General features: G+C 36.2%; 2 protein-coding genes across 2 annotated transcripts; both read left to right on the forward strand.

The window, feature by feature from the left end:
* Positions 1-37,677: 37,677 nt before the first annotated feature.
* CLCA4 (chloride channel accessory 4) lies at positions 37,678-79,927 on the forward strand. The gene is given in 17 exon segments (XM_032867267.1): positions 37,678-37,833; positions 42,033-42,173; positions 42,325-42,472; positions 44,270-44,378; positions 46,192-46,369; positions 46,725-46,943; positions 49,171-49,363; positions 49,366-49,397; positions 51,923-52,100; positions 53,602-53,708; positions 56,180-56,395; positions 56,990-57,257; positions 59,077-59,247; positions 60,219-60,452; positions 60,815-61,180; positions 64,248-64,392; positions 79,807-79,927. Coding segments are annotated over 17 exon segments (2,982 nt in total).
* A 261-nt stretch (positions 79,928-80,188) lies between these two features.
* LOC116873317 (calcium-activated chloride channel regulator 1-like) lies at positions 80,189-100,319 on the forward strand. The gene is made up of 14 exons (XM_032867043.1): positions 80,189-80,347; positions 81,713-81,853; positions 82,045-82,192; positions 82,562-82,670; positions 84,742-84,922; positions 88,844-89,071; positions 90,662-90,886; positions 93,485-93,662; positions 94,939-95,039; positions 95,399-95,623; positions 96,351-96,621; positions 97,182-97,352; positions 98,080-98,319; positions 99,969-100,319. The coding sequence occupies exons 1-14, from the start codon at positions 80,189-80,191 to the stop codon at positions 100,307-100,309; spliced, it is 2,718 nt and encodes a 905-aa protein (XP_032722934.1). The 3' UTR covers positions 100,310-100,319.
* Positions 100,320-102,283: the final 1,964 nt, after the last annotated feature.

A 102,283-nucleotide genomic window follows, 5' to 3' on the forward strand; every position in this document is an offset into this window, starting at 1 on the left:
AAAAAAAAAAAAAAAAAAAAAAAAAAAAAAAAAAAAAAAAAAAAGTAAGAGTTGGCTTTTTTCCTCTAGGTAATAAAGAACATCTGAGAATATCTGATTTTTTTTTTTTTAAATTAAGAGACAGGTATAATCAGAGCTATGCTTCAGAAGAGGTACTTTGAGGACCATGTAAAGAACTGAATAAAGGTTGGAGATGTGTGACAGATTAAAAGGGAAGGAGAAGAAAAGGAAAAAAGGAGCCAAATAAACTTAGCAGTATGACAGTCCCCATAGAGACTGATCACAAACTGCAGGGCCTCCCAGAAGTATTCCTGCAAAAGACGTTTCCAGTTCTCGGTTCATTAGCATAATGAGTTCAAGATGTGGGTGGCTCTCTGATTGAAAATAAACTATTTTCAATAGGAGATTTTTCTACATAGGCCCCAAATTTATTTCTATGTAGATCTTCCTTATTTCAAAATAGGATTTCAGGTACCTTAGAGATACATTCAATAAACACAATAAAAAATTAAGAAAAAAATGAAGTGAAATAAGTATATACTAAAAATAAAAGGAAGCTTCAGTACATCCAATGCCTAATATAATGTTCTGTACAATTGCTACAGCCTAGTCGTGCATTTCATTTTGAGTAGGCAGAACAAAGGAAATATACAGAGTAACAAAATTAACAGAGTCTACAGTGAAAAACATATCAGAGGCTCAGGAGGAGCCAGGTGAAGTTTTACCCTAGATTCTTAATAAATTAGGGAACTGTGATATTAAGGGCTGCAGCCTCAGTGGAATCTATATCATAATCACAATAGCAAGTTTAACAGAGTGCAAATCACAGCATTCCTCTCTGTAATCCCAGGTCACTGTGATGATACAGTGGAGTGACGTCCCAGCATTATTTAGGAAAGACAATTATACAGGAGGGAATCAAGCTCTTGAGTTTGCTCCAAAGATAAATTTTGGAGTAATGGATTTCCTGAGAACATTTTCTAAGTCAAACTTTCATTATACCAAGTTTGTTATAATAATTAATAGCAGAGAGTTCTGAGGACAGGAAAACACTGATGTTCTAAAATTTAGCATTGCTTATTAAGGACACATCCAGGTACTCAGCCAACCAAATGGACAGAAGTTCAAATCAAAGTCTTCTTCTGAAAGTTACAAAACCAAACTGAGGCACACATATGACCAGAGGGCCACTCACTTGAGCCATGTGGAAAAATGGACCTGACGTCTCCAACTCAGACCCATAGAACTTGGCTGCTATGGGTTTCACTTGGAAAATGTCTAAATCACTCATTGAGATTTTAATGTCCCATTTGGGCAAACTCAGTGGAATGTACCATGGGATAAGGACAGGAACTGCACAGGGATGTATAGTGTTAGTTCAGAGAAAAGATAAATGTCAGCATGTAAATAAGAAAGCAGAGAATGGCAAAGAAAAACATTTTTATTTCCTCTGGGATGTAGGGAAGCTTGTTGCAAAATGAATCTGGAGTCATATGTGGTAAAAACAAAAAACAAAAAACAACAACAACAAAAACCCCAAAATTTTGCCTTATGCCATTACTACCCCACAACCACTTTAGTTTTTTTTTTTTTTTTTTAGTTTCTCCTAAGCCACTTAAGTGAGTGGGTTAATCTGGTTATCTAAGACATTAGTAACTTAGGACTTTCAAATAAAGGCCTGTGTCCTATGTAGGCTTTTTCATCTGAACCAGAGTTTTACTCCGCTTCCTCTGTGAATCTTCTCTCTGCCTTTGTTACTTAACTGAACCTGAACCCTTATTGGAAGACTCCCTTTCCTCTAGAAGATACTACTCCTCCTAATACACAAGTACCAGGGCTGGGTGGGGAGCAGTATTCTCTAAGCTCCCCTTTGCAACTTCCAAACTAGTCCATTACTCCTATGGTCTCATGTTTGTTTTTTCATGGGTTTTTGGAGAAAGTCTTCATTCTAATCTATCACTGATCTATGTCATCAACCAACTGTTTTTTTCACTGTCATCTACCAATCTCACCTAAGACAGGCACCTGGGTAACAATGTTTCCCTCTTGCCTCCTAAAATCATACTGCCTAGTATCAGAATCTATATGAATGAATCCATCAATATCTTAGCCTCCAAATTCTTTGATCTGCACCCCATCTCCACTAAACTTTAGCAAACTATTGGACTAAATCATGCCTACACATACACACACACACACACACACACACACACACACACATTTTTTTTTTTTTTTTAAGATTTATTTGAGAGAGAGAGAGACAGAGACAGAGCACAAGCAGAGAGAGCTGCAGGCTCCATGCCAAGCAAGGAGATGGATGCAGGACTCCGGGATCATGACCTAAACTGAAGGCAGATGCTTAACCAACTGAGCCACCCAGGTGTTTTATATATATATATATATATATATATATATATATTTAAAGATTTTATCTATTTATTTGACAGAGACAGCAAGAGAGGGAACACAAGATGGGGGGGTGTATGAAAGGGAGCAGCAGGCTTCCTGCTGAGCAGGGAGCCCAATGAGGGGCTCCATCCCAGGACCCCGGGATCATGACCTGAGCCGAAGGCAGATGCTTAATGATTGAGCCACCCAAGTGCCCCAAAAGTGCCCTTTTCTAAGTAAAAAACTGAGAGGAAAAAAAAAAAAAGAGAGAATATTAACAATTCCACCTGGTTTGATCTAATACATCTTTTTAAAAAAGATTTTTATCTATTTGAGAGAGAGAGAGAGAGAGAGAGAGAGAGAGTGCATGCACATGAGCTGGGGCTCAGGGGAAGAGAGGGAGAGGGAGAAGCAGGATCCCCACTTAGCAGGGAACAGGATGAAGGACTTGATCTCCTAATACTTCTAAGGTCCAATCCAGAACTAATAATGGCATAGAACAACCTCACCTATGAAATCTTAAAATCCAAAAACCTATTCTGACCACAACGTCTTAATCTCTGAGTTGTTCACTTCCTAACCCACTAAACTGGCTTTGCAATTTTATGATGACCTCTCATTACTTGATAGCCTCTATTACCCAGCCCATTCTCTTTTTTTCTGTACACCCTGATATGGTGTGTCACTTCAAGTATCCCCTTGACAACCCCTTCCATTCCTTCATCTACTTCTACTTATCTTGTTACCATACCTGCCCTGAAAGTCCCTAGCTTTGCATTAAGCATATTGTCTGTGTGCTAGAGGCATTCATTTATCCATTCAACAAAAAAATTTTTTAAGTATCTACACAGTGTCCCAAGTACTGTGTTAGATGCCAAAAATACAATGAGTGAACAAATCAGGTAATGGTTTCTGCTCTCAAGGAGTTTATAGCCAGCTGGCAATAAACAAGCAAGCAGGCAAGTAACAATGCACAATATGTAGGTGCTGTTTTGGGGGAAGCATCTATTTTAAGAACCTATAGTTTGGTAGCCAGTCCACATGTGATATCTGCCAAAGGAAGTGATATTCAATGTCATAATGTCTGGCTAAAAACTAAAAGAAGGAAAAGAAACAAAATGATCCTAAACAAACTTCCATTTCTCCAAATATTACTACATCTTTCCGGTTGGTCAAAATCTACTGCCAGATGGAAGCTGGAGTGACTCTGGAATCAAGTTCTTTTCATTCACTCAATGATAATCCGGTGAGCAAGATCAGCAAAAGAATGAGAAAGAAAATATAAACACCATGTTTCTAAAATGATACTTTAGCTACCTGCATGTGAACCCAATGAATTCTACATGCTCCCAGATAATCCTACATGGTTTCAGGCTTTTAAGGAAATATCAAAATCTTTCCAAAGAACGTGCTGTCTAACCATATTCATTAAAACAGAAGACAAATCAGTGAGACAATGTTCAAGAAAGCTTACAGTAAAATTTCACCAAAATGGTCAAAGATGACAAACTGATAAGAAATAAATAATGAGGGCAGGAAATTCATTGAATTAGGAAGCCTAAGCAGTGCATAGTTATTGTAATTGAGAACAATCTATTTAACCCAGTTCTGGGCACCCAATGTGAAAAGGGAAACATGTTGAATTGTTCTTCTTAGCCTATTTAATTGTTAGTAGAGATAAATCTTTTCCTAAATATCAGAAGTAACCCCAAATCCATTAGAAAAACAACAACAGCAGCAACAAAACGTATGTGATGAGCTGCAGAATGGATAGCACAACGCATACTGTAGAGGGCAGAGCAAGCTCATGCATGATTCCAGCAGGAACAGACCTGTAGCTAAGCCTGCTCATAGGGTTTAGCTGGGAGACCCAGAGCAATACTTCAAGAAACCAGACAACCAGTGTACTTAGAGGAAGCCTTATTCAGTATCTGGGGGTTGGAAAGCAGAATACTACCATCACCATGACTATCCCACTGACTTGGGAGTGAGGAAGAGGTGTTGGTGGAGGGAGTTGTGAGCAGGGTTTCAGGGCTTTGAGCACAAAAAGAGAAAGGTATTACATTATCACCATCATCATTTGCTCTGTTACCTGATACTGATAACAGCCATCATTTACTGGATTTTACCAAGTGCTAGGCACTAAGTGCTTTCCATACTCACAACCTACCCTATTATTTGAGAGGCCTGGGGGCAAAAGTACAAACAAGGGACCCACCTAAAATATGTCTAAATATGCAAACACTATAAATCAGACTAACAAACTATTAAAAATGGTTTTTTTAACCTCCTATCTTCACAAATATACCTTCATTATGACTTGGAAGGCCAGATTCAAATTTAAAATTCTTGGACTCCTCTATGGGTCACTTGGGTGGCTCAGTCAGTTAAGCGTTCAACTCTTGATGTCAGCTTAGGTCTTGATCACATAATCATGAGTTCAAGCCACATGTTGGGAGTTTGAAAAAACAAAAATAAATAAAATAAAATCCTTGGGACCCCCCCCCCCAATGTCATGCTGGAATACGGCAGGTCAGGAAGAGATGGGCCATGGAGCACCCTTTTTTTCCTACTCTTCCCACCTCCAGTCCTCACCCTGAGGGACCTCATGTTCATGGGTGTGGCCCCTTCAAGCCCATGTACAATATCAACAGCAGCCCTTTGCCCATTTCTCTAGCCTGGAAATGCACATACTTCTGACACAATCTGCTCTAGGGAGAACTGTCCCTGGTACCCAAATCAGTTCTGGGCCATATAGATCATGAAAGGAGGATCATTAACTAATCAGGGATTTTCTGGTTTCAGGCATGAGTGGTGTGTTCTAAAAGTGGGGAAGAGGGTCATCCACTTGAAGGGTACAATTCCTTAGCCCTCTGGACTCCTTACCCCATAGAAAGGGCCAGTTACATAATTATGGGAACCTATCGCAAAATGAAAATGCATGACTCCTTGTTCAAGCAGCAGTAACTAATGTTATTAAAGCTACCAAAATGCAAAGCTTTTTCCTTGCTTTCATAGTCTTTCTCAGCTTGTCCTGGTGTTTTAGTTATTTAAAGTTGTTCTAAATAAAAATAAATTATAATCTTAAAGTGCTTATATGACTTTTCTATTCATCTTTCTATGTACAATGGGAGTCCTAAATGCAAATATAAGAACACCTAGCTTGTATGAGAAACACACACAATCTGTATTTTGTAGCTTGTACATGCATGCATATTTCATTCTTGCCAGAATGGTGAAAACAGTGCACAAAACCAACTCAAGTTTTGTTTTTTGTTTGTTTGTTGTTTTTTTTTTTTAATTTCACATCTTATTATATGTGCTCTACCTTTAACTTCCTTGTAAGAAGAAGGAACTATGGGTGGCCCTATTTTTCCCTTTCCTTCTATACCATCATTTTCAACATAAGTAGTTGGCTAACAAAGGGAAGTAAAAAAGTAAGAAAAAATACAGTACAATTTCTTTGTTGTTTGTATTTCTTAGATTATCATTGCCTTTTTTCTTGTTCAAAGAAAGTTCTGGGTTGAACTGAAAGCTCAGCCTCTAAGAGCTGTCAGAGAGATTATAGATATAACATGTTCACCTGGTACTCACTTTGAGTCTCATTGAACTCCAGTGCATTGTGGGTCCACTCAGAATTCTGTGTTTATGGGATATCATGAATGCTTTATGCAAACCGGGTTGCGAGGAATGGTGCATGCTCATAGTGCATGTATTTCCTCTACTTAAATGCATGGCTTCATTTACAAGACACAAGCTCAAAGACAAAATTAATGAGAATTTCAAGACAATGACAGCAAAGCATTAAACCAAGCACAGGACATTTCTGACTAGAGGGCCATTTGTGACTACACAGATCAGGCCTGTGAAGCCAGACCTGGGGGAGATACAATTATCAAAGAGCCAGAGCAGGGAACTCTAAAGGGAAGAAATGTCACATTAAAAGGCTATAGGTGGTTTAGTCAGTTGGGCACCTGACTCTTGATTTTGGCTCAGGTCGTGATCTCAGGATCATGATATGGAGCTCTGTGTTGGGCTCTGTACTGGGCATGCTTAAGATTCTCTCTCTCCCTTTTCCTCTGCCCCTCTACTCCCACACTACTAATACTCTCTCAAAGAAAGAAAGAAAGAAAGAAAGAAAGAAAGAAAGAAAGAAAGAAAGAAAGAAAGAAAGAAAGTTAGTTAGTTATATAGATGGGTAACTAAGGCTTGGAGTTCAATAAGCTGCCTGAAACAATTGGTAAATGACTTCAGTAGTATTTAAGCACAGTAGGTTGAAATCCGGACACCAACCTCTTTAATCAGTTTACCTTAGTCCCTCATGAAACAGACACTTAGTTGTGTGAACTGGATCAATACTGTACAAGCCTCATATTTTCAGACATTCTTTTCCCCATAGCCAAGAACTTCCAGGTTGATTCATTGGCAGACTGGCTCCAGCAACATAGTGGCAATGATACTATTGTTATGCATAAAGCATTAGCTTGATGAAGAGAGAGGAGGCAAGTGACTTTCCTTAGTAGTAATAATTAGAATACACAGACTAATAAGAATAACAAGAATACTTATTGTTATTTAGTAGTAATAATGAGAAGCGCAAACATTTACCATGTGCCAGGTACTGTTCTAAGAGCTTCTGCTCTGTTATCTCATTGTCTTCCCAGAAAGTTTATGAGGTTGGTAATATTATTATCCACATTTTACAAATGAGGATGCAGAGGCAGAGTGGTCCAACAAATTGAGTATGGTCACACAGATAGTGACAAAGTCAGCATTTTGAATGCAGGCAGTTCTGCTATTTTGAATCATCCTTCTCATTTCTTAGATTCTTCTCATTTCATAGATCCATCTTTGCATTAGTCAGGTCTGTTTGCAGACAGGTGGAACTAAACCAACTGACCCAGACAAGATGATCAGTAATGTTTCTAGAATAGTAGTACAAGGAACTATTTTATCTGACATAACTAAAATCTCATGTTAACCAGTTTTTCATGCTTTTTTTTTTCAGAAAATAATTTTTAAATGTTCCCCTTATAGACCTAATTTTTTAATCATATAGCCAAGGCTCCATATGGAAACACATTTTATTTTTAATTCAACATCCTGTGTCCCTTCCTTATCTACACTTACACTATATCCAGGAACCAGGAAATAAGAGGATAACTCTTCAGGCTCATAAAACTATTACAAGAAACTGTTCTCAACACAGCTATTAACTTTAGAACTGAGTGTCAATCAAATTTGCTACCTTACCGTACAGGATTGATTGTTCCATTCAATTTCCACAACTAGGAATAAGGGTATGTTTTAGTCCTAATTTTCTATGTGCTGTGAGCAATCCCACTGACTGGTAACAGCAACAACAAAATCCATACTACTAAATTAAAAATATATGGAACACTATTTTTACTTTTAAAACTAACAAGATGTTTTTAAATGTTAATATTTATAAAATCCAATGAGGTATATACTCTCGGATACTATCTTGTGAATTATAAATTATACCTGGGCACTGTCTTTCTAGAAAGCAATTGGCAATGTCAAAGGTCACAAATATCTTCACCTCCTGACACATCAGTTTATGTCCAGGTATCTGTCATGAGGAAATAACTAAAAGTGCCAATAAAGATATTTATAGCAGCATTATCTGAATGATACCCAAACTGAAAAACAATTTCAATGTCTAACAATAATAGTAAAGTATGATGTATTCATGTGGTGAAATTGTATTCAATCATTTTAAATGGGATTTATAAAATATTTTGACATAAGAAAATGAATGTCAATTTAAATATATGTATATAACCACTCACTAGTTATGGAATATTGGGCATGTTACTTATTTCTCTGTACTATAGCTTCTTTATCTGTAATGGGGATAATAAGTCCTATCACAGGACTGATGATAGAAGATTAATTCAACAAACGCAAATAGAGCGGTTAGGGCAGGACCTGGCACAGAGGAATCACTAAGGCAATATTAGTTACCTCATTACTTCCTTCATCTTCATCCTTATTCCAAATACCACCAGCAATTTTCACAGAGCTAGAACAAACAATCCTGAAATTTGTATGGAACCACAAAAGACCCTGAATAGCCAAAGCAATCCTGAAAAAGAAAAGCAAAGCTGGAAACATCATGATCCTAGACTTCAAGCTCTATTATAAAGCTGTAGCCATCAAGACAGTATGGTACTGTCACAAAAACAGACACATAGGTCAATGAAACAGAATCAAAAACCCAAAATAATCTTTTGTAGAATGCTTATAATATGTCCAGTTTTTAAATGTTTACAAAATTGAATGTATTGTATAGTCTTAATAGTTTAACAAAAAAGGGTATATGTATTTATAAAATAGAAGGTGATTAAAATTTCCTTCTTTAAACCTTATAATTTTTTCCCAATTTTTAATAATAAATATTACTTACAATCAGAGCAAAGATTTTAGACATAAAAAAAATCTACATAGTACAGAAGCCAAAACATTGAGGAAAAAAAACCAGAAGAGTGATCTTAGAAATTCAAAATGACAACAAAGAATAAGCACTGGGAAGACAGAACGGAACCAGAAATGAGAAAAATGGAGAATTTAAAACTCTGCTGTATAAGGACATCTCAGCAGTGCCTTCAGGGGCCACCGTGCCATGTGAAAGATACCTGGGTCACCACACACCTCTACGAAGATAAGCAAACTTCCAAGAATATTGTATTGGTCTCCAGAGGAGACTTCAAAGGTTGATTTAGAGAATGATCTCAAGTTTGCAGCTAAACAAATTCTAACATTAACTAGAAGATGCCACACAAAGGCAAGCCCAACCACTCAGAGAAGATGCCAATAAAATGAGTTTTCTCCACTCCTTTGCCCCATTCCTGATTACCATATGAATTTATTTGATATTGCTTACTAAAATTAACTTAAAATGTCACTTCCCTCTGTAAAAATATGTGTGTGCCTCAATAAAATCTGTTCCTTTTGATAAAGACTTATCTTGGTGCCTACTGGAGCATATTCATAAAGACTCTTGCCATATGCACTCACTCAGGTCCAATTATATTACCTAAACTATCTTCAACACATCCTACTCAATGTATTCTCTTTTAGAAAGATAGGCATGAAAATATTTAAAACTAAGTTTTCAAACTATATGAATTAGGCTTTAGTTATCTGGAAGTTTCAATGACATTATTCCCGGTGGATTACAGACCATTAAGGTTATCATATATCCTACAAATAATAGCATGGAATATCAGATTGGCTGGCACTGCCTATACCACAACCTAAAGCATCTGCCAACCAGGGTGTTTTCCATTCCAGACCTTAGGAAATCATTCCCCAGATAGTTTCAGAATCTGATCTGGATTGAAAAAGTTCCCAGCAAAACTAATTATGCATTGGTTCCTTAATCTGTATTGAATTTTGCACTTTATGAGTTATTAGTCCTGCATTATCCTTCATCTGAAGTCAGGCTGGTTCCAAGTTCTCTCAGGGACTTAACTTCCTGAGCAAGAAATGATTCAGTTGCCTTTCAGTAAATATTTGGATCAAATGGAGAGGGCTCTTGGCTACTCTAGTTTCATTATAAATCAAATGGAGAGGTGTTCATAATCAAATGGAGAGGAAATCATACACCATGCGTTCAGAAAATGAAAGAGAAATGATTCAATATAGGACAAACCATATGACTTAAAATTACTGTACTGGTGGCATAATCCATGTCAGTGTGATTTCAGGTCACATATATAATTCAACCAAGCTCAATGGTATCTATTTCTTCAGTCTGTCTATTGCAATATGGTTCCTTTATCTTTCACTTCTTACTCTCTATGAAGTGTCCTATAAATCATAGATTCAATGGCACACAAATAATAAAAATAGTATCATTTGGGATGCATCCAACAGAACTGGCTTCCCTTCCACAGGTTTGAACAATGTCTCCCTAAAGTGGCACAGAGCATTTGGTGGCTTTATAGCCAATTATATAAGGCATGAAAACTAGAGAAGGCAGATACAAAATTGCTCATTTACTGCAGTTCAGAAGCTTAATTTGTTACCTAGAAAAACTCTCAATATCCCATTTATCTTTGTATACAAATGAATCCCCTCGAAAGTCTGCATTTAAAACTAGCCTGATTAGCCCTCCTGCCACTCCATAAACAGTTATTAAATAGGGTTATCTTAATAGATATAATTCTTGGGGAACCTAGGTGCCTTAGTCAGTTAAGCATCAGATTCTTTGTTTCTGCTTAGCTCATGATCTCAGGATTGAGAGATCAAGCCCCATGTGGGGCTCCATGCTAGGGATGCAGCTTTGCTTAAAATACTCTCTCTCCCTCTTCCTCTGCCCCTCCTCACCAATTCATGCACCTTCTCTTTCTTTCTCTCTCTCTCAAAAAAAATTTAGATAGAATTCTTAAATCGGGAGACCTAGCATTGTGCTAAATCCTTATCACCATGGGCTAGCTGGTAAGAAAACCTAATGAGTCTTTAAATCAGAATCTTGAAAATGGTTTTAGATACTTTACAGTTTTAACAGTTCTCTACTTGAAAAAGCAAAAAAAAAAAATCACCATCTAAAATGATTTAAATCATCAACTAAAAAAATAGGTCTAATGGAAAAAATCTATCATATTTTGATTAAATTCATTGACAATAAGTGACATAAATAACTCTGTAAAAAGTCAGTGTTCCTCAGGAATTGTCTTTAATCATTTGGGAACTTTTAATTGATGCTTATTTTGACTAGTATCCAAGATGCAATCTGATTATTTTAAAAGTCCTATATGCAGAAATGATGAAGAAAATGGTCAATTCCTAGAAATGTTTCTTGCTCTACCCAATAAAAGAAAAAATTCTTTGTTCAAAAAGCATTTTTTAGGGGTGCCTGGGTGGCTCAGTGGGTTAAGGCCTCTGCCTTCGGCTCAGGTCATGATCCGAGAGTCCTGGGATTGAGCCCCGCATCAGGCTCTCTGCTCCGCAGAGAGCCTGCTTCCTCCTCTCTCTCTGTCTGCCTTCTTGCCTACTTGTGATCTCTGTCTGTCAAATAAATAAAATCTTTAAAAAAAAAAGCATTTTTTAGACCTCATCTGGAATGCATTAGAAGATTGGTAAATTCAACAAGCTGTTATTAGCTTGATGTACAAATGAATTCTTCCCTTTTATTCCTCCCAAAAGGAGCCTCTATATCACTAGACACAGCCCTGAGTACTGAGGACCCAGAGTCTCACACTTGTTGACTGGTTGACATAGGTCACTGTTATACAAGTCCAGAAAGAATGTTCATACCACCACAGGACCATTCAAGGAGTCCCCATGGTCAATGCCCATAATGTTTAATCAGGACCATCTAGGGAAAACAGTAGGAGTGGGGCCCAAGGAGAAAACAGGTCACTGGTATAGAAATCACTATTTTCAGGAGACAGTCATTAGTCTATGGGATATAAGATAATAGTTGGTAAGCTTGCTATAAAAATGATGGAACAGTAAAGGAGGCTGAAATGTCTATTTCTTCGCATATGTGGTAAACTATCCCAGAGAAAAATAGTGAATAATATTTCCTATAAAATTTGCCCCTGTAGCTTTCTGCCCGTGGACGCCGCCAAGTAAGCATCGTTAAAGTCTCCCCTCCCACCGCCGTCATGTCTAAGTCAGAGTCTCCTAAAGAGCCTGAACAGCTGCGGAAGCTCTTCATCGGAGGTCTGAGCTTTGAAACAACCGATGAGAGTCTGAGGAGCCATTTTGAGCAATGGGGAACACTTACGGACTGTGTGGTAATGAGAGACCCAAACACCAAGCGCTCCAGAGGCTTTGGGTTTGTCACATATGCCACTGTGGAGGAGGTGGATGCAGCCATGAATGCAAGGCCACACAAGGTGGATGGAAGAGTTGTGGAACCAAAGAGGGCTGTCTCAAGAGAAGATTCTCAAAGACCTGGTGCCCACTTAACTGTGAAAAAGATTTTTGTTGGTGGCATTAAAGAAGACACTGAAGAACATCATCTAAGAGATTATTTCGAACAGTATGGGAAAATCGAAGTGATTGAGATCATGACTGACCGAGGCAGTGGCAAAAAGAGGGGTTTTGCTTTTGTAACATTTGATGACCATGATTCTGTAGACAAGATTGTCATTCAAAAATACCATACTGTGAATGGCCACAACTGTGAAGTAAGGAAAGCGCTCTCTAAGCAAGAGATGGCTAGTGCTTCATCCAGCCAAAGAGGTCGAAGTGGTTCTGGAAACTTTGGTGGTGGTCGTGGAGGTGGTTTTGGTGGGAATGACAACTTTGGTCGTGGAGGAAACTTCAGTGGTCGAGGTGGCTTTGGTGGCAGTCGAGGTGGTGGTGGATATGGTGGCAGTGGGGATGGCTATAACGGATTTGGTAATGATGGAAGCAACTTTGGAGGTGGCAGAAGCTATAATGATTTTGGCAATTACAACAATCAATCCTCAAATTTTGGATCCATGAAAGGAGGCAATTTTGGAGGCAGAAGCTCTGGCCCTTATGGTGGTGGAGGCCAGTACTTCGCCAAACCACGAAACCAAGGTGGCTATGGTGGTTCCAGCAGCAGCAGCAGCTACGGCAGTGGCAGAAGGTTTTAATTACTGCCAGGAAACAAAGCTTAGCAGGAGAGGAGAGCCAGAGAAGTGACAGGGAAGCTACAGGTTACAACAGATTTGTGAACTCAGCCAAGCACAGTGGTGGCAGGGCCTAGCTGCTACAAAGAAGACATGTTTTAGACAATACTCATGTGTATGGGCAAAAAAAACTCGAGGACTGTATTTGTGACTAATTGTATAACAGGTTATTTTAGTTTCTGTTCTGTGGAAAGTGTAAAGCATTCCAACAAAGGGTTTTAATGTAGATTTTTTTTTTGCACCCATGCTGTTGATTGCTAAATGTAATAGTCTGATCATGACGCTGAATAAATGTGTCTTTTTTTTAAATGTGCTGTGTAAAGTTAGTCTACTCTGAAGCCATCTTGGTATACTACCCCAACAGTGTGAAGTTAGAATTCCTTCAGGGTGATGCCAGGTTCCATTCGAAATTTATTTGCAACCTGCTTGGGCACAGAAGCCATTGTCTCCACAAACCTTGGTGTAGTTGAACTGATAGTTAATGTGTTGTGACCTGGAGTTCACCATTAAAAGGTCACCCAAGCAAAGTCTGGAGTTTATTTGGTTATTAATATGATTGTTGGCACATCCTTTGCAATATATCTAAATTGAATTATGGTATCAGATAAAATTATAGATGGGATTAAAGCTTGTGTATCATCCATTATCATGTGTAATCAATAAACGATTTAATATTCTCTTGAAAAAAAAATAAATAAATTTGCCCCTGTAAAAGAAAAGTCCAAAACTTTTCAAAATACTGTATGTAATGTGCAAATACATGGGATGATCTCACAGACATCTCCTTGAAATACCTCCAACAATTTAAAACCAGTACTAATTTTCCCAGCCTCAGAAGAAAGAGAGAATAATTGTTGCTAGTTAATGGGTCCTGTGATTCTCAAATTTGACTAATCAGTTAGGGAGCTAGCTAAAATGCAGATTATGGTTCAATGGATTGAGGGCCCAAGATTCTTTATTTCTAACAACCTTCAGATGATACTACAGGACCTGAGTTTGAGTGGCAAGGATTGAGACTGCCCCACACTTCTCATATCTTTGCTGTCTGCCCCTGCCATCCTTGCTGTTGTGGATTCACCCAGCATAAGCACTTGACTCAGAACAAGCTTACCAGAGCCCTTCTCTAGCATTTCTTTGAACTGGAACTAGGGAAGAAGATCATCGTCTCTCTGACCCAAAGCTATGTATTCTGAGGCTCAGGACTAGTCTCTGTCCATTTTTCCTGCTGAAAGGGGAAGTTGCTCTGGGATGATGATGCCAGTAGAACAAGAGATGGGCAAAAGCCTGGCTACATTTATATCCCTAGTTTCCCCAGTTCCCATGAATCTGAGCTCTTTGGGGCAACCTCACCTTCGCAACACTATGTGAAATATGCCTAATATTCTTTTATATATAAATATATATAACTAACTGATTTGAGTTGGTTTTCTGTCACATGCAACCAAAGAGTATGCCTAAAACATTCCTACAATTAATATTTCAGAACATAATTTATCTCAATCCTCTTTTTTGAGTTGAATAAACCATTCATTGTAACCTTGATACACAGAACCTATTTCTTAATTTTTTATCCTTACCTACTGGTCTGAGTCTAGTACCATCTAGCACCTAGAATATATTTGCTGACTTGGATTCATTTATTCATTGAGCACAATTTATACTATATAACAAGTACCATGCTAGAGGCTGGGATCGCATGGCCCCTGCTCTTCCAGTCGCTTACAGTTTACTCAGAGAGAGAGACAAAGTAATTTCATGTGATGTGGTATGAAGTGATATAAATACAGGAGCTAAAGGAGAAAGCATTACAGAAGAGGTGGCACCCATCTAAGTCTTGAAGGACAAATAGAGAAGAAGGAAATTTCAGTCAGAAACAGTCAAATAGGCAAAGGCATAAAAATGAGAGTTATTGAGAGTTAGATTGTTCCCTTTAGGTAAATGTAAAGGTTTCTGTATGCCCAAAGCAGAAAGAAGAGAGGGCAAGAGGCTGAGAAGTAAGGAGACAATGAGGAAGTAACTAAGCTACAAATCAAGGAAGGCCTTAAATAAAATGACAAAGATTTAGTGCTTTTTCCTGTATGCAATCAGGGAATGATAGTAAAATAGCTGTGGCAAGACAAGATCATGTTTTATTTAAAGAGACTGTGCTGGGGCACCTGGGTGGCTCAGTGGGTTGAACCTCTGCTTTCAGCTCGGGTCATGGTCTCGGCGTCCTGGGATGGAGCCCTGCATTGGGCTCCCTGCTCAGTGGGGGGCCTGCTTCCCCCTCTCTCTGCCTGCCTCTCTGCCTACTTGTGATCTCTCTCTCTGTCAAAATAAATAAATAAAATCTTTGAAAAAAAATAAAGAGATTGTGCTGTAGAATATACTGAGAGGAAACAAGATAGAGACAGGAATTCTGTGAGGACAGAGATGACAATCTGAGCTAGTGAGCTAGTATGCAAAATTATAAAGAGGCAAAATAAAATCTTGCAGGGTCAACTGCTTTTGTCTTTTTCATTACCTGTTGCAAATACTCACCTTTATTACATTTTCTTTTACACACAGATAGTTTGGGAATTGTTATAATTAAAATTATAATTAAATTATCATTTAAAATGTGTCTCTGTGGACAGCATATTACTGCATCCTTTCGAAAACTTAGCTGAGAGTCCCTGTCTTACTAAGAGTGAATTTAATGAATTCACAGAAGGTTTATCTGTTAAAAATTATTTCTGCCATCTTCTTTTATATTTTCTATTTCATGAATTTCCTTTTTGTTTCTTTTGTTTCCCTTCTTTCCTAACTTCCATTAGATAGACTGAATTTTACTCAGCTGGTTTGAAAATTAGACATTATACATTTAGCCTTTTGGTGGTTATCTCTACTTAATAAGACCAATTCTTATATTTATTATTCATCTATTTGTTTCCTATAGTAAAAGAATTCAAAAGCTTATCAATATCTATAGTCCCCTTATCCCTCTCACTTTCAATAGAAATGCCTTAGCAGGTCTTCATCTTTCTCTGCACTCCAACAGCAACCTGCCTCTTGATATTTTCTAGAGTTTAAATTATAAATAGACAGGTTTTTGTTGTTGTTATTCTTTGTTTATTTAGGTAAGAAATTTAACTGAATAATATATTAGCCTTTAGTTCCCATATCTTATTTTTTTTAATGCCTTAAGTTTTTATTTAAATTCTAGTTAGTTAACATATAGTATAATATTGGTTTCAGGACTAGAATTTTTGATTCATCCCTTACATACAACACCCAATGCTCATCACAAGTGCCCTCCTTAATCCTCATCACCCGTATTTTATTGATTCATCTTTGTTTTGCTTCTTGTTGGAAAATTTCCTCCAAGAGAGTTTTTAGAGTGTTACTAGGTAACCTAAGGCCTAGTATTTCTGACATTATTTTTACTTCATTCTAATATTTAAGTAATAATTTAAGATATTAGGTTTAATTTCTTTCTTTCAATATTTTGAAAATAGTATTCTATTGTTTCTTGCATTTAGGATTTCTGTTGAGAAATCTGAGCTAGATGTGTAGTTGGTCATCATCAGAGTACAAAGGATAACTGAAGCCATGTGTGTGAGTGAGATCACCCACTGGAACCTAGAGAAGGGGAAGAGAAGAAAGCCAAGAAAGAACTCTTTAAAAAAGCCAACATTTCAGTGAGAAGAGGGGATAACAAAAGAGGCATTGGGAACTAGACTGAGAAGGAACAGCCAGAGATTTGTCAATATATTCAGGAATGCATCATGTATACCAAGAAAGGAGGCAGTTTCAAAAAAGACTGAATGGTCAACAACATCCAGTATTATAGAGAGGTGGAGTAAGATTAAATACTCAATGCTCACTGCATAAAACAGTATGTCCAAATTATTGAGTTTTCTTTTTTAAGATAAGAAAGATTTGTATCACTTTCAAATGCTTCTGAGAGGGAGCAGAGATAAGAAGGAAACCAAAAGAGAGGAAGAAAGAGGAAAGAGAGGGGAAATGAAATGATGGTTTGTTGAGGTTCTGGAGGAGACTGGAAGATAAAGAGCACAGGTACATGGAGATCAAAAAGTGATTATCAGTGTTTTCTGGGCTATGAGGAAAGGGACAGTCCAGATAAAGGTATATTTGTAGATGTAACGGAAAGAAAGCATTTGGGGGAGTATATGCTAGTAGCTTCTATTTTCCTTGTGAAATTGGAGTTAAGGCCTTTTGTTGATAGTTAAGGAACTAAGTGAGTTAAGACTAATATTTTGGATATCCCTTTAGACTAGAACAAAGAACAAAAACATCTTCTAGAACACACAATATGTTCTGAAACATGCGATTGAAGCATTATGTTTCTTTTTCACAACTCTTTCTTTTATTTAATTTTTTTAAGTTGTTATTTTAATTCCAGTTAAGTAACATACAGTGTTATACTAGTTTCAGGTGTATGATACAGGGATTCAACACTTCCATACATTACCTGGTGCTCATCACAAGTGTATTCTTTAATGCCCATCACCTGTTTAACCCATATCCCCATCGACGTCCCCCCTGGTAGCCATCAGTTTGTTCTCTATAGCTAAATGTCTGTTTCTTGGTTTGTCTCTTCTTTTTCACAACTCTTGAAGGAAAATGAAGCAACATTTCTTCTTGTAGGTCCATTTTGATTTATGATTCTGGTAAGAGAAGCTTTAAAGTATACAACTTACTCCCTGTTCTTGGCTCTGTTCTTGTCATATGGACAAAGTCAGCCTTCATAGGAGAGAAAGGAAGTGACTCTGAGAGAAGTAGCAACAAAGAAAGGAGAGATAATTTTTAAGTCCCGGGTTTTGGCTGCTCCTAAACTGCATTTTCACCCTCCCATAATTACATGTTCAATCCTTTTTTGGATTCTCTGACTCAATAACTTCCACTTAATTCTTTAAGCCAATTTGAGGTAAATTTCTATTTGTTGGAATGGAAAGTTTATACTAGTAAATTATTAGTGCAAATGAACAAGACAGATAGAAACATTATAGGAGTTCAGAGGAGAGAGATTTCTTTGGCCTGGGAGGTCAAGAAAGATTTAATGACCTTACCCAAGGTCAAGGGAACAAGGACTAGTTGTAGTTTGTAGAGCTACAAAAGCAGCCATCATAACAAATGGGAGAGGCATCTAAATACTAAAAGTGAATAAACTCATGCGGCACCTGGGTGGCTCAGTGGGTTAAAGGTGAATAAACTCAAAATGAACTTGAACTCTACAAATAAAAGAAAATGTGGAAGACAGAATAATGGCCTCCCAAAGATGTCCATGTCCCCACAACTGTGAATGTGTTATCTAACACAGCACAGGGACTTTGCGGTTGTAACTAAATTAAGAATCTTAAAATAAGGAGATTATCCTGGATTTCCAGATGGGCCCAGTATAATCACAGGAGTCCTTATCAAGGAAATATGGCAGTGGGAGAGGCAGAGAAGATGTGATGATGGAAACAGAGACATACAGAAAGAGGAACTTAAAGATGCTGTACTTTGGGCCTTGAAGATGGAGAAAGAGGCCATGCATGAGCCAAGGAATGCAGGTCATCTCTAGAAGCTGGAAAAGGCCATGAAACAGATTTTCCTCTAGTGCCTCCAGAAGAAATCTGCTCTACTGACAGCTTAGCCCAGTGAAACCCATTTTGGATTTAGGAACTCCAGAATCATAAGATAATGAATTTATGTGGTTTTAAGTCACTAAATTTGTGGTAATTTGTTACAACAGAAAGAGGAAACTAATACAGTAGGATAGGAGTGATTTGATTTTAAGAGTTAGGTCTCCATTCTCATTATATTTAACCCTAATATTCAGATTTTTCAACCCAAGCCAAGATGCTACACATATCCATTGGCAAGAACTTCACATATCTAGCTTTGAACACAGAGCTTGGTTTATCGAAGGACATTAATAGATTTGTTGGGTAAGTAAATGTGTGCTATATTACTTCCATATCTCTATTTCTAGCAATAACCCTGCCAAGTACCAACTCACATAAATACATACAACAGATTAATGTGTGTGTGTGTGTGTGTGCGTGTGTGTGTGTGTGTGTGTGCATGTGCACGCATATGCTGTACAGGTCTTTTCCATCTAGATAAGCCTTTGATACCTCAAACATAATTTGTCCAAAATTGAATTACTGACTTTGTCTCTGCCTCTCACTCTCTAATCTACTTTCTTTTTTATCTTCTTCCTTAAATGAGTGGGAGTCAGGAGTCCCAACTCTCCACCTAGATAGCCAAGCCAGAAAACTGGGAGTCATCTGGTTTTCTGTCTCTTCACTCTCAGTCACCAAATCATAGAGAATGAATCCGTACCTCTCCTCTCTCTCCCTGCTGATACCATCTTAGTTTGGGCATTACACTCTCTTATCTGGGTCAGAGCAAAACCTCATCATGAGTGGCCATGTAAGCAGCACCAGCCGCAGGACATCCCAGCCCCTGCCTGGCCCATCCTCTACCTGATCCTAGAGTTCTACCTATAACTACATTCTGAGCAAGTCATATTTTTTCTTAAAATCTTCTTGGGATTCTTCATCGACTTAACTTCATAGTTAACCCCATGAAGTCTAACTCTTGTTGCACAGCATTCAGGTCTCTCACATGAGCTCTTGAGGGGTACCATTGTGCCATGGTCACCATTTCAGTCCTGACACCTGGCACATTGTCAGGCAAATAGTAATGACTAAATAATTATTTAAATATAAAACGCTCTATTTTTCCAGCCTCCTCTTAGGCCATTCCCCACTTAATCCTTTACAATATGACAATACCAAACTTATCATTATTCCCCAGATGGTCGATGCTGTTTCAGCCACATGACTGCAGTTTTGTTCCTTCTGTCAGGAAGACTTGCTCCCCATTGTTACAAGGAAAACAGAGTCAACCATCAAATTATTTGAAGTGCTACTTCTTCTTGATTTTTTCTCAAGCCACCTACCCCACAGGCCTCAAACTCTCTTCTCTGTATTTGTTCTGAGCCTCACTTTTCTCATCATAAAATAAAAAACATTTCTTCAACACTGTTTATGTGTCAGGTAATCTCCTAGGCACTGGAGATCCAGCAGTGAAGAAAAAAGATAAAATCTCTGTCTTACATTCTACTGCTACTTCGTCCTATCCATGCTGATGCTGGTTAGAGTTAAAAAGAATTCGTATTCCAGGCACTATTCTAAGCACTTTACAATATAAACTCATTTAAGCCTCACAATAACCCCGTGAGGTAGAAAGCATTATTACTCTCATTTCACAGATGAGGAAAGTGAAGCACGGTTTTAGCAACTTGTTTAAGATTTCCAACTGGTAAAAGTGACTAATCCAGCATTCAAATTCAGGCAGTCTTATTCTAGAATCCGCACTCTTAACCACAATCTCATATGTCTTTCTGTAACATATTGCACTGCACTAAATTGTAATTATTGATCTCCACATCTAATATGCTAATCTGTGTCTTCATTAAAACCAAGGACTATATTTAATTTGCTATGTATTGCTAAGGCCTACCATGCCTGGTTTCTAGTCAGTAGGGACTCAACTAATGTTTGTTGAACTATTGGCAACCCCAGTTGCAGTCAAATTGCTGAATAAAGGAAAAAACACTGTGGTAAGTGCTAAGCTTATGAACTTAAATATGTGAGATAAAAGAAAAATGTTAAACTTTCATCCTCTTAAGTTCCTAATTTTTTATTGTGCCAAAATATGCACAACATAAAAAGTTATGATTTTAACCACTTTTAGGTATACTGTACTATCACGTTAAGTACATTCATATTGTTGTGCAACTATCACTACCATCCACATTCAGCACTTTTTCATATTCTAAAACTAAAACTCCATAACCATTAAACAATAATTCCCTATTCCCCGCTCCTCCTAGCCCCCAGACCACCATTCTATTTCCTGTCTCTACGAATTTGGCTATTCTAGGTACCTCTTATAAGTGGGCTCATATGGTATTTATCCTTTGATTACTGGCTTATTTTACTTGGCATAATTTGTTCAAGGTTCATCCACGTTGTAGCATTAAAATTGAATAATATTATTCTATTGTATGCATACTCTACATTTTGTTTATCTATTCATCATCCATTGATGGACACTTGGGTTACTTCTACTTTTGGATATTATGAATAATACTGCTATGAATATGAGTGTACCTATATCTGTTCAAGTCCCTACTTTTAACTTTCTGGGGTATATACCCAGTAATGAAATTGCTGGATGATATGCTAATTCTAAGCTTAATTTTTGAGGAGTCACCATAGTGTTTTCCATAGCAGCTGTATTATTTTACTGTTCCACCAGCAATCCACAAGGAAGGGTTCCAATTTCTCCATCCTACCAATAGTTATTTTCTGTGTGTGCATGTGTGTCTATGTTTGGATAAGCTATACCAATGCGTATGAAGTGATAACTCATTGTGAAGTTCCTTGGGTTTTTGGACCAATGTTTATTTTTCTGGTCACTCTAAGTCCCCTCTAAATCTCATACTACTCTTGAGTCCTAAACTAAAAGAAAACTTCTTTGAAATCATATGAATGAGGGACATTTCCCACAGAATAATATTTTCTTCATTTCTGCAATGTGATATGGAGGTGCTGAAATACCTGATATTTTGTGGTCAATACACAGCTTTTTCCTACTGTGTCAGTCCTAAATTAGCCTTTGTCTTCTCTTTACTGATAGTTAATTTTGATGCTATTTTGTTTCTGTTCATCCAGTTCTCCAGGCAACTATATCCAAGAGTCACTGGCATGTTAATGAAAAAAACATATTACTTATCAACTGCATTTTTTTAAATCTAAGAGCAAATTTTAAAACATTTTATATTATATTGTTGTCCTAACTTTATGAAGTTATAGGTATATTTGCTTTAATCACTGTTCCAAGAAAATTTACTTTTAAAAAGAAAGGGAACAGAGTTTATTGATTTCATGTGTGAAAGGCACTTTGCCTAAAAGAAAATTAAAATCGAACCTTTTTTTGACAACTTTCCTAATAAAATATGTCACAGTATATAGCAATAGGCTAAATAGAGGAAAAACCCAGTGCACAGAACAATATATTTCACTAAATAAGGAGCTCAGTAACTTTGAACTTGATTATTTTGAAGCACATAAATGCAGAAAGAAAACAAACAAGCAGCTCAACAAATAATTAATTGCACAAATGGTTCAGTGAAAGAGGACTATTCCTCCTCTTCTAATCATCCCTACCTTGGGTGGCAAGCATCAACCAGAAAGAAGAGAAGCATCAAAGGAGGTTTTACAAGAATATTTAGAAAGTCATACAAAGGCATCAATGGTACAAGTTGACTCTGTACCAAGAACAAGGCCACGCCTACCAAAGAAATGCTAAGTGTAAATGTCTAGTAAAGAAACTAGGTTAAGCATGAAGGATTATGTGGGTGCCAGGAATGCCACCATAGTCTATTTTACATTATCATACAGGTGATTAATAAAAATGCAATTGCATCAAAGTCAGACCCACCAAGTAAAAATGTGCCAACTATGGTCAATATAATGAACACCAGTTCTTAAATTTAATGTGCATATTTATCACCTGTAAATCTTGTAAAATGTAATTGTAAAATCATTGTAAAAATGCAGATTCTGAGTCAGTGGGTCTAGGATAGTGCCTGTGATTCTGCATTTCTAACAGATTCCTAGGTGATGCTAATCTAGGTGGTCCATAGCCCACAGTTTTAACAGCATAATGTATACAATCAGAAGTACTGAAAAATTGGGTGGAAATTGAACTCTTGAGGGCTTTTGGTAAAGTATTTGCTTTTTTGATAGTAAAGCAGACATTGTTGAGGCCACCATATTCCTCTGATTACAGCACAGATACAGGACCGGTCTCTGTAGCAGCCACTTGCAATGATGAGTAAAAAGCCACCAACCTAAGCTTGGTAGAAAAGAAATGCAGAAATTGCCTGTGGCTTTGATGTCATCTTTAAGCCACTGTGCCAGCCTTGGACTGCCTTGTAAAGAAAATAAATCCATATTTGGTTAAGCAACTATAGAGGTCAAAGGCAGGATGTACCAAGATAGGGCACTTTAGCATGAATATTATTTGGAGTTAAAAGTCATCAAAACCCTGCAGATGCAGAAAAAGCTCTCCACCTCCCCCTCAACTACCTAAATTTACATTGGAGAGAAGAGTTATTAACAAGAGAATCCCATTTACCTAAGAGCTTTATCTGCATATAGAGAGACCTCAGCTTTTCAAACCATCTCCCTTCACCTTCCTGCTATGGCCTTCCTCCCCTTTGTATCCTGGTTGCCTAACCTTAGCTCATGTAAGCTTCGTATTGCTTCATCTTTGGAATTTCATGTTTGTGTGGATTCCCTCTACATACGTCTATTAAATTTGATTTTCTCCCGTCTCGTATCAGTTTGATTCTAAGTCTAGCTAGAAGGACCTTGAAGGGCAATCAGGTCTTCCTCCCTGACACCACTATTAATTAGGTGAAAACACTCCTAGTTAATACATACAGGTTAGAGGTACCAATGTGTAAACTACGGACCAAAAAACAAACAGACAAACAAAACAAGTAGGAAAGGAAGGGAGTAGGAAGAGGAGCAAAGGACCTGGGGAATCCACTGAGATAGGCTTCTTTGAATAAGCAAGGATCTACTGTAGACAAGTGAGCCCTGGCTTTTTCAGAAATAACCCACAAAGAATTTCTTTTAATGTCAAAATAATGTCAGTGATCTGCCTTCCCAACTCCCATATATAATAACTGATATTTACTGAGTAGTTACCATGTATCAGCCAGTGTTCTAAGCGTCCCATATATGTTTGTAATTCATTTAAGTATTAAAACTATTCTTTGAGGCAAGTTTAATATTCTCCTCACTACTAATGAGGGAATTGAGGCATGGAAATATTAAGCAGCTTAACCAAGTTCACTCACTTAATGATAAAGCTGGGATTTGAATTCAGGCAACACAACTCCAAAACCTTGTGTTCTCAACCACTTTGTCTTATTGCAACCACACAAGATAAGACCTCTGGTATCTGTGACTTGAAAAAGGAATGCATATGTGTATATGGAGTTGAACATCCATCTCAATAAACTTCAGTCCCGGAGGGGCCTTAGTCCACAGGTAGGAAATTACTCTCCTGATCTGGTTCTGCTATTAACATCTCTAGTTTGTCTTCTCCAGATAAGAAACATTTGAAACTTTAAAACTTCAATTTTAGAAGCAGACATTTAATAGAGCTATGAATATAACCAATCCCTGTTTGGGCACAAAAATTCTAATTATAAAATAATTTGGGGTCATCTTAAAGACAGTCGTGACCCAGACTACTCTATCAGTCAATTAGAGAAAGAAGCATTGTTATTCAGATTACAAGAGCAAACACAATTCTGGTACATGTTCTTCCTTTGTTTAAAAAAAAAAAAAAAGAATAAAAATTTAAAAATAAAACAAAAAAATTAGACTAGTAAAATTAAAGTAAGATAAAATAAAACATTAAAATCCTAATCCATCTTTAGCCCTGACTCAGAATTCCTTGTGTAAGGACCTATTTTAGCCAAAGCACTTCCATCCAGGTTAAACAATAACCTTGTTGTTTAACCCTTAAACTGTTCCTGTCCCCCTTCCCCCAGGGGACTTACTTAAAAACAAGTCTCGGAAACCAGTCCCAGATAACAAAGCCCAAATACAAGGGTGGGTCAGACCAGGTGGAGACATCCAGTCAGTAGGGGGGTGCATACTGTCTCCCTAGTTACCAAGGAGTATGGGCCCCACCCCTTGGGGCACCTTTTGGGCGCCAATTCTGACCAAGGTGATAGACTGGTTCAAATATCTACTAGGGTAAATTATAATTCAATTGGTCACTTATGTGTGACCTAACATGACTGTACAGTTTTTCCTGTGTGTTACAATTTCATTGGCCACCTGTGCATGCCCAGGCCCAACCACATGGCCTTTGCCCTTAAAAGCTCATCTGAGAGGCAGAGAGAGGTCACCCTCTCTGTAAGAGGCGCAGCCCTGAACGTTCAGTTTGATTCTTGATGCTTGGTGCGAAATAAAGCTTTGCTTGACCTTCGCTTTGTATCATTCTCGCTCCTTTAATCATGGACCCATTATTGGGGGACCTAACACTTGCTCCTTCTGTCCGCCAGCTATCACATATTTTTATTGCCCCACTTATCACCTTGTATTCTAGAACTTCATAGGTCAATCTCCTTCACTGAACTATAGATTTCTTAAGGGCAAGCACTTTTTTTTTATCTTCTAGCTTATCGCAAAGCAAATCCCCTGCAAAAATTCTGGGAACAAGTCTAAAGGCTATATGACATGTATATATAGTCATAACTTACTTATCATGTTTTTTTTTTTTTTGCACTTCCAGATACTGTGTTTTCTACAGATTGAAGGTTTATGGCAACCCTGCATTGAGCAAGTCTATTGTCACCATTTTTCTGACAGCATTTGCTGACTTCATGTCTCTGTTGTCACATTTTGGTAATTCGTTTAATCTTTAAAATTTGTTCTTACTATTGTATTTGTTACTATCATCTGTGATCAGTGAACTCTGATGTTAATATTGTAATGGGGGGGTGCAACATGAACTGTGTTCATATAAGACGGTAAACATAATAAATATTTTGCATGTTCTGGCTCCCCAAAGACTGACTGTCTTAGCCATTCCTCCATCTCTCTCCACCTCCTCAGGCCTCCCTGTTCCCTGAGACACAACCAAAATTGGGTTAGTCCAGTTAAGAACCCTATAAGGGCCTCTGGGTGTTCAAGTGAAAAGAAGAGTCACGTGTCTCTAACTTTAAATCAAAAGCTAGAAATTATCAAGCTTAGTGAAGAAGGCATGTCAAAACCCAAGACAGGTTGAAAGCTAGCGCTCTTTTTTTTTTTTTTAAGATTTATTTATTTGTTTATTTATTTATTTGAGAGACAGAGATCACAAGTAGGCAGAGAGGCAGGCAGAGAGAGAGGAAGAAACAGGCTCTCTGCTGAGCAGAGACCCCCCCCCACCCCACCCAATGCGGGGCTCAATCTCAGGACCCTGGGATCATGATCTGAGCCAAAGGCAGAGGCTTTAACCCACTGAGCCACTCCAGCACCCCAAAAGCTAGGGCTCTGTGCTTAAGAGTTAGCAAGGTTGTGAACGCAAAGGCAAAGTTCTTGAAAGAAATTAAAAGTGCTACTCCAGAGGACACATAAATGTTAAAAAGTAAAATAGCCTTATTGCTGATATGGAGAAAGTTTTAGTGGTCTGGATAGAAGATCAAACCAGCCACAACACTCCCTTAAGCCAAAGCCTAAGCCAGACAAAGCAAGGCCCTGAATCTCTTCAATTCTGTAAAGGTGGAGAGAGGTGAGGAAGCTGCAGAAGAAAAGCTAAACTAGTAAATGTTGGTTCATGAGGTTTAAGGAAAGAAGCTCTTTCTATAATGTAAGAAGCAGCAAGTGTGGATGTAAAGCTGCAGCAAATTATCCGGAAGATCTAGGTAAGATAATTAATGAAGGCAGCTAGAGTAAACAACAGATTTTCAATGTAGATAAAACAGCCTTCTATTAGCATATGCCACCTAGGGCTTTTCATCTCTAGAGAGGTAAAGTTAATGCCTGGCTTCAAAGCTTCAAAGGACAGCTGCTTCTCTTGTTGGGGGCTAATGCAGCTGGTGACTTTAACTTGAAGCTCATTTACCATTCCATACATCCTAAGGCACTTATGGATTATGCTAAATCTACTTTTCCTGTGCTCTATAAATGGAACAATAGCCCAGATGATTGCACATCTGTTTCCAGCATGGTTTACTGAATGTTTTAAGCCCACTGTTGGGACCTACTGCTCAGAAGAAAACATTCCTTTCAAAATATTCCTGCTCACTGACAATGCATTTGATTACCCAAGAGCTCTGATGGAGATGGACAATGAAATTAATGTTGTTTTCATACCTTCCAACACAACATCTGCAGCCCATGGATTGAGAAATCATTTTTACTTACAAGTATTACTATTTAAGAAATATATATCTTAAGGCTATACCTGCCTCTGATGAATCTGAGCAAAGTAAATTGAAAACCTCTGGAATGGATTCACCATTTTAAATGCCATTAAGAACATTGGTGGAATGCCTGGCTGGCTCAGTCGATAGAACATAATCTCAGGGTTGTGAGTTCGAGCCCCATGTTGGGTGTAGAGTTTAGTAAAAACAAATAAACAAACAAAAATCACAAAGAAACAAAAAAATTTGCAACTCATGAAAAGTGGTCAAAATATCAACTTTCACAGGGATTTGGAAGAAGTGGATTCCAACTCTCATGGATGACTTTGAGGGACTCAAAGTGGAGGAAGTAACTACGGATGTGGTAGAAACAGCAAGAGAACTAGAAGTAGAAGTGGGGCCTGAAGATGTGACTGAACTGTTGCAGTCTTGTGGATTAAGCATTGCTTCTTATGGATAAGCACAGAAAGTGATTTCTTGAGATGGAAACTACTGGTGAACATATTGTGAAGACTGCTGAAATGACAACAAAGGATTTAGAATATTATATAAACTTAGAGGCAATATTATATAAAATAGAGGCAGGGTTTGAGAGAATTGACTCCAATTTTGAAAGATGCTTTATTGTGGGTAAAATGCTATCAAACAGCATTGCATACCAGAGAGAAATCATTCGTGAAAGGAAGAATGGATCAATGTGTCAAAATTCCTTGTCATTTTATTTTAAGAAATTATCACAATCACCCCAAACCTTCAGCAACCACCACCCTGATCAATCAATAGCCATTGACATCAAGGCAAGGCCTTCCACCTCAAAAAAGATTATGACTCACTGAAAGCTCAGATGATGGTTAGCATTTTTTAGCAATATTTTAAATTAAAGTACGTACATGGTTTTTCAGACATCATGCTATTGCACACTTAACAGACTGTAATATAGTATACACATAAATTTTATATGCCCTGGGAAATCCAAAAATTCATTTGAATTTATTGGGATATTCACTTTATTGCAGTGATCTGGAACTGAACCTGAAATATCTCCAAGGAATGGCTGTAATATGTTTCCCCAGATAAGACTGCTTGGTCTCCCCAGTTATAAAAATCTAGTCTTCTGGATTGGAAAAGAATATTTTAATATGAGAAATACGTGAGACTCTGGTTTTTGCACTGGAATTTTCACCATTTATTTCTAACAGTCTTCCACAGATGGAGGGCTTGACAGATGATGAGTTGGCCTCCTTACCAGGGAAAATTATGTGTCCTCAAAAGTACAGCATAGGGCTTGTAAATATTGCTTGGGAAGCAGAACAGGGTTTCTGCTTCATTCTGAAACCTATTAGCTGTGGACTTTGAGCAAGGTATTAAGGTTCAATTTTCTCATTTTTAAATGAAAAAACATGTATTCATAGGGTTATCATGAGTATTAAATAGTTCACAGATTAAACTGACAGATTCAAAGAATGTCACAGAGTGCTTGGTACATAGTAAATGCTTAATAAATATTACTTTGAAAAGTTAAGGTATGATGCTCTATCTTAGGTTCTGTTTACCAGAAAGATCCTGAGACAAGGATTTGGGTACAAGCGATTTACTAAGGAAATTCTTGAAGGAAAAAAAAGTAAGGGAGGAGGAGAAGCAGGACAGGGAAAGAATAAATCAAGCAGGTGTGCTGATTGAAGGTAAAGTCCAGTGGAAGTGGTTTCAGGCTGATCCCACAGGGACCTTTAGTGTATAAGTTACACTTTGGAATTTGTTTCAATCTGAAGCAGAGACACTGAGATTTTCATCTCTGCATCTGTTATTCACTGGCTAAGGACAACCTGGGAGAATATAAGCTATCTCTGGTTGTCTGCATAAATGGACAAAGCAACTCCAGTAGTCTGATAACCATTCTCCAGAGAAGAGTTGTCTCAGTGTGGGCAACTGGAAGCAAAAGCACCCTGATGCAGGGGGGAAGGAGTATTCAGGAACAGTAAAAGAATATGAGGGTATTGGGAGAGAGCCCTGAGTATCTACCACCATACCCCAAGCTGTAACCAACCAGGCAAATGTCGTCACCTCTATGTCTTTCACTCTCCTGGTTATGTAAACGTGGACAATTTACTTAACATCTTCAATCTCTGTTTCACCATTTATAGAAGGAGAATGACAATACTATCTCAAAAGTGATTATGAAAATTATTGCACCAAAAAACATAAGAAACCTAGGAATAAACCTAACCAAAGGGATGGAAAGACCTATACTGTGAAAACTATAAAACACCAATGAAAGAAATTGAAGATGACACAAAGAAATGTGAAAACATTCCATGCTCACGGTTTGGAAGATCAAATATTGTTAAAATGTCTATACTACCCAAAGCAATCCACATTTAATGCAATCCCTATCAAAATACCAACTGTATTTTTCACAGAGCTAGAACAATCCTAAAATGTGTATGAAGCCACATAAGACCTCAAATAGCCAAAGCAAACTTGAAAAAGAAAAGCAAAGCTGGAGGTATCACAGTTTCAGACCTCAAGTTATATTACAAAGCTGTAGTTACTGGCACAAAAATAGACACATAGATCAATAGGACAGAATAGAAAACCCAGAACTGAACCCACAACTATATGGTCAATTAATCTTTGACGAAGCAGGAAAGAACATCCAATTAGAAAAAGACAGTCTCTTCAACAAATGGTGTTGGGAAAACTAGATGGCAACATGTAAGAATGAAACTGCACCACTTTCTTACACCAAACAGGAAAACAAATTCAAAATAGATTAAAGACCTAAATGTGAGACCTGAAACCATAAAAATCCTAGAGAACACAGGCAAAGAACACTACTTCTTTGACATTAGCCATAACAACTTCTTTCTCGATGTCTCCTGAGGTAAGGAAAACAAAAGCAAAAATAAACTATTGGGATTTCATCAAAATAAAAGCCTTCTGCACAGTGAAGGAAACAATCAGCAAAACTAAAAGGCAGCCTTTGGAATGAGAGAAGATATTTGCAAATGACATATTGGATAAAGAGCTAGAAGCCAAAATCTATAAAGAACTTATCAAACTCAACACCCCCCCCCAAAATAATCCAGTTAAGAAATGGGCAGCAGGTATGACAGATAATTTGTTCAAAGAAGACATACAGGTGGCAAATAGACAAATGAAAAAAATCCTCAACATCACCCATCATCATGGAAATACAAATCAAAAGACAATGAGATACCACCTCATACCTGTCAGAATAGCTAAAATTAACACAGGAAACAACAGTTGTTGGAAAGGATGTGGAAAAAGGGGAATCCTCCTACACTGTTTGTGGTCCAGCCACTCTGGAAAACAGTATGAAAGTTTCTCAAAAAATTAAAAATTAAAAATACAACTACTCTACAATCCTGCAATTGTACTAGTAAGTATTTATCCAAAGAATATAAAAATACTAATTCAAAGGGATATATGCACCATGATGTTTGTTGCAGTATTATCTACAATAGCCAAATTATGGAAAGAACCCAATGTCCATCAACTGATGAAAGGATAAAGAAAATGCGGTATATATATATACAATGGAATATTACTGAGCAATAAAAAGAATGAAGTCTTGTCATTTGCAACAACATGGATGGAGCTAGAATGTATTATGTCAAGTGAAGTAAGTTAGAGAAAGATAAATACCATATGATTTCACCCATAAGTGGAATTTAAGAAACAAAACAAATTAGCAAAGGGGAAAAAAAAAACCCAGAGAGGTAGGCAAACCAAGAAACAGACTCTCGACTATAGAGAACAAATTGATGGCTGCCAAAAGGGAGGTGGGTGAGGAAATGGGTTAAAGAGGTGATGGGGATTAAGGAGTGTATTTGTTGTGATGAGCACCAGGATTGTATGGAAGTACTGAATCACTGTATTGTACACCTGAAACCAATACTACACTGTATGTTAACTGAAATTTTGATTAAAAACTTCACAAAATTTAATGTAAATTAATAAAAATCAAATAAAAAATTTTAAATAAACCAATTCTCAAAAAGTAGCAGAGTATCTGAGCTAGAATGGGTACAGAACAAACATTAATTCTCCCTAATCTTACAGATTCACTCTATATAAGAAGAATGGATTATAAAGATCACTTTGAACACATGAATTTGTAAGTACTTCCTCGTGGCATAAAATTCTTTGGACAAATTTTCTGTTGAAAGCAATTTTGTTCAAAGGATTTTTCTCCTTACGACTCTTTCAATTCTTCTGATTACATGAAGAGAAATTCTTCAATTTAAGATTCTATTTTATAATATTTCTACAATATTCCACTAACCTTACAACTTCTAAAATGAAAGGGGTGCCTTGGGCTCAGATTACAGCTAGTTAACAAATAGCAGCAGAAGCAGCAGCCGGGAAGAGTAAGGAGGGGCTGGCTCAGTCTTGGTGAGCAGGGAGACATTAGAAGAAGTCATACTGGGCTAAAAGCTAGATGTCCCTGGTTTGAGTTTTGCCACTTACCTTCCTAGGACATGTGATGTCCTCTAAAACATCAGTGGTTCCACTACATGGTCTGTCACGTATCTTCCAGCACCAAAACTCTAATACATGGATATTCAAATCTCAAGTCCTAAATCCTGAAATCTGGAGGACTTCCTATGTATAAAATGTATAGAAGTTCAGAGAAGGGAAATGACAGGCTGGATTAAGGAAGTAGAATTCAAGCTAGATATTGAAGAATGAGCAAGAACTAGAAAAATAAGTATGGCCTAGGGCATAATAGTGGAAAGTAAAAATAATTTTTCATAAAATATGAAACCTTTTTGATTAGAGGGAAAGGTTTATTACAGATAGTATTAGGAAATAAAACTATAAGTTATAAATTGACCAGACTGTGGTATATTCTGAGCAGCAAGGACAGAATTGTGTCAATATAAGATAATTATAAGTTCTTGAAGAATTAGAGAAAGGGGTTCCTGGCTGGCTCAGTTGGTGAAACATGCAGCTCTTGATCTCAGGCTCATGAGTTCAAGCACCATGTTGGCTTGAACTCACATTATTGAAGGGTAAGAAATCTGTAAGAAACCTGCCAAATTCCCTGGTTATGAGATGAACAATCCTTAAAAATTGAGGTGTTTATATCATTAGATTGATACTGTAAAGCAATCAGTTGAATGGGGCATAGTTCCCCAAAAGGGAGAGAAAATGGAATCATCTCCATCTGTACATCCCCATGGAAAGAATGTCTAGGAAAGCAGGCTTCCCTTGATCATGTAAGACTATATAGCTGTTTACAACCAGAAATACATCTCCTTATGGGTTTGGATATGCGGGAGAGTAGGGGCAGGAGAGTTTAAGTACCACTTTGTGGAACAGAAAAAATGTATTTGGAGTTCTAGGAATTTAACAATCCTGGAAGGAAAGAGTGAGAAGCAGAGAGTGATAGAAGGAAAGGGAGAGCTAGGCACTAGTTAGAAAAAACATATGAGATCCCCTTAATGGAGGCATGTCTCCAAAACATAAAAGAACATGTGATTTCACATTGTTCCCCACTTAATGTATTGGGCTTTAAAGTAAAAAGCAAAACCAAAAAAACAGTCATTTCCCTTTCAGACACTGGAACTGTTTTGGAAATAGAGGAGTCAGACAGGTCACCAAAATATTGACTGTATCAGTGGTGAAGTTGGACTAATATGACTTGACCTAAAGCCACAATTGGGATTTCTAATGCTTCTCTCCAAGTCTAGAACTCAGATACTTCCTCTGCCATCCCTAAAACAGTGGCAAACACAGCCTGCAAAGTTACCTGACTAGGTGTGGAGAGAATCACAACCTCACATAAAATGAACACTAGTCATAAGGAAAGAGACTGGTTTCCAGATTTGGCTCCAGAAAGCAGGAATGAATCTAGACCCATGCGCTTAGCACAAAAAATTTAGAATAGAATATATATCCTGTGGACTGGCAGATCCAAGGAGAAGGAGGAAGAAATACCATTCCATCCAGGAAATAAAAAATAAAATCATAGACCATATGCCTGCCTCAATATAACAATCCAAATCCTCTTCCCATTAGGAAAAAAATGCTAGTATTCTCTTAGCATGTGATTGACTCATAATTTAAATGTCCCATATGAAGAAACCTCTGTCACCATGGGGATCAGAAATCTCTTTCCCTGGATAATTCAGAGTTGTTCAGTGAAATTCCCAAAAAAGAGGAAAATCTGGGATGGGATGTTAAAAAGAAAGAAAGAACATCCAATTAGTATCCCATTTTCTTAACTTGACATTCAACCTGTGAGGAATACAAGGAATTTCTATCATTGACAAATTTAATGTGGGAAAAGAGAAATTTGTTTCTTTTATAGCTTTCCAGAAACAGTGTTACTCATTCAAATGTGAATACACCTTGACTTAACACAGCCAATAAAATGTGTGTCAGAGATAGAATGAGACTAGGATAGGGAATTATTAACACAGTAAAGGTAAATTCTCCTGAGATCCTAAATGCACAGCCAAACAATTAATACTGCATAACAGAAAATGTTATCCACTGGAATCAATTATTATTTAAATTTCACCAACTATTTTCCTTCTGGGGCTAAGATCTAAAAACTAAACTTTAAAAAAACTGTATTTTGAAGTTTAATATAGGCTTTTTATATATATTAAATTTTTTATACAGAAACAATGCATAGTAATTATATTTACCAAAAAATTTACCAATTTTGCAGTATTGCTATATTAACCTAGAGATCTTACCAAAAAGTGAAATAAAAATTAATACCACCAAATCTGAAATTATTATATGATAACTAAGGACATGGGGAAGATTCAAGCAAAAAAGCACCACCATTATTGGCCCACATATCCCCAATCTGGTGTACAATCAAAGAGGAAACTAAAATTAAAAGCTATGTAATAATAAATGTCAACTATATCAGTGAAATAAAATAGGCTATCTACAATGGAGTATGTTATGTTAAAACTGTGGGAAAAAAACAAACAAACTTGTGAGACACAGCCAAAATAATATCCAATGTATTTGTTGTAGTATTTATTCCTAAACAACAATAAAATAAAAATAAATTAGCCTACAATCAACATAAGAGGCTAGAAAAATAATTACATTATAAATCTAAAAATAATGGAAGCAATGACTGATAAAAAAAGGAGTTAATGAAATAATGAGCATTACCACCAATAATAATCAAAAACAGCAAAAATAGTTTTGAAATGTATAATTTCTATGGCTAGGTATAGGTATAGGGAGAAAACTTTGTCTTACATTATATAATCCCTCAAATAGAAACATAAATACCTCTAACTGTTCACCAATGAGGGAACTCTTAAATGACAACTAATCCATATTAAAAAATTATATTATTTAAAAGAATAAAAAAATAAAAATGGTAATAGATAATTAAAAGAATGAGCTAATTCTACATGAACTACTATACACTAGGTTTCCTAACTTCATCCATACACATATCATCTTTAGGATTGCTGTCATGTTCATATACCCACTCTACAATTTTCTTAACATGTTTAAATATTTCTAAATACATGTTTACATTTTCTAAATATATGTTTAAATCTTAATATATGTTTCTTTTGAAAAAAGAAAAACAACCCTGCTTTTCTAACAGTAGTATCTGTGAAATCATATGTTGGTCAACGACTACATTTTTTCAAAATTCCTTGTCCCAGCAACAGATAAGGAAACCCAACCCTTTTGAATGCCCTACGTGAGCCTGTCTGCCTGAGCAGGATTTGGTTTAGACCAATTTAGCAAAGTCCTTTCTGATTTGTAACCAGCCAGCTTCTGCCCAGAATGTCTATTCAGTCTGAGTTGATGGAGACAGTGGCCCTTGAGACTAGACCAGCCAAATGAAAATCTGTAAGGGCAGACTAGCAATAAGCAGAAATTGCTATGAGACACCAGAACAGCCCCATACCTTCCTTTTTATGAAGAGTATTATAAATTCTGTAAGGGATATAGATGGAAAATAAGTCAAGGGCATATATTTATCTCTAATTCCATGGGGGTCCTTTTTCAGGACAAGTAGAGGGGGACTGTTACAAATACTCATCTATTTTCATGGAGCCACATGTGCCCAGGTCTTACAGGGAGATTTTCCCAATTCCTCTGGCAAAGATGAAGCATCTTTCTTTCAATCTAACTCCCATTTTTATTGAGGGAGTAATAGCACCTCCCTTAAATATCACGCAAATGCCAATGGGGATCTGAGTCCCTCAGGTTTCTCCAACTTTCAAAGGTTTTGGACAAACTTCTGTTTAGCCATTGTGATATGTCATTATTTGGGGATAAAATGATAACCATTTACTAATTCAGTGAGTCCATCAGTCAAAAACAATTTTCTGAGCACAAACTCTACAGGATGGGTGTATACTTTATTTGAAGCCCCCAAGATAGAATTCAGGGAGAGGTAGAGGGTAATAGAAGAGAGGTCAGCAAGGGAACCAGGACAAGACTGCCTCAGATATATTTCTTTTTTTTTTTTTTAAGATTTTATTTATTTATTTGACAGATCACAAGTAGGCAGAGAGGCAGGCAGAGAGAGAGAGGAGGAAGCAGGCTCCCCGCTGAGCAGAGAGCCCAATGCGGGGCTCAATCCCAAGTCCCTGGGATCATGACCTGAGCCGAAGGCAGAGGCTTTAACCCACTGAGCCACCCAGGCGTCCCCCTCAGATATATTTCTTAATGCTCAGCCCCTACCTACTCCAAATAATCACATTTCCATGGAGTTGCCAGTATAACACCTCCATACTGTATCTTGCACAACATATTAATTTCATAAATGTAAACTTATCTCATAATATTCCTGAGAAAATAGAGTGATGGTGTAGGATACTGCCTAAAAGGGCAAAGTCTAGGCACAGGTGATAAAATGCCTCTTGTAAGGAGGTTACTTGTTCAGAATGCAACATAGTTGCTCTCCTACTGAAACTCTTAATTTAAATATATTTTCTGGTCTTTTATTTCCAGTTCTCTTTGGGTTTCTGATGTGTACTGGTTCTTTTGTTTTAGAATTAGACATTATTTTATCCATCAGTACAGTTCTTAAGCTGACCCCCTTTCTCCCCCTTTTTTTTTTTTAAAATCTTATATTATTTGCCTTGTAAAACCATATTGCTTTACTGTGGAGTAATTAAATCCATGGGCTTCAGGGTAAAAATCCTGCATTCAGATCCTGAATCTGCCATTTACTAGCTATGTGATCTTGGTAAGTTACTGAAACTGTGTGCTGCAGTTTCCCCACACATAAAATGAAGATAATATTCATACTTGGGGCGCCTGGGTGGCTCAGTGGGTTAAAGCCTCTGCCTTCAGTTCAGGTCATGATCCCAGGGTCCTGGGATCAAGCCCCACATTAGGCTCTCTGCCCGGCAGGGAGCCTGCTTCCTCTTTTCTCTCTGCCTGCCTCTCTGCCTGCCTCTCTGCCTACTTGTGATCTCTCTGTCAAATAAATAAATTTTTTAAAAAAAGATAATATTCATACTTAAGAGAGTTACAGTGAATATTGAGAGAATTCTGCCCTAGTAAGCACTAAGTAAATGTTAACTATCAAAATTATTCACTTTGCTTCAATAATAACAAGCATATACCAGACTCTTTTGATATACTTGCCTAAAAACACTCTATTCATTCTTTATGAACAGGATTTTTAAAAATTTACTTTAATAACTATCAAATCTTCCTTAATTTGTCAAAGTCTTTAAATGTTTAAGTTAGGGTGTGCCTGGGTGGCTCAGTTAGTTGGCAACCAACTCTTGATTTTGGCTCAGGTCATGATCTGGAGGGTCCTGGGGATTGAGTCCTTCCTTGGGCTCCATGCTCAATAGGGAGTCTGCTTGAGGATTCTTTCCCTTCTCCCTCTGGCCTGCTTGCATTCTATCTCTCCCTCTCTCTCCCCCAGACATCCTTAAATAAATTTTAAAATAAAATAAAATAAATTTTAGGTTAGGCTTCAAGGCCACCTTACCTCATTTGGTGTTATTTACATTTAATAATCTTATATTCTCTTCCATTAATTATACCCTTGGTGAGTAATCTAAATATTTATTAAGTCTCTCTGTAAAATGGAGTAACAACATTCCCATTATTGTTTCTATTTATTTAATTAGAAAATTTTATTGATTTTCACACTGTACTATATAGAAAATACAGTCTTCCTATATGCAGAAAATGAACCAGAAATAGAAAGTACAGAAAATATATTTCATGAGGAAAATGGGCAGTTTTTTACAAAAAGATCTGATCTCAGGATGCCTGAGTGGCTCAGCTGGTTAAGCATCTGCCTTTGGCTCAGGTCATGATCCCAGAGTCCTGGGATGCAGCTGGCCTTGGGCTCCCTTCTCAGCGGGAGAGCTTGCCTCTCCCTCTGTCTGCTGCTCCCTGTACTTGTGCACACTCACTCTCTCTCTCTCTCTCCGACAAATAAATAAATAAAATCTTTTTTAAAAAATCAGATCTCTGTTTTAGGTCACTTTTATAGTAATATGCAATAAAATGTGTAAACTGAAGTCAAACATTTTGCTACATATGATAACATTGACCTTTACACAGGCAATGTCCCAACATTGATAAGGTTTAGGACTATATATATGGAGAGATAAACAAAGTGAAAGAAAAGCCTTTGAACAAACCAACTTTGGGGCCAGGAACGCCTTGACAGGAACAATGGGGTTCTTAAGTTTTGTCTTCCTCTTAGTCCTATACCTGCTGCAGGAGTCCAATACTTCCCTCGTTCAGCTGAGTAACAATGGCTATGAAGGCATTATCTTTGCTATAGACCCTCGAGTGCCAGAAGATGGAAAAATAATTGAACAGATAAAGGTAAGAAAGAAATGGGGTTTCTATTTGAATTGTGGAGAAGGAAAAACGTAGGTAATAATTATGGAAACATCTGAATGCTGCAAGAAGCTTAAAAGCAGCATGGTATAGTAAAAATAATGTTGGAATGGCAGAGGAAATTGGAAGTTCAAGGTGGGGTTCTATCCTGTTTCACCATAGGACCAGAGACAAGGCACAGAGCCTCCCTGATCCTCAGTTTCTTCATCTGTAAATGAGCAATTGAATTCGTCTGTTCCTTGAACACTGACTTAATGAATACTTCAGACATGTCAGGGAGATAAAAGAGTGACTTAATTCCTTGTCCTAATTAATTATTTGCTCTCATGAAGTACACATTCTTTTTATGTAATATAGATAATAAAAACATGTAAAATATAGCAGGTCAGATGGTAGTAGGTTGCCATGGAGTAAAGTAAATCAGCAAAGGGGGATAGGCAGTGCTGGTGGGGCTGGGTGGGAGGAAAATGTGGGTTACTATTTCATGTATGGCAGTCAGGAAAGGCCTCACTGTTGATGGTGATATCTGAGTGGCAATCTTAGATGAGTAAGGGAAGAACCCATTGAAAACCTGGAAGAGGGAACAGTAGGTGCAGTAAGCATGCTTGATGTGACCAGCAGGAGATGATGGCAAGGAAGAAGGATGGGGAGAGCTGAACATGGGAGACACAGGAGGCCCAGACCACTAGAAACTTGGGCTTTTCTTCTTCTGGGTGCCATGAGAATCCATGGAAGGATTCTGGGCAGAGGAGGGGTATGCTCTTTCATGCGTTTTCTGGTATCACTCTGACTGCAGTGTTGAAGAAATTCTGTAAAGGGCTTCTACTTAGCATTCATCCGGTATGGCTCTATTACAGCACAGAGGTGTGGAGGGACACCAGGTAGGAAGCTACTATAGGTGAGAAGCGGTGGTGACCAGGAATAGGGATATTGTGCTAGAGATCATTAAAGTGGTATAATTCCGAACATATTCTGAGGGTATCATAGACAGATTTGCTGGTGGTTTAGATATGGCATGGGGGAGGGGAGGAGGGAAAAATAGAAGTCAAGGAAGACTTCAAGGGTTTTGGCCTGAACATTAAAAAGGATGGAATTATCATCAGTTGAAAAGGTGATGACTGTAAATGGGGAAAAAAATGGCAGGTGAGAGATCAGGACTTTTATGAAGCATTTTGAATTTGAGATGCTTATTAGATATCCATAAAGATGGAGACAGGAATCTGAATTCAAGGGGGAAATGTGGGTGGAGATAAAAATTTGGGGGTCATCAGTGTGTAGAATGAGATTTAAAGCCATGGGACTAAATGAGTACATTAGGAAGTGCAGATGGAGAAGGGAAACTCTCCAAGACTGCACCAAGGAATTTGATTTCTAAAGTTTCTTCTAATTATAGCATTTCACATAATAAAGAGATTGGTGTTACAGTCACGCAAATTAGCTCTGCCTGTCCCGATATCAACAGTTACTAATTCCTTACATTCAATTCCTCCACTAGTGTATCCTCAGGCTCACTGATTTAGCCTTTTGTGTGTGTGCTGCTACCCATCAGAAGCTGATGTGCTTGACCTGGGTCGTGAGCAGGTGACTCTATGGCTGCCACTCATTACTCACTCTGAATAAAAACTCTTGAAGCATAGCAGTGTTCATTTACTGACAACTTTTGAATTCCAGGGAAATATAAAGATTTCTTTACTGAAAAGTACAGGCTTGAATACAGTTAATTTAACGGATTCTGAATGATGGCTTCTTAGTATTCAGGAATAATCAGTCAGTTTCAAACTTTTCTGAACATTGGAAATCAGTATTTGAAAGAATTATTTATAGGGGGAAAAAACTTATTAAAATGTCCTCTACTGAACACCACAAGTAAAAGTTCAATTATTAGTAGTTAGACATACCTCTAGATTACACAATGTTTCCTGACAATTTCCCAACCCTCTACAAAGTCTTTGCATTTATATTATGAGGTAACCTTGTGAAAATCTGAAAATCTCTCATCCACATTATACAGAAGAGAAAACTGGTAGTTGGAGAAGTAAATAATTTTTCCAAGGTCACATTAAGTAGCACACAATTACATCTGAGATCCAATCTATAGGCTTTGAAGGCTGACAAATTTGGGTTTGATTTCTGGCTTATATAAGGTAACAAAAACTACTCCTTTTTCTAACTGGTGAACCAATTTGAGGACAATAACATACTTTGGGGATATTATCTGACCATAATACGATTCATGCTGAATTTACTCATAATTCATGATCTGAGATGTCAGTTGTCAATTTTCCTTATTCCTTTTATTTATGTGTCTTTTTGGTTTGAAAGTACTTATTTTTTTGAAATATTGATAATATTAATGATCTTTGATCCGGTTAGGACATTATAGGAATTCTGAGAAGGAAATTTGAAAGAATATAATAGAAATTTTGCTCAGAAAGCCTGTGAGAATAATTATTAGGCACCCTACTATGCCTAAGGGATCATAGTCATCTGACACAGGGTCTGTAAAATCCCTCAATGACTTGAGAATATACCACTACCTAAGGCAGTTGCACAGAGCTAAGGATACTACAAAGTAAATGTAATCCCCTGGAGTTATACAATGCACAACCCACACAACTGTATACAGCAACCTACTTTCCCAGTCTGTACCACAATTCAAATCACCATATATATTTTTTATCTCATAGAAGAATAGATAGCAATTGCTTCAAGGAAAATGTGACAACTGGCTGATATCTAAATATTCCAAAACAAAAAATGAGGAAAGGCATCCTTAAGGAACAGGTAAAGAATTCTTTCATCCACTTTAGGTCAGTGATGAAGTAATTCCCAATCTACTTCAGGAGATCTCCAAAGCCCCTTTCCTAAGTCTTACCTAACTCTTTGGACCTTCAGTTCTCTGCACTCTGGCTTCTGACTGATTCCATGGCTCTGAACCCAATCAGGTTGCTGATAAATATGAGTCAGCATACTGGACTCTCTTCAACAGAACAAGACAGAGAGCCCTGGAATTCCTGAGGAAGAATAATTCTACTGTGGGCTTGTGTCAGGTCAGGAAGCATCATGGAGAAGAGCCCATCCTGAAAGAAACAACACTGTTATGGGGTATTGCCATCAAGACGAAGAGTTTGATATTGTCATCCAGCACCCTGGATCCCTCAGTTATTCAGTGGTTTTGATTATGTAGAATAGATCACCATTAAGAACATTCATCCATGTATTTCCCCTACTATCTCCCTTATTAATCATTACACCTTTGGGTTCAGGATACTGAAGAGTATAAAGTGATATTTTCAGCTGCTCTAAAAAGCTCTGTATCTCCTATGAATTTTTCTATCCCTCTATCCCCCAGCCCCCAATCCAGCTGCCTGTCCTGGAGAGTAAGAGTATAATGAAAAAGCTCTTATGTCCCATCTCTACAGACTGTTTCAGCTTGCATCAGCTAAGGCTGCTCTCTATTAAGACTTATTAATGGTAATGATACCAACCAGGTTTTTGACTGCCTATGTGTAGGGTACTATATAACTCATTTCATGTTATGTTATGTTCACCTTAAAGAAAGGTTGTATTAGTCCATTTAAAAGATGAAGAAACTAGCCTCAGAGTGTTAAACTGGCCAAACTCTATTACCCAGGAGTTGCTAATGTCAATATTGGAACCAAATAGATGACTCTAAAGTCTAGGCCTTTGTAGGGGTACTTGGGTGGCTCAATCAAGTAAGTATCTGACTCCTGATTTTGACTCAGGTCATGATCTCAGAGTGGTGAGGTTGAGCTCTGTGATTGAGCTCTGTGATTGAGGGTGAGCTGGTCATGGAGCCTGCTTAAGATTCTCTCTCTCCCTCTGCCTCTCTGTCCCTCCAACCCCCAATGCTCACACACATGCACTCTCACTCTCTCTAAAAAGGAAAAAAAAAAATCTAAGTCATTTTACATAATTTTTCTTAACACCAAACAAAGCCTTTTGATGAAGGGTTATAGAAAACTCAAAGCCTTTAATGTATAAGATTAAGATGTGTTTTTGGACTGACAGTTAGCAGAGCTGGAACTATGTAGCAGAGATCCTGCTCACTTGTCAGATGCTTTGTCTATCCACTCTTAAATTTGGAAATGTCTGTAATAAAGCCCTGTTCATTTATTCCACTGTTACTTGGCCATCTCATGTATTTTTTCCTTTTATAATAGGATATGGTGACTATAGCTTCTACCTACCTCTTTGAAGCCACAGAAAAAAGATTTTTTTTCAAAAATATATCAATACTAATTCCTATCAACTGGAAGGAAAACCCACAATACAAGAGGCCAAAACGTGAAAGCTACAAACACATAAGAGGTGAAACGCTTCTCTTAAAAAATTATATTTTCTGATGATCCCCAGTTTTGCAGTACATTGATTGGTTTAGAGTTAAATGCTTTAGAACATTTAACCAAATGTTTCTATTTCTGATGTTTTAAAAATATTTTTAAACATTTTCAGGCTGATGTATTAGTTGTACCACCTACCTTCCCAGGTAGAGATGAACCATATACCAGGAAGTTCACAGCTTATGAAGAAAAAGGAGAATACATTCATTTCACCCCTGACTTCATCTTTGGAAAAAAACAAAATGAATACGGACCATCAGGTAGGAATTTGCAAAACACATGTTTTGCAAATGATTCTAACATGCAGCTTTGAATCCATGTTAAGCTTACAGGCCTTGGAGTCAGAGTCTCTAGGTTCAAATCCTGACTTATCAATTGTGTGTGACCTTGGGCAAATGACCTATTTTCTCTTGTTCTTACTTCCTATAAGACAGTAAATAGAATGTTTCCTGCCTTGTGGAATTGTTGTAAACACTGAGTTGGATGATCTATATAACTGTAGTCAGAACAATGTCTACAGAAATTTGAACACAGGACAACAATACATTTTTTAAGGCTTACTTTTTAGATTTAAATTTTTTAGTTCTCCACAGCTGGATATTAATCAATCACCAGCTGCTTCCATGGAAGACAAATGTAAGGTGAGCTAGAAAGACTCAGGATGCCAGTTCTTGGCCAAAAGAAAAGACTCATAGGCTGTTAGTTGCTGATATTATCATTCAACCTATTTGGTTTAACCAGATGAACTGTCTGTAAGTGATCACTCTAACCTAGAAAAATGATAATTTCATCTAGTTCAATCTAAAAGTTAAAATTATTGGTTCAAATGCACTAAAGCATATTGATACAAATCATTGTTAAAGGAAGGTTCAACTCACATGTAACATTCAGAGGAAACCTTCCTCAATCCTAAAATCACCTTCTCCCATTACCTTTCAATGGGCACATAGTAAGTCTCTTGTCTCTGTCAAATGTTCAGCTAGCCCTGGTCCTTATTGTCACCTGGACCTGTTCCCCACCTAACTTACAAGCTCTATCATCCTATCCCACCTTAATCTTATCTGTCCCTCAAACTTTATCGTGATCATGTCTGTTCTCCTTGGCACCTCTAATCCTTTGCACCTTTCTAATTTATAGTCTCTTTCTAGCTGGTATATCCAGCAAAATCAGTCATTTCAACTACAAGTGTAAATACCTCAATTCCCTCACCATTCATATCCTTATGTTTCATTCAACTTGCCAAATCCTCTGTACTGAGTTTCCACCCAGTTTCCTTTGGCTCCTATTAATGAATTTCCAAGACTGTGAAAGAAAATTATAAACTAATGCCATCATTATATAAACAGGTTTTCCAAGCTCAGGGAAGCTCTCAAATCTACCCAACAATATTTGAACTTACTTATTCTTGGGTCCCTTTCCCCTTAGCAGCTATTTTCAAACTTCTGCTTTTCTCAAGGTCTATAACCACTCTTGGGGCGCCTGGTGGCTCAGTCCGTTAAGTGCCTGCCTTCGGCTCAGGTCATGGTGTCAGGGTCCTGGGATCAAGAAGGGAGCCTGCTTCTCCCTCTTCCTCTGTCTGCCTCTCTGCCTACTTATGATCTCTCTCTGTGTCAAATAAATAAAATCTTTAAAAAAAAAAAAAAAAGTTCTACAACTACTCTTTCCAATCCCATCAGCAGATGCCTTGATTGAGAAAACAGAGCCCTATAGTCAAGCTAATTGACATATCTCCTCACATAGTTACGTATCCTTTCCATTTTATTTTATTTTATTTTATGTTTGTGATGAAAGAACCTGAAATCTACTCTCTTAATAAACTAAAGTGGGCATAGGAGGCAGGGCAACCTGCCATGCACCAAATCCCTGTTGCAGTCACTGATATGAGGGCTTTCTCATCCCATACTGTAAGGTACGATTTCACACTTATTAATCTGGTTCCATTTGCCTAGAAAACCTAAAACCTAAATATAATTTTTCACTGAAAAATTTCTTAAAATATTTGAGGAACAATTTTGTCACTTGGATTATGATCATTTATTTGAAATGTTTTCCTACAGATAGACTGTTTGTCCATGAGTGGGCCCATCTCCGCTGGGGAGTGTTTGATGAATACAATGAAGATGCACCTTTCCACGGTGCTAAGTCAAAAAAAATCGAAGCAACAAGGCATGACCATATAAATTTTCTTAATTACTTTAAGTTATAACTTCTTAATTTCCTTAGATTGATTTCTTTTCAATGCCAATCATTCTTTTTTTTAATCCCATTGCAGATAATAGATGTGATGTCACCAAAGAGTGCTTTCCTGGGTTTCCTTCTTCTATTTTTTTTCTTTCTTTATTTTTCTCTCCTTCTTTTTTGAAAATGTACCTTAAAGTAACTACCTATCTATTTAAAATACACATAACTTCAAGAGCCTTTGGTAGCCAATTTGGCATATTTTTATACCTCTCTACCAGAACTCATGTATGCTGAAACTGTATTCTGTGTAAGGGGTTGTACAGTATATGCCAAGTCAAAATTATTTATACTACATAAGAACAAAAAAATGGTTAATAAATAGTAGTAAATGCACACTAAATTAAAAATCAATCTTCAAAGGGGCAGATAAGGATTTCTTGGGATTTGTAAAGTTCATTTAAATATACTGATCTAAAAATATCATGGTTAATCATAGATGAGCCTCTTAGCTCTAAGATCAAGAGAGAAAAATTATTGTTGGTAGTTGGTTTAAATTAGATACCATCAGCTTAATCAATCTTAGATGCCCTGTTGGGTCTGTGGACTTATCAGAAAAAGTATAAGCTGAAAGATACTTGAGTTCCTTGAAGGCCATTCCTCTGCCCTAGTGTTCCACCAGTTTTAGCACATGTATTTAAGAAGTATTACATTGATTACATTTGTTTATATCATATTCCCCCTAAATGTCTAGTCTCTGCTATAGAATAGTCATCATGGTTGTTAACACAGATACCATTATGTTCAATGAGTTCTGGGGCAATAGAAGCATACACATATTTAGGAGACTCCCTAAATGACTGAATGAAATCGAGTAATTGCTTCTTAAATTTGAACTGGAAACACATTGAAAAGATGGGATACATTCACATTCCAGCATATATGTCATAAGTACTGCAACCTGTGACCAATTCCATGCAATAACACTTATGTCAAAAATGTCCCTACCAGTAAAGACTACTGTCTTGGGCAGTACCTCAATCTTTCCTTTAAGCCATATTTCGCTTTGGATAAAAATACCCCTGAAAAACCAAAACACTTGTAGCTATGTCATATCACATTCATTTGGAGATAACTTCTTTGAAAAGAATTCTACAAAGAACTTCAAGCTGAGGTAGTACCAAGAGTAAATGTTTTCACAAGTTGCCCCTTCCAGGTGCCAACAGTGCATTTATCATCACAAGGCCCCCCAGAAGAAATGTTTGGAAAAGGGGATTCTCCAGCCATTATTATTAACAGGACAGTAGCAGCTTTAATCACAACAGGAAACTCAGCCTTTGCATATACTAGACATCCCACTTAAAATTTCTTTCTGCAATTTCTTGAAAAACAGAAAATTGCTCTGGTAGGAACCCTTAAGTGTTGCTGTCAAAAATAAGATGTGTATGGTACATAAATAAGAATAAAGGCCTTGATATACAGGTCATTATTATTTTTTTTAAGATTTTATTTATTTATTTGTCAGAGAGAGAGAGGGAGAGAGAGCGAGCACAGGCAGACAGAATGGCAGGCAGAGGCAGAGGGAGAAGCAGGTTCCCTGACGAGCAAGGAGCCCCATGTGGGACTCGATCCCAGGACACTGGGATCATGACCTGAGCCGAAGGCAGCTGCTTAACCAACTGAGCCACCCAGGCATCCCTATACAGGTCATTATTAAAGACCTTGATAGAAAGACTACTTAAGATTTTCAAAAATTTTAATTGTTAAGTTGCCTCAAAGACCGATTGTTATATATTTTCAGATATTCCACAGGCATTACTGGTATAAACAGAGTTTATAAGTGTGAAGGAAACAGTTGTACAATTAGAGCATGCAGGATTGATTCTAAGACAAAACTGTATGAAAAAAATTGCCAGTTCTTCCCTGATAAAGATCAAACTGAAAAGGCATCCATAATGTTCATGCAAGGTATTAATTCTGTAAATATGCTAACTGTAATTTAGCAGCACATATTTATATTCAAAGGACATGTTATCATCTTTATAAAATATTGTGCAGGTTACCTGACAAATTAGACATATTAATAATAGAGTTCTTTAAATATTAAGGCATATGGAAAGCACAACTACTGTTAGCTAACTAGTGTTAGCTAGCTACTGTTAGTTATTATTACAATTATTCAAAATCTGTTACTATCATATGATTCCTTAAACAAATCCTATTTCATTAAATAAATGATATCTTTGCCAAACATATTTTTTATTTTTCAGATTTGCTGTTGAATCTTAAATGCATTGTATATAAAAAGTTTTTTTCACTTTATTAACCTTTTAGGCTGTTGAATTCTGTAATAAAGAAAACCATAACAGAGAAGCTCCAAGCCTACAAAACAAAATGTGCAATTCCAGAAGTACATGGGAGGTGATTAGCAATTCTGAGGATTTTAAAAACACAACATCTTTGGTGGTACCACCCCCTCCACCTGTCTTCTCGCTGCTGAAGATCAGAGAAAGAACTGTGTGCTTCGTTCTTGGTAAGTCTGGAAGCATGAGTGTAAGTGTGTGGGCCCATTTTCCCTGGATATGGGGACACAGAAGTGACTGAATAGCTAAGAACACTCTGAACACTGCCTGCTTGTTCTAAGTTGCACGGTGGCCTAAGTACTATCACCCCTACAGTGACGATCTCAGGAGGGCGAATATTGTAAATATTGTGAATATTGTGAATGAAGAAGTGTGGCAATAGAGTTAAAAAGTCCTAACCCAAGATCCAGCTCCAGAAAATGGAGAGGTTATTGAGGGGCACTTTTAGACCCTTTAGTAAAGCCTTAGGATCAGAACTAAAGATTTTTAACATGGACATGCTTTCTACTGGAAACACTTAACAGACATGAGGAGACAGTGGATTAGGGCCTCTGAGCTCCATTCCAAGTCAAGGAACAAGATCAACCAGGAGAATTGTTAATGTGGCTTTATCTTATTTGCATAACCTATATAAATGACCTCTTTATACTCAAAGACACAGACAAAAAGCATCACTATAATGAAGATACAGTCAGATTCAGCCATTCATTCCTTCTTCGGTCATTCAGTGAATGGAAGGCACTGTGCAGGGCTCTAGGAATAGAACTCATATCCTTAAAGAGTTCACAGTTGAAAATTTTCTCTCTTCCCCATTATCTGGTTAACTCATACATATTCTTCAAACTTCCTCCCAGAGGAGATGGACTGGGCTCTAGGCTGGACTAATGGTCCTTCTGCCAGTCACCCACAATGACCTGTGCAAACCCTTATTACCACATATTATATTGAAATTACACATTTCTCTCCCACTAGATTAGGAACTCCTCTAGGACTTAAAGCAGTGTTCTCTTATCTTTGCATCCCTTTTGCCTGAAACAGGGTTTATCATGTATAAGCACTCAGTAAATAATTGCTGAAATGGACTACAAATGAGTGGACATATGTGATAAGGCACCCAGAAGGATGGCACATTTGAGGCAGAACAGAGGGTGCTAAAGATCAAGAGAAATGTCTTCAACAAAAGGGGCCTGGGTGGTTACTGAAAAGCACAGAAGATAACACAGCCGAATGAAATAATCCACAATAGCAGAGTTTCAGAAAGAGCATCAGAATGCTGGAAACCTATCCATAGATTTGTTCTAGGAAGTGTTGCTGGGGAGAGAGGAAGCTCCTTATTGGGAAAAGATGAGCAACCTCCTTTGGACAAGATACGGGTAGAGATAAGTTTAAGGGTAAAATAAAGTGGTAGAGAGAAAGCCCTCAAAGATGGAGATGTAAGAGCAGTTTTTCATGATGACTTTGTTCTAGGTAGTTCAGAGGGATTTGGATTGTGTTGGGGGTGGAGGGGTACCACAGATCAGTTGGTGATGTGGGACTGGAAAAGACAAACGCATGAAAGGGCTTACATCCTGGGCATTCACCTAGGAAAGAGGGATGTGAATTTTAAAGTTATTTGATAATTAATTCCAATTAATTCCATTTAATCCATTGGTAGGGAAGTGGTGAGGAGAGGTTAGGAGCAGAAGAGGAAATGGGGGGAGAGAGGTACTGGGCCTCTCAGATTGCAGCTAGAGTAAGTTTCATCTTTTGGGAAGTCCCCAAGTGGAAGGGGGATTTCAGTCTCTAGATGGAGTCCTTGATAGTCTGGTTTGATACTGTGGGATCTGGGGAGCGTTTTCATCTTTTTTTTTTTTAATAAAGGTTTTATTTATTTGTCAGAGAGAGAGGGAGAGAGAGCGTGCACAGGCAGACAGAATGGCAGGCAGAGGCAGAGAGAGAAGCAGGCTCCCCGCCGAGCAAGGAGCCCGATGTGGGACTCGATCCCAGGACGCTGGGATCATGACCTGAGCCGAAGGCAGCTGCTTAACCAACTGAGCCACCCAGGTGTCCCGAGCGTTTTCATCTTGACACAACTGGAACAGAGGATCCCAGGAGTTATTAGGCAGTCTCTAAGGTGTGAGTCACCACCCCCCAATTCCAACCCAACCCCCACCCTATCCTCCACCTCTAATTTGGGTGTTTAGCAGCCAAGAATAGCTTAGTTAAAGCCTATGTTCCTTACTAGGCCATAAGTGTTCCATAATATGCATAACTATATTTTTCAGTTTTATCAATTGAAAGAAAACTGTGTTCTTTAATAACACTAATTACTACTGGTAAAAAATTAACAACAAATGTTATTCACTCATTTTATGTAATCTGCTATTACTTCCCAAATGAAAACGCTTTGGTTGTTTTTCTTGACCTTTTTTATTCAGGGTTTTAATCGCCAAAATCAAATGAATCAAGCAACAAAACATTTCCTGCTGCAGACCATTGAAAATGGATCCTGGGTGGGAATGGTGGACTTTGATAGTACTGCCAACATTAAAAGAAATCTAATCCAAATGATAAGCAGCAAGGAAAGAAACAACTTCTTGGAGAGCTTACCTACAGAAGCTAATGGAGGAACTTCATCTGTGCTGGAATTAGATCAGCATTTCAGGTGCAAACCATAGTGCAAATGTAGTTTGTTCTTTTTTAAAAAATTAAGGTTTAATTTGCATACAATACCTTACTAGTTTCTTAGTGATTTGATATTTTTATGCATTACAAAATGAAAAGTCTAGTTAACTACCTGTTACTATACAAATTTATTACAGTATTAGTAGCCGTATTCCCCATGCTGTACATTATATCTCCATCACTTATTTATTTTATGACTTAAAGTTTGTACCTCATAATCCATTCACCTAGTTTCTTTTTTTATTTAAATTCTATTAGCCAATGTATAATATGTCATTAATTTTTGATATAATGTTCAATGATACATCAGTTGTATGTAACACCCAATGCTCATCATATCAAGAACCCTCCTTAATGTCCATCACCCAGTTACCCCATCCCCCCACTCACCTCCCCTTCCACAACCTTCAGTTTGTTTCCTGGACTCAAGGTTCTCACAGTTTGTTTCCCTCTCTGTTCCCTTTTGCACCCCAAAGCTCATAGCAGCAATGTCCATAATAGCCAAACTGTAGTTTCTTCTTTTTTATGATTAGGACATTTTCATGTTAAACGCTGCCACACATACATACTGCCTAATTTTAACATGACTAATACAAAGAAGCACAGGACTAAGCTTATAGAAAAAAATTATTGAATGATTTTTTAATGGATCAGTAAATCAATGAATAAACTGATGGGTAAATAAATGACTATTAAAATGCCACTAGAATATAAACCAGACCAAGTCAGGGGCTTTGTCTTGTTACCACGAAGTAGTCGGTATTCAATAAATATTAAATAAATATGTATGTTTGGGCAGCAAAACTTGACAACTCCTAAGATAATGAAGTACGTTATATGGTATGATTCCACTTTGGGCCAATCTTCATTTCAGTTTCTATGACACTCAGCTGGGGAAAACTGAAGTTTATCAAAGCAGATGTAGCAGGGGCTGTTAGTCATGATGAGGGTCAAGAATACTGGTCAGAACATGAATTTTAACATCAAAGTACATGTACCACCTAATACTATGTGATCTTAGGCAACGTTTGCAAACTCTTTGGACTCCCAGTGACTTATCTGTAAAATATAAAAAAACAAGAATGCCTATCTCACAGTACTATTATGAAGATTAAATAAAATGCTATATTTACATATACAGAAAAATATTATATAGTAAATATATATTTCACAAATGTCATAATAATGACAATGGTCATGCATATTTGAATAAAAATAAGGTTCATAATTATATTCATATATATATTCATTATGTATTCATAAATATATATTTCACTCAGACATGTAGGGGAGTGTGATGGGAATGCTGTATAAATGCAATAAATGTATAAAGCATTTTCTATCTTTTAGTCTGATTTTAATGTATGTCAGAGCATATTTCACATATATTACAATATATAAAAGCCACTGTTCACCTAAAAACATGCAAAAATTACAATGAGTCTGGTCACTTTGTTCCCTGACACCAGCTTTATTAGGTATATCTAAATTCTAAACTCTCTTCTTTTTTTATTTATTTAAATTCAATTTATTAGCATATAATATATTATTTGTTTCAGAGGTACAGGTCTATGATTCATCGGTTTTATATAATACCCAAACCCTCTTCTGCAAATCTACACACACCTCCACTCCAAGTTCATGAAAGCCACTGATAATCTGTCATTTGTTTATAACCAAGAATAAATTCTTTTTATCCTCTCTTATAGGCACCCAGATTCAGCACTCTGAGTTTCAAACTATTTGGCTTTATAAGAAATGGGTTCAAGCCACAAATAGAAATCAATTTCAATAAATAAAATTCATGTATTCTCTGAGCACCACTAATATTCTTAGTTTTGTGCTCATTACTACTAGAGGTAAAATAAAAGTTATATAACAAGATTCCTAATCTTGACCTGTTTAGAACTTTCCATATCTTTTCTTTATAAACATACTAAAAATTCCCTAATTTGAAATCATTAACCTTTTTTTAAAAGTAGAGGTGGAGGGTATTAAGGTGGTGGGTATTAAGGAGGGCACGTATTGCATGGAGCACTGGGTGTGGTGCAAAAACAATGAATACTGTTACGCTGAAAAGAAATTAAAAAAATAAAAAAGTAGAGGTGGAGTTTTAAGGCACCTAGCTGTATATGCAATAAACTTTATACACTGAAGTCTTGTTAGAGTGTAGTCTGGTCAGAGAAAGCAGAGAACTATTTAATGCTACATTCTGCAATTATATTTTTGCTATCTGATTGACCTGAGTCCTCAGACTGAAATGTCATTGTCATTTAACCTGCACCCACATAACTTCATTTAAGCAAACATTCCCTGCAGCAGACAGACAGAAAATAAAATCATGTTTAAGTTCCCCTAAAAATTGTTGATTGCAGATTCTATTATTTAAACAGACGTTATCTCTTCTTTTCTGCACACTTTTATTTTCTCCGCACATTTTTTCTAGTATCCTGTAAGTCTTTTGGTCTAGGAACACCAATAGTTATGCTCTGATTGTATCTGCAGGTAATTAGAGAAATATACCCTCAAATAGATGGATCTGAAATTGTCTTGCTGACTGATGGAGAGGATAACACTGCAAAGAACTGTATTGATGAAGTGAAACAAAGTGGGGCTATCATTCATTTGATTGCTTTGGGACCATCTGCTGATCAAGTCGTCATAGAGATGAGTGCTATAACAGGTGTAATATGACCCATATATATAAGTCCTTTGATAGCAATGCATAAGTGTAAAGGCTCACACTGCTTTCTCTCAAGCTCTTGCCCTGTAGGTGCTCTGCAAGACCTTGGAACCAGGGTCAAACCAGACCTGATCTCTGTTCACAAGGTGCTCACAGTCCAGCTGGCTGGAGAGACATATAAAACTACTAATCAAATAGCATAATCAGATAACATCCCTTCATGACAGGAGAAATATATAGAAATAAGGCACTATGTGAGCAGAGGAACCATAAATTTTCCCAGGGTTGTACAGAGTCAGAGAAAGAAGGAATGAAAGATGAGGTGACTTCTGAGCTGGGCCTTGAACAAGGTGTTTACTTTTTCTGGAGACAGGAGGAGTGAGAGAAGATGATCAGGTCATGAGCAAAAAAAAAATCATGTTGGGTGATAGTGGAGAGATAGTGGGAAATCCATGAAACCAGGGCATAGGCTTTGGGGTTGGGGTAGGGGCCAGATGGGATTAACAGAGGCTCAGGCTGAAAAAAATCTAAATAACAAGATTTCCTGATGAACTACAGGGTAGATGTTATCTTGGGTACAGAGACTGAATGAAAATGGATCACGTGTTTTCAGTGCCTTCTTAAACAGTAGTAGAATAAACAAAATTTATAACATTGTGAATATTAATTATTGTATTGGGTTGACTTCTAACACTACCAAATATATACTTGTTTTTTAATGCTTAGTTGCACAAACTTCCATCATTTCAAAGTACTTTCACGGCTGTTATAAAATTTATTTCTGTCCCAGCGTCCATCTCAATTTGTCTATTACATACCACTTTTCTATCTCCCCACTGCCAGTTATTGTCAGGATACCTCAGCATGACAGCTCTTCAACCTTTCTGAACGGATTCTGACCCACTTTGGCTGAAAAATCTGAAGGCCAGAACTACCATAACTGTATCTTTTTTTTTTTTTTAAGATTTTATTTATTTGTCAGAGAGAGAGGGAGAGAGAGCGAGCACAGGCAGACAGAATGGCAGGCAGAGGCAGAGGGAGAAGCAGGCTCCCTGCCGAGCAAGGAGCCCGATGTGGGACTCGATCCCAGGACGCTGGGATCATGACCTGAGCCGAAGGCAGCTGCTTAACCAACTGAGCCACCCAGGCGTCCCACCATAACTGTATCTTAAGAGTCAATAATTACCCTAAAGGGCTGCACAGTTTGTGAGCTCTAATACATGGAATTATAACATCTTCTTTCATATTCTGTGATTATTTCACACATTTCAGCCAGGAATATTTCTGTAAGTAGGATATAAAGAATGCTTACTTTTCCTAGTTATGACAGTTTTTTAAATTAACATTTTATTGTTAATCTTTACACATACTTGACTTTGTTCTATATTAATAATATATACTGAAACTATGATTTTGTTTACCCTGTTACCTTATTAATCACTAAAATGTGATAGGTATATATTTTCTAGAAAGCAGCCTACTTAATGTATTTGCATCTTAGGAGGAAACCATTTTTATGCTTCTGATGAAGCCCAGAACAACGGCCTCATTGATGCTTTCAGGGCTCTTGCATCAGGAAATACTGATCTTTCCCAACAGCCTCTTCAGGTCAGAGTCACCACTCCTCAGGTCTTTGTGCTTACATTTAGCCATAACCAAACAAATAATTCAGTTGTTATAAGTTTTGAGTCCTATATTTTTCTAAAAGTACACTTTTAATTAAAATTAAAATTTCAGTATGAAATAGAAATTATTTTTTAAATATGACTAAATTAAGTAGTGAAATATATATGTATATATATTTTTTCTTTTCCCACAGAGTTTGGTTAAAGGATAACATCAAAACTCAACAATGTTAAATTTTCTGCCAAAAATAGACTTTGTCTCGTAATATAGCTTTCATTTGTCTATGAATGCATAAAAGTATCTCACACTTCCAAGATTTCCTCCACTTGTCACTGCTGTAAATTAGATTTAAATTAGATGAATGTGTTTAAGAACCCAGTTTAGAAATGGAAACAAAATATCTTGGAAATAATTTATCAGAAAAAAGTGAATAATCATTGCATATCTACAAATTTAGGGCTTATCTTACTTCTTCAACCACTTTTTTCTCTGACTTTATTTTATTCATCTCTCTTCTGAACTCTACTTCTTTTCTCATTTGTATTCCAACAATACCACCATTTTCTATTTAGATTAAAAAATTTTGACAACTTCCTTCTTCATTCTTCATTCACATCTCATTTAAAATGTCAACACAGCCTGTTTCCTTCAAAATATTTTTACAAAATTATTTCTATCAATATCCATTCCCACCACCTGTGTATCATGTAATTTCACCTTCCAGTTCACTAAGTCACTTTCCACATTACAACTCGCCATGATCACCAAAACAAATCTATTTTCCTCTATTCTCCAACAATAAAGAGTAAGAAGGTATAAGATTCAGAGTTAAGACAATATGTGCAGATTGGCTTGGAAGTTGGGTTTGCAGCCTCACCCTGGAAATAGTTTAAAAATTGATCTGAGATCTAGCTTGGCAGTGTATGGAGAATAAACTGAAAGAGAATAAAGTTCATTTCTGAAGGTTTCAATCTGGATGACTGAGAAAACGCTGATAAAATTGACATGTAAACAGGGAGAAGTGATTTTGAGGCTATTATTTTCTGCTCTATTTTAACCTTGGATTTTGAGCGGATGGTGGGACATTAAAATGGAATATTCCAAAGGGGTTTTAAAAGTAAGAACGAAATATGGGATATCATCCAGAAAGGAAGCATGTGCATGCAGAATATGCTCAAAGTTTCAAGAATGGCTTTCTAAATGATGTGGAAAGGGCAGAAATTTCTGTTCCCCTCACCTGAACTGCCTATAGGTCCTTAAGTAGAGAAATAACAAAAATAAAACAGGTCTTGGGAGAGAATAGTGAGGATAGTTAGAGGTATGTTGCAATAATCTGAGTAGATGGGAACCTGAATTTGGATGGTGGCAGCTAGAATACAGAGAAAAGGCTGCATCTCACTCTTTACTCAGTCATTTTCCCCTAGTACTACCATGTAGCCAAAGCCTTCCAACTTTCTTAGACTTTCCTCCTGGGGTACCTGAAAAAGTTACTCAATTCAGATGTAACTTGATAATACTTGGTCCACTCAAACACATGCTCACTTCACATAGGACTGAGATTTTTGTCATTACAATGATGTCTCAGTGGTAGAATTCACTCTCTTCTATCAGCACTGGTGTGAAAATATTTTTGTTTTAAGACTGGTTTAGAATAGAAAAGACACTCCCCATCATTCCTAAAATGACACACTTAGGGAAAGCACCTTCTTGGTCACTGGATAGACTTGGCTTTCCTTGATGAAGAGCCACCCACAAAGACTTGAAAAACTTTCTTCAAAGCTCCTCTCAGAGAACATCCTATCTTTCGCATCTCTTTTCAGGATTCTAATCCTCACAGTTTGTCCTCTTTCCACTCTTGTTGGACATGTTTACTGTCTGATGCTACTCATTCCATTCATTTGTGAAAATTATTTCAAGATTTCACATCAGGAGAAAAATCCATGTTTCTTTGTCTCATCATTTGCTGGTCCTAATTGTCTCTCTTGAGGCCCCTTTTTACTGTGTCTCTACTCAAATACTCTAGCCACCACAATAAGTATTTTTTTATAGTTCATCATTTAGATGGATAAAACTGAGGATAACACACACACACACACACACACGTCTATACCCTACAGCTAACTCTTCTCTGAAGCTGTAGCACCCTTCACTGCTAAAGACTTGAGTGGGTGTTTGCCAAGACAATGCAAAAAAATAATAGGGTCATATCTCCAACTATAAAACCCATTCTCCTGCTTTAAAGCTTTTATTATACCCTATCCTTTCCTGAGACTCTGTATTTCACACTATCTGACTGTCACATCCCTGTCAGCTTCAGAGAGATCACAAGCCTAAGGTAGGATGCACTATATAAGCTTGTTCTCAAGCCAGAAATTTAAAACTTCATGAAAAATGAAAACAGAATAAAATTGCTCTCTTCTCCAGTCATTAATTCTTAAAATATATTTAAACAGTTTGAAAGTATGGGATTAACACTCAACAATAATCCTTAGATGAATGGCACTGTAATAATTGATGGCACTGTGGGAAAGGACACATTCTTTCTCATCACATGGACCAGACAGGCTCCTATTATTTCTCTCTGGGATCCAAATGGAACACCAATGAGAAATTTCACAGTGGATGCAGTTTCCAAAATGGCCTATCTCAGTATTCCAGGAATTGCAGAGGTAAGCAGTTAGCTTTTAGGCTTCCTCCCACATTTGTTTTATAGCTGAAAATACATTGTTTACTATAACAAATATAGGTGTCGATATTTGTATCATCTTCAAAATTATAATAAAATAGAATGTAATTCCTATGCCTATGTGGTCTCCAAAATTATGATAGCAGGAAAAAGGAAAAAAGAATGTATGCATTAGGGGAAACAGAAGGAAAACAAATTAGGTAGGCTAAGAACTTTAAAGAGGCAATGAAAGGAGAATCTGTGCAAGTTGGTGTTTAGATAGCTATAGAGTCATTCCTTATTACCACCACCAGATCATAGGATCTATGGACACTGAGGTCAAAGAATAAGGCCAAGATCAAGGCAAACTTTCCCAAACTTATTTTTCCCAGCTGAGATTTCCCAATGTTTGGACATCATGCATGACAATAGCCAGGATGCCCTGTCTAAATTGCCTCAGTTCTCCTCCTTTACCCTCAAAACTCTCGAAAACCTGTGTATTCAGTAACATGCTTATAAAATGTATTTCAGAGTTGGATAGTGAAAACACAGAAAAGCCTGATTTTGACTACTTACTATATTTCTGCTGAATTTTTAGGTGGGTGTTTGGACTTACAGTCTTCAAGCCAAAGCATACCCAGAAACATGAACTATTACAGTAAATTCTCAGGCAGCCAATTCTTCTGTGCCTCCAATCACAGTGAATGCTAAAATGAACAAAGACACAAACAGTTTTCCCAGCCCAATGATTGTCTATGCAGAAGTTCTACAAGGGAATGTTCCAGTTCTTAGAGCCAAAGTGACTGCTTCCATTGAATCAAATAATGGAAAAACGGAAGTTTTGGAACTTTTGGATAATGGTGCAGGTAACTCGCAGTTTTTTATGAATAAGTCTGTAATTTCATAACTCAGGATATGTTATGGGTCCCTGCAGCAGTATAGGGCAGTAGGACAGACACCAGAAGAATTGATGTAAATTATGGATGAACAGGAGGACCAGCAGGAAATTCTGTCCACATAAAACCTATGAAGTACATAGCAAGTGTCCTACATATAGTAAGCACTCAATAAATGTTATTTACTGTCAGTATTATTTTGTCATCTGTACAACCAATGTCTGTTATCAGTCAGGAAAGTCTGATTCAGGAAGTTGAGAACACCAAGAATTCTGAACAAGTATTTCTTAGGCGCAAACCACTAAGAAAGCCCAGGCGGAGTGAGTGAAACACAAGCAAGCAGATGGGGTTAAGTGATAGAACTTGCGCCCCTGGCAGAGAAGAGGGGAACAGGTAAGAGTAATTCCCAGCAGCTGGAAAAAAGTACAACACGTAGTCTTGGGAACTGAGGCCCAAGGACAGGTAGAACCACCAAAACAGATGCAGACATCTCTAGAGCATCAGATACCAGGTCTGAAAGACAGAAAACAAGACACAGAGTTGGCCATGCTCTGTCTCGCTGGTCTGTATGGGTGAACAGTACCTTTCTCCCAGACTCTGGATTGTTCTGGGAACTGATCCTTCTTTTGAGAGGGCAGTGAGCAAGGAAATTACCATACTGATAACCTTTTGAGTTGTCAGAATTTTCTATCAGTAGCTTTTGCAATGTAATTAATTCAGTCAATTTATAATCCTATCATCAACTAGCATATGTCCTGTGAAAAATTTAGAAGGTAAAAATGTTCTTTGGTGCATCTCAGTGCCATCATCTGGTATAATAATATTTCCCTCAACTTCTTCCTGAGTTTGCCTCTTTTCCCAACCCCTGACATGCTACATTAAAACTTAAGCTGCATCTTGTTTCATTTCTCAAGTTTTCACCAGATGGCTACAGGTATGCCTTTACCTAAGAAAGTGTTGGTGATAAACAATGACTTGGAGCAGGAGTTCTCAAAGTTTAGCATGCAAAGGAATCACCTGAAGGGCTTGTTATAACACAGAATGCTACGCCCTTCCCTCGAAGATCTAAGTAATTTGCATTCCTAATATGATCAAGAGGCATGCAGGTGGTGCTTGTCTAAGGATACCATTTCAAGAACTGCTGTCTTAGAGGGTTGAACCCCCGAGAAATGTGTTTGCAATTTGATGAATAACTCTAGTGTTGGTGATACCAAGAAATATAATTATGATACAATATTCCTTAGCTCACCTAAATGTTTATTCTAATAATAAATGGGGGTTTTCCACCACCAGACCAGGGAGTTAATGGATCATAGAGCAAGAGTTAAGGATATAAAAAAACAAAACAAAACAAAAAGTAGCTGAAGTCAAAGTAAGTCATAAGAATTAAATCCTACGCAGATGCTTTTTCTTTAGTGGGGATCCTTTTGATTTGAACAGGAAATGAGATAATTATGTGTTTAGATAAGAGCTGCAAGAAAACCATTTGGCTAAAATATAGTAAGAAGAGTACTATAATAGTCTGCATAGAAGCTGATAAAGTGAAGGTATTTACTACACATATATAAGTACATGATTTATATATATATGCATATATATAACACAAATGTATATCGATTTAACAAGATACTGATTGGTAAAGCATAATGGAAATATTCCCTAATGAGTCAACCACAAAATAGCCTGATTGAGGGGATATGCTTATAAAGTCCATATGCTTGGCTTAGAAAATGCATATTTTTTTCTTTTTCTTTACAATAGTACTTTATTCCTTCATTTCTATAAGAAGGTGCCAATTCTTTCAAGAATGATGGGGTGTACTCCAGATGTTTTATAGCTTATTCAGAAAATGGCAGATATAGCTTAAAAGTACGGGCTCACAGAGGGACAAATGTGGCTACACAATACTTAAGGCATCCACTGACTAGAGCTGCACATATACCAGGATGGGTAGTGGATGGTAAGTAATGATATCTGATATCTGGCTTGAATAATTGTGAGTTAACATGATTAAAGCTTCGAAAATTTTACAACTCAAAGTACAGCTTTTCTCATTTCTGAAATGAAGTTCTCAGTCATACTGTGTTTGCCTCTGAAATAACCTAAGCTTTGGTATAGGGTCTGGCATCTAGCAAGCACTCAATAAATGTCAGCCATTATATATTAGTTTGGAGCACCAAAACAACATCAACAACAATATATCAAATTTCTAACTCAAGATGAAGAAAACAGGTTAATGTGTTATGTACCTAAATACACACTTGTGGCAGAATTTATTTTTTGGGTTACATAGATACCTGATTCAGTTTATAAAGATACTAAATAAGTAAATATTTACTTTGAATGTTTTTAGTAAGTCAAAAGCAAAAATGTGTAGAGTAAGATGACGACTATTTGGATTAAGAATGCATTCTTTGTTAGCTTTCCTTCAGCTTGTCCCTTATCTTAAGACCTTTAGGAGTTCTCTGTTGGTAATCGGAATATAACTTGAAGTATTATTCCTTAGACTTGTAGCAGGGAGGAAGAGAGAAGCCTGGCACAAATGTTTTAAAGGGAAACAGTAAAAATTTCCCCAGGTTTACTCCTAGCTTGGAAATAATTTGAGAAATAAAGCAATTGTTTTTTAAAGGACATATATTGAATTATATAACATTATTCCCATTCAGTGCAGCCTTAATTCTAAAGTGATTTGTTATCCGGTTCTATCCCACAATATCCTGGTCAGGATGCTAAAGAAAACATTCTGCCACCAATTGGATGTTTATGACTTCGTCACGAAACTTAGTAAAATGTGACTGTGTATATTTCATATTTCACTACATATGAAAAAAGGGGAAGAGCAGGGAAATGTAGAATGAGGAATTCAATTCATTTAGTTCTAAAAATACTAGTATAGACTTGCTCATTAAATACTGCAAATTTTTAATACAGGAAAAATTGAAGGGAATCCAACAAGAGTTGAAATTGATGAGGATACTCAAACAGCCTTGGAGAGTTTCACTAGAACAGCATCTGGAAGTGCATTTGTGATTGCAAATGTTTCAAAACTTCCCTTGCCTGACCTGTACCCACCAAGTCAAATCACAGACCTTGAGGCCACCTTTGAAGGGGATGAGATCAGTCTAAAATGGACAGCACCAGGAGATAATTTTGATGTTGGAAAAGGTAAGGATGAAATGACATGTACTGTTGATTAAGTGAAAGGTGCTCATGGCAAAAGCAAGGGTATAAGGGTAGATGGGAGGAGAAGAATTTTTAATTAACTGCTCAGTGAAGTATTAATTTTATAATCTGATATTTTCAAATCAATCAAACATGACACATTATAAAGTGGTACCACTTTTCAAACAAAGAAGATAGCATTTAGGAGTTTAAAAATCAATTAAGCTTTCACTGAAAAATTATTAAGACTTTGGCTATGAGTATAAGCTTTGCACAACTAAACATTTTTGAGGAGAATGGATAAAAAAGAATTTAACATGATATTCTCCAGTTTCTAAGCTATATGTAATTTTTTTTTTTCTTAGCTGAACAGTATATCATAAGAATAAGTGGACGTATCCTGGACCTAAGAGACAATTTTGATAATGCTCTCCAAGTAAACACTACTGATCTGTTACCAAACGAGGCCAACTCCAAAGAAACCTTTGCATTTAAACCAGGAAATATCTCAGAAGAAAATACAACTCACATATTTATTGCCATTCAAAGTGTGGATAAAAGCAATTTGAGATCAAAACTATCCAACATTGCACAAGTAGCTTTATTTATTCCTCAAGCAGAACCTGGTCCTGATGAAAGTCATCCTAATTCCAGAATTAGCATTTCTTCTTTGGTGTTGTTAGTGGTCGGATCTGTGGCAATTGTTAGTATTATTTTAAGTGCCACCATTTGTATCATACACAAGAAAAAAATTTCAAGAAGACCTAGAAAAGGATTTTAAAAAACATCAACAAAAAACTGAATTTCTAAGTTCATTCTTGTGACCATGAATTCATAAAAATAATTTTAAGTGTTCTAGAAGGGATACTTTGATTAAATATAAATGTCCAGGGGTACTTGGAAAGTTGATAAGTTAATATTAAAGTTCAAATGTTTTATTTATTTATTTGTCATAAAGAATGATGAATAAAGATTTTTTTATATTGATACCTGATATTCATGTTGATTATCTGATACAAAAGTTATCTAGAACAATAATTCAAATTCTGTCAAGAAGTTAAAATTATCTATTTCAGTAGTCAAAATTCAAGTGTAGGAGAGCAGGTAAATAATACGTGAGAAAAAATAAATTTGGTCTTGGTACTTTTAAGTTTAAATTGATATTATTGCTTTCACCTAAAGTCTCCACTTATATATTAATATATATACAACATGAATAAGTTCATGTTTACTATAATTCATTGACATGGAAAATACTAGTAAATAAAAATCAATAACCATCTGTCAAACCACAGTTTTTCCTGATTTCAGTTCAATACAATCATTCATATATATATATATATATATATATATATATATATATATCTTTTCACTTAAAAAGCCATTCCTCCCTGTGTACTTTTTCTTTTATTATAGGAAAGAATTACTGAAGGTACTATCTTTTGCCCTTGCTTTCAGATGAAGAAAGAAAACTAAAAAATTTAAAATATAACATTTTAATTATTACTCCAATTATGGCCTAAAAGTTACACCAAAGTAATAAATGAGATTAATTAAATTAAATCAATTAAAGAGAGACTGTAGATTGGGAAGAGCATTAAAGTTCACATTATAATCCATGGCCAGATGTGCCAGAGACCATAATGATACAAACAACATGGGACATAAAGCACCTAGTCTCTTACATAGGAATTCTTTCAGCACAGTGGAAAGCCATAGTTACAAGCTTTATGGAGAAAATGTAGGAAAGGGATAAGTATAAGACAACTGGCCTTTTACCAAGCAGGGAATAAAAGCCTAAAATTCTATGTTGGCAATAGAAATAATATGTGACAACCAGACATTCCCTATGTCCTCTCTACCCACCCCCCTGCTCTAAAACCAAAGCCCACCAACCAGGTTATTATCCTCCCTGATGTTCCAGCATAAAAGCTATGCTTAGGAAGGTCTCAGTAGGGCGCTCTCAGGTCAGACTTCCAGGTTAAATCCTAGTTTAGTTTTATTTTCAGATCTATATCAGTCGCTAATTGTTGAATTAGTAAGAATCAGACAAATAACTGAATGGTTACATTGTTAGAGTTAGTATAGGCTATAGAATTCAAAGGGCCTAATACAAAAGAGAAAATAAGGGATCCCTGTTCAAAATCAAAAAGAATTTCAAGATGACAATGGCAAAGCATTGAATGAGACCTATTCTCTGTGCAAATGCACAGGTCTCATGCCCATGAAGCCAATCCTGGCTGTAGTTTAGAATCAACTGGTGATAGTATATATAACATGGGATCTCTGCATGGGCTTTCTTTAATGGCCCCATGGCATCATTCATAGTCTAATAGTTGATCTAGTTAATCACCAAAGAAAGTATAGGTTTGGAAAAGGAACCTCAGGGCTATTGCCTTTCATGGGGAATCTAACTACAGAAAATAAATCTAAATTTTCCTAGTAAATGAAAAGAGATAGCCCTACATGGAGAAGGAAAACCTCTATACCAACCTCAGAGAATCAAGTAACTGTAGGATTCCTGAATGGAAAAAAAGATTCACACCGGGAGCCACCCAACTGGCTGCTGCCCCTAGAGGCAGGCAGTGGGCAGTGTCACAAGGTAAATACTGAGGGGTGGTATACATTCACAATCATAGCTGCTCAACTGGGACTGAGAGAAATACCTTCTGATGCACTTATTCATACTATTTGTGGTGACCAGTGTTTCAGGCCAGAATGATCTAATAAAGCATGTATAAATGGTGGGACCCAAACACAGTGCCTGATGAACATGTACTGTGACACCAGCATAAAATGGGTCTAGGAAGAGCACAGCTCAAAGTAACAGTGAAGTGAGCCAGGCCTACTGTAGGCCAAACAGAAAAGTTTGTACCTAATCATAAAAATGGTTTCTAAAGATCCACAATTCCTATTATCACCATTGTTATTATCTCCTATTCTTATTCTTATTCTTATTCTTATTCTTATTCTTATTCTTATTCTTATCATACCACAACATGGGCTTAGGTAGTTACCTCCTACTTTGAATCTTGGTTGTCTCAGTGACTTGCTTTAACTAACAGAATATAGCAGAAATGATAAAAGCTTCCGCTTGTGTGTTCCTGGGAACCCTGAGCTTCCCACATACAAACTTCAGCTATGGTGATGAAGAGACCACTGAAGAGGTTCTGAGACTATATGGAGAAAGAAGAGGCCAAAATCCCTACTTCCTGGTCTAACCGCAAGACGGTTCAATCTGTAATCACCAGACTAGAAGCATGACCAACAAAGGAAACTCCCTTTTAAACCCAGTCAACAAAAAGACATGGAGAAAATAAAATGGATGTTGTTTTAAGCCACTGAGTTTTCAAATGGTTCAGTGCTATGAGTCAAACCTCTACACAATTCCATCCATAGTCACCAAACTCCAAGTTAAGACCAGCAGAAGAGCCACCTAGCTTAGTCCAGTCAACCCAGAGAAACATGAAAATAGTAAAATGGTTGTTTTAAGCCACTAAGCTTTGAGATAGTTGGTCCACAGTAATAGAAAACTGAAACAATAATGGTATTAGAGTTCCATCAGGGAAACAGATCCACTATGAATATTACAAAGTAGGAAATTTATTAAAGGAGTCAAACTGAGGAAGTAAAGAACTGAGGAAAGAAGTTGGAGGATCCAGAAAAAAAAAAGTTACTGCCAAGCTTCCCTGAAGCACTGGAGTTGGTTTTTGGTATTAGAAGCTGGAAGCTCAGCAAGACCAAGAACTGGAGTAGGACTGTGAATGAGTCTCATATAAAACTGTTGTCTCTGCATAGCCACCACCTCTGGGGATTTGCTGCTGAGCGTCTTGTGGTGGTCCTGGCATCACTACAGTCTACAAGGCCAGGATTCAGGAAGAAGACTTGGAGGATGCCAGCCCATCTCCTTCTTACTGCCTCTTACTGCCTCACCTTCAGACAAGTATGGATGGCTGCTGCTTTACTTCTGCCTTCCAAATTTCAAGTGAATGTCCCTTTTGACCAACTTTCACCCCAAATCACATAGTTTCTAGGAAATGTAATGTAGTTTCTCCAAAATTGCCTCAGAAAGCCCACATCAAATATGAAGAATGTAACAGTGACAACTGTGGAACAGCAAGGAATTTCCTTATATGGAGATGTGTGGAACCTCCCCTAGACTAATAATAAATTAGTTACAAATAACAAATATATACATAACTACAAAATAATTATAAATATATGACTAAATTAAATGAATTAAATATTAAAATAAATAACTTAAGAGACAGCAAGCAGGATGCTCTGAGCTCCTGTGACCTGGTTAATTACTCACTCCACATGTGGAGTGAATACAGAACAAGTAAACAGGGAAGGAATGTATACATAATCCTTTCAAGATTCTTGACTGTGAAATACAGCCTAGAGAAGGAATAGAAATTGAAAGAGGCAGTATGTGGTTAAGAGAGTTTTGATTTGTGGAACAAGGAACTGCTATATTTTATTATAAGTACTATAGAAATATTTGATATTTTAAGTTTCATATATGTAAACTGATAGAAAAAAAGTTTAAGTCTTTGGAGACAGACTTTTGTATAGAATTGGACTATGGTTAAGCCTTAGTTTTCTCTTTTATGAAAAATCAGATATTAGTACCCACCTCCAAGAGCTGCATGAATCCCATTAGAAAATGGGAGGTGATCGGCCCCATTCCTGTACATAGTTAGTGCCCAATTTATGGCAGCTTTATGTTAAGAAGGTTTGTATTGCTGTATCCCAAACTCAGGGATCCTAGCACTGAGAGCCACCTGTCCAACAGTCAGTCAGTCAGTTAGTCAGTCAATTAGGCTCCTACTATTTGCCATTATTCTGCAGTAGGTGCTATGGTAAAGTGGTGAATGAAAAAGATACTTTCAGTCCTCACAGAGGTTACAGTCTAGCAGAAAAGCCCAATATTAGGCAAATCACAAGATACAAATAATTACGTGTTTTCAAAGTGATCTGAAGCATCATTAAGTTACCGAATGAGACTCATCAAGTCCGTCACAAATAAAATCCTCACCCATTCACATATCTGATCCTCCATTCATATTCAGATTTCCCAAGAGCACTCTTGTTTCTGTGCTCAGTCTGGGACCTTTGCTATTAAAACAGGATAAAATTTAGTATTCACCCTGATTCCATTTTCCTGAAATCAATTATGAAGCCCCAAATATGAGAACAAAAAGTATCCCCAGATTCCAAGAATGAGGTAATCTATGTATCACAGATTTCAAGCTTAGAATATAGCCAGCCACATCTCCTTGCAGTAAGGGAGAAAGATTGGGTCAGCCAAGCTATGCTATCACCACTCACCAACCCCACTATCCTAACCATTCCATAGTATAAGAAGAGAACTAGGAGAGAGAAAAGGGGGTTGGTTTGTTAGTGGTAAATCTCAGGAAGCCACATAAATTAAGAGATGGTAATCCTCTCATACCAATACTGCTGAACCACTGGATGAGCAGATCTCTAGATGTTGCTAAGACTAAAGAAATGGGCAAGAAAGAGAAGGTAGAAAAGAGAGGTCTTCCAATGGAATTATCTTCATGCACAAAGGATTTCATGCATGTTTGGTACATTAAAGAATGTAGTTTCTTTTTTTTTTTTTTTAATTTTATTTCTTTACTTGAGAGAGAGAGAGAAAGCACAAGATGGGGGAGAGTCAGAGGGAGAATCAGACTCCCGCCAAGCAGGAAGTCTGATGTGGGACTTGATCCCGGGACTCCAGGTTCATGACTTGAGCCGAAGGCAGTTGCCCAACCAACTGAGCCACCCAGGCGCCCAAGAATGTAGTTTCTTACTGACTGAGGGGAATTGTAGAAGATGACTGGGTTTAATTTACTTGGGATCTCCCATGCCAAAAAATTGCATAGTGAGAAGAGCCTTACACAACCCACCTAAGAACCTGCTAGAGACTAGCTTTTGAGCACCCACTACCCTGAGTGACACCTGAAACCACACAACAGCAGGACAGGCTCAAGACACTAGTCTCTCCTATTCCTCCTCCCCAAGACTCAAGTAGAATGTACCTAGGAAAAGGGAGACACAGCTAATTGAGACTGAAGTCATATACCCCTTTCTCTCACTATTTCAAGTCACTAAAGACAAGTCTGAGTTAGAGGAAGAGAAAGAAAAGAGCTACAGCTCAAATAAAAGACACAAGTTTTAATATCAACAGGATTTGGGTCTTAACCATAAAACTAGGACTGTATGAAAACCAAAACTGACAATACTAATAGAACTGGGTTATGATGTCAGTAAGAGAATTTGCTACCCAAAAAGATAGGGGACCTCAGTAGAGCACAGCTCAGTATAGCTACTGGAATACATCATTTTTTTCATGTTTATATCCCAATGAGTTAATACTGCTCAATAAATGGATTTCACAATAATTGACCACATTCAACAATATTGCTAAACAAATTTATGGTGACAAACCAACTGATACATAGAACAATTCCCTGGACACTAAACTCCTACTACCTTTCCACTTTATTCCCCCTTGTAAACAAACAAACAAACAAACAAAAGCCCCAAACACTTGTGTTTACCTCCCCATCTATTTTTCCTTCTGTAGGTAAAGGTCTAGTCATTTTCCATGCTGGACTTCTTGGCAAGTCTTTGTCTTCATCTCTAGTCAGCCCTTTACTTCTGGTGCCCAGCATGGGTCCTTCTTTTGGATTGGTCTCATTTCCCTCAGTTTCTGTTTCTGTTTCCATAGAATCCTAAACCTTATCTAGGACCACCACATACACAACACTAAAGGGATCCATTCAAATCATACCTTACATGAATGGTACTTCTGGAGTTTCACAAAGCACAGTCTCTATATCCTTACATGGTAATCCTACCTTTAAAGCTGTCATATGAAAAAATAAGTATTCTTTGTAAATAACTTTATATTGTTCCATTAACCAGGAAGTTATCTTAAAGCCTAAGCACCTATAATAACATTCTAATAAAATACCTTTTCAAATGATGACATGAACCTAGAGCCATCACTTATTTCATAATTTGAAGCTCTGGCTAAGCTTGAAACTAACAACTATGAAAATCTTTTGCTTTTCTCTAAATAGGCATGCTGTCTCAAATGGATTTAGAAACTTAATCAGCCAGCTTACTTCACAGAGGAAATCATTGTTTTCCAGATTCCAGAGAGCCTAATGTCAGGGCAGAGTACTATTGAAAAAACCCCTCTGAGTTTCCTGTTCCTCCTCCACTCTCTGTCCCATCACCATGAACATCACAAACAAACACACATAAACACACACACACACACACACACACACACACACACACAATTTTGAGCCAACCTGAAGAATGTGGGTAGTTTAGGGAATTATTTGGATATAAATTTATCACTTTTGGTCAGGAAACAAAATAATTCTATAAAACAGAGTTTAGGGCGCCTGGGTGGCTCAGTGGGTTAAGCCGCTGCCTTCGGCTCAGGTCATGATCTCAGGGTCCTGGGATCGAGTCCCGCATCGGGCTCTCTGCTCAGCGGGGAGCCTGCTTCCCTCTCACTCTCTCTGCCTGCCTCTCTGCCTACTTGTGATTGCTCTCTGTCAAATAAATAAATAAAAAAATTTAAAAAAAAAAAGAAAAGAAAACTTTAAAAAAAAAACAGTTTATTTTCTTCACTCACACCTCCTTCTAAATTTCTTTTCTCAAGAGAGAAAAATATCTTACTGCCCAGTCATTCATATCAGAGACCAGGAAACCATCCCCGATCCTCCAGTTTCCTCACACTTTATATCCAATTAGTCAATGAGTCTTATCAGTGACCTCTCCTTAACTTTAATCTCTCTCTGCATCACCTTCAGTGAGGTGGCCTCAGTTCAGCACCCATCATCATCTCCTGGATAAAGATGGTCCCTACCTGATCTCTCTGTCTTCAGTCTACCCACAACACATCTACCACACTGCCCCCAAAGTAATCAGAGAAAGACTATACTAGCTCCTGAACTGCTTTCACAATAAAGCCTCAAAACCATGAAGGCAGAGACTATGTCTATTTATAATCACTCAAAGAGAATGGACCACTTCTTTTGTGTCCCACTCTCCACTCTTCATACAGTATTCTAACTCCCAAATATATTTACTTGGTTACTTAACTGACAGAAGCCCTCCTTTAGCTCCCTTAACTATATTGTGAGCTCTCTGGAGAACAAAACTATGTCCTCAGGAGAAGGAATAAAAGAGGAGAAAGAGAAGGGTAAAGTGCTAAATATACAAATGCACATACAAATACAGAAACTTTCCCATTCCCTTTTATTACCTTTCATATGCAATCTGTCACCAATTCCCGTCAATTCTGAATATCTCAAAAAGCTGTCCACCTGTCTTTATCCCTTAGTTCATTCCCCCAGCAGCTGTAACCTGGATTCCTATATAACCCTTTTCTGTTTTGTACGTCCCAAAAGCATTGAGTCATGCTGGTAGTAAGGAAGAAAAGGACAAAATACAGCCCAAACTCAGCTCCCAAGATCAAGTTGAGAGAACACTATTTGATCATTTATCTGCCAAGAGAGAGCACATTTTTATAATTCATACAAGTTTTTTTTCTAATTAACACAAGACATATGTGCTAGCAATGTGGCCCTGTTTCCAACCATTCTTCGCCCTACTATCAGAGTCTTTCTAAAGTATAAATATGATCCTGTCACTCTCCTTTGTTCTTGGTGTGAAGTTCAAGCCCAATGATATGACTGAATGCCTTCCATGTTCCACCTTCAGCTCACCAGTCCCATCTCAGGTCTCACACTTTCTTACATTGTATATACTGGCCTCGATCCACCCTTTCTCTATATATTGCAGTATCTATCAACCCCAGGCTGTGAAGTGCTTTTCATTCTCCTGGAAAGTCCCCTCTCTACCACCTCTCCAATTCCACATCCTACAGTCACAAGGATAACTCATGGCCATACTTCGGGTCTTAGGCCTGGTGTCACTCCCCTAGAAGCAGTCCCCAACTTCTCTAATCCCCCTTCTGATTGGGTTCAGTTCCCTCACATCACCTTATCCTCACCCTTGGCATAACATTTAACCCTCTGTGTGTTAATTGACAATTTACTTGTCCTTATTTCCCCTCCAGAAGGTGAGCTTCTTGAGGGCAGAAGACAGTCTCTTATCACCATTATATCCCCAATGACTATCACCATGCTCAATAAATAAAAGCATAGGGGCATCTGTGCAGCCCAGTTGGTTAAACATTGAACTCTTGATATCAGCTCAGGTCACGATCTCAGGGTCCTGAGATTGAGCCCTGCATTGGGCTCTGTGCTGAGCCTGCTTAGGATGCAGCCTGCTTAGGATTCTCTCTCTCCCTCTCCCTTTGCCCCTCCCCACAACCCCCATGCATGCTCACTCTCTCTTTCTCTCTTTCAAAAAAAAAAAAAAAAAGAAAGAAAGCATAGAATTTGTCTTCTCCAGACTACCAGTTGTAATGAATCCATCCCAGAGCTAACAAAAATACCATTAAAAGAAACCAGTTGCTACCTTATTGTATGGGCTTAAACCATAGGAAGACAACATTATATGCTTAAATAGGAATATTGAGTCACCCAACTAATGAGGAAAAACTATCTTGAACTATATCCTTATTGTTACTGCAATAACAAATTTTAGTTTAACATTTCCTCCTAAGTAATCTTCCATCTAGCCTTCAGCCTCTATTTAGTTTGATTCAAATTTTATGTGAATTTACTTCTGCCTAATCCTCCAATACTAATCCCTTCTGTAACCATGTTTACACTTGTTCAGGGCTTTACTTTAGTCCTTTAAATCTATTTTAAAGATATCAAGGCCAGGCTCATTCAAAAGCAACTAAAAACTGATTTCACACTTGAGAAATGCAGTCCCTCCTTACTCTGCGGTCCGCCTGTCACTCTTCCTGTACTTCTACAAAAATTGCAACACTGCTCCACCCCACTGCCTGAATTCAAATTCAGAAGTGACTTTCGTTCTTTTGAAAAAATTGATTTTTCATTGTTGACTCCTTCTTTTCACATCTCTGTTTAAATATCTCTATACCTAGGCCTTCTCTGTCAACCTAATCTTAATTTAACCATCATCTTTCATTATAAATTTCTCTGTATAGCTTTTAACACTAGCTGATATATTTTAATGTTAGTGAAACATTAGAATGTTTATTGTTAATCATCCCCAATGGAATATAAGTTCCATAAGAACAATGACCTGCTGGTTTTGCTCACATCATGAACTACAACTGGACCTGGCTCATAATAAATCCTCAGAAATTAACTACTGAATGAGACAAGGGAAGAATGAACTCGTTATTCTCTGTATCTTCTCCTGTATAAGGACATAAAATCAGGTCAAGGAGGATTATTATAAATATTTATGTTCTATAATATCCTACCTATATCTTTTCCCATTCCTCCCCATTCCCAAGAGGCAAACTTCAGCTTCTGTCATTTGAAGGAGAAAAATAATATGAGCATCTCAATAGATACAGAGAAAGCCCTTGACAAAATTCAACCTCTATACATTATAAAAACTCTTGACAAAGTGTGTGTAGAGGAAACATACCTCAACATAACAAAGCCTTCATAAATAAACCCACAACTAACAACATGCTCAATGGTGAAAAGCTGAAAGATTTTCCTCCAAGATCAGGAACAAAACAAAGATGACCACTCTCCAATTTTATTCAACATAATACTGGAAGTCCTAGCCACAGCAGGGAAGAAAAAGAAATAAAAGGCATTCAGATTGGCAAGGAAGAAGTAAAACTGTCATTATTTGCAGAAAATATGATTTTATATGTAGAAAACCCTAAAGACTCCACCAAAAAAAAGACTCCACCAAAAAGTGGTACTATTAGTACTAATAAACAAATACAGTAAACTTACAGGATACAAAATTAATATACAGAAATCTTTTGTGTTCCTAAATGTTAATAATAAACTAGTAGAGGGCTACCTGGATGGCTCAGTTGGTTAAGCATCTGCTTTCAGCTCCAGTCATGATCTCAGGATCCTGGAATGGAGCACCACATCCATCTCCCCACTCAGTGGGGAGTCTGCTTCTCTCTCTCCCCCTGTCCCTCCCCCTGCTTGTGCTCTCTCACTCTCTCTGTCAAATAAATAAATAAAATCTTTTTTTAAAAAAGTAACAGAAAGGTAAGAAAACAATTCCATTTCCAACTGCATCAAAAAATAAGAATAAATTTAGCCAGGAAAGTAAAAAACCTGTACTTTGTAAACTATAAAACATTAATAAAAGAAATTGAAGACAACGCCAATACATGGAAAGATATACCCTGCTCATGGATTAGAAGGATCAATAGTGTCAAAATGTCCATATAACCAAACTGGTGTACAGATTCAATGTCATCCCTATTACAATTCCAATAATATTTTTCATAGAACTAGAACAAATAATCCCAAAATTTGCATGAAACCACAAAAGACCCTGATTAGCTAAAGCAATCTTGAGAAAGAAGAATGAAGCTGGAGGTATCACAATCCCAGATTTCAAACTAAACTACAAGACTATAGTAATCAAAATACTATGGCACAAAAATAGAGACATGGATCAATAGAAGAGAATAAAGAGTCCAGAAATAAACCCATGTTTATATGGTCAATCAATCTCTGACAAAAGAGGTAAGAATATACAGTGGGAAGAAGACCATCTCTTCAATAACAGTGTTGAGGAAACTGGACAGACAGCTACATGCAAAAGAATGAGGCTAAACTACTCTCTTACACCACACATTAAAAATAAACTCAAAATAGATTAAGGACTTAACAACTGTGAGAGCTAAAGTCATAAAACTTCTAGAAAAACACACAGGCAGTAATTTCTTTGATATTGACCTTAGCAACACTTTTCTAGCCATGTTTCCTCAGGCAAGGGAATCAAAAACAAAAGTAAACTATTGGGATGACATCAGAATAAAAAGTTTTTTGCACAGCGAGGAGATTATCAACAACACAAAAAGGAAACTGACTGAATGGGAGAAGATAAATGCAAATGATATATCCAATAAGAGGTTCACATCCAAAATATACAAAGAATATATACAACTCAACACCAAAAAGATAAACAATCTTACTTAAAAAATGAGTAGAGGACCCAATAGACATTTTTCCAAAGAAAACATGCAAATGACCAACAGACACACAAAAATGCTCAACAGCATTAATCAGGGAAATGCAAATCAAAACCACAATGAGATGTGATCTTACACTTGTCAGAATGACTAGAATCAAAAGACAATAAGTAACAAGTGGATGGGGAGGATGTTGAGAGTAGGGTACTTTAGTGCACTGTTGGTGGGAATGTAAATTAGTGCAATCACTGTGGAAAATTGTAGAGATTCCTAGAAAAATAAAAATAGAAATACCATATGATCCAGTAATTCCACTTCTACGTATCCATGCAAAGAAAACAAAAACTCTAATTTTAAAAGATATATGCACTCCTATATTTGTTGTAGCATCATTTACAGTAGCCAAAATATGGAAGCAACCTAAATGTCCATTGATAGATGAATGGATAAAGAAGATGTGATACACACACACACGTGCACACACATATACACATACATACAATGAAATGTTATTCAGTCATTAAAAATAATGTTCTATAATATCCTACCATTTACAACAACATGGGATGGACCTACAAGGTATTATACTAAATGAAATAAGTCAGAATAAGACAAATACCATATGATTTCAGTAATTGTGGAATCAAAACCAAAACAAATGAACAAACAAAAACCCAAAAAGATTCAGAAATACAGGGAACAGACTAGTGGTTCCCAGAGGGAGGACAGGTAGAAGAATGAACAAAATAGGTAAAGGTGATTAAGAAGTACAAACTTCCAGTTTTAAAATAAATAATTCACAGAGATGAAAATTACAACATAGAAAATATAGTTAATAATATTGTAATAACTTTTTATGGTGATAGTAACTACATTTATAGTAACTGGTAAGAATCTAGTAATGCTTATAATGCATATAAATGTTAAATTATCATGTTTTACTCCTGAAACTAATGCAATATTGCATGTCAACTATACTTTAAGAAAAACTTTAGCACACACATTTGTAGATATATAAATATAAGTACATTTATACATAACTATTAGAATTAGTAGACACAGAATAAAGACTAAGAATGTTTAAATTTTTTTTTAAGTTTAAAGAAATAAAAGGGAGACTTAAAACACATGATCAAAAGCAATCAGATTTTTTTTCAAAGATTTTATTTATTTATTTGAGAGAGCGCATGAGGATGGGGAGAGAGAGAAAAAGCAGCAGACTCCCCTCTGAGCAAGGAGCCCAATGCAGAGCTCAATTCCAGGACCCCAGGATCATGACCTGAGCCAAAGGCAAATGCTTAACCAACTGAGCCACCCAGGTGCCCCACAAGCACATTTTTTTTTAAGTACCAGAGTAAGCCTATAAATAATTTTTTAATTGTAATAAAATTTTATAAAACTTCAATGAACAGATCTAACAGTTTCAAACAACAACCAACATTTTTGGCCTGGAAGTTAAATTAGAAGAAAATATCCAGGTGAGCAGCTCAGGAAGACAAAAGAATGGGGATTTTGAGAAGTTAAAAGACATAGAAGATAGAGTGAGTAATGCTAAAACACATTTAGGTCCCTCCAGAAGGGGAGTAGAGGGAGATGAAGCAGAAATAAGATGGAAAAAAATAATGAATGCTAAAAGTACAGAACTGATTAAAGAGCCAATTGAAATACTGAAGACCTCAACTCTAAAAATCCCAGGCAAAATAATTTTAAAAAGTCTAATCCTAATCACATCACAGTGACAGTGGCAGAACACTGAAGAGAGAGATAATAGAAGGCTCTCAAAAACAACAATTAGACTGACAGATGACTTCTCAACAGCAACAATGGAAGCCAATGTAAGTTGAACATTTGTTTTCATTAAGCAGACAGAATTGTCAAGCTGGAATTCTATACACAGGAAGCATACTTTTAAGAATGAGTAAAAAGTAAGGATATTTCAGGGAAATAAGAATTGAGAGAAAGATCATTACTAAGAACATGTCTTGGGGTAAGGAAATAACCCTAGTTAGAAGATCTGAGAGACAAAAAGAAATGAAGAGCAAAGTTAGCCAAAATGTGAGTAAACATAAACAATTACTGATTATTTATAAATAAAAATAAAGTCTTGTGGTTTTGAATATATACAATTAAGATATATGAAAATGATAATATAAATTGGAAGTGGGGATTGAAATTCAAGTTTTCTAAGGTCCTTGTTTAATTGGAACAAAAGATAATTTCAGTAACTTTAGAGTTTAAGACAAACATTCATGTTAAAATTTCTAGAAAAAAAAATAGAAATAGAGCATATAACTTCTAAACTATTAGAGGAGAAAAAAATGGCAAGGGAACTGTCTGACAGTCTTGAGCCCAGTAAGGTTCACCACAAGGAAGACTGCTTCTGTACGATTTATTTGTATACAGAACAATTGACTTTACAGAGAAAATTTGCTCTATGGCTGACACTTTGGGCCTTAAACTCAAGTAAAATATCTGTTATGCATGGATAATTAAATTATTGAGTAGATATCAGAAAATAACTGTGTTCCAGCACAAATATATCACTACTATGTCAAAAACTACTCAGACCACATGGCCTCTCAACAGTGAGGTCTCTTCATTAATCAAGAGCTATCCCTGATTTCTTACACCCACTGTATGGAATAGACTGATGTTATTGGGAACCCCACTGAATATCCTAAAAAATAATGCTTCCTATTTGAATTGTATGTAGTATATGATCTCATTCAATTTCCATGGAAACTCTTAGAGGTAAATGTTAATTTATGCTATAAATGAGGAAATACAGGCTATAGAAGTTGAAACAATATGTACAGAGTAAACTAGTTGTATATATAGATTTCAAACACTAGTCTCCTGGCTGCCTATAAAACTCTAAAATATTCCCAAGTCAAGTGGCAAACTTAACTAAATTTCTCCAAAAGTAGTTTAATCACAATGCTTTACAAAATATTTAACTTTCAAGATGCTTATTTTCTATACCATAAATTGTCTTCCTAACCCATCATGCCTATATTTTACTGTATGTATTTAATATGTGTTTATGTATACACTTCAAACTACCCAAATAATTTCATTTCAAGGAAGTAGCAAATATCGATTCCTGACAAATGACTATGAAGAAATGATTCAGTGGTTCAATACTGTGTCCTTCCCTTGGTTATCATCTTCTTTCAAATTTTTTAAACTTCTTTTAAACTTTTTAAAACTTCTCCTCATGTCATCCATAAGTATATCCACAAATATAACAACAACAACAACAAATTTTTTCCTGGCTTTTAAGGAATGAATGATTAAAATGCAAGCCAAGTGTGGCTTCTTAGAAACTATTTACTATTTATTAATCTTTTTGAGTATTTAATGAAAAGATAGCACTAAAACAAAATATTGGTTAACTGGTAATTAAATTTTAAGTGATACTGGTTTTACTGAAATTTTAGAAATAAGTATTTTTTAAACATCCACTGATTTAGAAATCATATCACAAAGCAAGAAATTGATTCTCTGCTAAATAAATATCAACTGGTATATCTTATATTTTGAATGGCATTAGCTCTGAATAATTTTTTAATACCACACATTGGTAATTTGAAAAATATTGGTTCAGTGAGAGATACAAATCTTCCAAACGTCAATATATTTTGTTATTCAGCACCAAAAACTCACATTAATTAATACCACCACCAAATTCATCAGATAAGTCCTTAAGTATAGAAAAGTGGTCAAATTTGCTATAACACAAGGTTTCTAAAATTCTAATTTTTAAAAGCTTAAACTTTATCATTGGCAACAAATGCTATTGGTTGGTTATCTTCCTCCATGATGACATTTTTTTAAAACAGTCTGCAAAATATCTAAGTCTGAAAAACCATAGTTCATCAGTTTTGTTTTTTTCAAGTAAAAATGGTTCTTGCGAAAATGATTAGTTCAGCACGTACCTTTCACCCAGGTGTTTTTTCTCAAGTACAAATATCATACTTTGCTATGCAGCAAAAGTGTTATTTCATCACAACGAATATAAAAAAGATGTGTATTCAGGATTAGAGATTTTAATAAAGTTACTTTTTACTGCTTCATCAATTCTGTTCTTAAGGAAAACAGACATTGTTTTATTTTTATTTATTTTAATTTTGTGGAGGGAGGGAAAGAAGAAGAAGAGGGAGAGAGAGAATCCCAAGCAGACTTCCCACTGAACATGTAGCCCCATGACCCCAAGATCATGACCCAAGCTGAAATCAGGAGTCAGATGTCTAATCAACTGAGCCACCAGGTCATTGTTTTATGCTGCAAGTGTTTGGCAGTGAAGAACTCAAATGAGTATAAGTATAGTTTAATCTCACTGTTTATATTTGTGCTAAGGTCCCAACAGTTTTATCCTCTATATGTTTTGCATCACCATTAAATGCGAACACATTGTAAAGTAGCAATAACTTGTTACTATCATTATCAAAAGTTTGAACATTCAGATCCTCTGACAGGGTCTTGGAGACATTTAGGGGTCTGTAAACCACACTTGAGAACCATGGATTTAGATCACCCTGAATTTACCCTTGAGATTGAGATAGGAGTTACCTTTATGTCAGTCACATGAGAGGTGAAGATATCTGAACAAAACTAAAGTTCTATTAGCAAGGAGGAAAGGGTAAATGGATATCAAATCACCCTTCAGGATATGCTATAGCAATATAGGAGTTAACAAAGTTGATTTATGATAATGTTAAATACAAAAATCACAATAATAAATTGCATAATAATCAGAGTATTCTCTGAATTAAAATAATGTTCAATGTTGTAGGAAGAGCAATGAAAAAAATTAATAAAAATAATTACAGTGCCCAGAAGGTCCACTAGATCAGAAACATCTTGAAGATAATATGGATCATAACTCAATCTTATATACCTCTGCCTAGCAGAGCACATGACACATAGCAAATGTTGATTGAGTTTGTTGAATAAATGAATGAATGAGTAAATGAACAAACAGATTAATAAGTTAAAAGAATGAAGAGAATATTCATAAATGCTGAGCATTAATATCAGTAGCAAATAGAATGATGATCCAAAAGTGATGACATGGAAGAAGGAGGAAAGAAAAAGAGGAACTAAAAAAGAAAATTCTAAGGGAATACCTACACAGAAATTAAGCTGCAAATTGACTGTATTCTTCTATTTCAAATTTGTGTAATAGTTCATTAATTCCAGCATAATCTCTATAGGGATTAACTGTGACATCTAAGAATGACTGTACTGGAGCAGGAGTGGTTATATGGGTTAGGATAGTTCAAAAATCTCTGAATTAGTAACTCTAAGTTTTCATGACAAACAGCCAAAAGAAAATTCTATTATTTAATCTAAAATTAAAACAAGATAAAAATTCTATTGATTCATACAAATTAATCATAGCAATTCACATTCTCTTGAATCTTCTACTGTCAATCTCTAGAGTATAATAGAAACAAAACTACTTTCAGAATAATTTTCAAGGTTAACATTCACTGACTTACCTTTTTAAGAAGGAGTAAAAGTCATATATATAATTTAAAAACATAGATTCTGAAACTGGATGACCTGAGTTCAAATTCCAAATTTGTTCCTTCCTGGAAGCGTGATCTAGAGAAAACTAATAAACTTCTCCATGCCTTAGTTTCCTGAAGAATGATATTCCCTAAAGACTTTTCTGATTTCCCTTCATTGTATAAAATCTATTCCCCAACTTCTGGCTCCCTAGCACTGTATCTGTATCCCTCTTATTGAACTTTACTACCTTATATTTCAGTCTTTTTCATTCGAATCCAATTCATGCCAATGAGTCTGCAATTTTTCTGGACATACTGCTTGTGTTTTACTCATTTTGTAGCCTTTAAAGAGCAGAGCACTAAGCCTGGCACAAGGAAGCACTCATGTAAGTATTTTTTTATATTAATTTATAGGGACAATGAAAATAAAGGAATATTAATTGAGGGCCTATTTTATACTAGCACCTGTACACATAAGAGCTTTCACACATGTTATTTCATTTACCCTCAAAACATTCCTTCCAGAGAGCTATTACTGTCTGCATTTTATAGTTTAGAGAATTTAGAATGAGAGGGGTTAAACCAACTAAATAATAAATCTTTCTCTTTCCTCCAATGAGGAAATGTATATTGGGAGGTAGGGGAGGTATTCTATGTATACTAATAAAAACAAATGCAATACAGTTTATATAAGTGATTCAAATGAGGACAAAAGGAAGGAGCTTAATGTGGATAATTTAATATTTAATGTGTGAGACCATACCTAAGTGGGACTAAAAGCAAAGAAAATCATCAATAGTTGGAGATGGCCAAAGAACATTACAATGAGCTCACAGTTTCGATTTTGACAATTCCTGATCTAGTCTTTTTGCAGTAGGTTCAGAGACTATTCCCCAGTTAAACACTGGAAGACTATATTTAAAATTTTACAAAAGAAGCCAATGAAAATATAGAATAGGAAAAAATTATAACAAGCTTTGTATTCATAATATAATATATAATGTTTAATAATAATGGGTAATATTTAGTGAGTGCTCATTGAGTGCCAGAAGTCTTGTATGAAGTCCTTTCCAAAGAGCCATACACCTGTTATTAAGAATCATGTGACTGTTAGTGACCAAGGCAAGGGTTAGCTTTAGATTCATCTGACTCTAAAGCCAGCTCACAAGGCTATGTGTAGAACTATTTTAAGCTAAGGGACATTGGCAGATTTGTGTTCAGTCCAAAAAAGAAAACTTAATCAAAGCATTTTAAGTTTCACCTGGGTGGCTCAGATGGTTAAGTGTCTTCCCACAGCTTAGGTCATGATGTCAGGGTCCTGAGATTGAACCCTATGTCGGGCTCCCTGCTCAGGGGGAGTCTGCTTCTCCCTCTGCCTATCTGTCCCCCACCCATTCATGTTCACTCTCTCTCTTAAATAAAAATATAAAAATCTTTTAAAAAATTTTAAAGCATATTAAGTTTTTTTTCAAGTAATATAAGACTTATGGTATTTAATGCTATTTGAAACCTGAAATACACAAGTAGTTATCACAAAAGGTAATCAAAAAAGAAAACATTTTCTTCTTGATCCATAGTTGTCCCTGATGACTATGCTTGTATTACTCCCACCTAAAGAAAGTCTTTGACCCTAATTCATTGCCACTCCCAATCCAGTTCCTTCATTTGCTTTTTGTTTTGTTTTGTTTTGTTTTTAAACACACTTGTTTCATCTGCTCTTTCCTTGTGCTTTTTATTTTAGTGCCTCATCCTTCCATAAAGTGCTTTTCTATGAAAAGATCCCAGGACTGGACAATCTCTTGATGGTGATGACGATGACCATTACTAACCACCATGATGAGGATGACAACTACACAATCTAAAGAATTACTCAGCTCAATGAGAACTTAAGACCTCAACTGTCTTAGAAAGTATGATAAATGTGTTCAGCATAATCCCCATTGCTATTTAACAACTTAAATCTTTGGGATAAGGAAGTGAGATAAGGAAGTTCATCAAAATACTTTAATAATTCATAATGTTATATTTATGCAAATATTTTAGTCTAGATTCAAATTCCTGAGTTAAGGAGATACATAAATACTCTCCTTGTATTTCTAAAAGGTTTATTGTAATGTGCAATAATGGTACTCACTCTGTATCCTATTCTGTTTCTAGCTTTACATCTCTTGCCTGGAGTGAAAAACTCAATGGTGCATTTGAATAACAATGGATATGACGGCATTGTCATTGCAATTAACCCTAGGGTACCAGAAGATGAAAAACTCATTCAAAACATAAAGGTAAGGGAGAAAATTTTATTACGCACTTATTTTTATTCCAATAAGTATTTTCCATCCCTGTTGCCAAGGCACACACACATGCTCACACAGTAACAACTTTCCAGAACTGTTTTGACAGTATTCATCATTTATGTACTATGTATCTAAACTGTCAAGATTAATATCTGCTTAGTTTAAGTATGATTTCTCATATATTTATAGTAGTAGTCATTCCCCTAATAAATTATTAAAAGGCAAAACTACAATGTTTCTTCGACTTACTAAGCTAACAGCAAGACCTTAGACCTACTGAAGAATTCTTTTTTTTAAGATTTTATTTATTTATTTGAGACAGAGAATGAGTGGAAAGAGCACAAGCAGGGGGAGCAGCAGGCAGAGGGAGAGGGAGAAGCAAGCTCTCCGCTGAGCAGGGAGCCCAATGCAGGGCTTTATCCCAGGACACTGGGATCCTGACCTGTGCTAAAGACAGAACTTAACACACGGAGCCACCCAGGCACCCCCTACTGGAGAATTCTTTTCAAATTTACCTTTGTAAAGTTATTTTTGTAATGTTTATATAGCTAACCCACACTTAAGCCTTAGATCTTCACTGTACATTTTTTAGTTGTTCATATTTGTTCAACTCTGAAAAATTAACAACAAGCTCTGATGTATTTGATTTTAAAGAAAATATTGCATATTTTTGAAGTTGATTTACTTCTTAATTTTATTTGGGTTAGTCAGTATAACAGAAACACTTTATATATATAGCATTTTAATATATACTATCTTCTCTGATCTTCTTCTCAATATCTCTATGAGGTAAATTATTACCCTTGTTGCATAAGTGAGAGAAACTAATAATTCATACAGTCTTAAAATAAGTGGTAAAACTGGAATGTGAAGCCAATGAGACATACGTATTTTTATTTTCATTACTGCTTGGTAAAATTTTGCCTTTTCTGAACATACTCCATATGAAAAAGTAACTCAAACCTAGCAAAGTGGTTTTTTTTTTCAATTAAAAATATAAAATCTATAAAACTTTAAACTCTCAGCCCGTTTATAAACACCTCTGTTTAATTAAACAACTTGCCAACAAGCTCCCATTCTTAATTACCTTTATATATCATCCAGAACTCATTCTCCTCTCCAACCCATAATACTGAATACAGGTCTGGATAGGTTAAAAAAAAAATACAGTTGATTTTTGAGCATATGAAAATGAACAGTTTACAGACTAAAGAGATAGAGTAAAATTCAACTTATTTTTCAGTTAGGCTTTGCTAAAATATTTGGGGAAAGGGAGCTTAGATTTGCTTCTTCTTGTTCATGTATACGATTTCATGCTCATTTCATTGTGAAATTGTTACCATATTTTGTCAGGAAATGGTAACTGAAGCTTCGACTTACCTGTTTCATGCCACCCAACGAAGAGTTTATTTCAGGAATGTAAGCATTTTAATTCCAATGACCTGGAAGTCAAAATCTGAGTACTTAATGCCAAAACAAGAATCATATGACCAGGTAGGGTATTTTATCTAGCTCCTACACTGCTTTTTTCTTCCTGTGCTTCCTAAAAATTAATACTCATAATTTTTAAAAAATTCCTAGCCACTACGTCAGTAATTAAATTAGTAATATTACTTATCTTAATTTAGATAAAAGAAATCCTTGTTTCTATCACTTGTGATGTTTTGGTTTATTCTGCTTTTTAGGCAGATGTCATAGTTGCCAATCCTTACCTAAAATTTGGAGATGATCCCTATACACTTCAATATGGACAATGTGGGGAAAAGGGACAATATATACATTTTACTCCAAACTTCTTATTGACTAATAATTTGCCCATCTATGGGTCCCGAGGTAGGGATATCTATTTTATACTTCTATTTTTATTTCCATGGAAACAAATATGACATGGTGATTAATAGTATTTTTAAAGATTTTTTTTTAAAGAGAAGTACTGATTAATATCTTTATCTAGAAATACAGTAGTTATGTTCAATATAATTATATTTCTTTGTGTGTTTAATAATAAATTTAATAAAAAATAATACATTAAAAATAAGTAATAAATACTAACCCATTTCAACATTTTTGACCTAATAAAAGATATCAATTTCTAAAGTTCTTTGACTCAATTAAGCTAAGGATCAGGGAGACATAAAATACATGGACACTGCATTAAAATATAGTAAATATAAATTTGTAAGTGGCAATATTCTCTCATAGGCAGAGTGTTTGTCCATGAGTGGGCCCACCTACGATGGGGAATATTTGATGAGTATAATGTGGACCAGCCATTCTATATTTCCAGACGGAACACTATTGAAGCAACAAGGTAACATTATATTGAACAAATTTATTTTCAAAAGTTTTCACTTATTATTTTTAAATTTTCTATACTAGGCAAACAAAAGCTGTCTTAGTGGTTGAATGCTCACAGTTAATTGCAACATCTAACCAGACCCACTATGTATATGTCCAAATATTTCTGGGGATGCTACCTGGAATCAAGATCAACCTGGACCTGGGATTCATTTCAGTATTCATGGGGATTGTACTAAAATATGTTATTGTCAGAGGAGAAAGGAAAAAGCTGTAGCCTAAACCATAAGATATCTGAGAACTGGAATTCATTCCTATCATAACCTTTATTTCATTTTATTTATTTAGCTTCCCCAATGTTTTATTCCATTTGATTCCACTTTTTAAGGTGAATCTGTTCCAGTGAAATCAAGGAAAGTACTAGAGCTCCATGTTAAATATATTTATTCTTCATTTAAGCTTAAGCTTAAAAAAAGTATTTTTCATAAGGATAAGTGAGTAAATGATTTTCAAAATATAAATATTTTATATTATATATTACATATAATATATAAATATTTTATTATTATATTCCTTAAATATGAATATAATTCTGGGTAGATTTAGACACGTCCTATTAATAAATGGATGAGATATTTAAGTATGGAGTATTTAAAGAGTATTAAAGAAAAACAGAAATCAGTGTAATTGGAAACAGGTCTTTGGGATAAAAAAACATGTTAAAGAGGGGTGAGAGAAACACGCGTCTCCCCATGTTCTCCATGTTGTTTGCTTTATCCCTACTGAGCTGCTGGAGTATCATGCAGACAGGGCTCTCACCCTATGCAACTCCCCCCTCCACCACCTCCCTTATCCAAACAATGCTTGTTCATTCTTCCAGACTCAGTTTAAATGTTTGTTCCCCAAGTGTCTTTTTCTTCTCCCTCTATTTGGGGACAAAGCAATACACATGGCCTTCTCTCACACAGAGAAGTAGTTGTCTGTGTAATTTTATTTTCCACACTAGACTTTAAGATCCTTGAAGACTTTTTTTTGTTTTTTAATCCCCTAGACTTCAGCCTGGCACAGAGTGAAGTAACAGCTAAACAAAGAATGTATCAAGTAACAAATTTTTGATAAATGAATATGAATATGTTTTCTTATTAATCATAAAAAGAGATATATTGGTAAAAACAATTATCTAAAATAACATTTAATGAACTCCTACTGTGTGACAGGCACTTTGTTTGAGGCAGTGTAAGTTTAATTTTCAGGCTTTCCCTATAGCTACCCCTCTTGGAATATATGACTCACCATCTCCTCTAATCCTTTCAATACTAAAAAAATTTAAGTGGATTAATATCATGACACTTAATATTAATGCAAAATAAAAATAAATCCAATAAATCAGAACTCTTTAAAATCTTTTACCCATAACTCCAGCCCCCATTCCTTGCCTGGGACTTGACAACTATCTTACTTAATATACAGACTAAAGAGTTTGTTTGAATGCACAAGCATTTCCATGCAATGTTTATTTTTACTTTGTCCTTCAATCCAGTTCAGTGGTTTTCAAAATGTAAATTGTAAAATGCTATCAACACAAACCACACATGGTTTTGTATGGGTGGTATACACACATATGTGTATATACATTTATATGTAGATATATATGTAGATATGTAGATATTTATATGTAGATATGTAGATACCAGTATGTATGTGTTTGTATCACATACACATAAATTTAAGAGGGTTTTAAGCATTATGCTGACTCTCTCATCCCCCCTAGGAAGCAATCCTCCATATCTCTTAACTCATTTTATCTTTACAACATCCCTATACCTTAGGAATTATCTTTAATTCAAAGTCACAAGGATAATAGATTAATTGATTACATTAGTGAGCAATGAATGTTAATAACTATAAACTGGCATGATTGTTCTTATTGACATCAACTGTACATAGAGGCAGGACTGTGACTAATTCTGTCAAAATGAAGTATTTTGATCTGTAGATCATTAAGGGAAAGATTGTAGAATGTCAGTCTTTTCTCAGGATTTCTGGTCTTCATAAATAAATATAATTTAATTCTTTCATCACAGATGTTCAACTCATATTACTGGCATTAATGTGGTTTTCAAGGAATGTCAGGGAGGCAGCTGTATAACAAGGCCATGCAGGCGTGACTCACAGACAGGACTGTATGAAGCAAAATGTACATTTGTCCCAGAAAAATCCCAGGCTGCAAAGGACTCCATAATGTTTATGCAAAGTCTCAATTCCGTAAGTACCTTCTTTTTCTAGTTTCACAAAGGAACACTTCAGGAAAAATTAATTAGGGAAACTGTATTTTCTACTATGAAATTATGTATACCAAAGGACATGAAGAAGATTACTCAAACGATTAACTAAAAGCTGTTCCAGCCTGTGTCAGGGTGTGCCTGGAAAAGTTTCCACCTTTTTTTATAAACCAGTTTCTTTTCTTCAGAAGTAGAACTGTACCCTTTTCACTGATGTCACATAATTTCTTAAAACAACATCTCTTCCCTCATTTGACTTCTGTGGATTTGTGTAGTTCTAAAACTACAACCTTACTTTTAATTCTCTCTTCTAAGTGTTAATCATACTACTTTTCCAAAGTAATTCATTCTATAGCTTTGGAAAAGTACTGACATTCTAGACTTTGTAGTACCTTCACACTAACGTATATCAAGCTATTGCAAAGTGATACTGTGAAAATGTGCATGGCTCTGTTTCTACATAACAAACTTAAGGGAAAAGTTCACAATTACTAGTCTCATCAATTACAAAATAATAACACAATAATTCAAGTTTTAAAGCTAATGATTGGCCTGAAATATCTGGTTTCAATGTATAAAGTTGAGTGGATAAGAACAGGTGTCTTGGAGTCAGAAGACTTGATATCAAAACCCAGTCTGTCATTTTCAACTGTGTCTTTACAAGCAAACTTATAAAGTCCTCTTGAAATTTAGTTCTCTCATCCCATAAATTGTAATTATAATACATCACAGGTCATTATTAGGTTCACAAGAGGTAGTACGAGTAAAGCATGATCACAGTGCTTAGCACAAGGTGAGCACAAAATAACCTTTAAAGTTTTAGTTTTTAAAATTTATAAAATATCTGGATAATAGTTAATTGTTTCTTTCCCTGGATAAGTCCAATCTTAATTAATGTAAACATATTGTAATTAACTAATGAGGGTTTCTAAGCATGCAAAAAAATTTTAAATATGAAAGTCCTCAGAAACAAATCAAAATAAAGTATACTACCTCTAGATAGTAAGACTAACTTATTTAAAAGAAGCAATATTCTATATACCAAATCACTTAGCAACAAATATTTCTTTGGGTAGAGGTTTGTAAATGCCTATTATTTCCAATAAAATTTAAACCTGCTTTAGAACCTAAGGCATTAATGATGAGGAACTTGAATCAAAATATAGAGTTAATATTTGCTGAAACTCTTAAAATAACCTAATTAGATATTTAAGTAGAAGTTGTTTACCAGTCTGAAAAAGGTCCCTTCTAGAAATAGTTGAAACATGAGTCAAGAAAGTTCACTTTAACCTGCTAAATCTGGATCAGAATTCAGCATCCAAGTAGGTATCAGATCATATGACAAGAGGATAATTGGAATATGTACTGCCTATACCAAGCTATAAAGCATCTCACTGTCAGGAAATACCTCATGCTGCCTATCTGAGAGATAAATAATAATGAAGAAGATCACATAACTGAGATATGGATAGAACTAATTACATAAGCCATGTCTCAGAGATAAATACTGAACATCTTGTCCAGAATAACACTAACTTCTAATTATCAAAACACAGATTAAATAATTTGCATAGTATTTGTACTACCCAGGGCATCAGCTCATCCAAGGGAGATATGACCTGAAATACCGAATGTTCAATTCTATAATTTCCTCCCTTCAATTTCATTATTTCCACTTCATGCTCAGCTGGAAATACAGAAATAATTAAAGATAACTATTCTTGACAGACTCAGTGAGAAAGTGCAGAAATAAGAAAACATATATATGAATTCAAAGTACAAAGAGGTTGAAACCAAGTGCTATGGGAGTACAGCAAATATCTCCACCTGGAGGTCAGAAAATTGTTTCTAAAGAAATGAAAAAAATGACATCTGAAAAGGAATGAGTATGAACTTGCCAAAGCAGGAATATGAAGGGCAAATTTAAATTAAAAAAAAAAAAAGTTTATAAAAACAAAGAGTGGGGAAAGGTGCAGGGATGCCACACATGATTGTACAAGTTGAGCACTGTCCAAATTATCTGCATCATGGTCACTAAAAATTTTAATATTTATTAGAACAACTTTCAGGTAAATAGCAGTAAAAACAAAAACAAAAACAAAACACCAACTTGAGAACAGGCCACCTTTTTCTAATTTGTGCAAGATTTCCTATCTCTTTTTCCATATGAGTTAGCAAAGACCCTTGTGAAGATTTCTAGCATACTCTAAGAACAAGAAAAAAATCAGTGTGATATAAGCAGAGGATGGTCAGAGCAAGGAGCAGGAAACAAGACTGAAAGAACAAACTTACCTACAAAGCTAAGGTGTTTGGATTTTATCTTAACAGCTTCAGACTGGTGACATGATCAGTTTAATTCTTTCAGGAAGATAACTATACTAACAGTGAGAAGGATGAAGGAATGAGATGACAGAAAGCAGAGAATCTAGTTAGAAGGCTACAGCAATAGGCAGATCAGAGACCTGAAGTCTCTGAATAAAGGCAGTGGCAGGGGACAAGGGACCAGATTTGATGCGTATTTCATATCAGCAAGACTTGATTATCAAGACTTGACTGAAACTGTCTTTTTCTCCCATGCAATGAACCCCTTCTGGGATATGTCAATCGTTCTGAAGTTAATGTAAATCATCCATGTTAGAAGGAAACCAAAATCTTAAAACTTAAATGAAAGGTATTCAAATTTAATAATTTAGTTCTAAATCTGAGATTACATCTGGAGATTGTACTGGGAGGGCATTTTTAAACATGCAATGCCATTTATAAAAATATTTCTCAGGGTGCCTGGGTGGCTCAGTCAATTAAGCATCCAACTCTTGATTTCAGTTTAGGTCATGATCTCAGAGTCCCGGGAGGGAGCTGTGCTCATCAGGGAGTCTGCTTGAGGATTCTCTCTCTCCCTCTGTCACCCCTACCCCCATGCAGATGGGAGCATGCACATGCTCTCTCTCTAATAAATAAATAAATCTTTAAAAAAGATTTTTCTAATAAATGGAAGCTTACTGCAAGATGGATTTCTTCTTGAATGCTGTATGGTTTATGGGAGCATTTTCCCAAGTTACTAAGTTTTCAAAACTTGGAGAATTTTCATATGTTCTGTAATAAGGAAACATTTGGCAGAATTGCTAGGTACAGCTCACCATTTGCAACTGAAAGAGCACCAATCACATTTTCTCATTTTCTCCCTACATTTTCATTACTGTCTCAGGAGTATTATTTTATGTCAGAGTTCACTAGAGCCAAAAATAATCCAGCTTGCTAAAATATCTGTGTTCTGGGGAGCCTGGGTGGCTCAGTAGGTTAAGCATCTGTCTTCAGCTCAGGTCATGATGTCACCGTCCTGGAATCAAGCTCGCTGTGGGACTGAGCCCACTGCCCTCTGCCTCTCCACCCTATTTGTGTGCGCGCTCTCTCTCTCAAATAGATAGATAGATAGATAGATAGATAGATAAAATATCTTTCCTCAATTTTTTGGTCAACTATAAAGATATAAAAAAAACACTTAGGCAATTAAAGAAGGTCATTTTATTTATCCCACTTTTAAAGGACAGCTAGAAATCCAGTCCCTCTTCCACTAAACTTAATTCAAGCTTGAGTCACCCAAGAGTCCAGAAGGGAAAATAAGAAATTAAGTTAAGCAGTTGTACCAGCTATATGCTCCCCCCAACTGCCATGATCTCACTATACCTAAGAGAATCATCAAAAAACTTTCCAGTGATGGTTTCTCCTTGCTTCCTGTCTACTGAAGTATATAAAATGGATGTGAGATTGTTACATTATGAAATAATTTTTAATTGTCAGGAGATAAAATCTGTGGAGGCTGTATGTGGCAGCCAGCTACATATTCGGAAAAGAAAGTAATGCTCACCAATTATTGAAATAGTGTCTTCTAATTGATTTTTTCCAGGTAACTGAATTTTGTACAGCAAAAACTCACAATACAGAAGCTCCAAACCTACAAAACAAAATGTGTAGTAGCAGAAGTACATGGGATGTAATTATGGACTCTGATGATTTTCAGAATGCATCTCCCATGGAAGGAACAGATCAACCACCTGATCCTACATTTTCATTGTTAAAGGCCAAACAGCGAGTTGTCTGTTTGGTACTTGATAAGTCTGGAAGCATGAGTTCGGTAAGACATTTGTTAGCTTCCTTAAATTAAGTAGTTAATTACTAGAAATATAATTTAATCTTGGGTTTAATTCTATTAAGCTAACTAAAACATAAATTTATTACTCTAATAACTTTTAGTACAATGATTCTATATGGACAAGTACTAGAAGAAAATACACTAAAAAATAATTGTTATATGAAAATGATTGCACTATGGATTATGTTTATTCTTTAACTTTTAATTCTAACAAATTAAAAATACTGTAACTGAACAAAAAAAGTATCCATAATTCCACCATTGAGCACGTTATTCCAATCTTTTTTGTGTATTTGTTTTTCCTTCTCAAAAATGTGATTAAATTTTGTATGATACTTTATAGTATTATTTATTTTACTTACCATACCATAAATACTCCCTATAGAAAAAAATGATTTCATGATATAATTTTTAATGATCACATGCACATACCCTAATTTAGTCAGCTTCCTATTATTGAACATTTTAGAGTTTTCAACTTTTTATAAAAATTATGCTGCAATGAACACTTTTGTATGCATTTTAAAATTATTTTCTTAGCAGAAATTCCTGAATATAAAATTGTTCAATAAAAAGACATAGATTTTTAAGGCTTTATTAAGTATAACATATAGTATAATGTATATTAAGTATAACATAAAGTATAATGATTTTTCAATTTTTTCTTTAATTTTTTTTAATGAAATAAGGGGGCCAAACTTTTTCCTTCAAATTGTCCATTTAGCCTAATGATATCTATTTTTTTCTTTTTTCTTTAAAAAAATTTTTTTTATTAACATATAATGTATTATTAGCCCCAGGAGCACAGGTCTGTGAATCGACAGGTTTACACACTTCACAGCACTCACCATAGCACATACCTTCCCCAATGTTCATAACCCAACCGCCCTTTCCCTACCCTCCTCCCCCCGGGAACCCTCAGTTTGTTTTGTATGATTAAGAGTCTCTTATGGTTTGTCTCCCTCCCGATCCCATCTTGGTTTCATTTATTCTATTCCAACCCCCTAACCCCCACATGCTGCCACTCAACTTCCTCGTATCAGGGAGATCATATGATAACTGTCTTTCTCTGATTGACTTATTTCGCTAAGCATAATACCCTCTAGTTCCATCCAAGTCATTGCAAATGGCAAGATTTCATTTCTTTTGATGGCTGGATAGTATTTCAGTGTGTGTGTATCACACATCTTCTATATCCATTCATCTGTTGATTCACATCTAGGTTCTTTCCATAGTTTGGCTATTGTGGACATTGCTGCTATAAACATTCGGGTGCACGTGCCCCTTCGGATCACTACATTTGTATCTTTAGGGTAAACACCCAGTAGTGTGATTGCCGGGTTGTAGGGTAGTTCTATTTTCAACTTCTTGAGGACACTCCATGCTGTTTTCCAGAATGGTTGCACCAGCTTACATTCCCACCAACAGTGCAGGAGGGTTCAAGGGGGCCAAATTTTAAAATATAGTAATCAATTACTATCAAGATCTCTGGCCCATGAACAACTTTGTCTTTCACCAATCTGTCAAGATTTGAGGAGACTCAGGAAATATTCAGACATCTTTTTCTTACAGGAAGACCGTCTCTTTCGAATGAATCAAGCAGCAGAACTATACTTGATTCAAATTATTGAAAAGGGATCTTTGGTTGGGATGGTCACATTTGAAAGTTTTGCTACAACCCAAAACTACCTAACAGAAATAACTGGTGATAATGCTTATGAAAAGATCACTGCAAACCTGCCTCAAGAAGCTGGTGGTGGAACTTCAATTTGCAGTGGTCTCAGAGCAGGATTCCAGGTAAAATAAAAATGCTTTCTAAATAGCATTTGCCACTTACTATTGCTTTTATTTTTACCCCACTGTCCTTGAACAAGAGTCATGAATTCATAGGTCCGTTATCTAAATAGTATATTTTTTAAAGACTCCCCTACTGTCTGTTGTTTACAGCTGGGTAGTCTCTCTGGGTGTGGTTATTCCACCAATGTACTCTTGAGATACTGAGTTGCACTGGAGAATGGTTAAGAAAGGGAAGAAAAATCCAACGTGCACATAATCGCTGCAATTTTATTGAGGAGTTTACCATTTCTTTATCACTCCCAACATCTGAACTACTATTAGCAAACAACAATGCTGCTGAGGGGAGTGTGGAAGAGGGAAATTATCACTAGTTCTATGTTATAAAGACAACTCTAGTTCATCAAGTTAAATTGACAATTAAAAATCACAAAGATAGCTCCCTAAGCAGTTTAGTACCAAACCTAAGAACACAGGTGGAAGTTTAATGAAATAAGAATTGTGAAATAAAATATTGGGAGCAACTTTACAGCACTATATTAGTCTGCCTTACGGTATGCATTTGAATTTCTTCCAACCTAAGATAGCCTTTGTTTAAGCCTATTTATTGTCATTAAGTTACAAAAACAAAAAACTGCTTTCCTTCACTGACCCTCCCATTGCTCCGGCTAAAAAAGTAGAGATTATTACCCTTTTCCAGGCCACTAATTAATATCATCTCTTAGCTTTCTAGTTGAGTCATTTTTTATAATGCGTATTGGTTTAAGGAGGTACACAGGCTCTGGATTCCGGCAAACCTGGGATTCTGGCTCTATTATTTATTAGTTAAATGACTTTGGGTAAGTTATCAACTCAGGAAGTCTCAGTTTACTCAACTAAGGGAATGTGGAAAACAACAGTACCTATCTCATTTAATTATGACAATTATGTAAGATAAGAAAGTGTTCAAAAAGGACTGCTATTATTATAATAAACATAATTCGTATACAGGTCTATTCACTTCTAAAATGTGATGGTATTATACCTTGGGAATGTGTCTTATTGTTTGAACATATTGGTTTGTATATTTTTCTTAATATATTTTGATATATACCTATGGATATTTTGACCACAGAGTCTATTATTGAACAGATTATGTTAAGTCACATTCAAAGTTATAAATACCTCTTCACTACTTTTAAAATGAAATCATAGCAATATATAGCATTTTATTTACATAATCATTACAATAGCTAAAATTTATTGAGCATATTCTACATTATTGCCTATGTTAAATACATGTATGATCTTATTTAGCCTTACCATTACTTTTTTAATAAGGTATTATTATTATTATGCCCATTTTGCACATAGGGAAACTAAAGTTCAGAGTAATTAAATACCATTCTTAAGATCATATAGTCAGTAACCAGCAAATCTAGGTAGGATTCAAAACCTGGTCTTTCTTATTCCAAAATCCAAAAACCTAATCACTACACTGCAGTATTTATATAACTCTATTATATATGGTGAGGGTGGGGAACTAAATGCTAGATATTCTATTTAGCAAATTGTACAGGGAGAATTTATTCTCAATTTGTATGACTAAAGATTTTTAGCCAATACTCTTGGTAGAAGTCAGAAAAAGACAAAAAAATTATAATACTTGATAAATTTATGAAATTCCTACTTTATGGCAGGTCAATGTTTTTTCCAGGAAATCATCAGATTCTTCAGTGATCAAATAGAATACATAAAAAGGCACATCATTTAACTTTGCATACCTGCCTTTAGTCATGACTTTGCAAATGTTGTCTAGTATGCTGCCAAAACAGCCTGGGTCAGGGGCACCTGGGTCGCTCAGAGGGTTAAAGCCTCTGCCTTCGGCTCAGGTCATAGAGGGTCCTGGGATGGAGTCCCACATGGGGTTCTCTGCTCAGCAGCAGGGAGCCTTCTTCCCCCTCTCTCTCTCTCTGTCTACCTCTTTGCCTACTTGTGATCTCTGTCAAATAAATAAAATCTTCAAAAAAAAAAAACAAAACAGCCTGGGTCATTTGCTTCTACCTCAAGCATCGCCTGGAATAATAATAATAACTTACACTGAGGCACCTGGGTGGCTCAGTCAGTTAAGCATCTGCCTTCATGATCCTGGAATCCTGGGATCAAGGCCCGCATCCGGCTCCCTGCACAGCAGGGAGTCTGTTTCTCCCTCTCCCTCTACTGCTCCTTCTGCTTGTGTTCCCTCTCTCTCTCTCTGTCAAATAAATAAATAAAATCTTTTAAAAAATAATAATAACTAACATTCACTTAGCACTTACTATTTGCTAGGCATTGTTCTAAGAGTTTTATTTTCCTCTCTTGGGTAGCTTGAATATATTTGAAAAGTTTAGAAGCACTGTTTGAAAAACAGTTTTGAAGCACTGTTTGAAAAACTGCAAGACTATTGAACATTCCACTCATTTCTATGCCAACACAGCCTGGAATGACAGTGCAAAGTTTCCTTTTGCTTACTCTGATGCATAGGCCTAAAGACTTCTCCAAGACTAAAGAGTATACTTATTCTTATTTTAAATTTATTGAGATATGATATTCTGTACTAATAATCTGATTTTTCACTACCAGGCAATTATCCACAGCAACCAAAGTACTTCTGGTTCTGAAATCATATTACTAACAGATGGAGAAGATAATGAAATAAACTCATGCTTTGAGGAGGTAAAGGAAAGTGGTGCAGTCATCCACACCATTGCTCTGGGACCCTCTGCTGCCAAAGAACTAGAGACCCTGTCATATATGACAGGTAAACCTTTGGAATATACTTTGAATAGAAAATATATTTTCAGTCTCTCCCATTAACTACATCTCCCATTAACTACCTCTCCCATTAAACTACAACACTGCTCATAAATTTCCTATCCTAAAATTTAATTGTTGACCCTTCCTTGTCCTTGCCCTTTAAATTAATCTTTCCTCTTCCCCACCTCCAACTCTCTGCACTTCTATCTATACCAGCTTCTTCTAATATTAGTCAATATTCTCTGTCTTCATTCATTTCTCACCACTTTCTACCAATACCACCAAATTGAAACTTCTTTCTCCATGGCTACCAATGATTTCCTCAACTGCAATTCCAAAGTTCTTGCTCATATTTGTCCTGCTCAATCCTACAGTCGAGATTCAGATAGCCCTAATTCAGAGAAGAAGAAATGGAAACCTACAGAGTACAAATGATTTGCCTAAGGCTATAGTTAAAGACCTGATTACCAGTTCCCCAGCAATCCATCCTTTTCCATTGCCTTTTTTTTTTTTTTAAGAGAAAGACAGCATGTGTGTGCATGTGACCATGAGGTAGGGGGGCAGAGAGAGAGGGAGAGAGAGAATCTTAAGCAAGCTCCATGCCCAGCGGCAGAGCCCATGGAGGGGCTGGATCTTACAACCCTGAGATCATGACCTGAGTCAAAATCAAAAGTTGGATGCCTAACTGACTGAGACACCCAGGTGTCCCCATCCTTTTCCATTCCTTACTCCTGTGTAATTTCTTTGTTAACTCCTAAGTTATTTATTTTCTCACTTAATTTTTACTTAATTCTAAACTATTCTCTAAATTCTCTAAATTGTTTTGGTATACCTTAGACACAACCAAAAATAAGCAACTGGTTCAAAATTGTCATTTTTATAACACCATTTAGTGATTAGATCAGCTTTACTAATGTGGCAGGCCCTTATTCTAATGATTGATATAAAAACAATATATTTGGGGCGCCTGGGTGGCTCAGTGGGTTAAAGCCTCTGCCTTCCGCTCGGGTCATGATCCCAGGGTCCTGGGATTGAGCCCCGCATCATGCTCTCTGCTCAGCAGGGAGCCTGCTTCCTCCTCTCTCCCTGTTTGCCTCTCTGCCTACTTGTGATCTCTGTCTTTCAAATAAATAAAATCTTTAAAAAATTTAAAAAAAAAACAATAATATTTGGCAAGTTCTTTAAGATTTCTTCATATTTATATTGATAAAAGCAGAAGAACAAGTATGAGTTTCCAAATTAAAATTAGTATTATGAAAGTAAATACAATTCCATTTTAGGAGGACATCGTTTTTATGCCAATAAAGACATAAATGGCCTTACTGATGCTTTCAGTAGAATTTCATCTAGAAGCGGCAGCATCACTCAGCAGGCTATTCAGGTTGGTATCTCAGAAAAATTATTTGCCTTTTCACATTTGTAATAAATGTCCATTATCCTAAATAGACATTTCTTTCTCTAATAAGTAACTATTTTGCCTGAAAATTATTTCCTACTAAAAAACATTCTTACTGAATTTCCTTTTCTTTGACACTTGTCATCTTCTGATTCTTTTCTTCTGATTTGTCCACTATTTATAATTATAAATGCTTTTATTTGCAAAATTCTTCAAAATAATTCTTATTTCACTGAAATCTTAGACATAACTTTAGAATTACTCTAAACTAACAAAGCTTTGAAATTTTATTAACTATAATTACTAATTGGTTCTCTCTGTTCTTTTTTTTATTTATGTAACAGTTAGAAAGTAAAGCCTTGAGTATTACAGGAAGGAAATGGATAAATGGTACAGTACCTGTGGATAGTACAATTGGAAATGACACTTTCTTTGTTGTCACATGGACAATACAAAAGCCAGAAATTCTTCTCCAAGATCCAAAAGGAACCAAATATGAAACTTCAGATTTCAAAGTAGATAAACTAAATGTTCGGTCTGCCCGTCTTCAAATACCAGGTATTGCAGAGGTAAGAATATTCTTTTTTAATTTTCTCCATGATTTATTAATCAACTTTGAGGGGAAAAAATGAAGACAACATCCACTACACTGTCAATATTAAAGTGGCAACAATCATCTGTCACAAAAAAGAAGCTAAGGGCTGTCTGAGTGGTGTCAGTTAAATGTCCAACTCTTGGTTTCAGCTCAGGAAGTGATTTGAGGATCCTGAGATGGAGCTCTGTGTCAGGCTTTGTGCTCAGTGTGGAGTCTGTTTAAGACTCTCTCTCCCTCTGCCTTTCCCTCTGATCCTCCTTGCATTACCATCCCACCCTACTCCACCCCCTCTCTCACTCTCATTCTCTCTCAAAATAAATAAATCTTAAAAAAAAAAGCCAAGTAGAATAGAGATTTATATCCATACTATTTACTAGCTTATAAAATTTGAGTATTAAAAATCATTACTGGGGCGCCTGAGTGGCTCAGTGGGTTAAGGCCTCTGCCTTCGGCTCAGGTCATGATCCCAGGGGTCCTGGGATGGAGCCCAGCATCGGGCTCCCCTCAGCAGGAAGCCTGCTTCCTCCTCTGTCTCTGCCTGCCTCTCTGACTACCTGTGATCTCTGTCTGTCAAATAAATTAAAAAAAAATTTTTTTTAATAATTACTATTACTCTGCTTAAATTTCTAAATAACTTTGTATTCCAAACAAGAATAGGAAAGTATTACAAAAACTCTCAAATAGATATGTTGGATTTTCAGACAGGTACTTGGACTTACAGCCTTCTAAATAAACATGCCAACTCTCAAATGCTAACGGTGACAATGACTACTCGAGCAAGAAGTCCCACCACGCTGCCAGTAATTGCAACTGCTCACATGAGCCAAAGTACAACACATTATCCTAGCCCAATGATTGTTTACGCACAAGTCAGTCAAGGGTTTTTGCCTGTTCTGGGAATCAATGTAACAGCCACTATAGAAACTGAAGATGGACACCGAGTAATACTGGAGCTCTGGGACAATGGTGCTGGTAATAAGAATCTGCATCAACTTCCACTGAAGCTAAAATCCTACTACAGTCACATAACTTAGAAATCAATATTTCCTATGTATGTGAATGAATCAATTTTTAAGTAAATGAAATTTGATTTTTATGTTTTTAATACTTTCTACTCTGCTCTCTGAACTACACAAAAATATAAGCACGTTTATCTTTAAATTTTATGAGTAATTTTACTTTCCTCATGGAAATTAAATATAATTTTTCCCCATTTTCATTAGTGTAAGTGTTTTGCATATGCTTCTTCCGTTTTGCATATGCTTTTTCTTTATTTGTTAAGATTTCTATATGAAATAATAATAGCTAATATTAATTGAATGTTTACCATGAATTACTTTTCCAAGGTCAAAGGTTAGCAAGTAGCCAGGCCAGGCTCTGAACCCAAACAGTCTGATAGCGGGGTTCATGTACTTAAACCACTGTGCTATACTCACTCCCAAAATGATTACCAACACTAGTGCTCATGAACAGTGCTTAGGACTGTCACTGTTACTCCGTTGAATGGCTAATTATTATGTTATAATATCTAGGTGCTGATACTGTGAAGAATGATGGTGTCTATTCAAGATATTTTACAGAATACCATGGAAATGGTAGATACAGTTTAAGAGTACATGCCCAGGCGAGAAACAATATGGCCAGACTAAGTTTAAAACAACAACAGAACAAAGCTCTGTATATGCCAGGCTATGTTGAAAATGGTAAGTAGCATTAAGATAGAAATGTGTCATCTGTTTACATAAGTTGCATGTAGTAAGCACTGAAAATATTATGTACTATGGAAAATATAAGTATACAGTTGTATAATTATCTGTGTATTTAGAAGCCATATTCATGTTAAAAGACCTAGCACAGGATGATTCTTCCAACGTGTTTTGTTTACATCTCCCTCAGTTCATTTCATTTACACTGAAAAAAAAATCACTGGGGCACCTGGGGGGCTCAGTCAGTTAAGCATCTGTCTTTGGCTCAGGTCTTGGGTTCTGGGATCAAGCTCCACATCAGGAAGCCTGCTTCTCCCTCTCCCTCTCCCTCTTCCTGTCACTCCCCCTGCTTGTGCTCTCTCTCTCTCTCTCCGTCAAATGAATAAATAAAATCTTTAAAAAAGAAATTACTGAGCACGTCTCTATGTGGCAAGCATTGTGCTAGATGCTATAACTAAAAAAAAAATAAACAAGACACCAGCCTTGTCCTCAAAGAATTTACAGTCAAGTAATAAAAACGGGTATGTTAAGAGATAGTTCTAACATTGCATAATGTCTCATCAGTTTTAAAATGATACCAATAAAACAAGCTTTTTTTCTCTAAAAGCTATTTTTCACTGTCTACAATCAATCAGTAATAACCCATTTATAGCTGCAAGATGAGATTATAAGATAAAGAATAGACATAGCATTATGAAAAGTCACAGAATTACCTTTTTTGTAGGTAAAATTATACTGAACCCACCCAGGCCTGAAGTCAAAGATGACATATCAGAAGCTAAAGTAGAAGATTTCAGCAGACTAACCTCTGGAGGATCATTTACTGTATCAGGAGCTCCTCCTGCTGGTAGTCATACTCATGTGTTCCCACCTGGCAAAATCACAGACCTTGAAGCTAAGGTTAAAGAAGATCACATTCAACTTTCATGGACGGCCCCTGGCAATGTCCTTGATAAAGGAAAAGGTAAGTTTCATATTATGTTTTAAAATATATAAAAAGAGGGGCGCCTGGGTGGCTCAGTCGGTTAAGCGGCTGCCTTTGGCTGGGGTCATGATCCCAGGGTCTTGGAATCAAACCCCACATTGGACTCCCTGCTCAGCAGAGAGCCTGCTTCTTACTCTCCTTCTGCCTGCCACTCTGCCTACTTGTGGTATCTATCTATCTCTCTGTCAAATAAATGAATAAAATCTTTAAAAGTGATTTTTAAAATTTTAAATAAATAAATAATATATATATTCATATATACATACACACACACACACACACACACACACACACACACATATATATAAAAGAAATCTCTTTGGTTTTCATTTGCTAAGAACTGTCTGATGTCCTACTTATAAAAAACACGTATGGAGTGTTTACTCTGAGCCATTACTCATCTACTTTTAGATGCAGAAATTGAAGTTCCAAGAGATAATGAAAGGCACATACAGGTAGTCAGACAGGAAAAGAAGGAACAAAATAATATGTTCAAGGTCAAAAAAGCAAAGTTTCAGAATAAAATATCTAAATTAAAATAAAAGCTAGGTGATAGATATATAGAACCATCTAAATGGAATGCAGGGTGTGTGTGATGAGTAGTAAAATAGATTGATAAGGCTTATTACTAAAAAACTAGAATGTTAAGGCAGAGGCTCTGAATTTTTTTTTAAAACCACTAAATCAATGTTATTCACCATACACTTAAAACACTTGCAACATTTCATGAAAAAATAGTCTTTACTTCAAAAAAAGACATTTTATGTTTTATTCATGGCATTTCAGAATGTGAGAATATATTTTTATATTGATAGCTCCAGTAGACCTCTAAAAGCACTTTGGAATAAAAAAAATTATGTCAGCATCTCCCTTTCTTTTCTTGACAAAGTAACAGTTATAATAATAACATATTCCAAACATTTAGGTCCCAGACATTCTGCTAAAACACTTTTCACGCATTATCATATCTAATTATCACCACTCAAGTAGTAGGCATTCAATAAATATTTGTTGAATGAATTGAATGACTGAATCTCTATTTTATAGATAAGAAAATTGAAGGTAAAAAGGTGAAATAAATTTTCTTTGTTACACAGCTAGAAAGTGTAGAATTAAGGTATGAATCAAAGTCTGCCTAAGTTCTTAAGCACATTTTAATTAGTACACATCTTAACCTCTCTGCTTTCTTTTGCCCTCTATCCTTATCCCTGTCTCCCACTCTACTGATCTCCCACTCCCCACTCCTATTACTCCCTCTCAGCTTAATGAGAAATAATACAGTTGTGGGGAACTGAATGTCTTTCCTATACTTGAATGCTATTATGTTCCTTGTGCTAAAAGTAGATTCAAATTTTTGTATTTCTATTTCTCAAAAAAAATCTAGATTTCATTTTTTTAGTACTGTATGATTTTGAATTAATTTTGTGATTAGATAACTAGATTAAAAACTACTTACATATTTGTTCTTAAAAGAAAGAAGATGGAATAACCAGATAAAACCTACATCTATGATTTTCATGTCTAAATCCTACTGTGCATTTCTGAAGGGCCCTAAGTGTAAGACAATATAAGACAATATAAGGCATCCTACTGATTTTAATATACATGAAGTATCTATTGTCTTTCAGCCAAGAGCTACATTATAAGAATAAGTATGTGTTTCCTGGATCTCCGAGAAGATTTTGACAATGCTGCTTTAGTAAACACTACTAGTCTGATACCTAAGGAGGCTGGCTCAATAGAAAATTTTGAATTTAAACCAGAACCTTTTAAAATAGAAAATGGCACCAAATTCTATATTGCAATTCAAGCCATCCATGGAGCTAATCTAACCTCAGAGGTTTCTAACATTGCACAAGCAACCAAGTTTATTCCTCCGCAGGAATCCAGTGCCCCTGCTCTGGGTACCAAGATTTTTGCAACCAGTTTGGCAATCTGGGGATTAGCTATGATTTTATCTACATTTTAAACTAGGAAATATATTAGAAATAATATTAAAAAAGAAAGAATATTCAATTTATATATACTTGATTAACATTTATTTAGAATTTAACTTGCTACACTTGTCTATAACAAAACTCTTTGTAAATGTACAAAGTTGTAAATTTCCTAACTACTTGAGTTCATTAGTTTTAGTTAATGAGCTAATAAGTTGCTAAATGTAAATCATAATGAATATATTTCCTATCTTTGAAAAATCCATTTATTAACTCAATAAAAAAAGATAATGCATATTTGTACTTGAAGGTGTCTTAAGAAACATTTTCAGAGTGTGCTACAAATTCATTTGGTATATTAAAAAATCAGAATTCATCTAAGCCATTAGAAAAATATTTATATATCCACAACAAACATTTTATGGTAAAATTATTTAGGTTTCATTCTTGCTTAAAAATACTTCATATTTATATAAACTATAACTAGAATGGACAATAAAGATAATTTTTCAATGAGAAAGCTCTAAAATAGTAAGGAGGTCAAGTGTGTTTTTTATTTTTGATTAACAGTGGTATATCAAAGTTTTGACCCTGGCTATGAAATGATCATTAGACAGCAAGAATACTTTTTTGTATGTAATGTGAATATCATAATAAAATCCTAATTGTAATATGAGACATTATAAGGTCCTAAGAGTATCATCACCATGATGCCCCTTGGGGTGCGGCTTTTTTTTTTTTTAATTGCTGCATCCTCAGTTTCTAGAATAGTACTTGACACAATATCCCATTGATATTTATTAAATTTATTAAATTAATAATATAGGGAGTACAGGGGAATGAGCAAAATGGATAAAGTGGAGTGGGAGGTACAGGCTTCCAGGTATGGAGTAAGTCACAGGAATAAAAGGCACAGCATAGAGGGGAAAAAATGAGAAAGATCAATAAATATTTTCAGACCTTCAAAGAAATCCAAATTTGGCCTGTGACTTCAAAAACATCCACAAAGTATGATGTGCACATGGTATTGTAAGAACTTGATATAATGAAAACTAACGACTTAATAATGGTGATCTGAATCAACATCAAGCCTTTCAGAAACTTAACTCCATTACATTAATCAAATTTGTAGCTCTCTAATAAAATAGAAATTCAGCTATTAATATGTAATAGTGTGATTTTTTTTTTTTCTGAGAAAGACAGAGTGTTATATTAGAAGAAAATACTTTGTGTATAGGCAGAAAGATTTTTTTAAAACTCTTTTTGGTTACGGAAAGTTGAAGGTTACTTTAGGTATCCATCCTTAAGGGAATAGATAAATACATGTAATGGATACAGAATCTGAAATATTATACAAGACTTAAAAATAATATAGTAGATGCATATACAGCAATAAAATAGCTCTTAAACATATAGTGTTGAGTGAAAAGAGTTGAAACAAAGTACAATCTATAAGATAATACCATTTTTATAAATTAACACGAAGACATACACAAAAAACATTTTATTTTATCAGGATATATTATAAACACCTTAAAGCAAAAGCCTTTGGGGGTAGGAGATATGGAATAGGGTTGTGGATAGTGAAAAAAAATAAGTAAAATGACACAATGGAGGAGCCATTCACCAATGATGATAGGGTATCCTCAATTAAGGAGAATTATTAATTGAATTCTATACTTAAGTTCCAAATGAAATGAAGAAACTCATAATAATAAAATAGTAAAACTCATAATAATAATAACAAAAAAGAAACCCTGTCAAAGAAATTCATCATGTTAATGGATTAAAGGGAAAAAATTCGGAATATCTCCATAGAAGCAGAAAAGGCATTTGATATATTCCACCACCCATTCATGAGTTTTAAAAAAGAAAAACTTAGAGACTCACAGACCAGTAGCATGGGGAACGGACTTTAGTGCAGCCCCCAGACAGGATTCAGGAGCTGTGGAAGCATGCCATGTGAACCAAGGCCACTCGAGGTTTTAGAAGCACAAAGGGCAGAG

The sequence above is a fragment of the Lontra canadensis genome, unplaced genomic scaffold (genome assembly GCF_010015895.1).
Source record: "Lontra canadensis isolate GAN:19392208 unplaced genomic scaffold, GSC_riverotter_1.0 scaffold33, whole genome shotgun sequence".
In the NCBI taxonomy this organism is placed as follows: domain Eukaryota; kingdom Metazoa; phylum Chordata; class Mammalia; order Carnivora; family Mustelidae; genus Lontra; species Lontra canadensis.

Excerpts from the sequence above, each read along its gene's own strand:
- LOC116873317 (XM_032867043.1), top strand. The coding sequence starts at position 80,189 with ATGGTACTCACTCTGTATCCTATTCTGTTTCTAGCTTTACATCTCTTG. Across the intron at positions 97,353-98,079 it reads GCCAGGCTATGTTGAAAATG|GTAAAATTATACTGAACCCA; the intron begins GTAAGTAGCATT and ends CCTTTTTTGTAG. Across the intron at positions 98,320-99,968 it reads TGTCCTTGATAAAGGAAAAG|CCAAGAGCTACATTATAAGA; the intron begins GTAAGTTTCATA and ends ATTGTCTTTCAG.